At 40.3% G+C, this 142,861-nt stretch overlaps 9 protein-coding genes, 2 long non-coding RNA genes and 1 pseudogene across 19 annotated transcripts; 6 read left to right on the forward strand and 6 right to left on the reverse strand.

Annotated features, from left to right (window-relative positions):
- Nucleotides 1-1,452: 1,452 nt before the first annotated feature.
- LOC143884027 (Radical SAM superfamily protein) lies at nt 1,453-11,096 on the reverse strand. 3 transcript variants are annotated; one of them, XR_013252646.1, is made up of 10 exons: nt 10,942-11,096; nt 10,659-10,821; nt 9,704-9,814; nt 9,411-9,545; nt 8,765-8,869; nt 3,543-3,712; nt 3,342-3,441; nt 2,395-2,752; nt 1,953-2,063; nt 1,453-1,638 (listed from the first exon to the last, which is right to left on the reverse strand). XR_013252646.1 is itself a non-coding variant. In XM_077387386.1 (8 exons), the coding sequence occupies exons 1-8, from the start codon at nt 11,043-11,045 to the stop codon at nt 2,510-2,512; spliced, it is 1,131 nt and encodes a 376-aa protein (XP_077243501.1). In that variant the 5' UTR covers nt 11,046-11,096; the 3' UTR covers nt 2,340-2,509. The 3 variants fall into 3 exon arrangements, 1 of the variants encoding a protein (XP_077243501.1); XR_013252645.1 differs by lacking the exon at nt 1,453-1,638 and having other exon boundaries at nt 1,785-2,063; XM_077387386.1 differs by lacking the exons at nt 1,453-1,638; nt 1,953-2,063 and having other exon boundaries at nt 2,340-2,752.
- Nucleotides 11,097-15,105: 4,009 nt separating this feature from the next.
- LOC143884028 (putative UDP-3-O-acylglucosamine N-acyltransferase 2, mitochondrial) lies at nt 15,106-26,482 on the reverse strand. 2 transcript variants are annotated; one of them, XM_077387388.1, is made up of 11 exons: nt 26,345-26,482; nt 25,828-26,010; nt 24,024-24,231; nt 22,411-22,487; nt 18,270-18,319; nt 17,844-17,908; nt 17,625-17,676; nt 16,979-17,049; nt 16,623-16,689; nt 15,766-15,823; nt 15,106-15,672 (listed from the first exon to the last, which is right to left on the reverse strand). In XM_077387388.1, the coding sequence occupies exons 2-11, from the start codon at nt 26,006-26,008 to the stop codon at nt 15,620-15,622; spliced, it is 882 nt and encodes a 293-aa protein (XP_077243503.1). In that variant the 5' UTR covers nt 26,009-26,010; nt 26,345-26,482; the 3' UTR covers nt 15,106-15,619. The 2 variants fall into 2 exon arrangements, with proteins under 2 accessions (XP_077243503.1, XP_077243502.1); XM_077387387.1 differs by having other exon boundaries at nt 15,752-15,823.
- Nucleotides 26,483-33,978: 7,496 nt separating this feature from the next.
- Nucleotides 33,979-37,008, forward strand: LOC143884029 (beta-cubebene synthase-like). The gene is made up of 7 exons (XM_077387389.1): nt 33,979-34,260; nt 34,365-34,629; nt 34,742-35,114; nt 35,227-35,445; nt 35,730-35,868; nt 35,988-36,236; nt 36,494-37,008. Exons 1-7 carry the CDS (start codon nt 34,120-34,122, stop codon nt 36,785-36,787), a joined length of 1,680 nt encoding a protein of 559 aa, XP_077243504.1. The 5' UTR covers nt 33,979-34,119; the 3' UTR covers nt 36,788-37,008.
- A 6,346-nt stretch (nt 37,009-43,354) lies between these two features.
- On the forward strand, nt 43,355-46,327 carry LOC143882589 (beta-cubebene synthase-like). The gene is made up of 7 exons (XM_077386056.1): nt 43,355-43,575; nt 43,665-43,929; nt 44,042-44,414; nt 44,527-44,745; nt 45,018-45,156; nt 45,276-45,524; nt 45,818-46,327. The coding sequence occupies exons 1-7, from the start codon at nt 43,435-43,437 to the stop codon at nt 46,109-46,111; spliced, it is 1,680 nt and encodes a 559-aa protein (XP_077242171.1). The 5' UTR covers nt 43,355-43,434; the 3' UTR covers nt 46,112-46,327.
- Nucleotides 46,328-50,770: 4,443 nt separating this feature from the next.
- On the forward strand, nt 50,771-56,905 carry LOC143882469 (beta-cubebene synthase-like). The gene is made up of 8 exons (XM_077385949.1): nt 50,771-50,863; nt 50,965-51,229; nt 51,333-51,705; nt 51,817-52,035; nt 55,374-55,512; nt 55,632-55,672; nt 55,761-55,911; nt 56,573-56,905. The coding sequence occupies exons 1-8, from the start codon at nt 50,771-50,773 to the stop codon at nt 56,903-56,905; spliced, it is 1,614 nt and encodes a 537-aa protein (XP_077242064.1).
- Nucleotides 56,906-59,965: 3,060 nt separating this feature from the next.
- Nucleotides 59,966-62,879, forward strand: LOC143882590 (beta-cubebene synthase-like). Of its 2 annotated transcripts, none has more exons than XM_077386058.1 (7): nt 59,966-60,189; nt 60,279-60,543; nt 60,653-61,025; nt 61,138-61,356; nt 61,636-61,774; nt 61,894-62,223; nt 62,256-62,368. In XM_077386058.1, the coding sequence occupies exons 1-6, from the start codon at nt 60,049-60,051 to the stop codon at nt 62,182-62,184; spliced, it is 1,428 nt and encodes a 475-aa protein (XP_077242173.1). In that variant the 5' UTR covers nt 59,966-60,048; the 3' UTR covers nt 62,185-62,223; nt 62,256-62,368. The 2 variants fall into 2 exon arrangements, with proteins under 2 accessions (XP_077242173.1, XP_077242172.1); XM_077386057.1 differs by lacking the exon at nt 62,256-62,368 and adding an exon at nt 62,432-62,879 and having other exon boundaries at nt 59,975-60,189; nt 61,894-62,142.
- Nucleotides 62,880-67,796: 4,917 nt separating this feature from the next.
- On the reverse strand, nt 67,797-70,021 carry LOC143884031 (flavonoid 3'-monooxygenase-like). The gene is made up of 2 exons (XM_077387390.1): nt 69,442-70,021; nt 67,797-69,159 (listed from the first exon to the last, which is right to left on the reverse strand). The coding sequence occupies exons 1-2, from the start codon at nt 69,856-69,858 to the stop codon at nt 68,017-68,019; spliced, it is 1,560 nt and encodes a 519-aa protein (XP_077243505.1). The 5' UTR covers nt 69,859-70,021; the 3' UTR covers nt 67,797-68,016.
- Nucleotides 70,022-77,612: 7,591 nt separating this feature from the next.
- Nucleotides 77,613-84,622, forward strand: LOC143884033 (uncharacterized). Of its 3 annotated transcripts, XR_013252648.1 has the most exons (3): nt 77,613-78,037; nt 78,803-79,576; nt 83,907-84,622. It is a non-coding gene; the product is annotated as an uncharacterized LOC143884033 (long non-coding RNA). The 3 variants fall into 3 exon arrangements; XR_013252647.1 differs by lacking the exon at nt 83,907-84,622 and having other exon boundaries at nt 78,803-82,639; XR_013252649.1 differs by lacking the exons at nt 77,613-78,037; nt 83,907-84,622 and adding an exon at nt 78,184-78,431 and having other exon boundaries at nt 78,803-82,639.
- LOC143884032 (flavonoid 3'-monooxygenase-like) lies at nt 81,293-87,281 on the reverse strand. The gene is made up of 2 exons (XM_077387391.1): nt 86,789-87,281; nt 81,293-82,638 (listed from the first exon to the last, which is right to left on the reverse strand). The coding sequence occupies exons 1-2, from the start codon at nt 87,209-87,211 to the stop codon at nt 81,502-81,504; spliced, it is 1,560 nt and encodes a 519-aa protein (XP_077243506.1). The 5' UTR covers nt 87,212-87,281; the 3' UTR covers nt 81,293-81,501.
- A 7,548-nt stretch (nt 87,282-94,829) lies between these two features.
- On the forward strand, nt 94,830-99,126 carry LOC143882591 (uncharacterized). 3 transcript variants are annotated; one of them, XR_013252277.1, is made up of 4 exons: nt 94,830-95,053; nt 95,424-95,522; nt 95,925-96,010; nt 98,676-99,126. It is a non-coding gene; the product is annotated as an uncharacterized LOC143882591 (long non-coding RNA). The 3 variants fall into 3 exon arrangements; XR_013252278.1 differs by having other exon boundaries at nt 98,739-99,126; XR_013252276.1 differs by having other exon boundaries at nt 95,424-96,010.
- A 110-nt stretch (nt 99,127-99,236) lies between these two features.
- Nucleotides 99,237-99,830, reverse strand: LOC143882470 (flavonoid 3',5'-hydroxylase 1 pseudogene; annotated as a pseudogene).
- A 16,636-nt stretch (nt 99,831-116,466) lies between these two features.
- Nucleotides 116,467-118,973, reverse strand: LOC143882592 (cytochrome P450 93A3-like). Its single transcript, XM_077386059.1, has 2 exons — nt 118,536-118,973; nt 116,467-117,787 (listed from the first exon to the last, which is right to left on the reverse strand). Exons 1-2 carry the CDS (start codon nt 118,956-118,958, stop codon nt 116,645-116,647), a joined length of 1,566 nt encoding a protein of 521 aa, XP_077242174.1. The 5' UTR covers nt 118,959-118,973; the 3' UTR covers nt 116,467-116,644.
- Nucleotides 118,974-142,861: the final 23,888 nt, after the last annotated feature.

Genomic DNA, 142,861 nt, shown 5'->3' on the forward strand with positions numbered 1-142,861 from the left:
AGGTAGTCTTGACTGTGTTTCCAATACTAGCCTGTTCCAAGAAAGAACCCCTTGATAAAAAAAAGGACACCCATTTCTGGGTTTTCTATTTTCTAAGGCCCTGTTTGTCTTTTTGATTTTTGAGAAGCAGTTTAGAGTCCAAAACTTAAAATCGATTCTCAAAATCCAAAACAAACAGGGCATAAAACTATTGGCCGTTGCCATAATCTGTTCGTTGTTCTATTAGGGAGTCTTGACCACCCATCCAAGTGTGGGTGGTCGGTGCAGTAGATAAGTGTGCCATCGTTAAGGGACTTTCTGAATCCATGAAAAATGACCAGAATACTCATGTACTCAAAATAATAAATAAATAAGTCAAAGTCGGGATCCCTTCAATTGCAATGTTATTGGTTTTTCTTTGTTTTAGTTCTCTACTCTTTGCCCCTGGATTCTTCCTTGTGTGAGAGCCCTCGATGACACCAATTTCCCTATCAGAAATGATATTGTCAATGGATTCAAAGGTGATGTTAGTGCCCCATTTGTGGTGTCCCCTCATAGGTGCCATTTTTTAAAACAAAATTACAGTGGCGTCCACCTTGTACGAGGATTCAAACAATTCATATGTTGGGGCTGTGCCCCAAAAATAATCTCTATAGGATGATCCTAACCCTCGGATCTGTAGAGGTCGCTATAATGACCGCTTTCTACAGATCAGAGTGTGAGGATGATTTTGGGGGCACAGCCTATCTATGTTGGGACCCAACAAATAAATGGTTTGGATCTTTGAACACGGTAGAAATTCGAATAGCAGGCACAACCTTCTCTTATCTGCTTAAAGAAAAAGACATCCTCCTCAATGGGACGTTTTATCATTGTCCGGTTTGGTAGTAGTAGTAGCAGTATAAACAGGTAGCGACACTAACTAACACAAATGCTCAATCTTTGTAACACTATTGCTGGAAATATTGCTTGCATCTCTTCTATGATTCTCTGGTTAAATCAGGATCTCAAATACATCATAAGTGTGGTCATGGTGATTAAAGAAAGAGATTCCACTCATCGCCAATCCCACGCCTATTTTGAAGGGTACGAACAAGAACTTTGAAACCTAATGTCATTCTCAACTATATAATTATGTGGGTCATGAGGAGTGTACTCACCTACACTATCAAAGTGAAGACTTTTTTATACTGGTTTCAAATTGATTGTAGATAATCGTATACTTAAAGATGCTAGAAACTTCATATCTCGTATTCATAAGATATATCCGAGTGATTCAAGAAAAATCATCAATGAAGGCAACAAAGTAACAAATGCCAGACAGAGGAAGTTAGAAACAATTGGGGATGGTCCCAAAACTTCAAAGATCATAATTTAAGCAGAAAATAAACTTTAATTAATATTGGGATAAAAAATGGTTCTTGAATATTTCAACAAATAACAAGTCTTGCACCGAAGATTCATTAAATTTTAGGAATTTAAAAGCTATGAAAACAAAAAAATATACAGTCTCGGTACAGGAATGTGAACATGTGTCAGAAAATCATTTGATCCTCATTCATGACTAATTATGAATGGTGAGCTCAAGGGCCAAATTGAGTCAAAATGTACAAGTCACCACTCTCACAACCACCTCAATCATCTTCCTCCTTTTTAGGTCTTGAAAAACACAATACAAGGGAAAGAAGGTTATACCATAGTTGAAATCTTTCGCATGAGTAACAATTTGAAGAAAATTATGGAACATGAAGAACAGATGATAATGCGGGGAGAACCTTAAGGCTTCCCCCCTCTAGACGCAAAAGTAACAAAACCATTTATTATTTAAACATTATCTTTACTATGTCAAAGAGAAAATGTTATCAGTCACCAGACAAAAAAAAAGTCAGATGCTTGCTAAAAGTACTGCTCAATGTAGGGAAAATACATCCAAAAAAGTGCTTCCATTCTCTGTAACAGAACATGGTATGTACCTGTTATGGACAAGCAAGACAAATTGAAGACTCCATGCATACAGCAAAATGGCACCGCAGCACCTTTAGGCTTGAAAGTTCCCAACTTTCGGCTTCTCTTTCTTTGATCCCCTGCCACATGAATAAGCCCTCTAATACATTTACTTGAAAGACAGAAGTGCCCTTTATTACAACAGATTTCCGGTAATTACAGTTAGAACAATGCAAAATATGAAACCTCTGGTAGATAATGAAATTTGAGACGATATGTGGTTCATAAATGAAATTTAAGGTAAATTCAATCAAACACTCCATAAGTACTCATTTTATGTGATTCCATGGCAGAACTTTTGTTCTGTGCAATGACCTCCAGATTTAAGAGTTGACATTTTGTGAAAACTGATACAGTATAAGAACATGCAAATTATGTTAGGCGTAAGCCTTAAAAGAGAAAACAACTTACATGAGTAGCAATCCCTCTGGTCTGAACTTTACACAAAGAAAGCCTCGCGACAAAAATGGTTATATCCAAAATTGATTACAGGAAAAACCCGGGAAAAAATTGAGTTCAGAGAGTATCAGAGATGAAGGTCTTCAATGTCAGTTAAGAGGCTTGCGCTCTCCACAGATCTCTGTTCTGAACGGTTCACCACCAGCTGACCACATGCACCACTAATATCCTGACCCATTTGTTGGCGAACTGTTGTCCGGATGTTATATACACCTCTTAGGATTTTCTGAAAGCTTCTAACATTCAGCTCAGTGCTGGTTGTGAAACTGCTCAAACTACCAATTGGATTGAAAGGTATCAGGTTTACAACCTACAATGATGGCAAGCACAATCAAAACCATATGATTGGAAAACAAAGCAGGTCTTAAGGCTCCGTTTCTTTCGATGTAAAATGGAAGTAAAAAAATTTTACGCCCATTTTAAGTTATACCCATTTTATGTCGAAAGAAACAGAGCTTAATGAAAGAAAACAGAATTGCCCCTCAAAATACATGAAATGATGAGGTGTCACAGTCAAGCTTGTATAACGTAATAGGAATTTGATACTACTCTAGGCCCAAATGAAGCAGCACAAATAACTATAGCATTCCATATATGAGCACATTGAGAATTTCATTTTTTCTTAATTGAACAAGGCTTTCCCAAATGGTGTTAGGTTCTTCTCTATGCACCAGAATTGTTAAATACTACATCAAAAGTAATCACTGGCTTGGCAAAGTTTCATTTTTCTTAATGATTGTCTGAAATCTATTTTGATTTTCCAAAGTTGCCTTTTTTTTTTCTTAAACTTTTGACATTCATCCAGCACAATGAGGCCCTTATGGGCGGTATCTAAACAATGGTAGACCGAAATTTGGTCATTTGTTTCAGAGGCTGTAATATCAAAATATAAATCTCACCACTTGAAGCTTGTCTAACAATTTGCCCAGCTGGTGGGCATGCTGCTCTTCATCATTCACCCCATCAAGCATGATGTACTCAATAAAGATTTTCTGTTGACTGGAAAATCAAGGACCCAGCATGAAAAACTCCAAACTCTGAAATGATAACTAAAATATATAGGGGCTCACAGCTAATAAAAACTGCCACAAGACTCTTACCTGTTTTTCTGATAGACTTGCAATGCATCCATGAGTTTTTCAAGAGGGAAGGCTCGTGCTGCAGGCATAATCTGGCAACGGATATCTTGAACAGGCGCATGCAATGACACGGCCAAATTCACACATGGCAGGTCATTGTGCAGCTTGTTGATGGCATGAACTATCCCAACCTACACAAAGTTAGATGCATACAATATACATGCATTTCAGTTGTAATTAATTCTTTTAATGGTACTTCAGTTGTAATTAATTACATTTCAGTTGCAACTACATTTATTTCGCAGCGGCAACCAGCTACAAACATTTTACAGCATCAAGTTGTTTCACTCTAGCTATGTTTTAAATACCTTCCAAACTGGATTTTATCATCAAAGGGAAAAGCTCATTTAAAGACCAGGTGTATCATGGGTAACATTTACATGACTTGGTAATCCATAACGATCTCAAGAAATGAGCCAGCAACTGTGTAAAATGATTTTAATATGAAGCAGAAAGAAAGATGCCGAAAGAGGTTTTGTTAGTCAAGACTCAGTTCTTTGCTTCAGTAATTTCACAAGAGGACAACACATTAATATTTATATAAGTGGTAAGACAAATGTGTGTTCCATGGAACATGTTCATCTTGTCAACTAAATAATGATGACGGTATGCAGTGAGCCCCTTTGTAAAGGCAACTACTTGTTCTTTACTTGCGACGTAGCTAAGAAAAACTAGACAGTCTTTGACCTTCTCACAGACGAAATGATAATTTATCTCAATGTGTTTTGTCCTAGCACAAAAACAGGGTTCTGAGAGAGCTTGATAGCACTCTAGCACCAAAGAAGATATGAGAACCTGATCTCAAATGTAGCACATGAAATAGATGCCTTAGCAGTGTGAGCACAGTTATGGCACAGGCCATAGATCTATACTTTACCTCTGCACTCCATCTAGCCACTTCCTCTGCCTCTTGCTATTCCATGATATTAGAAAGCCATTTAGTAAAAACACAATGACCTAATACAAAACTGCATGCGTCTGGATCTCCTGTCCAATCTGTATTTGAATATCAATACATTCTGATTGTCACATCCTGCTTGGTTCTGTAGGGTAGGCTATGATCCAACATACCCCTGATGTATCTTAATATTTGCTTGACTACCTAAGGATGCTCCTCTCTTGGGTAATGAATGTATTGATAATCCTGATGTACTGCATGTTAGAAATCCATTTAGTAAAAACACAATGCCCTGATACCAAACTGCATGCATGTGGATCTCCTGCCCAATCTGCATTTGAATGTCAATACACTCTGATTGTCTCATAGATCAATTTTTTTTATTTATCACTCCTTATTATGATAACAACAACTACATATACAAAATACGAATATCATTATAGAGTGAGAATGCTTGATCCGAGGATAGCCTTTAAATTCATAATTTGTGGAATTTGAGGAGAGCAAAAAAGGAGAGTATCATCTGTGAATTGCAAATGGGACACCTCAACCTCATATTGACTGATTTAAAGCCTCAATCATTTCAAATTTTCTGCCCTTTACCATAAGACGGCTCAAAGTTCCAGCGACAATAAAAAGTAAAAAGGGGGAAAGCGGATCTCCTTGACGCAAGAAGAATCCTCTAGGGGAGCCATTAATGAGGATAGAGAACCAAGCCGATCATAGGCAACTTTTGATCCACCCTCTCCATCGTGAGCCAAAGCCCATCCTCCTAAACAAATAATCTAAACAAGGCCACTTCACTCGGTCATAAGCTTTTTCCATATCCAGTTTGCAATGATTCCCCCAATTCCCGTTGTTGAAAATAGATCCACAGCCTCATTTGCAATCAGTGAGCAATTCAAAATTTGTCTTTGGCTAACAAAAGCACACCGACTTTTAGAGATAATCTTAGGGAAGACCCTTTTAAGGCGTTCGGCTTATACCTTTGCTAGAACCTTGTATAAACAACCAACAAGACTGATAGAGCGGAAGTCTGACACCCAAGAAGCGCCTTTCACTTTAGGGATTAAAGCTATGAAGGTAGCACCTGTGCCTCTATCCAAATCCATCCCCTCATGAAACTCTCTAAAAATCTCATATGCCGTCCTTGACATAAGGCTAACATCACTGAAAAAAGTCTAACCAGAAGCCATTCGGTCCTGGAGCTCTATCTCGACCAAGAGAGAAAACTCCCCACTCAACCTCCTCCTCCACAAATGGTTTCTCCAGGGATAAATTGTCCTCCTCTCCCAAACTGCCAAACTCCGCCTCTTCGGGTTCAGGTCACACGATTCGTTCTAAGTGAGAATGCTTGAAGAATAGAGTTTTGTCAAACTTACTTCTCCTGTAGGTCGTAGCCATGTACTTACGACCAGATGTCGTAGCTATGTACTTAAGAGCAGATGGGAATCTAGTACATCAAATAATGTGAGTTTCCTATTTTCACAATAGCTCTTTTTATAATTCCATTTCTCAACTCCATCAATGTGACAATGAAGAAGATGAAATATCGTTTTTTTTTTCCTTTTTGAAAAACATGAGCCTTGGTACAACAGTAAGGTTGCTCCATTGTGACCTGGTGGTTATGAGTTCGAGTCACAGCCTCTATGCAAAGCAGGGGTAAGGCTGCGTACTTCTAGCCCTCCCTAGACCCCGCAATGGCGGGAGCCTCATACACTGGGCCGCCCTGAAAAACTACAACCTACAAAGTTACTTGATTAGTGGGGTGCTTATACTTTCATCAAACCTAGATCCACTTTTTTGAGTTTTTTCTTTTCCTTCCTTTAATCTTTCTCAGTTTTAAAATAAAGTAGCCTTTGCAACTAACGTTGTTAACCTATTCTATGCTTTTCCTATTTTGATATTCTATATGACTTCATAAATTGGTTCAACTCCAACCGATTTTCACCTCAAAAGCAACCCACTGATGCCTTCATACAATTTCATAGTTTTTTTTTTTTTGGGAGAGTTGCTTAATATTAATACAATTTCATAGCTGATTTTTTATTCCTTATTTCTTCTGTTCATTTTTCTGGATTAGTGACAGAAATCGTATCAATGAAAGAAGGAAAAATTACACCAAGGGAACAAAAAAGGGAATGATTAAATCATTTAATCAGCAATCCTGTGCTAGCAATCAGAAGCAAAGAGAGCATTAAAAAATCAAGCTGGAATCAGAAAATTTTAATATATATATATATATCTATGAGAAAACTGTTGGTGAGCTTAAGCGCACCATTTTTTTGGTGTGCTTAAGTTGTTATAACGCCTCCCATTGGTGCGCTTAAGCGGGACCCAAACATTTAAACGAATGGGAGGCGTTATAACCAGTGTTTAAAAATGCGGATGCAATGCGGAACGCGGCCGAAGAAAATCCTCGTCGACTCGGCACGGACGCGGCCTAGAATGCGGTCGACGCGGCCAAGTCAATTGAGTCTAGTTTTTATAAAAAAAATGATAATAACTCATCTTGTATTTTATTAATTAACAGATGTCAACAAGTTATTACAATCCCAAAAAACTCTCACAAGCCAATTTATTTAAAAAGAAAAGGCAAGCTGGGTTACTGCAACAATCTGAACCGTCCATTGATTTGATATTTGGTCCCTTTTCTTCCCCGGACCAGCCCCCTCTAGTGCACTTGTGATTACTCTTTTACACTAGAAGGGGTTCCCAAGAAGAAAAATGGGTGAATGCCATTTCCCTAAATGTATTATGTTTTTGCAGGAATATATGATTCTTTGGTCCCACCCCTTGTAGTGTAAAAGTATGGCCATAAAAACTCTAGATGGAGCTGGCCAAAGAAAGAAAAGGGGGTGGATATATCACTTCCTAATATCTAATGAAGGTCAATGATGGCAGGTGTGAGAGGATGGGACAAAGAATGCACTTGTGCCCCACTTATTCTTCCTACCTATTAACGTACACCCTATTCTTCCTACACATCTTAGGCATACAGAGAAAGCCAGAGCACATTTACTCTAAAATGACTAGCTTACGGTGGTAGGCATCATGAGTGATATATTAGCACCTTGTTTTTACTTGGTACAACCTCTTCTTGTATGTTTATGATCACTCTTTTACACAACAGGGTGCTGTCCCGTGTAAAATAATGCTGAATATATTACCTGCCATTTACAGCACTAAAAAATTTCAAATCCTGCCAAAGGTTTTTAGGGTTTTGCTATTTTCTAAACGTGGTGTGAATGAAAGAAGATCCCATGATCGAACGGTTCAGATTTCAAGTGTTTTAACCATTCGAATAAAGCATTATCGTTCTCCTCTTACCTCAAACTAGAAACAAGCAAGAAACGAACCACCATGCAGCTTTTCTTTTGCCACGGCGACGATCTAGAAATCAGACGATGATGAGGGCTTTTCATGGGATGGAGGAGAATGGCTTTAAACCTAAATTTATAGGTATGAATCTAATGATTTTTTAGTGGAACAAATCTTGTTTTTTCTCTTTTTTTACAAGGTGGGGGAGTCACGAAACAGTGATGGCCGCTAGATTAGTGTTCAAATCGGCAAAACTCAACCAGACTCGGCCCGGACTCGCCGAGTCCGTGACTCCTGAACGCGGCCATCACTATTCCGCGTCGACTCGGCCGAGTTCCGAACCGAGTCGACGAGTTTTTAAACACTGGTTATAACAATTTAAGCGCACCAAAAAAATGGTGAGCTTAAGCGCACCAACAGTTTTCTCATATATATATATATATATATATATATATATATATATATATATATATATATATGAGAAAACGGTTCCTACACATGTGTAGAGAGTTCTCTACACACTAGCTTAAAATACAGTGGAGGCCCACATTGTTTGGGTGATCCAAGCCATCCATTTTAAAGGCCCTCACATAGATAGGGTGTCTACAAAAAATCAGATCCATAGGATCATCCCAACCCTACGATTTGTGGAGGTAAAATGGATGTCTTTAAACCTTCACAAATTAGTCCATTTTTTCCCTCCACAGTTCGAATGGTTAGGATGATCCTATGGATCTGATTTTTTGTGGACACCCTATCTATGTGAGGGCCTTAAAAATGAATGGTTTGGATCACCCAAATAATGTGGCCCCCACTGTATTTTAAGCTAGTGTGTAGATAACTTATCTACACATATGTGTAGGAACCGTTCTCTCTCTCTCTCTCTCTCTCTATATATATATATATATATATCAGAAGAACATAAAAGAGGAGTTTCAATATATAGTCAGTTCAGACTACCTACAGTGGATACTGTAATTCTCTTGGGTGAGATTTGAAACGGGAATCCTGTCATGATCCGTACAGCTTCGACTATAGCAGCATAATTGTTCAATGGTTCGCCCATTCCCTGCAGTTTCACGTGGCATTGAGAACTTTATATCTTCGCCAAAAATTTGGTTTAGAGCTATATTTGTCTAAAATACATGATTCAGGAATAATAATTTTGTGCTTCAAAAGTAAAACAATGCCTTATTGGAAACTGCAGCCCTGTTACGCATCTGCTCCTCATTAACAGCATTTTTTGACAGGTAAGTGTTAAGGTCGAAGCCTCGAACTCTTATGTTATAAAAAAAAAGTTTAGAGGAAAAAATCAAATTTTTAGAAGCCAGAGCAGAGTGGAATCAGAATCATGGAGGAGACACTCCCAAAGTTAAGCCTATGTGATGCCAGGCATTTCTACACGTTTAATGTGTTTGAATAAGTCTAGAGGAAAATACTGAAATTTTGTTCAAATTTTAGAACAATTTGGGATCCAAATGAGTGCTCAAAATAATCAAAATGGAAGAACTACCCATATTCAAGAAACAAAGCCAATGTCATATTAAAAAATCTACATTTAAATAACATCGGGAATAAGTTGAGAATCCCCACAAAAGGAATATATATACCATGAAAACAACATTGCGTATGTGTGACAAGCGAGATGCATGGACCAATTGTTCCACTATCTCTCCCGACGATAGATTGGTCTTAAATCCCATGCTTCCAGTTGCACAGAACTTACAACCCATTTTGCAGCCTACCTGAAACAAGGAGAAGAAAAACGTATCGTTTTAAAAGCATAAGCAGCTAGTAGAAAAAAAAAATACCAACATTTCAATAATTCTCCGAAACAGAACATACATCACAGATGTATTTAACAGAGCATACAATACTGATGTATCACAAAAAAATATGATACCTGGGATGATACACACAGGGTTGATCGTGGACCTCCAGACCGAGGTTTTCCACCATAACTTCCTAAACGTGTATCATATCTCATAATTACAGCTTCCACAGAAGCGCCATTCTGGTCATGAAAAGAATGACATGATATATCAACCACTAGTGAAAATGAAAATAGATCTTAACGCTTAACATTTAAATTAACATAACCGCATAAAGTAACAATAACCACAGTTGTCGTCACATTGATTGCAGAAGTAAAAGAGCTAGAAGGAACACAGTCAACAGTGTTAATACTTAATACACCAAATAATATATTAAAAAATGATGATGATAGCAAGTGTAATAGTAGTAATGGATATGAGCATACCCAATCTCTCATTTCCTTTCCTGAAAAATATATGAGTGATGTCTAGGGCAGAAGAAGTAGAATTACTTATAAACACGCCAACCACTTTCCATGAATAAACCGCTTCAAGTTTTCAATCGAAATTTAAAAATGCAATCCATTATTCTCTTTTTCTGAAATCCCTTTAAATGAGAAATGCTCAAAGAATCAGATTAGAACAAGACTGAATAACCATGCTACAAACCATATTCCCCTATCTAAAGGTAATACACCCTTGTCCTTTCCTACATAAAGAAGATCCAGTAAGTATTATCCCATAGCAAATACACATGGTAATTATCATTATGAATCGTTCCACGCACACGTCTGGACTCTGGGAACACAATTATGGAAACTGTATATCTCAATTTTATGGTTTCCAATATATTGGGTCTACTAGTTTTAGGGTAATTATGGTTTCCAATAAATTGGATGCTATTGTTAGGGTTTCAAACATATTGGATGCTAGAGTCAGGGTTTCAAATATAATAATGGGACCATAGAAAGTACTTTTAGGTTTTTTCTTTTTCTTATGTTCGTTAGGGGAAAAATTCTTCAAGGGAAAAAAAAAACAGAATACCTGAAGCTTTATAAGAAGCTTGGTGGTGACGTTGTCTTTGGATTCGAATACTGAGGTGAGAGTAGAAGTAGTAGTTCGGAACTTGGAAAGAAGCAAGGGGTACGCAGAAGAAGGCAATGAGGGAGCATCGTGTGGCTGAGAATTAGGGTTTTGAAGAACGTACCTGAAAATATCAATGCAAAAAAGATGTTAGGGTTTTTATAATCAATCAAATGATATAGAATTACATATAATAGAGAGAGAGAGAGAGAGAGAGAGAGAGAGAGAGAGAGAGAGAGATTACTTCCATATGATGGGGATGAAGTGAGTGTTGATTCCTGCCCTTTCGAATTCGGTTTTGATCTCGGAGAGATTGAAAACCGAGCGAAAACCCATTGATTGCTCCATCAATGCACACAATTTTGCCCTAAAGCGTGGTGTTTCTGTCTGTGTGGAATATAGTATATACATGCTGTGGCTACTGATATTGGCACTACCATGTTTTAATAAAAGCAAAAACTCAGATGGTCTTTTGTTGTTTAATTCGCTTCTGAGAGATATTGGCACTACCATGTTATAATAAATGCAAAAAATCAGATTGTCTTTTGTTTTTAATTAGCTTCTGAGAGAGCTTTTGGGAACTGTAATAACCTTTGACAGCTGTTTAAATAATAAAATACAAGACGACTCAGTGCAATTATCAAAATATTGTAGCTCCAATATCAGATCCTTCATTTTTTTATCGTCATTTCCCGAGATAAAAAAAACCCTACACATATATCTCTCTCTCTCTCTCTCTCTCTCTCTCTCTCTCTGCCTGTATGCTCTGAAGAAACTCGATCTCTCTATTAGCTTTGACCGGGAGTTCAAGCCATCCTCTAGACAGATGATCATCGTGTATGACTTATATACACCATTTAGTTCTGCATATAAGCCATAGGCAAAGCTTATTTTCCAGTCTCTCTAATTGACGCACTGGATCATGAAGCATCAATTTGCAAACTAGATTATCATGTCAAGCTTATCACAGCCTTCACGAATATATTTACTGACTGATGTATTGAATGAACATATGGAAGTGAGTTCCACCCTCTTGAATTACACTGACATATGTAATGAAAGTCCACCTTAGTATGCTTCATGATTAATGGTAAGATCTTAGAAGCAGGAACCTTCTCTCGGGGTGTCGCTCCCATCTTGGAACTTCGATTTAACGATCATTAGGAAGGACCTTCCAGGGAGCACGACCCCAGAGAGATGGGAACTGCTCTAATGATGGTCCCAGTCTGCTTCTATTACTCTATAAGTCCCACCATCACAAACTTCAAACTCCTCCAATTCTTCGAAGTACTTCATTGGAGCAAGTACAAAGGCTTGTACACACCATTTCATGAAGATGGTTAGAAATTAGCTTTTAGATGTACTTAAATTTTGAAAGATACATATGAAAATGATTAGAAACTATTATTTTTTGATGCACTTGAATTTTGAAAGATATATAAAGAAAATATTACATACACGCTCCTATGGCGGCGCTCCCAAACTTAGACTCTTCTAGACCCACGCTTCCCCGCCCCCGCTTCGTGCTTCAAAGAGTAAGATAAATAGCACTCCTATTATCATCATAAAATGGTGTGTACACAGATAGTGATAATAAGATCTGAAAGAATACACAAAGCAATACAATTCAATGAATGTTCCTGATATTAATTGATATTCTTCTTCTGTTGAGGACTTGGAGACACCATCATATTTATTGTACTTTCACGGTATTAAAAAATCTCCCTGATGACATGCATCATCCAGTTGTAACACGTTGAGATAGTTGTGATCTTATAATTGTTTAACATTAACGTACCTGGAGGCCCAGACCCTTTAAGTTCACACTCTTCCTTTAGCTCTAGGATCAGAACTTGTCGATTATCCTATACCTAGCCAATGGACAAGAGTGTGAAGTTAAAAGGAAGAACTTGTCGATTATCCTATATCTAGCCAACGGACAAGTTCGTGTTAGCCTTTTCTAATGCATACAATCCACACAACCAACCACAACCATTTCCTCTTAGGATCTTTTAAAAAAGTTTATCATCAAAGGTTGTAAGAGCATTTCATTTTAAAAAAAGAAAGATTGTATGAACTCCTAGCTTTCTGCGAAATTGCCTAGCAAATCCACGCCTCTTGTCTTTCTTTCCATCATTTCCCATATTTATCATTCCTATTCAAGCCGTTGGATCTTTATATTTATGAGATGATCATTTTCTTTGCAGCTTTCATGCGCTTGACGAAGCTGAAAGGTCTTTACACGACGCCTTGTGTGTGCTGTCCCAAACAGTGACCGACAGCAGGGCATTATTCGGAGGTGAATGGCCTGAGATGCTAATGGCAAAAGAAGTGGACGAACTAGCACGAAAAACACCAGGGAAGAAGTTTCATGCTATCAGGCTTTCTCACGTGTACTCCAGGCCATACCCACAACCATAGCTGACAATGCAGGTTTGGACAGTGCAGAGTTGGTTAATCAGCTTCGCGCAGAGCACCGCAAGGAGGGAACTAGTGCTGGGATTGATGTCATCTCTTGGGGTGTAAGTGAAATGAAATGCCACTCTAGTTGAAAAGAGTTTCAGGATTGCTTGGTGTTTGTGATGGGCATGCACCCCATTTATCTTTTGCTGCTTCTTTTTTATTTTTTTATTTTTTATGACATAGGGTATTCCCACCCCAGTTTTTAGGGCGGGCTAATCCCTACGGATGCACGCCATCACCCATATTTATCTTTCGCTTATGGGTCTTGCTTTTTTGCAGGTAGGAGATATGGAGAAGCTCGGAATATCGGAGTCATTTAAAGTAAAGCAAACTGTACTACTTTCTGCAACCGAGGCTGCCGAGATGATTCTGAGAGTCGACGAGATCATCTCTTGTGCCCCGAATAAAAGAGAAGATAGAATGTGAGAGGATGACTGAGTTGGCTTCTGTATGGATCTGCTGAACTCCCCGTTTGTTTTTAGAGAGTTGCTACTGAGATGAGTTGATATGAAGACTGTTTTGGTGGTCACGCATTTGAAGAAAGGGTGTTGAGTTTTTTTTTTTTCTTTGGCTTAAAGATGGTTGAATCAGAGGTTCTTTTTGGTTCAATTTTTTGCCTTCAAACTTGCTACTAATCCAAGGAGTCTGATAGCACCAAGTGTATCGAGGTCATGCAGTTTGGGGAAAGGGTCGTGAGTTTTTTTACTTTGGCTTAAAGATTGTTTCTTTGTGTTTTTTTTTTTGCCTTTGAACTTGCAACTAATACGAGGAGTCTGATAGCAGCAAGTGTATTAAAGTCCACGAACCTAATCAGAACCTGATAATAGTGCTGATGTAGTCATACACAGAGATCAGGTATTCTTGTATTTATCAATGCAAATGATCCCATGAATTTCTTTTCATGAAATATTAGTTTATTCAGTGATGGGAGAGGGAAAAGGAGCGTGGGAGGGAGGGAATTGAGAGGCCGAGAGCGGCGAGAGGGTGAGAAGTGGGTGAAAAATAAGGAAAAGAAGAACTACGGGCCATTTGGATACACGGATTTGATTTCTTTAAAATTGTAGAAGAGAGGAGAAGAAGTGGACCAGACGTCGTTTTTGACTCATCGCCCTTCTTTCTGTCGGCAAGAGAGTAGCAAATCCTCCCATATTTCCAAGTTTTAAAAATCTCAAGATGCGGGAGAGATTTATAAAACCTGAATTTCTCACTTAAAATCTAAGAAACACTGTCAGGACAGCATACAGCAGCTTGATCATCAACCCTCTTTTACACTGCTTTCAAACTAAAAACTTGGATTCTAAAATCCGCGTATCCAAACGGCCCCTACGGGGTCAGTTTGGTTGCGTGTAGTTGCCATGTATAGTAGTGGTGAATTAGAAATGTTGTAGTTAAATGAAATGATAGCGTAAACGTTTACACTGGTAAAATTTATTGAAAATTTTTACCTCAGAATTTTTTTCCCGCCGTTTTGTTTGAACAATGTAAAGGAGGGGGCTTAAAATGGGATGTAAATTTTTATTTTTTTTTCCGATTTCTTTTGGGGGACAAAATTCCCATCTCTCCCAGGATCCAAAATTTCATATCCTGCACTTCATTGTGAATTGGTCCTTCTAAGTCACCAAATGATCCTATGCCCTTTAATTTTGGAGGCTTTCCCAGTTCTCCTATCTACAATCATCTACATCACAATTCACAACAGAGGGTGCAGATTGGTAGGATTGAAATTAAAGAATCCTGCATCATTACTGCAACAAAACAAACACAGCGACAAATGAGCAAATTAAAAAACAAACACACAAAACGACACAATAAAGAAAGAAAAAAACATCTAACATAACAATACACCCGTCAATGAAACAAACAAAAAACCAAAACTAATACATGAAAAATTGACGACAATCTAAATTACAAAATTAAACCAAAAGATCAGCATTACACACAACCACGCACAAGTGCAGTACACATAAATATGAACCAAGGTAACCAAGGACAAATCCAAAACAATGTGAAAGCAAACATTATAGAACAACACATTCGTTCTTTTATGCTCCAGGGTAACACTGGCATTCTGCCTGGTTCCATAATTCTATTTTTTTTTCAATTTATGGAGACTTTTTCTTTTTTTGATCAGTCGAACAACAACTATAATAGAGAGGACAGAGAAAGACTACAACAGATGAGGAAAATTAAATTCCTACGAATGAATATAATATGCAGTGTCATGAGTCAATGCTGAATAGCCCATGCAGTATTACAAGACCAAAACCGGCCACAACCTTGGATACTACCACCACCACCACTGCCGCCAGACTGGGTCCTGTCCTGCCACAATCAATGGGTGTACTTTCCATTTGCTCTACAAGGACTCCACTGTCCACTCCAAATGCCAGAAACAATAGACATGCACCATGGATTCATGACAAACAAATCTGAGCATACTAACTCAGTGTGTCACCTTCTTAGAAATTCTCCGTAGAGTAGCAACTTGCCTCCGCCATTCTTGGATTTGAACCTGTAAAGTCGTAGAGATTTTTATGTGCATCAAGTGAAGTATTACATTAATAGAGAGAGAAAGGAAATGAGATCTCTACTGCAGGAAAACCACCATAGTCGCCCGACTCTGCAATGTCCTTTGTCACACAGCTATTAGCTGCAAGCCGGACCTGCAATCCCCATGGAATAAGATGCTAGCAAGCTGTACATGTAGAGCATCCAAAGGATGCCCTCAGACCATCAAGTCATTGACAATGCAGACAAAATAATAATTATTTATCCATAGTAATTTCACTATTCGAAGATGGATGAGGCTTTGTTGGCGCCAAAGATAACGCCAGAAACACAATAATTAGTGAACAAACATACCGGAAATAATGTTCTATAAATATTAATATTTACATTAAGTTAGGAAAATGCTAGCAATCTTAGTGGATGAAAATTTTGGCATGCAATGATAGGGACCCACGACAGGGCTCCTGCCTCTCCTTGTATTATGATATGGGTCCCATCCCATAAGCCAATCAACTTGCGCATATTACACACAGATTTTTTCCCTGTGAAAGGTTACTAGCATCCCTCTAACAAGTTATCAACTTATAAAGAGATATTCCAAGAAACAAGTAAAAGTGTAGAGGTTGTGTAAGGCATCAAATTGATATGAGCATCCAAGGAGCCTGCTTAGCGAAAAATCATATTAAAAATGCACGATTGTTGCTGAAGAATTGTCAGTTAAAAAACAAAAAACTCACTGACAACTCCAAAGAGAAGTGAGGAAGTTGGATTTTGGTTTCAAGATAATCACTCATCAGTGATAACTGATAAGTTAATGCAGCCAGTAACTTGTCAAGGACCCACGCAAGGGATTATGAGAGTAGAATTTTCAGCTGTGCTATCCATTTTTCATCTAGCTACAATATGACCGTGGGTTGCAGATTTGGTTAGTTGAATCAGGTGATTGAAACGCACCTTTGATGCAATGGAAACGTGATCGCGAATAGCTACCTTACCTCCCAAAGTTACATAATCTCCAATCCTACAAACAAACAATCCAAGATTATAACGGATTGAATAATTCAAAATTCACTAAGATGCCGCTCCAAATTCTTAAGCCAAGTTCGTTTAAGATTATGACAACCTAGTGTGAGTGCCAAACTGATTATTGGACTAAAATTTAAACGTAATTTTGAGTCCAATGCTTGGTTTGGCACTATAATCGGTTGTCGTAATCTAAAACAAATTGGCCTTTAGTCACAATGAATAATTGGATCATACACTTGGTAAATCTTCAAGTGCAACGAAAGTTCAGATTACAAATTACATACGTCACGGAACCTGCAATCCCAACTTGTCCACAAAGCATGCAACACTTGCCAAGAACGACATTGTGACCTATCTGCAAAATGAAGATTCAGTCATAACTAACTACAGAAAAGATAAAACCAATAAATTGACATTGAGAACAATTTGTAGCAACCTTTTGTCATCTTTCTTTTGGTCGGTAAGGTGGCAGCTTTTATTTTTATTTTCTGTTTGCTACTTTATCATATAATCTAGTCTATGAGCTCAACATTGTAGTGTCATTACTATTGTTGCAAAGGTCCAACTCAGAATTTTTTTTATTGAAATATTCTCCACAGAGTCCTGGTAAAGCCTTTTTTTTTTTCAAGATCAATAACTTGTTGTCAAAGTGGTGCATTACTAACTAACAGTGACAAGAAAGCCTTATCTATTGCCATTTCAAAAAAAAAGAAAAAAAGAAAAGAAAGCCTTATCTATTAATTGCATGCACATCCTTTGATCTTAGTGTCCAGAGTCCAGAATAGGACTGGTTACAAACCCACATCTGTTTTCTCAATATTATAAAACTTCTCCAACTTTGAAATCTTAAGTTATGAAACAATTTCTTATTACGGCATGAGAGCGAATTTTCAAATCAATGGTGACATTCTGTTGCAATGTAGAACCCACCTGAACCAAATTATCTATCTTGGAATGATCCCCTATAGCTGTATCTCTCCAACTGCATAAACAAAAGCATTGCATAATGCTGAGTTAGAAACGAAAAATATAAGTCACCTAACTGTTATTGGAATAACGAACTTTCTAGTTGGATACTTGACCATTCTCCATAAAACTAGAGAAAACCCAACCACAAATAAAAACATTTAAATGTAATACATGTCTCACCTGCCCCTATCAATGCATGTATTAGCACCTACTTCCACTTGGTTCCCTACCCTTACATACAAGAGCTGTAACAGAAAAAAGGTATGTGTTGTATTACTGGTTCAAATCTCAACTAGATATAAAAAATCATTGCTCCTCAAGGTAATTGACTCAAGACTCTTTTATGGTTTTAAGGTTTCCAATGGTGCCAAGCTTAAATATATGCTGTTTTTCTCAAGGTACTTGCTTATCAATTAAAAAAGTAACTAGTAGGCAGTCAATGAATGGTTTAATTGTTGATGCAACAAACAGAAAATCAGTGAAAGCTAGAAAAAGAAAATTCTAAAAATATCAAAATATACAATTATGCATGGCATTCCCTTTCTTGCAAAAACAAAGCTACATAAAATTACTGAATTATAATCATTTAATAATAACATCACCAACTTGAGGCTTCTTCAATATATTTCCTTGCTCGTCTACAAAAAACCCAAATCCTGTTGAGAAACAAAATCACATGTCAAGTTCAAATGATGTGAAATGCAACAAGCCAATAACAAACAAATTACATGTTACAATGCAACTTAACCGTAAGCGCAAGAAATCATCTGCAAAGATAATATAAAGATTGTGATGGAAAGGGTTACGTCTGGCATCCTTCTACAGGTCCTAACCACAAAAGAATCATTAAAACACTCTAGTCAATGACTGACTGGGCTGAGTTGACCTAATTTCACCTTACCAAATTAATCAAAGATTTGACTGCCTCAGTTGAGTCGATGAAAAGCTTTAGCCTGATCAATGAAAATCTCATTGGACTTGGCTGGGTTGACTAGCCCAGGCCACTCGACAGGTCCATGTTTCAGTCCAAATTTCCAAACACTGCTGCAAACAATTGCACTTGCTTGTAGCAATTGAAAAATAAGCATAAGTTAAACAGAATATTCTAATCACTGTTATCATGGAGAACACCAAGAAAATGTGGCCACTGGGAGAGCATTGACATGATCTTTTGTCATTTTAAAATTCCTGGGGCAAAACGCTGGAACATTAGAATACTGATGAGAGTAAGAGGTGTAGTATGCGAACCTTACTCCCAAGTTACAAAAGTCGAGTTTAATTTATATCCAACTTTCATTTCTAGAACCTTACTCCCAAGTTACAAAAACTCAGTTTAAAATTCACTCCATTGGAGTGAAGAACCATATATACAACTAACCTCATTAAATACCTAAGTGTCCTTGGGTTTACACCCTGATTTCAATTTGAGTGCAATTTGGGGTTTTTTGGATTGCAAATCTAATTTCATGCCCAAACCCAGCTTAAGATCAGATACCACCTGCAAGTACATAACATCCTGTCAGCCTCCACCTATAAAATTTTTTTCTATATCTTTCCTAAGACTTTCCTTCCATAATTTCTCCACGTTCCTAAGAATATGGATATAGAGTTGATTTGTAGTTTACATATTTTATGCAGGGCTGCAAGCAAATTTTTAACCTGTTTAAATCACACGCAGTCACAAATTATTGTGATACTTGGCAAAGTATGTGAGAGGACCAAGCATTATATACCCGTATGTCTAAATGTTTTGCAACATTGCCAACAACTCGAAGAGTGGAGTTTTCAAACTCCCGGGCTGAATTAAATGATGAATGCAAAGTCAGAGAAGTTATGAACCCTACTCGTCAACGCATCAACATTCAGCATTGGTCGTTGATTCCAAAAGCAAGCTGAAGGAGATGCGGTCGATGTTTGTTCAATGATCAGTTGAAGGATCACGATTTCCACATTATAATAAAAATAGAACACGTGGAAGCTAATATCAGTACTTCTGACAGAATTATGTAAGTTCAATAGAAAAATTAAATGAGACAATAGAAAAACTTGACAAGATCTATTATATAAGCATAATTCATTCTCAGGATATGGGTATTTGTCTTTGGACTTCCATAGTCTATACCAAGGTTTTAAATTTCGGTTTCGATACCGGTTTCGGGCCCCACAAAAATCGAAATTTCCCTCGAAATCCGGCAGATTGGTAAAAACAATATTTTAGTCATTATCGAAATCCCTGACCGAAATTTCGGGATAATTATGAAGTAATTAAAAAGTAAAAAAAAAAGGTCGAAATCCCTAAAATTTTGCACGGAATTTCGTGCGAAATAATTACACATTTCGGGTAAGTGCCGTTTCGGTTTCAGTCTCCACCGAAATCCGAAATTTCGGATTTCGGTAGAAATTTAAAACCGTGGTCTATACTAGTTTTTTGCCACTGAACTAGTTCTTGACTTGTACAATGGGAGCATACCAAAGCTTTCACCAAATACACTCAAGACAATCAAGCTCAAGTGCTCAATAAAATTCAAGCAATCCAAGTGTTGCACGCAGAAAAAAAAGCAAACGGGGGAAAATCTACAAGGATATCTAAGATGGTCAATCTTAAGAAAAAGAGGTTTCTAGTAGGAACTTATAAAAAGCAAAAGCACAAGATTGGAAAATGCTGAATTCTAAAGAACTTCAATGACAGTACCTATAAAGTTCAAGAAAGCAATCCCAAAGTGTTGCACGAAGGGGAAAAAAGCAAAAGGGAGAAAATCTACAAGGATATCTACGATAGTCTATCTTAAGAAAGAGAGGTTGCTAATTATTTTTAACCATCCAAAAGCACAAGAATGGAAAAGCTGGATTCTGAAGAACTTCAATGAAAGTGCCTATACAACATATCTGCCATGTTCGAAAGGAAGTTACTGAAAAAACAGTACAGCAGTTGGATGTGAAACTGGAAGACGACTAATAGTAAAATCAAATCATCAATATCTTAAGGCAAGGACAACCTGCGACAGTCAATGTGTTGATTTCTGAGGAAGAACATCAAGAGATATTGCCCCTTTGAAGATGACAATTTGAGACAAACTGTTTCGAACTTAAGGAAAATCATACAAATCAATATCTATAAATAGTACAGAGGGAAACTAAGGAAGGGAGTGGAAGAGGTTGAAAAGGAGCTGTAAAGGATTCCAAAAGGATCATACTGATTACTGATGACATTATCTGACATCAGTAGTTGGTCCCATGCACTTATGGGCCTTAAACTACAAGGGCGACTCTGGTTTGAACTTAAATGATTGGTCGTTACTTTGAATTGAATGTAGGAGCTATTATCTAAGAGGCATAAAAAGATCATTGGGTTCCAGAAAGCTAGAAAGGGATTTGCTTCTTTCTTTGATTTATACAAGCCCAAATAATTTCATAATGGTTTTGTTTAGCTGTTTCCAATGGTTATGAGTAAGACACAAAAAACAAACAAGGGCAGAGACCTAATTACTAATTAGGGTTTTAGGTGATTTGTGCATGATTATGTACATATATGCATTTTTGGGTATTCATGTAAGTTGACTTTGAAAATTCCTCTGTTCTTTGAGCTTTTTTCTCAGGACATTGATCTATTTTGATGAAATATGGTCGATGTATCTCTTTGGCATAGTTCCTAAGACTTATCTTGGTTTATTTTATAATTTTCTTTATCTTCGGATTGTATCAGTTTCAGGCTGTGTCAAAAGTGGCAAATTTTGCTTTGATAATATGTGTAAAAGAATAAAGTACATAAAAGAGGCAAATAAATGAATAATCAAAATACAGTATACATAGCAAATATGCCATAAATGAAATCTAAAAGCTCTTTCGAAAAGCCACGATACTGTTCAGTTGTAACGAGCGGTATGAGGCAGATAAAGTCAGGTATCTAAGAGTTACGTTACTTTTGTAAGGTTCCAGTATCAGCACCAAAGAAAAACTTGCTACAATATAAGCATTTACTCAGCCAGAAAGGGCTAGAAACATGTGCATAGAAAAAACACCATCTCACTCAACAGAAAAATTGAGAATGTCCATGTAACCCTGATTTCCTATGATTTGTGGACACAGACACGGGTGGTGCGTATCAACATGGACACGAAGTGTCGGAGACGGCAACCCCCAAAATGTAGAAACGGAATATTTTGATTGCAAGAAAAACAATTTCAACATAATTTTTTCTTGAATTATTTTTATTTCCATTGCAAGAAAAACAATTTTGACATAATTTTTTCTTGATTTTTTTATTTCCATGATTTAGAGAGAAATGATATTATTATGGTTAAATTAGAGTGATATTATAATAAATTGTAGGTCCTCTGAGCAAAAATTATATAGGGTTGGTTCAGATTATCTTTTTCCATGTAAAAAAGGTAGGACACTTTAGAAATATTTTACCTGTCCAAACTTTTTTTTTTCAACCTGTAGCTTTTCCAGCAAATTCTTGCAATCCAAACACGTTATACAGGCTTGAGTAGAGAATTTTTTTTCAAAAACATGAGAAGTGTCATATGAAAATCAGATGCTATATTCCATATCAAAATAGTGATTTCATAGTCAAATAAATAAATAAACTATAAACACAAGCTCATAACTCCATTTCAAAACACACACACACACGCACGCACACACGCGCACACACACCCACCCACCCACACACACACACACACACATAATTTGTCTCACAAGGCAACAACATCATACACTGCAAGTTAGTGAAATTGAGTCTTACCATCTTGACCGATGCATACACCATTGTGGATAACACACGAATTGCCCACAGAACAGTTACTAAGTGAAACATTATACCTACACAAAATTCAGTAGCATTAAAAGTAAATTATAATTTTAAGAGGAAGGTGGTTTGATGAATTGTATAGATCAAGCATGAGTATTAAATGGCCAGAGCATAGTATCCTAAAATGATCTGATTGAAAAAACAGCTAGTCATACATAAAATTCAGTAGCATTAACAGTAAATTATAGTTTTGAGAGGAAGATGGTGAGATTGGTTGTATAGATTAAGCATGAGTATTAAATTGGCCAGAACATAATATCCTAAAATGATCTGATTGGAAAAAAAAAAGCTAGTCAACACATGAATACATAAAGAAGCCTTCAGAATAACTACTAACAGATTTTAAAAAATCCTAAAGGTGACATACGAAGTCTGAGTTGCAAGTGACATATAAGAATTAATTCATATTGATGTAGGACTGGTTCGGGAAGACAACTAAGTATGCTAATTTTATCACGGCAGGGTTGGTAAGGGATAAAGGAATTTAGGTCTATTAGATGGGTATGAAGTAAAGAATAGAGAGCAGGTTTATAGGGTGTAGATAACAGGATGGGACGTATACTAGCTGGTCTCTGAAATTCCATCTAAATTTCCTTCTTGGTCTAGTTTTTCTTAATTCGCTACTTCTTGCACATCCTTTGGTGCCAATGAAGAAGTCTTTGTTGAAATTCAATGTCTTCTTCGTGACATTGTTCGAGGTGTATGATTACAATTTGACCGTTGCATACACTTCTCTTTTAAGGATACCACAAGACTATAGATCCATTGCAGAAATAGTTCCAAAAGTAATGTCCGAGGAAGATACACTCTCCTCGAACTTAGGAAAGCATTACTTTGGGTACAAATCACATGCAATTCATATAAATATAGCTATGTAACAAATACTTATATAGTATATCTAAGAACAAAATTCTCAGCAGTATAAGGACACATATTTTCTGTCATTAGTAACAAAACACGTGTCAAATGACTTAGTCAACTCCCAATGACTTGAGAGCTCTCATTACATTGACTATTTAATCCTACTACAAATAAACCAAGACTCTTCAAACCCATCATGGAAAGTAACCCACTTCAAGTCCCACAAATACAAGGACTCACTTATGTTATAATGTATGCCTTTGTGGTTACTTAACAAGCTAAGTGATTAATTACAAATGATTTAAATGCCCCTATCACTTAAGATTTACATAATAAAAATGTGGGTCCACATTTAAAACAAAAAATCACTTAAGATTTACATAATAAAAATGTCGGTGCACATTTAAAAAAAAAAAAAAAAAAAAAACGTGGGGGTCCCATTTTAAGCACCTACAACTTAAAGAAATCAAGTAATATTAGTAGGAAAAGATTGAGGTACCCCTCTTATAACTAAGAGGCCTAAAAGGCACCTGAAGGATACTTAAAATTAAAATATAGGGCTTAGAATGGTCCCCATCAATGCAAGACTTATATAGAACCGATACCAGTTAGATATGATGATATAAATGATGAATATTACATTATGCACTCAAGCAAATGATTGCAAAATATAGTAGAAATCGTACCCTATTTTGGTCGACTGCCCAATCATAACAGAAGGCCCTACAACAGCTCCTGATCCAATATGAACATTTGCACCAAGAAAGGATTTTGGATGAACTGCCGCACCAATTTCTATGACTGCAGTTGGATCTATACAAGCCAATTTGTGGACAAAACCACCCCCATTATGCCACTTCTCAAACTCTGAAGAACCAGTGACAGGAATATCCTCTGATCTTGAAGACAGTATATGTACTCATTAGTACACAGAAACAAGCCACAACAACAGAGACCATAGTAAATCTCATTGCAATATTTTCATTATCTAAACATGGATTGAAGTTATGCAACATAATTATTCATGAAATTATACCAAACATGGATAAAAGGGAGACAAATTCATAAATCACATAATTATAAAAAACTAAATAAATCATATAAAACAGTATCTCGCACACCATTCTAATAAAAAAAAGTAATTTTCATGACCATAAGTAAAAATAAAAATGTCATAAGAAAAGTTAAAAGAAAATATATCTTTTAGTGCTAAAATCTGGCAACTGATCCTTTGTCTCCTTTTTTGTTCACGATAGTGGCTGAGACACATATCCGTATGCTGCATAAGGCTATATGTTCTGGGCTGATTGATGTATTTGTGATCAATCAATACTTCTGGGTCAGAGATCACCCATTTTAACATGCAGATGATAATCTCCTTTTTAGCAGGGCCAATGATGAGAAGGTGAGGAATCTTAATGCGGTGTTGAGATGCTATGAGGAAGTTGCTGCTTTTTAAAAAAAAATGCTATGAGGCGGTTGTTTCTTTTAATAAAATAAGAACACGAGAGGTGACTCTTGGAGAGAGACATTTTCTCTCTTGAATGGGAGTCTTTTACTCTTCCAAGGCTGTGTTCTGTCTATAAAACAGAACTATTCTTCCACCTAAAACACAACTGTTTTACAGCGACTGTTTTACAAATACAGAGTATACAGATTTCTCTCTAGTTTTTGCTCTTTTCTCCTCCGTTCTGTGTTTGAGCACGGTTCTAAGGGAATTCAAAGTGGACCATTAAGCGAGTGCACGTCTAGCGGAGCCTGTTAGGGTTGTTTTACCTTGGAGCATCAAGCCGCAGATCCTGGTTGCACCTTAGGGTCAAATACGATTAGGATGTCAAATTGTCAAATATATCACAACATGGTGAATGATCAAACACACTGGACTCCCGCACATAACGTATTTCATCCCCCTCGTTTAACTATCTCAATAAAGAATGTGATTGATTCAAGGAGCATCTTGAGATTAAGGTCAATGCAGATGATATAACTAGTAAATATTTTCCTCCTCATGTCAATTTATTTCAATGTCGAGGTGTTCTTTGGAATATGGACAGTTATTTCCCATAATATGCTGAATGTGGGGGCATTGGCGCCTCACCTACCATTCCGGATATTCAAGCAAGCCCTTTGTGTTATCTTCTAGATAAATAGACTAACTGGACTCTAATTCGCATTATGATGCAGCCCACACCCAACTTATAGTCGCATTGGGTCTCGTAGGCTCTATATGGTTTTTGGTTTTTTTTTTTCTGAATCTGAATATAATCCAAATTTTTTCATCTGCGGAATACCACAAAGATTGCCTTTCAGATACTTGGAAGGTTCAACTTCTAAAAATTATTGTGTCTCGTCTCGGTTGTAGGGCATCTCCACTTAGTATTCCTCATCAAAACGCGTGTCAATTCTAGTTATACATGTAACAAGGATACTGAGCCAATTGTCGTTGTTAGGGACAAATAATTGTATTAGAAAAGGTGGAAGTGGAGTTACCCGCATTGATGGAAGCCCCTGATCTGAATCGATCAAAGGAGTGATCAGACACATGTCGACAAAAAACAGAAAGATAAGATCTTGATGAATCACAGCGCTCCTCCTTCCATCTCCTCTTGGATACTAAACCCAACGCCTTAATCTGCAAATTAACTGCTGCTTTTCCTACTGCAACAGTCATAACTGCATAACCAATAAAGGGAAATAATTATTCCTTTTTTGTTTTTTTATGGTTGCCTTCCAATTATCAAACACCAATCATTCAGCATAAGCATTACATTCCAGTGTCAATAGAATTAAAAACTTGCTAACTAGTAAAACCAAGATCGGATTTGAATAGGAACTAGCCAATTTTAACAAAGAAGAACAATCAGGCAAGCAAAAAAAAAAAAAAAAACAAAGGTTTAGGGCTTTAGAGAGAAACAAGATTAAGGTTTAAGGTTTATAGATTAGAAAAACAGGGAATGAAACTTGGAATGCCTTGTTAATTCATGTTTTGATAATGGGACGAGCTCACCTTTAGTGAGACCAGAGAGAGAGAGAGACTACTTCTCTTTCTTCGCTTCTCCTCCTACTCGCTCCTCATCCTTTTCTTTCGTAGAATAGCCTGATTTATTTTGGGGACTGATATACGCACGACCATGTTTTGATAATGGAACGAGCTCACCTTCTTTTATATTTTTCTAGGGAATTGCTAGCGTCCATCGCTAGCAATTTAGCGGAAAGTCATTTTGCAGCTGGCTTTTGCATTTGAGAGCAGCCACAGAGGTTCAATTTTTGGCAGATTTTGTCTTATCTATTTATTCATACGAAGTGGCAGTTGTATCAACCAAAAGTCAGCCGCGAAATAAATCCTCCTGTGAACACGCATAGACACGAAGTGCTAGTCCCGAGCACATACATGATCCGTGGTTCGGAAGACCATGGAATGTGTGGTCCTCTTTCCCCTATGAGGTGGAACACAACATTTTAGATCTCTTCCCCATTGAAGATGTGGATGGGAAGATTAAGGGGCCGTTTGGATACCGGATTTTAGAATTCAGGTTTTTAGTTTGAAAATAGTGTAAAAAATAGGCTTCATGATCAAGCTGTTATCAGCTGTCGTGACATCATTTCTTGGATTTTAAGTAAGAAATATAGGTTTTAGAAATCTCTCACACATCCTAAGATTTCTAAAACTTGGAAACATGGGAAGATCTACTGCTGCTGTCTTACTATTGGGAGGAAGAAGGGCGAGAAATCAGAAAACGACGGCTGGTCTCTTTCTTCTCTTGTCTCCCATCTACAATTTTGAAGAAATCATGAATTCTAAAATCCGTGTATCCAAACGGCCCCTAAAAGTATTTCCTCTACGTGGAACCCTCATTTTCCTCTGAATAAAGGTAGTGGCTTTGCTTTTGTGCTTGCAAAATATTCAAAACCAAGAAATTATATGGTGACCCACCGTCATGTCCCTCGTGGGTGGAGCCCTCATCTTTAAAAGTATTTCCTGAGAAATGAGAAATGATCCCCTTTTCATTATTTGGGACACCCAGCTACAGTGTATCTATGACTGAAAATGTGCTGATGTACTTCACATTTTAAGCAGTGAAGTGACCTGATTGAATGTCGCTGGGTGTCCCAAGTGATGAAAAGGGCCGCATTTATCATTTTCCTATTTCCTCTATGTGGAGCACTCATGTTCCTCTATTCAAGGCGGTACCACCTGCACGGGACTTGACGGTGTGGACCCCGATCCGAGAGAGGCGGGGGGACGAGCCCCCCAGAAAGTCTCTAGATCATCCACGTGAAGGAGAGCTCCACCAAGGAACTCTCGAAAGAGTGCCCCTCACAGCATGAGTGACGATGTAGAGTGAGATACCTCTCGATTCGGGGACTAGCCCGGATTCGAGGCGTACCTTAAACAAAGAAAGAGTCGTCATCCAAGGAAGTAGGCCCTGGATCCCATGCTGTGCTCTGTCGCAAAAGATAACCAGAGATACAAAAGGTCCGTGCCTGATGACGAATGGGGAAGGGGTTAGGCGCCCCTAATTCGCCCAAGTGCAAGCATCTGGTCTCTTATGCCATTTATTATTAACTTTGAAGAGTTTTGGACGAAAATCATGCGAAATGGGAACGAATATATTCGAGATAACGTCTAGCTAATCATGCATGTCTTGGAGATGAATAAGAAGCACACACAAAAGAAAATGAAAGACATGCCACCTAAGAATAGCTAGGTTATGAGTGTCATGCCTAATTGGTGTCTAAGTTCCGATGGGCAAACACATGCACACTACACTAAAGGTATAAGGTCTGTACAAGAAAGTAAGAAAACACAGCAAAACATACAATATGACAAACCCTAGACTCTAATGCGATACTTGACTCGGACCAAGATGGCCATCCATCCTGGCTGCACTACGTATCCCGGCCTCGGGAAGAATCAGAGTCAACGTAGTTCGACGACCTATGCTAAACTACAATGCTTAACCCTCTAGGACCGCTATCCTAGACTCGATCAACTAGACCTGACTAGTTTTTAAAGCTTCTTGCGCCATTACTTAAGTTCAAGTGAATGGTAATTTTTAGGACTCCCTATATGCCATAACTAATGCAAGTGGACCCTACACCCTATGTGTGACTAGGCTGTGCGTCCTAAGAAAAACCATGGGCTATCTAAGCGCGTTTTAGTCTAGCCATCAGCTCGACTAAGTGTCTAACCGACCACGACTCGAGGCCTCCTAACTCTGAGGACACTCACACGACAAGACTCAGCATATCAACACAAACAGGACAGACTCCTAACTCTAAGACACCCCAAACGCCTAGGACAGACTCCTAACTCTATGGGAAGATCTTTTGAAAATTGTTGGTAAGGTTATTTTGAAGAATTTTTGTAGTTTTGGAAGGTTTGAAAGGTTTTGAAGCTTATAGAAGTTTTTTGAAGTTGTGAAGTTATGACTGAACTCAGGATGCCAGTTGCAAGCCCGAGCTGCCTACGTACCCCTCAGTTAGGAATCAAGCCATCCGTAGTTCGGACTGAATTTTCCTAACTACACTCTTAATGACTCAAGATTTTTGAGATTTTTGATGTTTTGAAGCGTTTTTGTTATTTTTGACACAAGATGACAGAATCTTATCATCATAAGGGTAGGACAGACTCCAGATATTCCGCAAAGGTTGGACAACATCCTATGCTTTGCGGGGGAATTGGACAGAGCCACGACTCTGCAAGGGTTGGACAACATCCTATACCTTGCAAGAGCGGATAAAAATCACATGACTTGATGAGAGGATGGACAGAATCCTAACCCCTATGATGATAGGACGGACTCCTGAAAGATTGACTCTCAAAGATGGAAGGATGGAATCCTAAACTCTATGAAGGTTGGACAGAATCCTATATTCTATAGAGGTAGGACAAACTGATGAATTTTAAAAGGGTAGGACAGACTCCTAAACTTTAAAAGGGTAGGACAGACTCCTAAACTCTCTATGACAGACTCTAAAGAGGAAGAAATCCCTTAACCTGCGAAAACTCTAAGGCAGGAAGGGAAGGGGTTGGCTCAAGAAGCATTCCGTCATAGCTTAACCGAGGGAATTATTTCTCACTCTCAAGCCATAACCTAAACACCCAGACAAGACTTAAGGGTAAGATAAAGTGAAATCGAATGAGTGAATTCTGACTCATTTCATTCCAACCTCACCCTTCTTTTTCTTTGACATAACTATAGAGAGAAACCTCCTGTAGAAACACTCTAGAATTCAAAATGAGAAAAACTAAAACGAAGATTAAGCCTTACCTACTTTGGCAATTACACCCCCTTCTATAATTATTTACTGCAGATGTCATTAATGACATAAAATACGAGAAACTTTATTCAACATCACATATTAAGGAATAGACAAGCCAATAGAATGCAAAATTTTGCTAAACTAATCCCACCTCTAATCAAAGTAAAATAATCGAATTCAGCTCCGACAAATTCCCACCGAGAGCTATGATAAAGAATAATATCATGTCAAACTGCCCATTACTCAAAGAAGTAAAGATCAACTTTCAAAAAAAATTGAAACATAACCCACATATATGACTCCATCCTAGAAATGCTCTAAAATTTCAATCATAAAAGAAGTTGTTACCAAATCTCAATTAAAATCATGTCCAAATGCTGAAGTATAACCCCAAGATAAATACCACCTGAATGACACCATTTTGCAAGAGAAGAGCACCTTATAATCAATTTCATATTTGATTCCCTCATCTACACATCTTAACCCATGCAGCTATGAAAATCAGCTATTGAATACGAACATACATAGGAAGACAAGTAATACGGTCTATACCAACTAAATGAAGATCAGCATTATCACCTACTGATAGATTTTTCACAAACACACCAGCTCTCTTAATCAGGGCCAACATTGAGAAAATTAATAATTATCAAACTACCAGAAACTTAAAACCATCTCAATAAGAACCAATTATCTTGAATTCTAATCATGGATCAAACACCATGGCAGCAGAGGAGAAATTGAACAAGAATAGACACATTGATTTTAAGCAAGCATTTAGAAATATTACCAGAATATTAGAGTAGACAAAAATTCTTCTTCTTCAGGCCCTTCTCCTTCGTCGCAATTGCAAGATTCCGGTCAAATTACCGGAAGATATGATGATGCCGATAGCAAATGGAAAAGAAAGGCTGAGGGATTGCTCGATCTAGATCACAAATGACCCGATCCAAGGCAGGGTTAGCTAGATCTAAGCTTGGGTTAGCTAGATCTAGGGTTTTAAAAGAGGGAAATGAGAGGTTTAATAGTGGGAGAGGGATGGCCGCTGGGAGAGGCTTGCCGGATTCCGGCCGGAGGTCAGAAATTGCATAGACGGGTTTGGGGAAAAGGATGGCAATGGTGAATGGGAGGAGGTTTGGTGGTAGAATGGAGGTGGAAATGGCAGGGACGGTGGAGGTGGTGGCTTGATGTGGGTTTAGAGTGAAACAGGGGAAATATTAGAGGTGATAGAATGGGGGAGATGAAGAGGAAAATGGCAGAGGTGGTGGATGAAAGGGGTTTAATGGGGTCCGGTGGTGCCGGCCGAAGTTGGGAAAGGTGGTGGTGGAGGTTGGCTGAGATGGCAGTGGAAGATGGGTGTGGCCGTTAACGGTGGAGGCGCAGCCGGAGTTGGGAGAGTCTGGGTTTTCAAAAATGGGTTTTGGGGAAAACGGCTGAGATGGAGAAGAGGGTTTGGATGGTGTGGGTGATGGAGATGATGAAGAAAATGGGGGTTATGGAGGCTCGGATTCCGGTGGTGGCTGGACGGAGATGAAGAAGAGGATGGTCGGTGGATTTTTGAAAATGGGTTTGGGGAAATGGCAGAGATGGCCGGTGGGGGGAGGTTGCTGAGATGGGTTTTAATGGGGTTTTGATGGTGTAGGAGATGGGGATGGTGGCTGAGAAGGGGGTGGAGATGAATGGAGGAAGAAGATGGAGAGGTTGTGGGGGTGGAGGTGGTCGGTGATGTTGGCTTGCCGGAGATGAGGCCGGAGGTGGAGGCGATGCTCTCTCTCTTTCTCTGTTTTCTTCTTGATTTTTTTTTGGGATAATTACATTTACACCCCCTCTAGTTTCTTACACATCCACTTCGACTCCTATAGTTTAAAAAGTGCCCCGTAGTTTCAATTTGTTTAAGGTTTGCCCCCTCAGCTGAAGGTTCGTCCATAGATTGAAGGGTTAGGATGATCCGATGGAGCTGATTTTTTGGGCACACCCTATCTATGTCAGGACCCATCAAATGAAGGCTTTGGATCATCCGATCTATGGACGAACCTTCAGCTGAGGGGGCAAACCTTAAACAAATTGAAACAACGGGGGTGTATTTGTCACTTTTTAAACTATAGGGGTCGAAGTGGATGTGTCAGAAACTAGAGAGGGTGTAAATGTAATTATCCCTTATTTTTTTTCTTGCAAAAAAGAGGTTTCCTCCCTATGAGAAAACCCTAGTTGGATGGCAACATAAAGGGAAGTGGTAAAAAAATTTCTCCCCCCCATTCTCCATGGACAGCCACCACATAGTGTATTTGTGATAATTTTTCTTAACCTAAAGGTGGGGCAAGTAGAAAACAGGGTGAAGATTCTCATCTCTCTAAATAATCCTAACCCCTTGATTTGATCCAAGGGCCACTAAGGGTTGCTTGCACCTTAAGTAATTTCAGAATTCCAAAATCACCCCTCTAAGGTTGGCAAATCACCTTTCTACCAACAAAAATATCTTGCCTTTTATAGAAAAAGGAGGGTGATATCTACACAACCAAGCTTTGATAATTCATACCCTATCACAACCCAGTTTTGATTATTGCACAAACTTCGCTTGTCTTTCTTTACATTTTTCGCCCGATTGTCATGAAATTTTGCAGGGGGATCCCTGAGAATACTAACAACCTCCTGGGGAATTGTACCCAGGGATACGCACAATAAGATGCTCAAAAATTCGAGCCTTCTTCTCATTTTGGGCCCAATCCTTCAGGAATTTTTGAGATTAATTTCGAGATATTTTAGGACTCGGAATTTGGGAATTTTATTTGATTTTTGAAGTTCTTATTCGTTTTGGGGACTTTAGGGTCCGGTAAAAATGGGGTGTCTACAGATGCTCCTCTTTGGCAGAGTGTGCTTGTCGCACGAAAGCCAAAGCCGATCAGACAACACATTTTGGCTGGCCCAAGGCTTCAAACAAAAGGGATGCACGGGGATTACGAGACGGATTGATGAGACAAATTCTCATCGAGAAGGAATGATAAGATGAATCGACGAGGCAGATTCTTGAAAGGATAGCGAGACAAATTCTCGATGGGATGGCGAGACAGACTCTCAAGTGAATGGTGAGACAGACTTTCAATGGGATCATCAAACAGACTCTCAAGGAAAGGGACGAGACAGACTCTCGATGGGATAATGAGACAGACTCTCAAAAGACTAATGAGACAGACTCTCGAAAGGGGGAGGAGACAAACTCTCGATGAAATAGTGAGACAGACTCTCACTGAAAGCACAATGTAATTATTAGACAGCCTCTAATTAAGCCACTCAGGGTTTTAGAGGATTACATAGCGGAATGATTAGACCATCATCATGATCAAGCAATTCTAGTATCTGAGAAGACGGCTTCTTAACAGATCGACAAAGCGGAATGATTAGACAATCATCATGATCATTCCCAATCCAGGATATGAGAAGACGGCTTCTTAACAGATCGACAAAGCGGAATGATTAGACAATTATCATGATCATTCCAAAATCAGAATCTAAGAAGACGGCTTCTTAACAGATGAACACAGCGGAATGATTAGACAATTATCATGATCATTCCCAAATTATGATCTGAGAAGACGGCATCTTGATAGATCAACCACGCAGAATGATTAGACAATTATCAGGATCATTCCCAAATTAGGACCCTTTTACACTACAAGGGGGTGGCCCAAGAAAGAAAAGGGGACGAATATATCATTTAATCCCGTTTGAGCTCCATCCATTTCTCTTTTAGTGGACGTGGCTCAAATGGTTGATGCCCGTCTTTCCCACAAAACGGAATCCTATTTTCCTAGCAGTGCTGAAAGAAATAATTGAGACAGATGGCGGGCTGACTACTTAACAGATACTAGCATTTTTGGCCCATGCCAATATGGCATTGAAGGGGGTAAAATAATAGCATCAAAACATGAGCTGTAAAATGGTGGGCCCCACCATATGCATAGATTTGGGGTTAGATGATGGGCTCACTTGTGAGTGTAAAATGCGAGCCCCATCATATGCATAAGTTTGGGTAGAGATGGTGGGCCCTGCCATATAAAAAATGAGTGTAAATTGGCGTGTGTAACATAGTGAGCCCTCTCATGCTATGCAAAGGGTCTAAAACGATGGGCCTTACCACTTATGTTGTAAAATGATGGGCCCTCTCATGCTATGCAAAAGGTGTAAAAAAATATCTACATGGAGAAAATTCCATTAAAATTTTCCATGGAAAAAGTTTTCATACATATGCTACAAGTAGATGGATAGATGTCAAAGGTGGCGGCGTTCTTTTTTGTTGTTTATTGAATTTCCCCGTGTTTTCTCACCAGCAAAGTAAAAAAGCAGCATCTTTACATTTTTTAAGAAACTAGTCAACAATGATGAGCATCCATTGTTCAATTGCGCCGGCTACACTCGAATGTATTTAAGTACCAAGCCTCCCACTCCTTCAACTCACATCTGTTAAAACCATACAACCGAATTACAAGAGACTACATTCCCACACCACACATACCTATTATGGATGTCCTAATTCCCTCCCCTGTGGCTTCAACCCTCCCTCTCCCTGAAGATGGAACCTTGGACGTGGTTCGCAGATCCGCCGGGTTTCATCCAACCGTCTGGGGCGATCACTTCCTCGCTTACTCGCCCGATCCAACGGTAAGAATCGAGCGAATTAAAGATAGAATTCATTTAAATTTAGAGTAAGATAATAACTCTGATAACTGATCTATTTTGTTTGGGTATGGCTTGAATTCATGCAGAAAATAGATGCTTGGACTAAAAGAGTTGAAGACCTCAAGGAAGAAGTGAAGGTGATTCTAACCAATGCGAAAGGGTCACTGGAAGAGCTGAATTTGATTGATGCTATCCAACACCTTGGGATTGGTTATCATTTTGAGAAGGAGATTGATGATGCTTTACAACTAATCTTTGATTCCCATAATGATGCTTTTCCTACTGATGATCTATGTGTGGCTGCCCTCCGATTTAGCCTACTACGGCGACAGGGCCACCATGTTTCTTCAGGTAATTAATTAAGTCCCTTTGCATTTCTCTCTTTCCCTAAACTCTAATGAGGTTTATTAGCTCTGCAAGTTTAAAGAGTTCACTGAGTCTGAAACATTGGGTTGTGAAACAGATGTATTCAAAAAATTCAAAGATGAGCAGGGGAATTTCAAGGCAGAGCTGAGCACTGATGCGAAAGGTTTGCTGAGTCTCTATGACGCGGCGTATCTCAGCACAAGAGGGGAAGATATATTGGATGAGGCCATTCCTTTCACTAGGGAGCACCTTAGGTCATGTATTAGCCATGTAGATACTCATATGGCAGCAAAAATTGAGCATTCTCTAGAGCTTCCCCTGCATCATCGCATACCAAGGCTAGAGAACAGGCACTACATCTCAGTGTACGAAGGAGAGAAGGAAAGGAATGAAGTTGTACTTGAGCTTGCCAAATTAGATTTCAATCTGATTCAAATCTTGCACCAAAGAGAGCTGAGGGACATCACAACGTAAGTTTCATTAGCTAAATAGTTCAAAATATTACATAAGTTTGAATGACCCCCATGGCTTTATCAATCAGAGCAGTAGAATGACCATCCCTATCTTTTCAATATATTGCAGGTGGTGGAATGAGATTGACCTCGCAGCAAAGCTGCCATTTATTAGGGATAGGTTGGTGGAGTGCTACTATTGGATCATGGGTGTCTATTTTGAACCAATATACTCAAGGGCTAGAGTTTTTTCGACCAAAATGACAATTTTGGTCTCAGTTGTCGACGACATATATGATGTCTACGCTACAGAGGATGAGCTCCAACTTTTCACTGACGCAATCTATAGGTTTGATACACATACCCACAACTCTTTAACATTCACATACACATAACAAGGAAAAATGAAAGTGATGTCTCCAAAAGGGCCCAATTTTCCTATATCTTAAGGCCTTGATTGGAATATTGCAGGAAAAACTTTTATTGAGGAAAATTTTATGCTAGGATTTTTTTTTCTAAAATTGGAGAGAGATAATAATTTTTGGGGATACCAATATAAATTAAAGGTCACTGTAAGTAAAACTTTGGACATTTTTTTCATGTGTAATCAGACATTGGGTACTTGATTTTCAGGTGGGATGCTGAGGACATTGAGCAGCTTCCACAGTACCTGAAAGATGCTTTTCTTGTACTCTATAACACTGTGAAGGACCTAGAAGAGGAGCTGAAACCAGAAGGAAACTCCTATCGTGGAGACTATGTAAAAGATGCGGTAAGATATCTACATCTATTTCTTTAAATAGTCTCTATTAGGTGAATAAGAATTTCTAAATGAACTCCAATGTTTTAGTCAATGAAAGTAATATAAATTTGGTTAAATTTATGTTGCAGATGAAGGTTTTGGCAAGAGATTACTTTGTGGAGCACAAATGGTATAACAGAAAAATTGTACCGTCAGTAGAGGACTACCTACGAATTTCTTGCATTAGTGTTGCCGTTCATATGGCCACAGTTCATTGTTGTGCTGGGATGGATGAAATTGCAACCAAAGAGGCATTTGAATGGTTGAAGACCGAACCTAAACTAGTAATAGATGCATCACTGATTGGGCGTCTCCTCGATGACATGCAGTCCACCTCGGTATCCCCTCTATTCATTCTTATATATTTCTTTTGTTTTTAATCATTAGAAGTTGAGAACTCCAAGGAAGACACTAGTACACTTAAAATGGACTAGCACTATTGACCTTTTTCTAACGCAAAACACTCCTATTTTTTTGATAAGTGTTTTCACAGCAGTTCTTTGGACAACCCTAACACAAGCACTTTTCTCATATCTTTTTACATAGGAACATTTTTAACTTATGTTTGACTATTTTATATTTGTTTTATGTGTAGTTTGAGCAACAGAGAGGTCATGTGTCATCGGCGGTACAGTGTTACATGATCCAACATGGCGTATCACACGAAGAAGCGTGTGAGAAGTTGACAGAAATGGCTGCAATTGCATGGAAAGATGTAAACCAAGCATGCCTTAGGCCCACTGTTTTCCCAATGCCTATTCTTCTCCCTTCAATCAACCTTGCACGTGTGGCAGAAGTCATCTACCTGCGCGGAGATGGATACACACATGCTGGTGGTGAGACCAAAAAACATATCACGGCCATGCTTGTTGAACCAATCCAAGTCTGAGAATTAGTAACTGTATTTTCCTTACTACAAGTTGTCAGAAGTGCTCTGATTTTGACACTCTTTCATTCATTTATGAGTAAGAAAGTTTTCAATTCCTTGTATGCTTTTAAGACCGAGGTCTGATCATATGCTGTATTATCAACTGGGAAGAGATTGTGTTATTAAATCTCTCCTCAACATTTCGTGGCGAAAGATAGTCAAACTCCCCTCTTCAAATTTGATTTCTCCATTGTAACTGCTAGGACTGATGGTTTTTTTTCTTTTTCTTTTCTCAAAGGCTTAAAACAAGAAAAAAAAATCCTTCGAATCGCATTAAAGTAGAAATCGTCACAAAAAAAACTTGGCTACTCAACGTTGCGCAGGAGGTTCCTGCACAACGCTTTAAAATACACTAAAAGCAAGGGGTGTGGCAATATCAATTCCATGGTCTGATATTTTCACACCCCATGTTTGATATTTCCACACCCCCTGTTACCTCTTTATTTCAGGGCGTTGGGCAGGAGGTTCCTGCGCAACGTTGCGTAGCCAAGTTTTGTTCAAATCGTCCTACATTCATTTTTGGAAAGAATTCTTTCTACCTCAATCTCTAAGGCGGCAACTCGCACAGTCCATGTGACTATGTTATGTGCCTAATTGGCCGTATAGGAAATAAACAAAGAGAAAATAGAAAAGAGAAGGAAAGGGGGTTGATTTGAGACAACCGGACCTCTTAATGGCGTGATTCGAGAGGAGCCATGACTCTCCCAACAACAAAGTTTCCTTTGCTGCTGTAAAATTTCTCTTCTTCTCCTTTCATTGAAATACATAAACTTAAATACAAGTACAATGAGAGTGCCACATCATCAACCCACTTACCACTAACATGACACATAATAAAAACTAACACCCATGACTCTAAACCACATACCCACAAACCTACAAATCCCTACAATAGCTATCTCCCATACATCATACATATATATATCAGACTAATTGTTCATATCTTTTGATTTCTAAGTTTGTAACCTAGAAATCAACTATGAAGTTTTTGTGAAGGGCTGAGATTAAAAATGTGATTTGGGGGAGATTAATCTCAGCCCTTCACAAAAAAAAGTGAAAGGCAGATTTTTGGGTAACGAGCTTGGGAGGTGCATTTGGATTGTTGGAATAAGTTGTTGGAATCGTCATCCTGCTTGAATAAGTTTTTGGGTGACGAACTCACGATCAAGATTGAGGAACATGGGAAACTGCCAGAATCTCTTTCCCGTCCAAAGAGTTGGTATTATGATTTCACCCCAGTCGGAATAAAAAATTATTAGATTTTTTTAGAATTATATTTTACATTTTATTTTCTTCATTCAGTTTATAGGAGAACCTGAATAAGAATAAGAATCTGATTAGGAAGCCAATTCCGATTCCTGATTTTGGCAATCCAAACATCCTACGGTATTGTTGGCGTAAAATCCGTCGTCCAATTGGACTCTTAGTTAGTTTAGAGTTCTATGCGTCTGCTATTTTATTTCCATGGTGTTGGACGAGAGATGTAAAAACTATTAAGCTATTGAATGGAAAGGAAAAGTCTGTTAATCAGGCTTGGGTTGAGAAGCGGCCCTACCAATCTTACCTTTCCCATTTTCTCTAAAGCGTCAGGATAGTGAAGATCCAACAAGTTGGTTATGTAGGACGGAACAGTTCTTCCGATTGCATAAGATCCTAGAGGCAAAACAAGTATCGTTGGCTTCCTTCCACCTTGAGGGTGACGCCCAACTATGGTACCAATTGCTGAAGCAAGAAATGAAGGTAGTTACATGGGAAGAGTTCAAGGATGGACTCCATTCTCGATACGATCCAAGGCAATTCTTGGATTTCTATGGAAAACTCACTAAATTGCAGCAAACTGAATTTGGTACAGGATTACCAAACCCAGTTTGAGAAGTTACTTGTGAAGGTCGGACATCTTCCTCAAGCTTGTCAGGTTAGTTGTTTTATTAGTGGATTGCGAGATTCTATTTGAACTGACGTGCAAGCCAATATACCCACGACTAGGGGTGTCAATGGATCCAGACAGTCCGATGGATCGTCCGAATCCGAACGTTAATGAACGGGATCTAAACATATGAATAGGATCCATGGGCATATTTCGGATCATCAAATCTGGGATCCGAAAAATTTTGGATTGTGTATGGGCACGCCATAGATCCCCATTGGATAGTCACGATCCGAAATGGTTTACAAAAATACCCTCCAAATTTTGTTAATGCTAACCGTTCTATGAAGGGTATTTTGGTCAAAACCTCTCTTATCACTTAATGAATCGGATGAGAATGAGATTTCACTCATTTAGTCGTTTCATTTCATACTTTCACGAAAGAAAATAGAGAGGGGTTTTGTTCTTTATGCATTATATTCTTTGATAATAGTTATACATTATATTTGTGTATGTAATTTTGATTAGTTTTATTGTTTACAAGCATTATTATATACATAGATTAAACATTGATACAATTTTAATTTAGTTGAAGAAAATGCATAGAGACACACTAATAGTGGACTGCCATTCTATCTCTTTTTTAAAAAATTAATTGTTTACTTAGCATAGTGGGACATAATTGGACACTCCGATGGACGGTCCGAATTAAAATGGATCGTGATCATGATGTGAAAAGTAGGATATGAAGAACAATCCGACTCTGACCCGGCCGATAAGGAATTTGAATGAATTGTGACTGTGACATAGGTGGGTCCGACCCGAAGTGGATCCGTTGACACCCCTACCCATGACCCTATCTAGTGCTATCGACTTAGCCCGCCTATACGAGGCCCGCAATTAATTGCAACGCGCTATTCGAACGTCAAACATAATGAATCCCATCACAACCTACAATGGTCCCACGCTTCCAGTTCGATGGATGACATCCGTTGAGTTGACGAGGCTCGCAATTTGTCGCAACACGCTATTCCAACGTTAGACACAACGAATCCCATCACAACTAACAACGGTCTTACGCTTCCATTTCGACGGTTGACACCCGCTGAGTTGCAGGAGAGACGAGCAAAAGGCTGTGCTATAATTGTGACGAAAAATTTAGCCCGGGACATCATTGTAAGAAGTTATTTTTCATTAAGGCATGTTGGGAGGAGGACAATAGTGACATAGATGCGAAAGAAGAAATCAAGAAGTCCTGATCCATTGGCAAGGTCTCTCATCCGCTAAAGCCAAGTGGGAAAATCAGTTTTCCTATTGTGCCCTCGAGGACAAGGGCAGAAATTTAAGGTGAGGGGAGTAGGTAAGTGTCTATGCAGTTAGCATTATCTACCCATTGCCTTATCTATTAGTGATTACGATTGCTAGCATTATCTACCAATTAGATTAGGATGCTGTTAAAATGTCCTTATTTTACTATTCTTGGACTCTTAGTTTAAAATTCTACACGTATGCTATTTTATTTCAATGGTGTTGGTCAAGAGATGCAGAAACTATTTAAGCTATTGAATGGAAAAAAAAAAAGCATGCTGATCTTTCTCTTTACACAAGTGTGGGAAAACAACCGGTGGCTTGGGTTCCGTCGAAGTAGCCCTACCTTTCTGACGTATCCACATCTCCTGGATTGCAAGTTGCTTGTTTTTTGGAAGAGAATACAATCCGATGAAATAGAAGAAAGAAATTAGGGTGGATAAGTGCAAGCGGAAGACTGTTTCTCCATGCTTCTAATTTTAGGTGATGAGTCCAACAGAAGATATAACTTCTTATTTTTATTTTTGGGAAAAATACACTTAGCCCCCTGTGGTTTCTGACACATTCAACATAATCCCTAAAGTTTAAAAAGTTACAAGTAGACTCCCTGTGGTTTCAAAACGTGACAATGACACTCCCTTCGTCAACTGTCCGTCAGTTTAACCTGACGGAAAGACTAAAACTAACCATGGTTAATATCTTGAGGACAGAAATACCCTCATTTGTAGAGGGATTAGGGTTACGCCATTTCCCACCGCCACCGTCGCCCCTCTGGCCACCGCCTTCATCGCCACCTTCGGCCACCACCGCCATCGCCGTCACCTCCACCACAGACAATCGAACCCCACCCCATGGCTACATCAAACCCACATTCCAAGAAAAAAACTTTGATAAAAACAAAAAATAAAGCCCTAAAACATTAGGGTTTTTGTGCAAATCATTATAATGATGTGAATGAAGACAAATAAAACTCCCAAATTGAGGGTTTATGTTGATAAATCAACAAGGGTTTGAATCAAACTCCAATTTTTAGTTTTCAAGTATGAAAACCCTATTTTTTAGTTGGGGAAGACGAGGGCATTTTGGTCTTTTCCCCCACGGCGTCAGCTTTGTCCAATGTCCAGTTAAAAAAACCCAATGAAACCACCGGGGGTATACTTGTAACTTTTTAAACTTTAGGGGTTAAGTTGAATGTGTCAGAAACCACAGGGGGTCTAAGTGTATTTTTCCTTTTATTTTTTTAATAGTTGATGCTGAGTGGATATTGTTTGTTAGGAGTTAGTAATAGCTGTTAGATCAAATCAAATCAATGGTCAAGATAGAGTCCTAGTTAAAGAATGAAGTTAGCGGTTTTATATAACCTATGTGCAAGGGTTGTTTGCATGATTGATTTATTTTAAGAAATAGAATTCTTAGCTGCTTGAATAGCTATTTTCTTTGTTCTTCGTGGATTTGTCGAACACCCCTTCGTGGATTCGAAGGTTTATTCCGATCGGTGTTGAAATTAATCAACCTCGACTCGTTCTTCACACTTCCAGCTACGCCACCACTTTCTCATTTTCTCTAAAGCGTCAAGATAGGGAAGACTAGAAGTGCCACAGACAGCAAGGCCATACCATACATTTGGTCTTTTTATTTTCTTTATGGACATTTAATGTTTTTATTTCTTAATAAGAGATTCTTTGACATTACTTGAGTCCCATTAACAATGTCACTAAATTACAAAATTCAATTAGGTAATGATAAACCAGAGCCATGAATTGGGGCTGTGGGCCCACTGTACATGTGGCACATGGATGCGGCAATCGTGACATCAGGCCCACACATAACCTTACTTTAATTGGCCTATTAATATGGCATCAACTGAAATACGTCATAGAGGCCAAGACATCCCACCAACATTAAGACCGTTACACCAACACTATTAGAGAACAGACAATATGCAGCCCCAGCCGATGAACATATAGTTCTCCTTAATTTATAAGTCTTTTTACCTTATTTTGACATCAAATCGGTTGGATGAACTTCTCCAATCCACTTGACCCGGTGAGACCTTTGAACTGCTAAAGAAATTAAGATTTCAAGACTTCTGGACTTCCAAACCGTGCCATGCACGGTTGGTCCCACTAGAGTTTTGAATATGACCAAACGTTAAAAGGAGATAGTAAAGGCGCTCGGGAGCAGATAGATGGTACACTCGACTAGCAAGTTCCGAAGAAGCATTACACACGAAGTACTATGCTTTTGTGCTTGTAAAACATACCCACAAAAGTGAAAAATTGTGAGGCACGAAATATAGCCTCCATGTTTGACTGATTCAGAATGAATGAACGAAAGGACCCACTATTCAATTATATGATGAAAGGCCTTATGAACAAGTACTCATCATCTCATCCTTGATATTTGATCAAACAGCAGCTCACTTTTTGAGGAGCTGCTGTTGGATCAAATATCGAGGGTGGTGCCTTTAACTTTATCGTACCACCTATACGTGTTCATACGGTCCTTCATCATATAATTTCTCCAATTTTGTCTTTGCCTTTTGCTTAGTTGAGTTTTTATGTAGTGCAAGGCCTCACAAGCAGCACGGCGGGCCATGGTCTTCGATAGGCATATATGGCACGGCAGCACAACCAGCACGGTTAAATGCTAATCTATAGAGTTAAATTTTACTCAATTTAATTATTTATAAAAAAAGTTTATTAAAAAACGGCATGTCATTTCCCTTTAGAAATAAAAACAATTGAGATCGATGGCGGGCTAACTACTTCAAAGATACCCACGCTATTGATGGGGGTATATATTATTTTACGGTCGGGCCGGGTGGACCCGCGGGTCCAGGCCACTTTTTGCCCGGTCTGAAAATAATAGCACCCCATCAAAAAATGATGAGTAAAATGGTCGGCCACACCATATGTGCGGGGATGATGGGCCCACTTGTGACAGTAAAATGGTGCCCCCATCATATGTATGAGTTTAGGTACAGATGGTGGGCTCAGCCGTATCAAAATGTGAGAGTAAAATGGTGAGCACCACTCATGCTATGCCAAGGGTGTAATAAAATGATGGGCCTCGCCTTATAAAAACTTATGTTGTAAAATGATGGGCCCTGCAAATGCTACTCTAGATGTGTAAAAAAATCTACCATAGAAAATTTCAGGTAAAAATTTTCCATGGAAAAAGTTTTCAGTAATTACAAGTAGTTGGATAGATGTCAAAGGAGGCGGCTTTCTTTACATTCTTTAAAAACTAGTCAACATTGAGCATCTACCTATAATTGTCCACTTTTCAACATCCACTGATAAAATCAATTGCGGGGGCTGCACTTGTATGTATTTAAATACCAAACCCCACAATCCCACACAACTCACATTTGTTACAACCTTCAATCTAATTACAAGAGACTAACATTCACACACCACACTTCTCTACTATGGATGTTCTAATTCCCTTCCCTGTTGCTTCAACCCTCCCTCTCCCTGAAGATGGGAATTTGGACATCGTCCGCAGATCTGCCGGGTTTCATCCGACCGTCTGGGGCGATCACTTCCTCGCTTACTCGCCCGATCCAACGGTAAGAATTGAACGAATTAAAGATAAGAGTTCATGTACATATAGACTAAGATTACTCTGGTAACTGATCTATTTTGTTTTGGTATGCAGAAAGTAGATGCTTGGACTAAAAGAGTCGAAGAGCTCAAGGAAGAAGTGAAGATGATTCTAAGCAATGCGAAAGGGTCTCTGGAAGAGCTGAATTTGATTGATGCTATCCAACACCTTGGGATTGGTTATCATTTTGAGAAGGAGATTGATGATGCTTTACAACTAATCTTTGATTCCCATACTGATGCTTTTCCTACTGATGATCTATATGTGGCTGCCCTCCGATTTAGCCTACTACGGCGACAGGGCCACCATGTTTCTTCAGGTAATTAATTAAGTCCCTTTGCATTTCTCTCTTTCCCTAAACTCTAATGAGGTTTATTAGCTCTGCAAGTTTAAAGAGTTCACTGAGTCTGAAACATTGGGTTGTGAAACAGATGTATTCAAAAAATTCAAAGATGAGCAGGGGAATTTCAAGGCAGAGCTGAGCACTGATGCGAAAGGTTTGCTGAGTCTCTATGACGCGGCGTATCTCAGCACAAGAGGGGAAGATATATTGGATGAGGCCATTCCTTTCACTAGGGAGGACCTTAGGTCATGTATTAGCCATGTAGATACTCATATGGCAGCAAAAATTGAGCATTCTCTAGAGCTTCCCCTGCATCATCGCATACCAAGGCTAGAGAACAGGCACTACATCTCAGTATATGAAGGAGAGAAGGAAAGGACTGAAGTTGTACTTGAGCTTTCCAAATTAGATTTCAATCTGATTCAAATCTTGCACCAAAGAGAGCTGAGGGACATCACAACGTAAGTTTCATTAGCTAAATAGTTCAAAATATTACATAAGTTTGAATGACCCCCATGGCTTTATCAATCAGAGCAGTAGAATGACCATCCCTATCTTTTCAATATATTGCAGGTGGTGGAATGAGATTGACCTCGCAGCAAAGCTGCCATTTATTAGGGATAGGTTGGTGGAGTGCTACTATTGGATCATGGGTGTCTATTTTGAACCAATATACTCAAGGGCTAGAGTTTTTTCGACCAAAATGACAATTTTGGTCTCAGTTGTCGACGACATATATGATGTCTACGCTACAGAGGATGAGCTCCAACTTTTCACTGACGCAATCTATAGGTTTGATACACATACCCACAACTCTTTAACATTCACATAACAAGGAAAAATGAATGTGATGTCTCCAAAAGGGCCCAATTTTCCTATATCCTAAGGCCTTGCTTGGAATATTGAAGGAAAAACTTTTATTGAGGAAAATTTTATGCTAGGATTTTTTTTCTTCTAAAATTTGAGAGAGAAGATAAATTTTAGGGATATCATTATAAATTAAAGGTCACTGTAAGTAAAACTTTGGACCATGTGTAAGCAGACATTGGGTACTTGATTTTCAGGTGGGATGCTGAGGACATTGAGCAGCTTCCACAGTACTTGAAAGATGCATTTCTTGTACTCTATAACACTGTGAAGGACCTAGAAGAGGAGCTGAAACCAGAAGGAAACTCCTATCGTGGAGACTATGTAAAAGATGCGGTAAGATATCTACATCTATTTCTTTAAATAGTCTCTATTAGGTGAATAAGAATTTCTAAATGAACTCCAATGTTTTAGTCAATGAAACTTACATAAATTTGATTAAATTTATGTTGCAGATGAAGGTGTTGGCAAGAGATTACTTTGTGGAGCACAAATGGTATAACAGAAAAATTGTGCCATCAGTAGAGGACTACCTACGAATTTCTTGCATTAGTGTTGCCGTTCATATGGCTACAGTACATTGTTGTGCCGGGATGGATGAAATTGCAACCGAAGAAGCATTCGAATGGTTGAAGACCGAACCTAAACTTGTTATAGATGCATCACTGATTGGACGTCTCCTCGATGACATGCAGTCCACCTCGGTATCCCCTCTATTCATTCTTATATATTCCTTTTGTTTCTAGTCATTAGAAGTTGAGAACTTCGAGGAAGACACTAGTACTACCCCTACTAATGTAACCATAGGTTACACCATTTACCCTAAAATGCACTAGCACTCTTTACCATTTTCTAACCCAAAACACTCCTATTTTTTTGACAAGTGTTTTCACAGCAGTTCTTTGGACAACCCTAACACAAGCACTGTTCTCATATCTTTTTACATAGGAACATTTTTAACTTATGTTTGACTATTTTATATTTGTTTTATGTGTAGTTTGAGCAACAGAGAGGTCATGTGTCATCGGCAGTACAGTGTTACATGATCCAATATGGCGTATCACACGAAGAAGCGTGTGAGAAGTTGACAGAAATGGCTGCAATTGCATGGAAAGATGTAAACCAAGCATGCCTTAGGCCCACTGTTTTCCCAATGCCTATTCTTCTGCCTTCAATCAACCTTGCACGTGTGGCAGAAGTCATCTACCTGCGCGGAGATGGATATACACATGCTGGTGGTGAGACCAAAAAACATATCACGGCCATGCTTGTTGAACCAATCCAAGTCTGAGAATTAGTAACTGTATTTTCCTTACTACAAGTTGTCAGAAATGCTCTGATTTTGACACCCTTTCATTCATTTATGAGTAAGAAAATTTTCAATTCCTTGTATGCTTTTAAAAGCGAGGTCTGATCATATGCTGTATTATCAACAGGGAAGAGATTGTGTTATTAAATCTCTCCTCAACATTTCGTGGCGAAAGATAATAAAACTCCCTTCTTCAAATTTGATTTCTCCATTGTAACTGCTAGGATTGATGGGTTTTTTTTTTTTTTTTTTCTCAAAGGCTTAAAACAAGAAAAAAAAACCCTTCGAATCGCATTAAAGGAGGAATCATTAGACATCCATTTTTGGAAAGAATTCCTTCTATCTCAATCTCTAAGGCGGCAATTCGCACGGTCCGTGTGAGTAATTGGTCATATCTTTGGATTTCTATCTTCATCGCGTAGAAATCAGCTTCGAAGTTTTTGTGAAGGGCTGAGATTAAAAATGTGCTTCGGGGGAGATTATTCTCAGCCCTTCACAAAAAAAAGTGAAAGGGGGATTTTTGGGTAACGAGCTTGGAAGGTGAAACAACTTCCAGGGTATTGTTGGAATAAGTTGTTGGAATCAGCTTCCTACTTGAATAAGATTGAGGAACATGGCAAAATGTCAGAATCTCATTCCCGTCAAAACAGATGGTATTATGATTTCACCCCGGTCGAAATACAATTTTATTGGAATTTTTAGAATTATATTTTACATTTTATTTTCTTCTGTCAGTTTATAGGAGAACCTGAATAAGAATCCAATTAGGATGCCAATTCTGATTCCTGATTAGGCAATCCAAACAAGCCCTACGGTATTGTTGGGGTAAAATCGACCGTCCAATGCGGAGCTGACACGTCACACGCACGCACAGACCTTAAGGTGCTAAGGGTAAAAGGGTAATTTCATTACTCTTCTAGAAATCCTAAAGCCATAACCACCTCTGCAAGAATAAACTTCGAAATCTAAATTCCAGAAAACTGGTGCAAGTAAGAAAGAGTCCCAAAAAAGCAACCTTCCTAGATGGCTGAGGACTACTCTATAAATGAGGAATCAAACTCCATGGTACACACTTTACATTCATAGTTTCAATTCACCGAGCCCTTAGAGAGTCCAACTCGTACTTGTTGCTGCGTCGGACTTAGGCATTGAAAGACCCAGAGTCCCAACTCCGGTCCTTTCCAACATGTTTTCTCTAGCACAAATTAGGGGTGGACATGGTTCCGGTTCAACCCGAAGAACCGAACCGAACTTGCCTATTCGGTTCAGTTCGGTTCTAGGATTTGGTGGTTCGGTTCCGATTCTGGGTTCCTAGAACCGTGCGAATGCGGTTCGGTTCTGGGTTTGGAATCCTGGAACCGAGAACCGAACCGAGTAGGATCATATCCCCCTCCAATCGGATAAAATTACCCCCCCCCCCCCCCCCCCAAAAAAAAAAAAAAAAAAAACTTGGTTTCCATGAGAAAAAAATGCTTTAGACTTTACACTTACTGCTCGAGAATAAATTCACCCCTTTAGCATTTTGGTTTGCCTTCTAAAGTTTTAATCGTAAGTTATTAAAAAGGAATAAAATCCCAATCGTTATGTGGAAAAAATATATATAATAAAGGTTGGGTAAATCCAGAACCGAACCGTTTGCATATGGTTCTGTTCTGGGAACCGATTGCATATGGTTCCAAATTCAATCTCCTTATCTTAGGCGGAGAAAATCTTGATAGAATAAATCCATCATAATTGCTAGAAATATGGCAAGATTTCATCATTTAACCGAACTCCCCTCTTCGTGTATGAATGGTAGTGGTGCTGCTTTTGTGCTTATAAAATATACAAAAAAGAAATGGGAGGCAAGAAAATCAGCCACGATGTTTTCTGATGCAGAATGAGTGAATGAGAGGACTCACAACCCTCAAGTTGGGAGAAACTTCCCGAATCCTAGCATGGACAGGTCAGTCATGTACATTGTCCACTACTTTATTACAGCCTTGAGCTGAGATAGGTGCACGTATACTAAAATACAAGAAAGAGCCCTAGTTTAGTAAGATTTAAGGTTGCTTAGAATAAAATGACAAAAATACCCTAAGCCTAGGGACTATATTTCCACGGATAGAATCTCCACAACCGGGGATCCACCCCGCCCGAGGCAGGGACTCCCCGATTAAAGCAGGGACAAAAATCAAAAAATTCCCCAAAGTGAAGACGTGGCGTGGATGGCTCTAGACCAGACCCAATTCAATACCTAATGCGATTCAATATCTAATGTTCTGTTTTAAGAGGTGGCCCCCTATATAAAGTTGTATAAATACTTTTTCTCTCCTCAAACAATGTGTTATTGGTATTATTATTGAACAATGTTAGTACTATTATTATTATTTTTTTATTATGGAATGGTTTTGATCCTTATCATTTTTGAAATGAAAATCTTAAAATATATAAGTGGTTGTCTTTCCATAAAATGTTATATTTTAGTTTGAAACTTTGGATTATAATTTTATAATTGTTTGATTAGATTTAAAAAAAGAAAGAAATTATTATTATAGCAGGACGAGGATTGGGAAGGGAATTTTTCCCCGCGCGAATAGATTTTCCCTGCGAGGCGGGGACGGGAATTTCCCTCCAAAAAAACTATTTAAGCTATTGAATGGCCGGAAAGGAAAAGCATGTTGATCTTTCTCTTTACACAAGTGTGAAAACAACTGGAGGGTTGGGTTCACTCGACATAGCCCTACCGACAGCATGGCCGTACCCAACGTACATTTGGTCTTTTAATTTTCTTTATGGATATTTAATGTTTTTCATTTCTTAATAAGAGATTCTTTGGCATTATTTGAGTCCCATTAACGATGTCACTAAATTACAAAATTCAATTAGGGCCCGTTTGGTTACCCCTTGGATTTGGATTTGGAGGTGAATTTGGATTTCCAAAATTCATGGATTCGAAATCAAGAATTTTAAAATTCACAAATTTATAAATAATTCCGTGTGGATGACCACGCATAGATTTGGATTTCAAATCTAAATTATTATTTTTTTGTTTGGATGCTTTTTGGATTTGAATTTGAAATCTAACAAAACCAAAAAGCCCTAAAATAGTGGTATTTCGGTCATTTTGCACAAGTCATGGGTATTATGTCATTTTTACTTGCTATAGGGGTATTTCGGTCATTTTGCCTGACTCGGGGTTTTTCTAGTCATTTTACCTAATACGATGTATTTTGATCAGTTTTTAATGTCATGTGGGTACTTAAGTCATTTAACGCTTTTCTGGTATATTTTGGTCATTTTAACCCCTTAGGGGTGAGATTTAGATTTATAAATAACCTCTCCCAGAAAGGATTTATAAATCCAAAAAATTACACTAATATAAGGAATTTGTAAATCTTGTGGATTTCACTCAAATCCAAATCCATATGTCATAGAGGCTTGCCAAACGCCGAATTTGGATTTAAAAATCCAAATTCACCTCCAAATCCAAATCCAAATCCAAGGGGTATCCAAACGGGCCCTTAGGTAATGATAAACCAGTGCCATGAATTGGGGCTGTGGGCCCACTGTACATGCGGCACAAGGATGTGGCAATCTTGACATCAGGCCCACACATAACCTTACTTTAATTGGCCTATTAATATGGCATCAACTGAAATACGTCATAGAGGCCAAGACATCCCACCAACATTAAGACCGTTACACCAACACTATTAGAGAACAGACAATATGCAGCCGCAGAGACAATATGCAGCCCCAGCCCCAGCCCATGAACATATCGTTCTCCTTAATTTATCAGGCTTTTTACCTTATTTTTGACATCAAATAAGTTGGATGAACTTCTCCAATCCACTTGACCCGGTGAGATTTTAAGACTTCTGGACTTCCAAACCGTGCCATGCACGGTTGGTCCGAGTTTTGAATATGACCAAACGTTAAAAACGTTAAGAGCAGATAGTAAAGGCGCTCGGGAGCAGATAGATGGTACACTCGACTAGCAAGTTCCGAAGAAGCATTACACACGAAGTACTATGCTTTTGTGCTTGTAAAACATACCCACAAAAGTGAAAAATTGTGAGGCACGAAATATAACCTCCATGTTTGACTGATTCAGAATGAATGAACGAAAGGACCCATTATTCAATTATATGATGAAAGGCCTTATGAACAAGTACTCATCATCTCATCCTTGATATTTGATCCAACAGCAACTCACTTTTTTGAGGAGCTGCTGTTGGATCAAATATCAAGGGTGGTGCCTTTACCTTTTATCGAACCACCTTTACGTGTTCATACGGCCTTCATCATATAATTTCTCCAATTTCGTCTATGGCTTTTGCTTAGTTGAGTTTTTATGTAGTGCAAGGCCTCACAACTATATGTATGGTGTAGGCCTTTCATCATATCAAAATATGAGGTGCAAAATGGTGAGCCTTACCATATGCATTGGCTTGACCATGAGGTCAAATGTGGGCCCACCCGATGCGTGGATTTGGGGGGAGATGAAGGGCACAATGGTCAAGGTGCGTCAATTGCACCGGCTGGACAGTCTGCTTGAATGTGTTCAAATACCGAACCAACCACACAATCCTTCGACTCACATGTGTTACAACCTTCAATCAAATTACAAGAGACAACATTCCCACACCAGAGATCTCTATGGCTTCCAACTTGAACGTCGTTCGCAGATCTGCCGGGTTTCATCCTACCGTCTGGGGCGATCACTTCCTCACTTACTCGCCCGATCCAAGTGTAAGAATCGACCTAATTAAAGATACAATTCATGTACATTTAGATTAAGATTACTGTGATAATTGATATATCTTGTTTCGGGATGGTTTCAATTCATGCAGAAAATACATGCATGGACTAAAAGGGTTGAAGAGCTGAAGGAAGAAGTGAAGATGATTCTAAGCAATGTGCAAGGGTCACTCGAAGAGCTGAATTTGATTGATGCTATCCAACACCTTGGGATTGGGTATCATTTTGAGAAGGAGATTGACGATGCTTTACAGCAAATCTTTGATTCCCATGTTGATAATTTTGCTACTGATGATTTACATGTCATTGCTCTCCGATTTTGCCTACTAAGGCAACAGGGGTACCATGTGTCCTCAGGTAAATCTCATACAATTTCTCTCTTTCTCTAAACCGCATTAAGGTTTATTTGTTACAAGTACAAAGAAGATTAGGGTCTGAATAAAATTGAGTTTTGAAACAGATGTATTCAAAATATTCAAAGATGAGCAAGGCAATTTCAAGACAGAGTTGAGTACCGATGCAAAGGGTTTGCTAAGTTTCTATGAGGCTGCGTATCTCAGCATTCAAGGGGATGATATATTGGATGAAGCCATTCCTTTCACTAGGGAGAACCTTAAGTCTTGCATAAGCCATGTAGATTCTCATATGGCAGCAAAAGTAGAGCATTCCTTAGAGCTTCTACTGCATAAACGCATACAAAGGCTGGAGAACAGGCACTACATGTCAGTGTATGAAGGGGAGAAGGAAAGGAACGATGTTGTACTTGAGCTAGCCAAATTAGATTTCAATCTTATACAAATCTTGCACCAGAGAGAGCTGAGGGATGTCACAATGTAAGTTTCATTAGCTAAGTTGTTCAAAAGATTGCATACGTGTAGTTAGCACTTTGGCTTTACCAGTCAGAGCAGTAAAATGAACACATCTATCGTTTCAAAATCTTGCAGATGGTGGAAGGAGATTGACCTTGCAGCAAAGCTACCTTTTATTAGGGATAGGATGGTGGAGTGCTACTATTGGATGATGGGAGTGTATTTTGAACCAGTATATTCCAGAGCTAGAGTTTTTTCGACCAAAATGACAATTCTGGTCTCAGTCATTGACGACATATATGATGTGTACGCCACAGAAGATGAGCTCAAACATTTCACTGATGCAATCTATAGGTATCACACACACACACACTCTACTCGAACATTTCACTGATGCAATCTATAGGTATGACTAGGGTTGCAACTCGGGTCGGGCGGGTCGGGTTTTGGAGAACCCAACCCTACCCGAGAAATATCTCGGGTCGGGTCGGGTCGGGTTTTTTTTCGGAAAACCCACGATTCCCAAACCCGGCCCTACCCATGATAAACCTCGGGTCGGGTCGGGTTTTTTCACGTTGACGCAATTTTTTAAGGAAAATTCTTGTTTGGCAAGGCAACTCAACTCATAGAAGCATAAATTACTCTCACATTACATTTGAATCAAACAATGATGTAATTACACTCACATTACACTTGAATCAAACAATGCTGTAAGCAAACAATGTTGTAATTACAATCAAACAATGCTGAGTCAAACACTTGAATCAACTCAAATCATAGAAGCAGAAATTACACTCACATACAATAACAGTGGGTGCGTGGGTTTTCACTTTTAACTTTTAACTAACAATAGAAAAAAATGTACATACTATAACTTATGTAACTCGGGTCGGGCCCCTTCAAACCCGGCTCGACCCGAGATTCATGCGGGCTTTTGAATGCTCAACCCGGCTCGACCCAAAACCCATGAAACCTGAACCCAACCCAGGCTATTTTCGGGTCGGGTCGATGCGGGTCGGGTAAAACCCAGCTCGAGTTGCAGCCCTAGGTATGACACACACACACACACACACACACAATTTACTCTTAACAAAGAGACAAGAAGGGGAAAAATTGAAATGAAGACAAGCTTGTGTCATTGTTAACAAAAACAGCCCTTCTGGTACTGCCAAATATAGACCAGGCAAATGGGTGGGCCGGGCCGGGTTTCACCCAACTTGTACGGGTCCAGGTCATACCGGCCGGTAGACCTGGCAAACGGGTAGGTCGGGTCGGGTCAACACGCGGGTCACGCGGGTTGCGGGTCAAAATGACCCGCATTTCTACGGGTCAGCAACCGGTGGCCCGTACCCAGTGCGCGTGGGTCGGGTCGACCCGCGAGTTGACCCGCAATCTATAGGTATGACACACACACACACAATTTACTCTTAACAAAGAGACAAGGTGGGGAAAAAATGAAATGAAGACAAGCTTGTGTCAGGGTTAACAATAACAACCCTTCTGGTACTGCCAAATATAGACCAGGCAAATGGGTGGGCTAGGCCAGGTTTCACCCAACCTGTACAGGTCCAGGTCATACGGGCCGGGTAAAAAATGACCAAGAATTTTACGGGTCACAATTTGGTGAACCCGGACCCCACCCATACTGGACGGGTGACCCGCGGGTCAACCTTTTTTTTTTTCCTATTTTTATTTCCACACTATATTAGGATGATCCAAGCCGTCCATGTGATGCACAATAATGTAAATAGGTTGTGTCTAAAAAATCATTTCCATGGGATGATCCTAGCCCTCTGATCTATGGAGGAATTGCATATTATTATTTACGGAAACTGATGTAAGGCTAGGATCATCCTATGGAAATGATTTTTGGTGGGTGACCTATTTACGGTCACATGGACGGTTTAGGTCATCCTATGATGTGGTCAGTACAGTACTCTCTGAAAATTATGGGACTATAAGGGCTTACACCATATAAAATATCGAACATTTGGGTTTTTACGGGCACCCGCGGGTCCACTGACAGTTATTACGGGTTGAGCCGAGCTGGGCTGGGTCAAATTTTCAACGGGTCATGATTTAGTGACTTGGACCTGTAAATTACGGCCGGGCCAGGTGGACCTGCAAGTCCGTGTCACTTTTTGCCAAGTCTTGCCAAATATATCAAAACATTTATGATTGTCATTTTATATATAAAAAAAAGTGGCATTTTTTATAGGTGGTGCTTCCAAGGGGCCTTGTTTGGATTGCAGGAAAAAACATTTCATATAGAAAATTTTATAACATCCCACATTGGAAAGGGAGACAAGATTTCTGGGCTATATATGTGGATTCTCCCTCTCCCCTCATGGATACGTTTTTTTTTATTTATTTTTTAACGATAACAATTTTATTTCAATAAAGGGTGTACAAAACACTTGGGACAAGATGTCCAGGCTAATAGATGCGTTTTCAGCACCTCCAAGGGGTGGGTCCTTGCAGAGTGGGTCAGGCATGATAGTGTTGCTGGAAGACAAAACTGGGGAGTGTGGGATAGCTTAAAACCGGACAATATTTACACGTGGAGTCGGGGCGTGACATAATAGTATCAAACCCAGACCTCTCGCAGTTTGGTGTGGCGGTGAGTATGCTGGCCCCCAAAGGGGTGGACCCCGAGGGGAGCCATCGTGGACACTGGGCCACAAGGTGGGTGGATTGTAGGATCTTACATCATAATGGGAGAAAAGATTTTTGGGCTATATTTGTGGATTCTCCCTCTCCTAGTGTAGACACCTTTTAAGCACCTCCAAGGGGCGGGTCCCTACAAAGTGGGTCGAGCACCATAGTGCTGCTGGAAAAACAAACAAGGGAGGGTGAAAAAACCTAGAACCAGACATTATTGCAATGGGTCGAGCATGGTAGTGATACTAAAAAACAAAACTAGGGAGGGCGAAAAAACCTAGAACCGGAGAATATTTACAAAGCAGGGTCGGGGTGTGACAAATTTTATTTGAGGAAATTTTTTTGTTTACACAATTTAGTGGGGAATGATAAATTTTATAAATATAAAGTCATCATAAATTAAGGGAAATGATATCAGCACTTCAATGTTCTGATCTCCACGCTCTCCTTGGTTGTCTGTCAGTATTTAATGGGCTAGTGAGAGATTTTCGAGAACTGTAATAACTGTTGACAGCCTTTTAAATACCAAAAGACAAGCTAGTAGAGCGTGATATCAAAACATTGGAGTCTTGACAATTCCCTAAACTAAGGGAGATGATTCCCCCTCCCCGCGTAGGATTATGCGCCCTCCATTTCATGTGAATTGTGGCAGACTATAAACGCTGGGCGGGGGGGTGGGGGGGGGAGATTGGTTATTTGGGGTCTATAGAGAGTCTGTTTTATGAAATATCTCAGAGATCAAAAGAGGTTAACCCTACACGGGGATGAAAAAATCATCGCCCTAAATTAAAGGTCCTTGTAGATAAAACTTTAACTTTGGTGGTTCAAGTTACATTTTTTTCATGCGTAATCAAACAATGGGGAAGTATGAAATTTTGGGGAAAAAAATATTTCCAAACATTTCCAGAAATTTCCAGGAATCAAAACAGGGCCAAGTCTATGCATAATTCTCCTAGACTCCAAAGTGAGATGGATATGTGAATATAAACTCCTTGTGTGCTGAAAATGGAAATGGGTACTTTGAGTTTCAGGTGGGATGCTGAGGACATCGGGAAGCTTCCACAGTACTTGAAAGATGCTTTTCTCGTACTCTATAACATTGTGAAACAACTAGAAGAGGATCTGGAAACAGAAGGAAACTCTTATCGTGGATACTATGTAAAAGATGCGGTTAGATATTCAAATCTACTTGAATAGCCTCTAGAAGTAGATTGGGATGCAAATTACTAAATTATCTCCATGGTTTAGTGAATACAAGTCTTACAAGATTGATTAAATTTATGTTGCAGATGAAGGTTTTGGCAAGAAATTTCTTTTTGGAGCACAAATGGTACAACAGAAAAATTGTGCCATCAGTGGAGGACTACTTGCGAGTTTCTTTTTTTTGAAAAGGACTACTTGCGAGTTTCTTCAATTAGTATTGCTGTTCATATGACCACCGTTAATTGTTGTGCTGGAATGGGGGAAATTGCTACCAGGGAGGCATTTGAATGGTTGAAAACCCAACCAAAACTTGTTATAGACGCATCACTGATTGGGCGACTCCTCGATGACATGCAGTCCACCTCGGTATACTCCATATTCTTTCTTAAATATTTCTAATGCTTTTTAGTCATTGGAAGTTGATATCTTCAAGAAAGACACTCCTGTTTCAATAGGCTTCTTAACAGCCCTCCCAATTATACTCTAAACTGTACTCGTGACCAGTTAATTTCTACCCCAAAACTCTCATATATCGTTGATAAGTTTCTTCTTAGCAGTTCTAACTAGGGCTCCAACCCTGGCCAGGTTGGTTTGTGTTGAGGCCAACCCTAGCATAGCCCGATGACCCAAAACCTCAAATCTAACCCGACACAATTCGGGCCCTGGGTCAACCCTAACCCAACCTAACTTCAATTTCCCAAACCTAATCTAACCCGATTTCCAAAATCAGGCCAGGTTTTAAAAAATTGGTTTGGGGTTGCTCGAAGGCAAAAAAATATATAAATATTAGAAAATGACAATACAACTCGAGCCTAAATCAGGTCAGCCCAGCCCAAGTTGCACCCCTAGTTCTAAACCCGAAATATATTAGGACGCTTCTGAGGGTGCGACAGAAGTAGCCCCTGCAGCTGGATCAAATATCAAGGGCGGTGCCCCCTGCACTGGACTTCACACTTGGGCAACATATAAAATCTCCATTTTAAACATATGCTTATGTTTGACTATTTTATATTCCCTTTATCTGTAGTTTGAGCAAGAGAGAGGCCATGTGTCATCCGTGGTACAATGTTACATGACCCAGTATGGTGTATCAGAGGAAGAAGCATGTGAGAAGTTGCGAGAAATGGCTGCAATTGCGTGGAAAGATGTTAACCAAGCATGCCTTAGGCCCACTGTTTTCCCTATGCCTATTCTTCTACCTCCGATCAACCTTGTGCGTGTTGCAGAAGTGATCTACCTACGCGGAGATGGATATACGCATGCGGGTGGTGAGACCAAAAAACTTAACTTTGAGTTTTGTTGTTTATGTTTTTTTTTTCTTCAACTGGTGGTATCGGAGCCACCTGCCACTTTTAAGTGATTGTGACATGTTACATTCGTCGATCGAAGTAATATTAAGTTTCATGAACGAGATTCGACAATTTCAGAGCTCAGGGATCCGACCGTATAAATCCATAGTCACTCGTCAGATTCTCGATGAAAGAGATGGATCTCACCAATTTGATCAACGGGCTTGAGAAGTTGAATACCACAAATTATCAATATTAAAAGTCTATTTTTTTTAAAATGTCAATATTAAAAATCTTGCATGATCGATAGTAGCCCTTCCCGACCAATCGATCGAGATTGATTGTATCCATCTCTATTTGCTCCTCCTCCTCCAACTATACCAGGTTACCTCAAGCCGCACCATTGAGGTTCTGCTTCAATAAGTTGTAAGTTGGTTTCCTCCCATAAACCAAAGAAGAAATTCCCCGGATGAGGTCTTTAAGTTTTGGGATTTTTGCTGATTAATTCCTTCATGGCAAAATAATTGCTTAATAGTCCCTGAGAAAATCATATTATCCAAGCCATCTTACTTTTAGAAAATAATTGCTAAAAGGTGCCTAAAACTAACATATGTTAGTTTTCTCCGTTAAAAATATTAAAATGGCAAATTTCTCCCCAACCCCATTAATCGGTTTTAGCCTATTTTGATTACCCTTCCAACATTTTCGGAAATAAATTAGGAAATAGGCGAAGATAGGATCTCTTCCAATATTTTTGACAAAAATCCTTCAACAAAAAATTAATTTAGATGAATTTCATAATAAATTGAAAACTCCTCTCTCTCTCTCTCTCTAAAAAAAAGGGCATGTTGGAATTATCTTTTTATGTGTAAATAAAGTAAGAAATTTTAGGAATATTTTTTCCTTCCAAACTTTTCTAGATAATTCCTATCTTGTTTGGAATCCAAGAAAATTATTTATGATGGAAAACTATTTCTTAGGAATCTTTTTTTCATTAATGATTTAAGAGGGGAATTATGTCCGATTAATTTAGAGGAATAACATCATAAACCCAAGGTAAAGTCAAAATTCGCTAAAATGTTAACAACTTTGTAGGATTTTAGAAGATTTTCGTCGAAAATATTGGAAGAGATTTTATTTTCCCCTATTTCCTAATTTATTTCCACAAAATTGGGAAGAAAGTCAAAATAGGCTAAAACTGATTAAAGGATTCGGGGGTAAAACAGCCATTTAAAAATTTTAAATGGAGAAAATTGACGTATGTTAGTTTTAGGGACCTTTTAGCCCTTATTTTTCAGAAGTAGGACTCCTTGGAAGATATGTTTTTCTTAGGGACTATTAAACAGTTATTTTGCCATGTAGGGACTAGGGACTAAATTAGCAAATCCCAAATTAAGAAAGTTTGAGTTTCTACACTTCTATATATAGTAATGGATTCTTTGAAAATGTTTAGGCAAATGCTAATGATTACATTACTCTGGCTCAAATTTTGAAGACGACTGTGGTGATAAGGTAATTTTATTATCATTTTATTTTTTTTATTTAAAATTAGTATTTATATAAGAGTAAATAATTATACTAATATTTGATTATATCTTCCGGGATCGGTTGATGTATTTTGGGTTGGGACATGAAAATGTAATACCCTTTTTAAAATAAAAATAAAAATAAAACTATTGGGACACGGAAAGCTCTCACCAGCAATTAAAAAAGAAAAGACAACCACGGACCGTGCAACTAAGTAAAACATGGCTGAACTAATATCATTTCCCAAAACTCAAGGTGGAAACGGCCGTTCAGGCCTGCTGACCGCCCGGCCCTGCACGGCATGAATTTCTAGAGTGGTGGGCCATGGTCTGCGATAGGCATATATGGCACGGCAGCACAACCAGCACGGTTAAATGCTAATCTATGTAGTTAAATTTTACTCAATTTAATTATTTATCAAAAAAATTTATTAAAAAAAAAGGCAGGCAGGCCCTGCCTGGCATGGACCTCAGGCCGTGCTGTGCCTAACTCCAAGAACAATCGGGCAGTGGTAGGCCTGTGACCAAATGGTGTCATGCCTGGCCCGCAGGGCACGTGGGCCACGGTTTTGTGGGCCTTTGACACCTTCACCCAAAACATATAGTGACGACTGACTAGAGCCGTCAGTGGGGGTGCAACTCAGCTCAGGTCGGGTAGGGTTGAACCCAAACCCAAACCCAACTCAGGTCACTTTTCCCCTGTTGCGGAGAAACCCCAAGGGCTCGTGGGATGCGATGCGTAGAGGTTTGAAGGAAAAAAAAAAATGAAACTTTCCAAACAAAATTATTTTCTGGTTGGATTCGTATCAATAATGAGTAGGCGCAAAGTGGGTTCAACGTCACAAAATTTGGAACAAAAATCTTTCTTTATTTAAATAAAGTATGCAAGGCCCCTCTAGTGTCGTGTATTGTGACTGATGAGTAACTTTTTAAACTACAAGGGGATGGCCCAAGTAGGAAAAGGGCACGAACATGTCTTTCTTTATTTAAATAAAGTATGCAAGGCCCCTCTAGTGGCGGGCTAACTACTTTAAAGATACATTTTTGGCCCACGCTATTGATGGGGGTATATTTTATTTTACAGGCGGCCCGGGTGGACCCGCGGGTCCAGGCCACTTTTTGCCCAGTCTAAAAATAATAGCACCCCATCAAAACATGAGGTGTAAAACCATATGTGTGGATTTGGGTGGGGATGATGTGCCCACTTGTGACAGTAAAATGGTGCGCCCATCATATGTATGAGTTTGGGTAGAGATGGTGGGCCCAACTGTATCAAAATGTGAGAGTAAAATGATGGGCCCCGCAGATGTTACCCTTGATGTTTAAAAAAATCTACCATAGAAAATTTCCTGTAAAAATTTTCCATGGAAAAAGTTTTCAGTAATTACAAGTAGTTGGATAGATGTCAAAGGAGGCGGCTTTTTTTTTTTTTTGGTCGTTTATTGAATTTCCCAATGTTTTCTCACACACACAGTCGCAAGGCAACATCTTTACATTCTTTAAAAACTAGTCAACATTGAGCATCTACCTAGATTTGTCCACTTCTCAACATCCATTAATAAAATCAATTGCGGGGGCTGCACTTGTATGTATTTAAAAACCAAACCCCACAATCCCACAACTCACATTTGTTACAACCTTCAATCTAATTACGAGAGACTAACATTCACACACCACACTTCTCTACTATGGATGTTCTAATTCCCTTCCCTGTTGCTTCTACCCTCCCTCTCCTTGAAGATGGAAATTTGGACATCGTCCGCAGATCCGCCGGGTTTCATCCGACCGTCTGGGGCGATCACTTCCTCGCTTACTCGCCCGATCCAACGGTAAGAATTGAACGAATTAAAGATAAGAGTTCATGTACATATAGACTAAGATTACTCTGGTAACTGATCTATTTTGTTTTGGTATGCAGAAAGTAGATGCTTGGACTAAAAGAGTCGAAGAGCTCAAGGAAGAAGTGAAGATGATTCTAAGCAATGCGAAAGGGTCTCTGGAAGAGCTGAATTTGATTGATGCTATCCAACACCTTGGGATTGGTTATCATTTTGAGAAGGAGATTGATGATGTTTTACAACTAATCTTTGATTCCCATACTGATGCTTTTCCTACTGATGATCTATATGTGGCTGCCCTCCGATTTAGCCTCCTAAGGCGACAAGGGCACTGTGTTTCTTCAGGTAATTAAATCTCTTGACATTTCTCTCTCTCTCTCTAAACTCTATTGACGTTTATTAATTCTGTGAGCTTAAAGAGTTCTAGGCTCTGAAACATTGGGTTGTGAAACAGATGTACTCAAAAAATTCAAAGATGAGCAGGGCAATTTCAAGGCACAGCTGAGCGCTGATGCGAAAGGTTTGCTGAGTCTCTATGACGCGGCGTATCTCAGCACAAGAGGAGAAGATATATTGGATGAGGCCATTCCTTTCACTAAGGAGCACCTTAGGACTTGTATTAGCCATGTAGATTCTCATATGGCAGCAAAAATTGAGCATTCTCTAGAGCTTCCCCTGCATCATCGCATACCAAGGCTAGAGAACAGGCACTACATCTCAGTATATGAAGGAGAGAAGGAAAGGAATGAAGTTGTACTTGAGCTTTCCAAATTAGATTTCAATCTGATTCAAATCTTGCACCAAAGAGAGCTGAGGGACATCACGACGTAAGTTTCAATAGCTAAATAGTTCAAAATATTACGTAAGTTTGAATGACCCCCTTGGCTTTATCAATCAGAGCAGTAGAATGACCATCCCTATCTTTTCAATATCTTGCAGGTGGTGGAATGAGATTGACCTCGCAGAAAAGCTGCCATTTATTAGGGATAGGTTGGTGGAGTGCTACTATTGGATCATGGGTGTCTATTTTGAACCAATATACTCAAGGGCTAGAGTTTTTTCGACCAAAATGACAATCTTGGTGTCAGTTGTCGACGACATATATGATGTCTACGCTACAGAGGATGAGCTCCAACTTTTCACTGACGCAATCTATAGGTTTGATACACATACCCACAACTCTTTAACATTCACATAACAAGGAAAAATGAAAGTGATGTCTCCAAAAGGGCCCAATTTTCATATATCCTAAGGCCTTGCTTGGAATATTGAAGGAAAAACTTTTATTGAGGAAAGTTTTATGCTAGGATTTTTTTTTTCTAAAATTTGAGAGAGATTATAAATTTTAGGGATATTATTATAAATTAAAGGTCACTGTAAGTAAAACTTTGGACATTTTTTTCATGTGTAATCAGACATTGGGTACTTGATTTTCAGGTGGGATGCTGAGGACATTGAACAGCTTCCACAGTACTTGAAAGATGCTTTTCTTGTACTCTATAACACTGTGAAGGACCTAGAAGAGGAGCTGAAACCAGAAGGAAATTCCTATCGTGGAGACTATGTAAAAGATGCGGTAAGATATCTACATCTATTTCTTTAAATAGTCTCTATTAGGTGAATAAGAATTTCTAAATGAACTCCAATGTTTTAGTCAATGAAAGTAATATAAATTTGGTTAAACTTATGTTGCAGATGAAGGTTTTGGCGAGAGATTACTTTGTGGAGCACAAATGGTATAACAGAAAAATTGTACCATCAGTAGAGGACTACCTACGAATTTCTTGCATTAGTGTTGCCGTTCATATGGCTACAGTTCATTGTTGTGCTGGGATGGATGAAATTGCAACCAAAGAGGCATTCGAATGGTTGAAGACCGAACCTAAACTAGTAATAGATGCATCACTGATTGGGCGTCTCCTCGATGACATGCAGTCCACCTCGGTATCCCCTCTATTCATTCTTATATATTTCTTTTGTTTTTAGTCATTAGAAGTTGAGAACTTCAAGGAAGACACTAGTACACTTACTAATGTAACATAGGTTACACCACTTACCTTAAAATGCACTAGCACTATTGACTTTTTTCTAACGCAAAACCCTCCTATTTTTTTGATAAGTGTTTTCAGAGCAGTTCTTTGGACAACCCTAACACAAGCACTGTTCTCATATCTTTTTACATAGGAACATTTTTAACTTATGTTTGACTATTTTATATTTGTTTTATGTGTAGTTTGAGCAACAGAGAGGTCATGTGTCATCGGCGGTACAGTGTTACATGATCCAATATGGCGTATCACACGAAGAAGCGTGTGAGAAATTGACAGAAATGGCTGCAATTGCATGGAAAGATGTAAACCAAGCATGTCTTAGGCCCACTGTTTTCCCAATGCCTATTCTTCTGCCTTCAATCAACCTTGCACGTGTGGCAGAAGTCATCTACCTGCGCGGAGATGGATATACACATGCTGGTGGTGAGACCAAAAAACATATCACGGCCATGCTTGTTGATCCAATCAAAGTCTGAGAATTGAGCTGCTTTTATTTTTCCATGAGAAGTTGTCAAATATGCTTTGATTTTTATGCCCTCTCCTTGATTTATGGGAAAGAAAATATGGGTTTTTTCATGTCCTTGTATTCTTTTAAAAGCGAGTTTTATATGCTGTGTTATCAAAAGTGAAGAGATTGTCTTATGAAATCTCTCCTCAACATTTCTTGTCGAAATATAATAAAATCAAATCATGGAAAATGGCTCTCTCTCTCTCTCTCTCTCTCTCTCTCTCTCGGAGACAAAAGTCATGCCATCGGCCAAACAAGGGACCGACAAGGCAAACGGTCTCCTAGTAGTTTTAATCCAAGCATACAACCAAACACTACTTATAGGCTCTGTTCACTTGTTTTCCCGGAAAAGGAAAAGAAAAGGTTTCCGTGGCATTAGGAAAAGAAATTCAGGGGAACTTGTAGGAAAAGGTTTCCCACGCCTGTTCACTTGCGCAGGAACTGTGCAGAAAAAGGTTTCCCGAGACTGCTTGCCCACCTTTTTTCACTAGCTTTCCTAAGAAAGCAAATCCCACCAAAATAAAGGGAAAATGAATCTCACACTTGTGAGAAAAGACTCATTTCCACATCATTTTTCCCAATTTCCATGTCAGATGTGACATTTTTCACCTCGGCTCCTTCAAAATCCCGTGAAGACAAGTGAGCATGCAAATTTTAGCTTTCTCGGGAAAAAAAGGGGTGTTTTCCCGGGATTTGGTCTCTCGGGAACGCGAGTGAACAGAGCCATAGATGATGTGACGCAACGAAATCGGTCAAAACTCCTTGTAAACATAGTTTTAATCCAAGATACAACCAAACACTACTTATAGATGACGTGGCGCAACGAAATTGGTCAAAAACCCTAGTAAACCTCAGAAATTGTGCAACCAAACAGACCCTAAAGGGTTCCTATATGAAGGATGCACATAGTTTTCCATGGGTGGGCAAATTACATGTGGAGGTCACCTTGGTTCTCTTCTTGGTTGCTTTCTTGATCTCTTTTGATTTATTTTCATTGGATAGCTTCCTTTTGGCTCCCATCTTCAAATTTTGATTTCTCCGTTGAAACTGCTAGGCTTATTATTTTTTTTTTCTCAAAGGCATAAAACAAGAAAAAAGATCCGTCAAATCGCATTAAAGGAGGATTCCTTGGACATCCATCCACTTTTGGAAAGAATTCTTTCAATCCCAAACTCTTAAGGCGGCAACTCGCACAGGTCATCCGACTAATTGGCCTTGTGTTACGATCCTGAATCGGTTCGCAATTTGATTGATCTCTGTAGAGGGAAGATCAGCCTCTTGACCACTTCAAAGGAAGGGTTGGTCCTCCTGTTGTGCAAAAACACAATTTCTAGAATAATTTATTCATTCAATAATCTTCTTTCAAATAAAATAGGAAACAATCCTACCAAATACACTTCATAAATTAGGTCACTCATAATTAATAGCAACAATCAATTTTAATAGCAACCTACTAACGATTTTCTCCTAATTAGTAGCAGCAACTTACTAACTTTATTCTCCTAATTAAAACAACCAATCAAAGCAGCAACTTTCTTAACTTATCATGCCCAACATGTCTTTCCATTCTTACGCATTAAGTGGCATCTTTGTGTGCACGCAACATCTTGTCTTTGGATTTCTAAGTTCGCTGTCTAGAAATCAGGTTTGAAGTTTTTGTGAGGGGCTGAGATTAAAAAATGTGCTTTTTGCGAGATTAATCTCAACCCTTCACAGAAGAAGTGAAAGAAGGATTTTTGGGCGGCAAACTTTTATTTATTTATTTTTGATGCAAGTGAAAGGCTGATTTTTGGGTAATTAACTTGGAAGGTGAAAGAACTTCGAGGGTGCATTTGGATTGTTGGAATAAGTTGTTGGAATCAGCATCTTGCTCGAATAAGTTTTTGAGTGACGATCAGATTGACGAACTTGGGAAAATGCTAAAATCTCTTTCCCATCCTAAGAGATCGTATTATGATTTCACCCCAGTATGAAAAAATATATCATTGGAATCTTTTAGAATTAAATTTTACATTTTTTTTTCTTCATTCAGTTTATAGGGAAACCTGAATAAGAATCCGATTAGGATGCCAATTCTGATTGCTGATTTTGGCAATCCGAACAAGTCCTACGGGAATATTGGGTTAAAATCCGCCGTCCAATGGGTAGCTGACAAGCCGCAAGCACATGCCTTAAGGCGCCCAGGGTAAAAGGGTAATTTCACCGCTCTCTTACTTGGTGCCTCCCCAAGAATAAACTTGAAATCTGAATGGCACAAAACTAGCCCCAAGTAAGAAATAGGATTTTGAAAGGGAGCACAAACATATTTTAATACATGCACTCACTTGCTTCTCTTTTAGTATTTAAAGAGGTGTAAAAAGGTTACTACGATTCCCAAAAATCACTTTCAAGCCAATAAAATATTAAACCATCAAAACTTGGTTGTGGTGAAATCATTTTCCTTTTGAAATTACACACATAAGCGTTAGATCATGAGGTCCCACTGCACTCAGAATAGATTCCTCTCTGCCCGCACCCACAATGTGTTGGTTGTGCACGAGCGCTGTGATCAAGTGCACCCCTGGGACAGCCTCCTTTAGTATCAATGAGTAGCCATAAAGACACTAGGGGAGGCTGCCCGAAGTAAAAGAATGGGCAAATATAGAGAAATCAGACAGAAAAGGAATAGGGGACAAGAAAATCAGCCACCACGTTTGACTGATGCAGAATGACTGAATAAGGGGACCCACAGCCCTCAAGTTCGTTGAAACTTTCCAAATCATGTACTTCTCAAGCCAAAGACATAAAGGAAAAGACAAGAAAGAAAGAGCCCCATTCAAAGTCGGGTCTCATGATCACCACACGAGCCAAGGTATATGAAAGGGCAATTAATCAACAGAACTTGGCTCCACAGTCCACACCCAAATAGCAAGGGTGTGAAAATATCAAATTCATGTCTGCAGATAAAAAGTAAGCGTCCTCCAGTCCCTGTAATAGCAAGGTAGTTCCTCCTAGGGGTGGCAACGGGGCGGGTCGGGGCCGGATGTTGGGGTCCCCTACCCCTTCCCCTTCCCCTCTGCGGGGATGGTGGGGAATCCCCCTCCCCGCGGGGAATATCTAATCCCCTTCCCCTCCCCTCTCCGCCCCGCCCCCTCTTTGGAATCCAACCAAACCAGCAAACAGAGCTTCTTTCTTCTACGTCCATTACAGACAATATTGTGATGAATGCTATGATTCTATTCATGTGATCAACAAACAGATGGACAAAATCAGAAATGCATGGATGAGACAACAAACATAAATAACAACAGGACCTCATCTTTCAGCAATTTTCTGCATAAATTATGGAATGATAAATAGGAAATGAGCACCAGGATTACCTTCATTAACAGGCAGTCAATGTGCAAAAAGTAACTATTTCAGTAGTCACAATGAACTTTAAAAGTCCATAAGTGGGCGCTCACACACGCAAAATAATGTTCATTAGTTCATTCTGTATAGCATGTTAACCCCCAGATGAGGATGAGAAATGAGAATGGAGAAGAGAACAAAATCAACAAATGACTTATTTCTTTAATTGCAATTCAGTCTAGTACTGACATGAAACAAATTTCTAGTAGCTAAATTTTTCTTGTTGAAAATCAAAACCTGCAATCCAACCCTGAAATTCTGTTGGCACTACGATTTTTTGATAATTGCATACACTCAGTGTCTCAGGCTCTCAGCTTGTCTTTATTATTTCAACATCTGTGAAAAGGTTATTATAGTTCCCAAAATGCTCTCAGAAGCTAATTAAAAGGAAAAGACAAGCTAACTTTATGTTTGGGGGAATTTTGTAGCCAATCCACAGAGTTTCTAGTAGTTTTCCTTAAAAAAAACACTTAAAAATTTACAAAAAAAATGGCATTGATTAGCGGGGCGTAGCGTAGCGGGGCGGGGCGGGGCGGGGACACTCCATCCCCTTCCCCTCCCCGCACCGGGGAATTTTTATATTCCCCTTCCCCTCTCAAATCGGGGAATCCCCTCCCCAAACGGGGCGGGGCGGATCCCCTCTTTTTCGGGTGAAATTGCCAGCCCTAGTTCCTCCACGCTTACTTTTTATTTACAGACATGAATTTGATATTTCCACACCCCTTGCTATTAGAGAGGGGGTTTGGAGCCAAGTTTTATTCGCAATTAATACACATATTAAGCTGCTGTTTGTTTAAATTTATGGGAAGAGTATATCAAACCTTGAGGTTGCAGGTTCTATCCCAGCTTACCTACCAAAAAAAAAAAAAAAACAGAGTATATCAGTGTGATGGTCATAACTATTTAATTGGTATAAATTTTAGGACGGTGACCTATCTAACATTAATGCGAGAGCATGAAGAAGATTGTCCCACTAGTGTAAATTTTAGGACTGTGAGCTATCTACCATTTGGAAACCAAAATTTCCAAATTGCATTTAAAAATAACATTTTCAAATCATACATTTCATTGTCGCCCCGTGCATTGTCCCACTAGTGTAGTATAAATTCGAAGCAAGATTTTGACCCACAACACGAGATAATTAGAGTCAAGCTTAATTTGATGCAAATGGGGCAGACTTCAATCTAAGACGGTGTGAAACAAACGAGGCCCATTCTTCACATAAATCCATTAAAGTTAAGTAAATCAGAAAAAGAAGGCCCACTGTTGTGTTTCTGTCATTGTTTGTAGGTTCATATTATTACTATATATTTACGTCACTGTTCATAGCATTGTTCATGTCACCAATTACAAGGTTAGAATTGGGACTGGAGTTGATTTTTTTTATGTAGAAGTCAATAGTTAAGATCAAGTGTTAGGGTTGTTACTATTTTAAAATGAATCCTTAATTTAGTAAGTCAATTATGTTTCTTTTAGTTTCATAATTAAGCATTTGGCTCATCAATGGAATACACTGTGTGCCCATCCTCTGTATGGGATACTTTGTAAAATGAAATACATAGTAAGCCACTCATAGTGTGCCACAGTAGAGAGAGAGAGAGAGAGAGAGAGAGAGAGAGAGAGGCAAATGGCAAAAGTGTAGTCCTAGATTTCCAAATCCTAAATATTCTTATTTGATGGATTTGTGGTTGTTTAAACAAAATTCGAGGATTAAAACTTACCCAATACAATAATAAAACCTTAACAACATAACTTCAGTGTAACAAGACAGCACATTACATCACCTGGAAGGAGAAAATAAAAAAACTTATCTAAATAATTCATGCCATACCCACCACCATCCCTGAGGCTTATTCAGTAATTCTCAATCTAAGCAGCATAGAGTTCTGGGTTCGATAATCGAGGTGTAGGGATAGCCACAAGAGGATTCCTTTTCTTCACAACAAGGCCAAATTTCTCTCCCAATTCCAGCTTAGTCCCTTCAGGTAAACTCCAATTAAAGGAATGAAAGAAAGAAGCCAAAATAATAGTTAACATTCTTTCAGCCAAATTAAGCCCTGCACAAATCCTCCTCCCAGACCCAAATGGGAAATAACGGAAATCACTACCATTGAGATCCAATTTCCCATTATTTGCAGTGAACCATCTCTCAGGCATGAACTCGTTAGGGTTCTCCCAAAGTGATGGGTCCCTCTGTATGGCCCACACGTTAACAAAAATCCTAGCACCCAATGGGATGTGGTACCCACCAACAGTAGCCGGCACACTTGGACAGTGGGGGATCAAAAGGGGTAGCCCAGGGTGCATTCGGAGCACCTCTCTAGCAATCCCTTCTATATAACGCAATTGGGGAAGATGAGATTCTTGTAAAATGTTATCCTTTCCCACCACAGAGTCTAATTCTTCTTGGGCTTTCTTAATAAGCTCAGGCTTCATTAACATCTCTGACATGGCCCACTCCGTTGTGGTAGATGTGGTCTCGGTCCCACCCACGGCCAAATCTAGCAAAAGGGCCTTGACATGGGACATAGTCAATTGGGCTTTGGGATCTGAACCATTGTGTAGCTGTAGAAGGATATCCAAGAAATCCTTAGTTTCTTTATCACCTCCTCCAGCTGCTTTATTAATCTCTACACGTTGACTCACTATGGTGTTAAAGATCCGATCGAACCAAGACAAAAGCCTCTTCATTTTACGCCTTGTGCCTTGCACATCAAAGGGGGCTATAATTGGGTACAGATCAGAGAAATTGGGTTTTCCCAACAGATCCACGATTTCTCCTAACACCTTTTGGAACTCTGCTGCGATAGTAGTACCTTCATCTCCCCTGAGGGTTCCACCCCATAGTGTGCTGGTCATGGTGTTGAAGATCGTTTGAGTTATGTACTCACCCACGTTGATCGGAGTTCCGGCTATCCCGTACAGTTTGTTGATCGTCCTGCGGACCTCCGTCCGGCGGAAAGCCCGCCCAGCCTCAAGGTTTGTGTTGTTGAGGAAATCATGGACACAGACCTGTTGAATTATAAACGATTAAATAACACAAACTCTAACAAACTTAGGTTTCTGGAGCTAGCAATTCTTGAGTTCAAAACCCAACAACTCCTTAATATTAGATTTTATATGGTACCCCACCTTTAAGTCCAGTACGGGCGGTACGATAAAAGTACCACCCTTATGTTAGATCTAACAGCAGACACTAAAAAAGTGGTCTGCTGTTGGATCAGATATCAAGGGTAGTACTGCCCACACTAGGCTTCAGGGTCGGGCACCATATAATTTCTTCCTTGATATTACCTTGCGGAGCATCCTCCACTGAGCACCATAAGGACTCCACACGATGTCGTTCCCGCCGTATGTGATGATTTCTACTCCAGCCAACGCGTCGTGATTGGCAAAAGTGGTGTCTTGGTCTTTGAGGACTTCTTTAACCACGGATGGGGAATTGAGTACGATGCAGAGCTTGGTGCCGAGTTTAAGCTTCATGATCGGGCCATAGGTTTCGGCCAGTTTGGCGAAGTAACGGTGGAGATCGGGTTCGAGAAACAGAAGGTTACCGACTATGGGTAATCCTCGTGGACCCGGTGGCAATGGAAGGTTACCCTTGCCGGATTTCTTGATCATCCATGACACAAAAGAGACCACAACAATAAAAAAGGAGAAGGCAAGGACTGCGTTCTGATTTGATTCAAGGGAGAGGGTTGGGAGAGCCATGGCTAGTGTGGGTTGGAAGAGTTAGATATGATAGGGGTATTTAAAGGAGATGATGGGAGATGCCTTTGTTTGGAGTAAACATTGGCCGGCCCAATAATTTAGTCTTTCGTTGTTTGTTTACTGAGTGAGTCCTTCCGAGTAGGTGTGTGTGGGTTGTTCCAACTTTCAATTTTAAAATGCGCCCGCCTTCTTTTAACAGGAATACTGAAATTAGGAAGACTAAAATAGGGACTTTGTTGCCTGTCATTATTGTTTATGTGGTGAGCAGTGAGCTATTGTGGAATGTGTGCCGACTTTATCTTTTTCCTCTTTCTTCAGACATCATCTTTTTGGCGGCTGATATTGGCACTACCATGTTTTAATAATTGCACTAACTTCTTTTGTCTTTTATTATTTAAACAGATGTCAAAGGCTATAACAGTTCTGAAAATGCTCTCGGAATCCAATTAAACCAACAAAAGGAGAAGCTGAGTTTGTAGAAAGTGCCAGTATCAATAGCGTCTCTTTTACCATCTTTTGTATTTTCCTAGATTTTTGGGAAACGACATAGAAAAGAAGAGTGGGTAAGAATGCAGAAAAGGGGGTGCAAATATCATTTCCCTTGTAAGATTATCAAATGTGTGTCGTCTATCTCCAAGGTCTGATATATGGGCCTTATCGGACTGTGTTTTAGTGAACACAAGGGGTCCCACTCAAATTAGATGAGGTAGCCATTTTCATTATTGGGGATTTTTGGCAGTGAGCCAATTGCAGACATTATCATTTTGTTTTCTTTCCTTTAGATGGAATTATATCCCACCCCCTCTTCCACCATTACACAACCTTAATTTGTTAAATAAAAATAAAATTGATGAAAAGGGGGGCCAAAATATCGTTCCTCTTTTAAGATGATTAAATGTGTGTCATCTATTTCAAGAAACTTTTGTAAGGTCTGATATGTTGGCCATATTGGATCATTGGTTATACCCATGGTTTTAAATTTCAGCCCGGTAAAGACCAAAACCGAAATTTGGAGAAATCCGAAATACCGGGTTTTACCAAATTTTGGACGAAATTTCAAAATTTCAGACATTTCAGCCGAAATTTGGTAAATAATTAAATAATATTTTTTTATATTAATCCTGCCGGAATTTCAGTTTGGTCGTAATTGATGACGAAACCGAAATTTAAAACCATGGTTATACCGAGATATCGCTATTAGTGAGATATTTAGGCTTTAAAAATACAGGTTAACCAAATATGCGTATTCATTCGTCTCATTCTCCAATTTCCCAACAAGTTATCCAACAACCTATCCTCTTATCCGTAGTAGAGTATAATGATCACAAATCCTCCTTTCTTTCGGATCATGGATCGGATAAGCTTTCACTCTCGTCAGATATTGGGCGATATATACAGAAAATAGACCAATAATAGACCGATAATCAGATATTGGCCGATATATACAGCAAATCGGCCGCTATATATTGTTATGAACACAATGGGGCCTACGCAAAATCAGGTCATGTTATGAGGGTGGGTCCCGTCATCCGGTGGTAAATGCAATGGGCTCAAATATATCTGCTAATACGCTCGACATAAATGGAGCTAATATATTTTGGGGATTGATATCCTCACTACCATATTTTGATGATGGCACATCTCGCTTTGTTTTACAGTTTTCTGATCGGCTGCTTTTTGCTTTTTACGAATTGTAATAGGCTTCGAGGGCTGGTTAAAGAAGTGTAAAATGAAGAGTAGTGCCATTATAAAAAATTAGCGGTGCAGAAATCATTCCCATATTTTTCTTTTACATTTATTATTGTATAGGTGTACGAGGGGTGGCGATGTAAATATGTCAAGCCATGTGTAGCGATATTTAAAAGCGATGTGATATGTTGGCACCTATTGCTTACTTGGGACAGCCCACTCTAGTGTATTTGTGACCAAGGTTTTAAATTTCGACCGAAATCCAAAATTTCGGGGAAGAACGAAATTGAAATTGGGTAAACCCGAAACCTTACCAAATTTTAGGAAAATCACAAAAAATTATGAATTTTAATATTATTAATATTCTCCCAAAATTTCGGGCTAAATTTTGATAATTTCGACTGAAATTTTAGGATGAGATAAAATATCACTTATTTGGTTTTGTCTAATTTCGGCCGGAATTTCAATTTCGGTGAGGACAGACCGAAACGCATTACGAAACCGAATTTCCTAACACTCCCGTCCACTTGATATATAATGTCAAAACAGAATTTCCTAACACCCCATTTCTCATGGCTGTGACAAATAATCAAGAAGATAAGGAAGACAGATCGATTCCCCTCGAAATGCAAAATACTGTTTTCGAAGTGTTTCCCTAAAAAATATGGGTTTTGTTAACCAGTGCATCGGGGGCACTCGGTAAGGTGTGTTGAAAGTGTAAATTTATTAAGAAAAAAAGAGTCAAAAGCCATGTAAAACTCTTAATCCCTATGTAAATCTACATTTTCAATTCACCTTAACAAAATCCAAAAAATATTTCTTTTCGGTAAAGAACAAGACAATGGTGAAAAACTAGAAAGAGGGGTGAAAATGTCAACTATACGAAGCGAAAATCAGTTGCTGCCGTTGCGCCTGTTGAATTAATTTGAACCGTCGCCATTTGATCGGACGTCTAGCATTGGCTTAGTGACCCCACAAATGCAGAAAATATCATATGAAGATGATAATGACCAAAGGGTGGTGACACCACAAATGCAAAAATACCATATGGTAATGACCAAAGGAAAGTGACCCCACAAATGAAAAACTACCATTTGAAAATGACCAAATGGTGGTCATTTTCCTGCGTTGGCTTTATTTTCAGGAGCACGGGATCCCAAGTGTTTTCCAAGCTCCAGAGTCCGAACATGAGAACTACGTACAAGATTAAAGAGCCCAATAGAGCCTCCTCTTTTGACCGTTACCTGATAAATTAGAAAATCAATGCAATTCTTCCCAAGTGTTAAACCGTGCAAATCGAGAGAATCCAAAATAGGATGGTCCATAGGTCTAGAAAATATCTTCCATTTTATGTGTGTTAATTAATGGCATTACAGGCCAAAATGGTGGGGCCACTCCATAAAGAATACGGGCTGATGAATGATGATAAATGCCCCCTTTATTTTAATCTATATTATTGGCGTTACTGGTCAAAATTGGCCAAAATGGTGGGACCCACTCCAGGACTGATGTTAAACAAACCCCTTATTTTAACCATGGCCACCCATTTAGTTTCTGTACGACGGCTTTCTTTAGTTATTAAACCTCAGTCAGGGGCTGCCCAGGAAAATCAAAGGGTGGATTTATCATTAGCCAAAATGTGTAAAGGGACTTCCTAGGCAATTTCGTGGAAACTCATTTCGCTTCTGGCTTTTGCAAATGTTAACAACCACACCGTTGACTTTTTGGCAGATTTTGTCTTAATCATTTAATTCAGATGAGGTGGCTATTCTATCATGCAAAAGCCAGACGTGAAATGGCTTTCCGCAAAATTGGCTAGCAAATCTCATGTGTGAAATGGTACGCACAACCCTATGCATGAGTTTGGATGGAGATAGTAGGATCTAGGGGTGCAAGTTTGGCCCTGTGAACCCTAACCCGCCTTGAGCTTGAACAGGGTCAGGGTTGGTTTGGGTGCATTTTTTAGGCCCCTGACTCAGGCACAGGTCGGGTTCAGGGTTGATACCCTCGGCCGACCCGACCCGACTCTTTACACCCGACCCCCTCTGACCGACCTGGCCCGGCCCTGTTTACACTTCACCCTTGACCCGCCCGACCCAACCCTGTTTACACTTTACAGTCACAATGGGTCCAACCCGCGGTAATATAATGTGGCACTCCCACTACTTAATAGTGGGTCCGACTTTGATTGATCTATATCATTCATTTGATCGATAGCCCTTGTCAAGATCTGAACTCCTTTTCTATATTGTTTTGGCAACATTCCTTTCCTCTCTTGCCCTTTCCTTTCCTTTCTATATATCGCAGTTTCTAATGGAATAAATTGACACAGTTTATAATGGAATAAGTTCTTTGCAAGAGTTGCAGTTGGGAGGTATTAGTTATATACTAACCTTGAATTACTATTATTAGACAATGCAGGATGTTGAAGCCTTTCTGTTTTTCCATTCGTGTGACCAAAAATCATATATCAAATAGAATAATAGATTGTGTGGAAGTATTTTGATTTTTGACAATAAAACAGACTGAAAACATGTATAATTGCCCAGCCCAGCCCAGCCCGACCCAATCAGGGCCAATCAGGGCGGGCAAGGGTTGGGCTGAACCCTGTAGGGCGGGCATTGGGTTGAGATTTTTCAGCCCCGACTCATGGTCAAGGCGAGTCAGGGCTAAGATAATGGGATCTAGGGTTGGGCTAGGGTTTTGAAAAACCGACCCAACCCGACCCTGTTGCAGCCCTAGTAGGATCCACCCCATCGAAAAAGATGAGGTGTAAAATTGTGGACCGCATGCATATCCTATATGCATGTGTTTAGTTGGAGATAGTGGGCCCTACTCAATCAAAATATGAGCTAAAATGGTGAGCCCCACCTAGGCTACCCATGAGGAGTAAAATAAATTCCATGGAAAAAAACCACAGTCCCACAGGTTTTAATTTTTCTTGAAAATATGCAATTTTTTATTATTTTGGAATATAATTTCATGGAAAAATAAGTTTGCAAAATGCTTGAAACGTTATTTTTTTTAAAAATAATTTTTAATAAGATTTTCTATCAAAAATTCTATTAAAAGTCTGCTGTGGGAAAATTTTCAAATAAAAATTTGCATGATAAAATAAAGGGAGATAATAAATTCGCACCCCCTGTAGGATGTTTCACACCCCTCGTAATGTAAACAGGGGTGCGAATTTATCATCACCCTAAAATAAATGACAATAATTGATCTTTAGTGTATATTAGAGATAAAGAGGAATGCTAAATTGAAAGGCACCCTTACGGATAAAAAACAATTCCCAAGGGCGCCCCATTGAATCCACAGAACCAAATTGCATTTGTTATTCATTCAATTTTTTATGTTCCAGTGCCGTTTTAAATGTGGTTGGGTCACGTGGATTGAATGGCGCACCCTTTGCTTTGCGGCTGGGTTTTTGCAAGGGCCCCTCACTTTAGCATTCCTCTTATTATAATGGAAAACATGCGTGGCATCTGCGGTCCTTTAAAAGCTTATAAAGATAAATATCTTTATTACTATTAAATACTTTATAAAAAGCATATTTCTTTAATGCTAATAAATATCTTATACATGTAAATTTCTCTAGGGAAATGATATCACCGCTACCGTATTTTTGATGATCTCACTCCTCACATTATTAAAAAGTACGGTATGGCCCGCACACTAGGATGATCCAAACCGTCCATTAGATGGGCCATAGCCTAAATAGGTTGTGCCCCAAAAATCATTTCCATAGGTTGATCCTAACCCTCTGATCTATAGAGGGACTGGATATTAGAGGGTTGATTCTAACTCTCTATAGATCGAAGGGTTAGGATCAACCTATGGCGATATTTTTGGGGTACAACCTATTTGGGCTGTGGGCCATCTAATGGACAGTTTGGATCATCCTATTGTGCGGGCCATACCATACCTTTTAATAAAGAGATGAGTGTGATCATCAAAATACGGTAGTGGTACGTGATATCATTTCCCTTTCTCTATTGCTATTTAATACCTTATATATAAATTTCTCTGTACTTACAACTAACTTATATACTTAACTGACTATTAAAAATAGGATGATGATAAATTCGCACCATCTGTAGGGATAATTCGCACCCCTTGTAATGTGATTTTGACGTCAAGAAGCATTAAAAATCTGCCACAATTCTCATAAAAATAGTCATAAGTATACATATTTTCGCAATGTAATGTTCTCGTTTTCTTATAAATATCTACTAGAAAAAACCTGAAAACTTAGGTGGAAACGACAAGCTCTCACATTATTTAAAGGGGAATGATATGAGCACAAACATGTTTTGATATTTGCACTAACCCTTCTTGTATTTTATTATTTAAAGAGATGCCAAATGGTCTCACTAGCCAATTTAAAAAGAAAAAACAAGCCAAGTTTGCACACTTATTAAAACATGGTTGTGCTGATATCATTTCCCTATTTAAAAGTTCAAACCTTATAATTGTAAATTTTCCTATGACTATTAAAGACCTTAGAAATGTAAACTTATTTATAGTTATTAAATAGAATAATGATATGGTAACCGATTTGGGGAGCAAGAGTAACCGAACAAATAGCTTCCTTCTTAACACATTAGAAATATTTCCGTTGATTTTTGGGGTTTTTATCCATGAAAATGGCAAAACTACACCTCCCATGCCATGTGGCATGTAATATTGTAATGTCTATAGTATATTAAATGTGTTGAATAATTGAGGGTACTGTTGTTGATAGAAAACAGAAACTTGTTGCTTCAAGGCGTGATATCACTTTCTTTAAGACAAGATTCGCCCCCACTAGTAGTGTGCAAAGGGGATCCGCGAATTGCCTTCAAGATACAATGAAGCCTAGTAGGGAAGCCCTACTAATGTTTGATGACGCGTAGCACTAGCGGAATCAAACCCGAAATGCCCTTCCGAAATTTCTAGATAATGTTTTTGCAGAAAAACATTATCTAGAACAGTAAACAAAAGAAAAACAGTATGTAGAAATACTTGGGGATTTTGTAAGAGTGTAGAAGAGACTGTAAAGTCTATCAAAATTTCCAATTCGTTTTTCTATATGAAATGACCGAATTCTACACATTTTGTAGACCACCTGGTGTCTTTTCAGTGTGAAAAACACCTCTACAGGGCACCTTTCCAGAATGTTTGAAATCTGACCGTTAGATCGCACCCATTGATATTGAACGGTCCTGATCGATCCTAGATGTGACTGTTGGTTTGAGTAAAACCTCTCTCCAACCCAGTCATCGTTAGATCAACCATATATGGTGTGGATCGCACCCCCTTGGCACTTGACCGTTGGGGGAAGGGACACAACCCATTTGATCACACCCTTTGACCGTTGGAGTTATGGGCCCATTGGGCCAACCGTTAGGCCCGAACCGAAGCCCAACCCAACCGGTCGGCTTGATGGGCCTACGAACCATTTGGCCCACACCCATCCAACCGGTCCACCTTCATCTTGATCCAACGGTGCAGATCAAATCTGAAAAAATTAAAGGCTCCAAAGTGCGCCTAAAAAAACGCCAATAAAGCGCCAATAAGGCTCCATTGCCCACACCGCGCGCGTGTGTGCGGGTGTGCGAACGGAACGCACCGTCCCGCGGGTCCAACCATGGGTTCAACCCAATGTGCAATCAAACAAGTAATAAAAAAGTGTAGTGCTTTATAAGCCCTTCTCTTTCTTTTCTCTTATCCGGTACGGGACTATCTTTTCAACTACACTTCTACATCCTTTTGTAAAAGCAAATCTTTCCAAGAAAATATTTTCTTTTTTCCCAAACGCTTTTGATAAAACATTTTCCAAAACACTAAAACATGCAAAACATATGATTTTGAAAATCCAAAATCACTAACAAAATGTACCTAATAAATTTAGATTTCTTTGTAGCTATACCTTAACAGAGAACCATATCATTTTCCTATATAATAACGGGGTATAAATGTAAATAAAAATCATACACATGCAACAAATCGACAACAGAATCTAATAATAGGAGTTATACAAAGAGAAGCTTAACTACCTTCCGCCTTCAAAGGATCATCTCATGCATACTAATAAAATATACAGAAACAAAGAAATGTGGCTTAGGCCTCGTGCATGTGATCAACTATTTTTAACAGATGGTCTGTGCAGGATACATGGGCCACCCCAGAATCATGTGTTACGATCCTAAGTGGGGCCTGCCTAGGACTGGGTGGGACCCAGCCTGGTATGTGACAGGTTTAAAGGGCCTTGCCTAACGCGTGGTATCAGAACAGCAATGTGGAAAGAGCTACCTGGAAAAAAGGCCTGAGTGAAAGCCGTCACAGAGTGGGCCGCCGAGGACGGCAAATGCAGAAGCGTGGTGGTATGTTACGATCCTAAGTGGGGCCCACCTAGGTATGGGACTGGGTGGGACCCAGCCTAGTATGGGACAGGTTCATAGGGCCTTGCCTAACACGTTCCATCAGCTCTGGAGCTTTTGGGGTATAGGTAAGGTACCTAACATCATGTTGGTCACATGATAAGGAATCCACCAAATCTGGAGAATGACCATTGATGTAGTAAAATAAGTTTAATCTTTTCGTTTTACTTGTATCTATCTTAACTTCATATAAGTTGTAGGCATCAATATTTGATTTTTTCGTAGTTTACTACAGAAATCCTGACCCTTCATTGAATTTTGAGTTTCATCACTTAGGGACTTAGGGCTCCAAGATATCTCTATGGAATATTACAGTATGTATCCAGAGTGGGTTCACATTCTGCTTAAAGAATTGCATGGTATTAGGTGTTGGGAAAGTGTGTTAGAGTATAATTCCCTTGATTTTCCATAGATGTTTCTTGTGCACACGAAGTGCTCGATGAAATTACCGAGAAATGAAAGGTAGAGGAATAACTCCTTTGATTTTCGTGTGCACTGAACATTATAGTTTCTGTATTTTTTTTTTTCAATTTTTTGATTGGACTCTATCATAGGAAAAGATGCAACCTCTCTGATTTATTTTCTTTGATTGTGGAAATTAGGCTTACTTTCTATGCTTGTATATTGGCATCTATATAATTTTTGATATGTTTATGGTATGATCGTTAAGGATTACATTTTCTATCATGAGATATGAGACTTCTGTATTTGAGGTATTTGTTACATGCAGTTTGAATTGGCTTTGTTTCTTTATAATGATGCATTCTGTTGGGCTGATTAGATCTTCCTGCTTACAATGTAGGCTGTAACCTTTTATCTGTTATGTTTTGCAGGACATTGTATACCGATCTTTTGATGTTAGAAGCTGGAACTAAATAGATATGCATCACAAGCATGATCAATGTTAAGTTCCGAAGTTCGAGGCATTTGAGGTATGAAAGAAACGTTAAGAGATGCTACTATCTAAACCAATATCGTAAAACAATTATGCATTAAGTTAGATCCATGACCTCAGAACTAAGCTCAAATATGTTATGTATGTCATCCATATACGTGGTTCATCGAGGTATTTCTATTTCCTTTCTTCTATCATATATTTGAGACAATGAGTTGTGGATACAGATATTCATTTTATTAATGAATTAATGTTAGACAAAGGGGAGGACCTATATATATTTTCTCTATCATCAGGTCAAATGCTATTATGTTATGCCATTATGTTGTCTTTTATATATCTGTTTCTTGAAGTTTGGATTTTATTTTTTAGATTTTAAGTTCATTCAACATTTTAAAGGTTTGGGAAAATGATGGGAGGTATTTTACATGTTATCAAAGGAACTTAATTTTGATCTCCATCTCCATGAGTCGTGCTAATCTGCACATCTGTCTCTGCCACCATGAGCAGGTAATATCTTTTGCTTTATGTGTCTTTTTTTTATGGCATGTACATTAAGTTTTCATATTGCTGATTTCCTAACATGGGCCAGTGTTTGTGGGATAACATGGATTGAATTGAACTTCCCATTACCATTGAGGCTCCATGGGATCTCCTGTAGGCTATCTGTACCTCTCTTAGATTGCTAATCCTGAGTTGGCTTCGTTCACATGTGAGTCCTTGATGTAGCTCTTTGGAATGTCATTTATTCATATGATTCTTCATTGAATAGTTGATGCCCTCCATCATCATCGTACTGACAGTTTATCATTCGCTATCCTCACCATCATCCATCTTATTCGTTGTTAAAGTTTTGACTGCACAAAATGCCTCAATAAATTTATTTGCATAACTTGCAAAAGTGCCAGTAGAAGATTTCAGATGTTTTTTGCTCATCAGGTTCAACAACATGCCTCCTACAAATTGCCATTTTCATCATCATGTTGTTGTGAAGCATTTTCTCAATGAGTTATTTTATGTATTTTCCTCATGGAAAAATTTTATATGTTGCACATGCCCCAAGTAAGCCATGGAATCCACCTCAATCACACACACATATTTCATGAATCTGTAATTTCTAGTTAGATGTGTTGTGTTTGATTATGGGATTGTAATTTGGGATAAAATTTCTGACTTTTTCGTTTTGGTAATTTTAATATAAAACTTGGACTGCCCAAAAAAAATGTAGGCCCTGTTTGGACTGCATGAAAAAAAATTCTGGAAGAACAAGATTACTTTTCCATTACACAATTTACAAGGAAATGATATGATTATGCTTATTTAGAGGGGAATCATCATAAATCGAAGGTCCCTCTAAATAAAACTTGAACAACACTTTGGTTCAAGATTTTTATTTTTCTAGTAGCATCATCACTTTTTTCTTTGTAGCTCATTTGCAATATCTACAGATGTTTTCTCTGCTATATCTCTGTCACATTACTCTTTGCAGTTTGTTTTATGGTGTTTTTTCACTATGCGTATTTCATTGCTCTGAGTCACTCGCTAATACCTAGGGTATTTTGGCTATATTTTTCCTAGAATTTCGGAAAAATTTTCTGCTCTGGTTGCTGTTTTTTAGTTTTTTGGGTCCACTTTAGAAAACAAAGACCTAACAGATCCTGACTGACTTGAAAATAGCTGTATATTCTTTTGTTTGATACTGTTTCACTGGGAAAAAGTTCAATCCTAAATGATTGAATTTCTTGGTTATGAAGTATCTTTTCTTTCACTTATGACAGTTAAACATTCACTCAATTGTCTCGTGCCAAATTTATGGTTTGGTGATGTACTTTAGTAAAAAAATCCAAATGTAAATTGACAGCATAAAAGGGCTGATTTTCTGTTTTCATTCCAGTATTATAAACACTGTTTACTTGATTTGATCAAAATGGATGATTTGATCAAATTATGAAGAGTTTGAGATTTAGCTTATTAAACCTGATTCTTATTCTTCTTCTTTTCGCTTTCTTTTCCTATTTCCGTTTGATAATTTGTTACAGTTTCTTACAATTTCTTCATGTTTCAAGCTATTTATAGTTCTACCTGCCTCAGTTTTGGCAATAGCTTTTGATGTTTATTAACTGTGGGTATGCATAGCTGTTTAAACATGGTATGTGATGTGATATAATTCCAGATGAACATAGTTGTTAGAGGGAGGTTAGTGCTATAATTCTTTACGTAGATCCTGGCAAAAAATATTGAATATCTGCTTAAGGTTGTAATTTATAGACATACAACAGTTATGATCTCAAGGTTGTAATTTAAGATTCTAGTGTCCAGTGTCTTCTTCCTTTAATTTGTCTTTGTTGTAATGCTTCTCCGTTTCTTTATCAATGCAATGAGAACACGGTTTATATAAATTTACTTCTGCGGTTAGTCCCACTAGCACCAAACATATTTAAATTTCTTTGATGGATCTGTGGTTGGTTAAACATAATTTAAGCATTAATCGGTCCATTACAGTAGTAAAACCTTAAGGCAACTTCAGTGATGCAAAACAACACAGTACATGAAAGGAGAAAATAAAATACTATTTAGCCAAATACTTAATGCCATACGACCACCATCCCCGCTGAGGCTTATTCAATTATTCTCAATTTAAGCAGCATAGAGCTCTGGGTTTGATAACCGAGGTGTAGGGATAGCCACGAGTTGATTCCTTTTCTTCATGACAAGGCCGAATCTGTCTTCAAGATCCAGCTTCGTCCCTTCTGGTAGACTCCATTCGAAGGAATGAAGTAAGGAAGCCAAGATGATGGTTAACATCCTTTCAGCCAAGTTAATCCCTACACAGACCCTCCTCCCTGACCCAAATGGAAAGAAACGGAAATCGCTACCCTTCATATCCAGTTCACCATTGCTTGCACTGAACCATCTCTCCGGCATGAACTCCAATGGGTTCTCCCAAAGTGATGGGTCCCTCTGTATGGCCCACACATTAATGAAGATCCTTGTTCCCAATGGGATGTGGTATCCGCTGACGGTGGCCGGTACGCTTGGACATCGGGGTACCAAAAGAGGCAGCCCAGGGTGTAGACGGAGCACCTCTCTGGCAATCCCTTCAATATAATGCAATTGGGGAAGATGAGACTCCAGTAAAATGTTATCCTTCCCCACCACTGTGTCTAGTTCTTCCTGCGCTTTCTTAATAATCTTCTGACTCATTAACATCTCTGACATAGCCCATTCCATTGTGGTCGACACCGTCTCTGTCCCTCCGACCACTAAATCCAGCAACAGGGCCTTGACGTGGGACATGGTCAATTGAGTTTTGGGATCAGAACCATTGTGCAACTGCAATATGATATCCAGAAAATCCTTGGCTTCTTTCTCTCCTCCCACTTTATTAATCTCTGTCCGTTGATTTATAATGGTGGTAAAGATTCGATCGAAAAATGACATGAGCCTCTTTATTTTGCGCCGCGTGCCTTGCACATCCAACGGGGCTATAATTGGATATAGATCAGAAATATTGGGTTTTCCCAACAGAACCATCAAGTCTTTTAGCACCTTCTCAAACTCCGCTCCTATAGCAGTTCCTTCATCTCCACTCTGTGACCCACCCCATAGTGTTCTGGTCATGGTGTTGAAGATCGTTTGAGTTATGTACTCACCCACAATAACCGGGGTTCCAGCTTTCGCATACAGTCTGTTGATCATCCAGCGAACCTCCGTTCGTCGGACAGCCTGGCCCGCCTTGAGGTTGGTGTTGTTGAGGAAATCATGGACACTGACCTGTTGAAGTATAAATGATTACATAACACCAAATGTAACAGCTTAAGTTTTTGGAGCAAGCTATTGCCTTATGGAAATTCCTGGGTTCAAAAACCAACTACTCTTTGACAATAAAAATCCACGCGTGCGGCCAACCCAAAACAAGAAGGGCCACATTTGAGGGGGATTGCTGAAGTGTAAATTTTAAATAAGACAAACTCTCTTAAGCTTTTGGAGTAATTGGTTATTTCACAAGACCTTGCGGCGCAACTGTGCACCGTTTCCTTGATATTAAAAATCCAAGTATACATCCAACCCAGAAAAGGGGTCCACATGTGCCACGTGTACGAGCAACCCAAAAACAGAGGTGTCACACAGGAGTTGGAGTATTGAAGTATAGAGGATCAGAAGATTGGGATTCTTGTACCGTATATTGTTTTCTCTTAAGCTAAAGATACACAGTATAAAAAAGATGAAATAATTGTTCAAGCTATAGTAGGTGACAAAAACTCACCCCAAGGTTTTGAGTTACAAACTTACATGGGGCCAACAATTAAAGCCAACACTTATATTGAAGTCCTAAAAAAACAGCTAAAGGGTACATTATAAGCCCTCTATAGCATAATTAGATGAAACAGCCAGTGCCAGGGACCATTACACCTCTACAGAGACTTTGCACTCGAGTCTTGATCAACATCAAGTACAGGATGAATTTCTCAAATAGAAGTTCAGCAATTTCCAAACTCTCGACTGGTATAAGCCAGGCAATGATTTTTTTTCTTGAAATTGTTAAGAGCTTACCATTACATTGAGATACCAAGTAAAAACAAAAGTGGTATTGTATACCAAAGTCTACATTTAACCAGCATCAAGCATCGAAATAAATTGACAATACAAAATTGTCAAATATAGCATACCAAAAGAGTATCAAAGAAGAGGCAAACGCTTTTCATGGGTGACCTAAGTAATGAAACAATATAATTTGTGTGTGCTTCTTCTTGACTTTCTGTATTATTTGATGATATGGATTCATTGAAGATTGTAGCACAATCACTATCAGGTTTTCTGTGGAAAGATAGTGTTTTTGAGTTCACTGGGGGTGATGTCAAACATTAGGTAATACAGAGAACAGGGGCATAACATCTACTGCCTCAATTAAATACAAGCAAACATTGTAAGCCCAATGGTTCAACCCTTGGCAATCTTCTAGTATTGTTTTGATGATTCCAAACACAAGTTGATTCATTATGCATTTTAATTGTACTAATGAGTTTGTGTTTGAGTTGAAGATCTCATCTAAAGATTCAAGTCAAGGAACATGGATCAAAAGCATTAGAGCAAGTTGAAGAACAATGGACCAAAGAGGAGAAGATCGATGAAGAGGAAAGAAAAGACTTGAAGAAGTACAAGATTGAACTTATCAAAAGTCAAGTCTTTTTGTTTTAGAATGTAAAAACTACTCCCTCACTTAGATTTCACTTAGAGGGATTGAAGGGAACTTAAATTGAGGCAAAATAAGTTAAGCATATTCAAGAAATCAAGTGAACCAAAAGCCCATATGCCAAGAGAAGGACAAAAATGAAGCATAGACTTTGCATAGACTACGCATCAGACGTCTGCATGGTCAGACGTCAAAGTTCTACGAATGAAACATATAACATTTTCAGATGTCTGATGATACATATCAGACGTCTGCTCTGACATCAGAAGACCCAGATCAGACGTCTTATGCTGCAACGGCTAGTTTTGGCCTTGTTCTTCCATATAACGGGGTTTCACCCCTCTAAACCTTGAACATACACTGTAAAACTTCATTTGAGCACATATTTGAGTGTTTGACACCCTTGTGCCTCTAATATTTGAGGGATTAGAATAGGAATACACTTGTAAATCTTTTTTGGAGAGAATTGTAGTGAGCTTCTTGGTGTATATGCCTTGAAGAAGGCTTTGACTATTCATCTTTGTATTATGGTGGAGGGCACCTTTACAACCCTTTGAAGTCAATCTTGGTGATAAAGTTTGGAGTGTACGAGGCACAGATTCAACCTCGGGACGACGAGCTTGGGGATAAAGCTTGGTTGTAACGGTTTGGACTTCATCCGTAAGAAGTCCGGTTAGTGAAGCACAGGAAGGAATATTTCGTGAGTGGATGTAGGCCAGTTTGTGCCGAACCACTATAAAAATTCCAGGGTACTCTTTCTGCTCTCTTTATCCCTTTCTTGATTTTGGGTTTGCATTTTATTGTTTATTTTTTCCTTTGCATTAATTTTCTAAATATCTTTTAACAAGGGTAAAAGTTTTTAAAACCCAATTCACACCCCCTCTTGGGCTAACAAACATAAATATTACCAAGAATAATCATTCAAAAAAAATAAAAATACAAAGAATAAGAACATTTGCAGCACATGCCGCAACTCCAAATACCCGCCTTCGGATGCAACAATCAAACCTTTGTATTGTTCATTCCATAGGAAAGGGCAGCGGCAATAGACTCATTGATGATTCTAAGCAAATTCAGCCTAGCAATTCTCTCAGCCAAAATTGAAAACAGCAAGTCCATAAGAAAGGGCTCCTCTCAGACGGACTATATCAAGTGAAGAATTTGGCATCACTTGGATGGGTACTCTACATGTTAGTATTAGTTTTTGAACTCTCTCTCTCTCTCTCTCTCTCTCTCTCTCTCTCTCTAACCAAAAGAAAAACATATTAGTATGTTCTATTTCTTGTAGTCTGTGTGCGTACCATCACCATTCCAATCACCTTGATTTTGAATACATAAAGCAACAATTTAATATGTTTTTCTCTTTCTTATAGTTTGTGTGAGGACCATCACCATTCCAATCACCCTGATTTTCAACAAAGAAACCGCTAAACAGTATGTTCTCTCTTTTATTTGAATGATTGTAAAAGTTTCATAGAAAAGTGGTAAGCAATGTTTAAAAGGCAATGATAGCATGGCCAGCTAAATAAATGACAGAAACACCTGAACCCAAATCAGAAAAAAAAAAGCTCATTTATTTGTCTTGGGTTTTCAAACTAAGCAATATATGAATGAACAGAGTAAAGCATAAATTAACCCCATTTATAACGTCAATATGAGTAGAGTTAACATGTAAATCAAAGAGCATATGAACAAAAACCAGGAATATACATGTATTCAACTATTTTAAAGATAATTTCCCAGATGAATCAATCGCTGAAACCAAGTAAAGTTTCCACGGATGACTTCAATAGGTAGAAAGTAGTCATAATGATTTATATTTCTTGGGCCATTAAAATCTTTCATTTTGTTCATAACATATATATAAGAAGCAGAAGTGATAAATCGACCCCCAAATATCTTAAATCGCCCCCCTATGTGTCTTTCTCTCTCCTCCGGGGGGTCAGAGAGAAAGAGGAGAGAGATAGACACATAGGGGGTCGATTTAAGATATATAGGGGTCGATCTATCATTCCCCAAAATTAGAACTAACAACATAAAAACTATCCTATTTTAAGAAAGCTCTGGTACATGCCCAAAATTAGAGCTGCCATCAATAAAAGTGTCCCAATTTTGGGCTCTAAATAAAAATTATTTATGAAATTTGTCTCACCAAGAAAATGTAACCACCCTTTTTGCCTTTGCAGCAGATATAAGAAAAAGTCGGAAGGTACCATCATTGAAACAAAAATTTCTCACCCAAATATTCAGCCACTTCCTAAAGTTTCATGTGTGTGAAGTTCTAACTCTTTCCATGCCTCTAAACAATTAAACTACTGGGATATCTCCCAAAACCTCTTAATACTAATTCTAAGATGTTTCTGTTGCTATTGTGTTTTAGAGGGTATATGACTATATTCAGCATTTCGCATACATATAATAATCCAATAGAATTGATAAATTTGCACTCCCTCTTCGATAATTCGCACCCCTTGAAAGGAGGATGTGTGGCAGACTTTAAGACTTTTTAACGTGAAAGAGGTGCGAATTATCCTACAGAGGATTCTTATTTATCATTGCCCTAATAAAAATCCGTATGTACGGCTAACCCAAAAGTGAGGGCCACATATGGCATGTGTATGGCCCACCCAAATAAAAAGGGGGTTATAGCGAAGGAGGGGAGTGTTGAAGTGTATATGATTAAATAACAGCTAAAGCTTTTGAACTAATGGGTTGTATGAATCACAAGACCTTGCGGAGCATACGCCACTGTGCACCATAAGGACTCCAAGTGATGTTATTCAGGCCGTATGTGAGGATTTCTACTCCGGACATTGCGTAGTGATTGGCGAAGGTGGTGTCTTGGTCTTTGAGTACTTCTTTAACTACGGATGGGGAACTTAGTACGATGCAGAGCTTGGTGCCGAGTCTGAGCTTCATGATCGGGCCGTATGTTTCGGCCAGTTTGGAGAAATAACTGTGGAGATTAGGTTTGAGAAACGGAAGGTTACCCACTATGGGTAACCCTCGTGGGCCCGGCGGCAATGGCAATGTGCACTTGCTAGATTTCTTGATCATCCATGACACCCAAGAAATAACAACAATCAAAAAGGAGAAAGCAAGGATTACGTTCTGTGAAGGATTTGATTGAAGGGAGAGGGTTGGAAGAGCCATGGTTAATCTGAGTTGGAAGGCTCAGATATGATTGGGTATTTAAAGGAGATGGAGAGTAATTTAGTCTTGTGATTGTGTGTATGTTGGGGCACTTGGTCTCAAATTTTAAACTATAAATTTGGGGGCGAATGCGTACGGAGGGTGAAAATATCATCTCCCAAAATATATTGGTTGATCATTTTATTGTCCATCTCTGAATGTCAATAGATTGTTTTAAAATAAGAATTGGCAGATTTGTGGACAAACAACATCTGTCCATTTTCCCTCCCACAAATGGACACCCTAAGTTGACCCAAGAGAGCTGATTCTTGGTACACACCATTCATGATGGGGCCTTTCATATGAATGCTTAGGATCACCCAAAAAATGTGGGTCCACCCTTGTCTCTTACACTCGAGCGCAGGAACCTCTCTCTCTCTCTCTCTCTCTCTCTCTCTCTCTCTCTATATATATATATATATATATATATATATATATATATATATATAGAGAGAGAGAGAGAGAGAGAGAGAATTTTTTTTCTTTTTCTGTGAGATTTACACATCAGCATTACTCTTTTACCATTAACCCCTCTGTTGATATCTAACATCTATCTCTATGACAAACTATTTGAGGGAAAATCGTAATCTAATATACGAAAAGTACCGACCCGGGTCCCTGTCTATGACAATTACAAAAAAAACTACAAAGAAGAGGTAAAGACATATGACAATGACGAAAGAATTACTTTATATTACTCATGCAGGACACTTGCAAAATATTAACGGATTCCGGGCACCTGAAGAGGAATAACAACTATGGAAACCTCTATCGATTGGAGGGCTAGGATCAACCTATGGAAATTATTTTTGGGGCACAACATATGTAGGCAGTGGCCCATCTAATGGATGGTTTGGATCATGTTGAGTTGGGTGTCTTGAATACAAACCCGTTTAGGGTCCGAAACATTGTGTGCGACCCGGATTAGGCCCGTTTATTCGCCTAGGGGTTCGGGGGTGAAGCCCCCGGCCCGTTTTATGTGTTTTTCGGCCCGATAAGACTAACTTAAAGCCCGCTTTATATAAATGGGCTTTTAGGGCTTATTTCAAAAGCAAGTCTTGCAAAGAGGGTTGAGAGCTCTAAAGAAAGGGGAAAATGGTGTGCTAGGGTTTCTAGAGGGTTTGGTGAGAGAGAGACCGATCTTCTCTTGTAATCTCTGAATCTTATAGTTGATTTTCTCGTCGCCTCTGCCGTGGAGTAGGCTTTTGCCGAACCACGTAAATCTTTGTGTCTTTGTGTGATTGCTTGTGTTTATTCTTTTGTTTTACTTTGCCATTGAAATCACATATTGCTATTTGGGGTTTTTTATAACAGATCATCCTATGGTACGGGCCATACCGTTCATTTTAATAAAGTGAGGAGTGCGATAATCAAAATACGGTGAGTAGTGCTATTACAAAATATGGTAGTGAGGACATTAGCACTATATATAATTTGAAATCATCGTTGTTACTTGGATGTTCCCAAATGGGTCGGGTTCAACCCGAATTTGGGTTGGGTCGGGTTAAGCTTTTTCGCAAATCGGGTTGGGTTGGGAAAAATCAACCCGAATTGGAAATCGGGTTGGGTTGGGAAAAATCAACCCGAATTGGAAATCGGGTCAGGTTGGGCTGTCGAGCAACCCGACCCGAAACCCGAATTTGGGTTCCATCTAAAGAAGTTCTTCTGTATATGTGTTTTTCTTTTTCAACATTGAAATAGTCTCCACAGTCCACAATGGACGGGTGCGGGCCATACCGTACTTTAATAAAGTGAGGAGTGTGATCATCAAAATATAGTAGTGCGGATAACATTTCCCTTTTTTGGTCAACAATTGGTACCATATCAAATCGGGTCAACCCGACCCAACCCAGCCCGAATTGGAAATCGGGTTGGGTCGGGTTGAAGAAATTGGAAATCGGGTTGGGTCGGGTTGAACCCAGTCGGACTGGAAATCGGGTTGGGTCAGGTTGGATTAGAAAATATGGGTTCCTCGGGTTGGGTCGGGTTGAGACCCAAGTTGCACTCCTAACGATGACAAAAAAACAACTTTTCCTTATTCACTATGTGCGGGTCAAATTACGGAAAGTTTGATATTACAAATGCACCTGTAAAAATATTGACGAATTCTGGGCACCTTAAGAGGAACAACAATTATGAAAACCTCTATAGATTGGAGGGCTAGGATCAACCTATGGAAATTATTTTACGGGCACTACCTATTTATGTTGTGTTCCGTCACATGAACGGTTTAGATCAACCTATGATGTGGTCTGTACAATTCTTTGTCGCCCTGTGCATCACACAGGGTTTTTTTAGTCTTTCGTTGTTTGTTTACTGAGTGAGTCCTTCCGAGTAGGTGTGTGTGGGTTGTTCCAACTTTCAATTTTAAAATGCGCCCGCCTTCTTTTAACAGGAATACTGAAATTAGGAAGACTAAGATAGGGACTTTGTTGCCTGTCATTATTGTTTATGTGGTGAGCAGTGAGCTATTTCAACCGAAACCTTACCAAATTTCAACCGAAATTTTGTTTTCCCCGAAATTTTAGGAAAATCCCAAAAAATCTTGAATTTTAATATTATTAATATTCTCCCAAAATTTCGGGCTAAATTTCGATAAGTTCGGCTGAAATTTTAGTTTGAGATAAAATATCACTTATTTGGTTTTGTCTAATTTCGACCGAAATTTCAGTTTCGGTGAGGATCGACCGAAACACATTCCGAAACCGAAATTTAAAACCTAGTTTGTGACTACTCTTTTACACTAGAGGGCCTGTCTCAAGTAAACAAAGAGGGTGGATATATCATTTCCCAATTTAAAGTCATAATCTCAACTAGTGGAGTCCCTGACCAAAAGATATTATTTATTAAAGAGAGGTACCTCGAAGCTCACCCTTGTCCGGGTGCTTCCTAACACTCCCGTCCACTTGATATATAATATCAAAACAGAATTTCCTAAGACTCCCTTTCTCATGGCTGTGACAAATAATCAAGAAGATAAGGTAAACAGATCGATTCCCCTCGAAATGCAAAAAATCTGTGTAAATTACCAAGTCGCTGGTCAATTTCACTTCGTCTCTATTTTCCAGACTAAATACTGTTTTCGAAGTGTTTCCCTAAAAAATATGGGTTTTGTTAACCAGTGCATCGGGGGCACTCGTTAAGGTGTGTTGAAAATGTAAATTTATTAAGAAAAAAAGAGTCAAAAGTCATGTAAAACTCTTAATCCCTATAGCTCTGTTCACTTCTTTTCCCTGGTACTGTTTTCCCTGGAAAACAACCTTTTTTTTCCCTGACAAGACCTTGACAAGACAGAATTTCTGTGTTCACTTTTTTTCCAGGGAAAACTATTATCAGATGAGGAATTTCTTATTTAAAGGCTAAAAATTACATGGAAATTGACTTTTCCCCTGTTACTTGAGATTTGCTTTCCAATTAAATATATCGGAAAGAGGCTTTCCATGGAAAACAAAGTCTTTTCCTCTTCATTTCTTTTCCTTCTGCCATGTCACCTGGAAAGGAAAGGAAAATGAAATCCTTTCCTTTCCTTTCCTTTCCGGGGAAAAGAAGTGAACAGAGCCTATGTAAATTTACATTTTCAATTCACCTTAACAAAACCTAAAAAATATTTATTTTCGGTAAAGAACAAGACAATGGTGAAAAACTAGAAAGAGGGGTGAAAATGTCAACTGTACGAAGCGAAAATCAGTTGCTGCCGTTGTCATCTGTTGAATTAATTTGAACCGTTGCCATTTGATCGGACGTCTAGCATTGGCTTAGTGACCCCACAAATGCAAAAAATATCATATGAAGATGATAATGACCAAAGGAAAGTGACCCCACAAATGAAAAACTACCATGGTGGTCATTTTCCTGCATTGGCTTTAATTGTCAGCAGCACGGGATCCCTAGTGTTTTCCAAGCTCCAAAGTCCGAACATGAGAACTACGTACAAGATTAAAGAGACCAATAGAGCCTCATCTTTGGACCGTTACCTGATAAATTAGAAAAGAGAAAATGACTAAAAAAAAGGGCTTTGATATGACAATGACCTGTCAAGGGGGGAGACTTGGAAATAACCAATCTAGAGTGATGGTGACTGGTTTGCGTCTGTTTAGGACAAAAATACCCTCATTTTTAAAATGCCCTCTCTCTCTCTCTCTCTCTCTCATGGGATGATCCCAACCATCAATTAGAGGGTCACAATGCCCCTCTCTCTCATGGGATGATCCCAACAGTCCATTAGAGGGCCACAATGCCTCTCTCTCTCTCTCTCTCTCTCTCTCTCTCTCTCTCTCTCTCTCTCTCTCGTGGGATGATCCCAACCGTCCATTAGAGGGCCCCAATGCCCCCCTCTCTCTCTCTCTCATGGGATGATCCTAACCGTCCATTAAAGGGCGACAATGCCCCCTCTCTCTTATGGGATGATCCCAACTGTCCATTAGAGCGCCACAATGCCCCCCTCTCTCTCTCTCATGGGATGATCACAACCGTCCATTAGAGGGCCACAATGCCCTCTTTCTCTCATGGGATGATCCCAACCGTCCATTAGAGGGCCATAATGCCCCCCGCAGGTCCGTGCACCTCTCTCCGGTAGCCTCTGATTCTGAGCGAACCTCCTCTCACAGGTTTGTAGTCTCTCACTCTCAGTTGTTTAAACTCCTATTTTTTTTTAGAAATCTATGGTTTAAAGTCCTAAAGTTTGGTTTAAACCCCAAATTTTTGCCAAAATTTTCATAGATTATTGGTTTACACCCCCAAGTTTGGTTTAGAAATTCAGTTTAGAAAACCCTATATTTTCCCAAATCAGTTGAGAAAACCCTATATTTTGAAAAATCAGTTTAGAAAACCCTATATTTTCCCAAATCAGTTGAGAAAATCGTATAGTTTGAAAAATCAGTTTCAAAAACCTTATAATTTTCCCAAATTAGTTTAGATTCAAACCAATAAGTTAGGGTTGGTACTCTCTCTCTTTCAGTTTGCAAAAATACTATATGATAATGACCAAAGGAAAGTGACCCCACAAATGAAAAACTACCATATGATGGTGGTCATTTTCCTGGATTGGCTTTAATTGTCAGCAGCACGGGATCCCTAGTGTTTTCCAAGCTCCAAAGTCCAAACATGAGAACTACGTACAAGATTAAAGAGACCAATAGAGCCTCCTCTTTGGACCGTTACCTGATAAATTAGAAAATCAATGCTATTCTTCCCACGTGTAAAACCGTGCAAATCGAGAGAATCCAAAATAGATGGGTCCATAGGTCGATAAAATATCTTCCATTTTATGTGTATTAATTAATGGCATTACAGGCCATTAATGGTGGGGCCACTCCATAAAGAATACCGCCTGTATTTTAATCTACATTATTGGCATTACTGGCCAAAATGGTGGGACCTACTCCAGGACTGATGTTAAACAAACCCCCTGTTTTAACCATGGCCACCCATTTAGTTTCTTTACGACGGTTTACTTTAGTTATTAAACCTCAGTAAGGGGCTGCCCAGGAAAATAAAAGGGCGGATTTATCATTACCCAAAATGTGTAAAGGGACTTGCTAGGCAATTTCGTGGAAACTCATTTCGCCTCTGGCTTTTGCTCATGAGAACAGCCACACCTTAGGCTTTTTGGCAGATTTTGTCTTAATCATTTAATTCAGATGAGGTGGCTATTCTATCATGCAAAAGCCAGACGTGAAATGGCTTTCCGCAAAATTGGCTAGCAAATCCCATGTGTGAAATGGTAGGCACTAGGCAATGCATGAGTTTGGATGGAGATAGTAGGATTCCACCCCATCGAAAAAGAAGAGGTGTAAAATTGTGGACCGCATGCATATCCTATATGCTTGTGTTTTAGTTGGAGATAGTGGGCCCTACTCCATCAAAACATGGATTAAAATGGTGAGCCCCACCTAGGCTACCCATGAGGAGTAAAATAAATTCCGTGGAAAAAAACCACGGTCCCACACGTTTTAATTTTTCTTGAAAATATGGAATTTTTTATTTTTTGGAATATAATTTCATGGAAAAATAAGTTTGCAAAATGCTTGAAACGTTATTTTTTTTAAAATAATTTTTAATAAGATTTTCTATCAAAAATTCTATTAAAAGTCTGCTGTGGGAAAAATTTCAAATAAGAATTTGCATGATAAAATAAAGGGAGATGATAAATTCGCACCCCCTGTAGGATGTTTCACACCCCTTGTAATGTAAATTGTGGCAGACTTTAACGCTTTTTCAGGTGTAAAAGGGGTGCGAATTTATCATCGCCCTAAAATAAATGGCAATAATTGATCTTTAGTGTATATTAGAGATAAAGAGGAATGCTAAATTGAAAGGCACCCTTACGGATAAAAAACAATGTTCCACTGTTGCAGTGCCATTTTAAATGTGGTTGGGTCACGTGGATCGAATGGGCACCCTTTGCGGCTGGGTTGTTGCAAGGGCCCCTCACTTTAGCATTCCTCTTATTATAATGGAAAACATGCGTGGCATCTGCGGTCCTTTAAAAGCTTATAAATATAAATATCTTTATAACTATTAAATACTTTATAAAAAGCATATTTCTTTAATGCTAGTAAATATCTTATACATGGAAATGATATCACCGCTACCGTATTTTGATGACCGTACTCCTCACATTATTAAAAAGTACGGTATGGCCCGCACACTAGGATGATCCAAACCGTCCATTAGATGGGCCATAGCCTAAATAGGTTGTGCCCAAAAATCATTTCCATAGGTTGATCCTAACCCTCCGATCTATAGAGGGACTGAATATTAGAGGGTTGATCCTAACTCTCTAAAATAAACAGAAACAAAGAAATGTGGCTTAGGCCTCGTGCATGTGAGGGATAGATACTAGAGGGACTGGGTGAAGATAGGGCAAGAAAAGCTTGAAAAATCTAGAAACAAAACACTCTACTCAAAATATGATCAACTTTTTTTTCCTGATTTTAGGCCACCTCTCACCCTCATCTTGGTCATGCCTTCTCTCCCCTTCTCCCACCCGCCCTACCTCTCTACCTCCATTTGGAGATACTAAGGGCACATTTGGCTACTATGATTTTTTTTTTAACAGATGGTCTGTGCAGGATACATGGGCCCAGAATCATGTGTTACGATCCTAAGTGGGGGCCTGCCTAGGACTGGGTGGGACCCAGCCTGGTATGTGACAGGTTTAAAGGGCCTTGCCTAACGCGTGGTATCAGAGCAGCCATGTGGAAAGAGCTACCTGGAAAAAAGGCCCGAGTGAAAGCCGTCACAGAGTGGGCCGCCGAGGACAGCAGATGCAGAAGCGTGGTGGTATGTTACGATCCTAAGTGGGGCCCGCCTAGGTATGGGACTGGGTGGGACCCAGCCTGGTATGGGACAGGTTTATAGGGCCTTGCCTAACGCGTTCCATCAGCTTTGGAGCTTTTCGGGTATAGGTAAGGTACCTAACATCATGTTGGTGACATGATAAGGAATCCACCAAATCTGGAGAATGACCATTGATGTAGTAAAATAAGTTTAATCTTTTCGTTTTACTTGTATCTATCTTAACTTCATATAAGTTGTAGGCATCAATATTTGATTTTTTCGTAGTTTACTACAGAAATCCTGACCCTTCATTGAATTTTGAGTTTCATCACTTAGGGACCTAGGGCTCCATGATAGCTCTATGGAATATTACAGTATGTATCCAGAGTGGGTTCACATTCTGCTTAAAGAATTGCATGGTATTAGGTGTTGGGAAAGTGTGTTAGAGTATAATTCCCTTGATTTTCCATAGATGTTTCTTGTGCACACGAAGGGCTCGATGAAATTACCGAGAAATGAAAGGTAGAGGAATAACTCCTTTGATTTTCGTGTGCACTGAAACATTATAGTTTCTGTATTTTTTTTTTCAAATTTTTGATTGGACTCTATCATAGGAAAAGATGCAACCTCTCTGATTTATTTCTTTGATTGTGGAATTTAGGCTCACTTTCTATGTTTGTATATTGGCATCTATATAATTTTTGATATGTTTATGGTATGATCGTTAAGGATTACATTTTCTATCATGAGATATGAGACTTCTGTATTTGAGGTATTTGTTACATGCAGTTTGAATTGGCTTTGTTTCTTTATAATGATGCATTCTGTTGGGCTGATTAGATCTTCCTGCTTACAATGTAGGCTGTAACCTTTTATCTGTTATGTTTTGCAGGACATTGTATACCAATCTTTTGATGTTAGAAGCTGGAACTAAATAGATATGCATCACAAGCATGATCAATGTTAAGTTCCAAAGTTCCAGGCATTTGAGGTATGAAAGAAACGTTAAGAGATGCTACTATCTAAACCAATATCGTAAAACAATTATGCTTAAAGTTAGATCCATGACCTCAGAACTAAGCTCAAATATGTTATGTATGTCATCCATATACGTGGTTCATCGAGGTATTTCTATTTCCTTTCTTCTATCATATATTTGAGACAATAGTTGTGGATACAGATATTCATTTTATTAATGAATTAATGTTAGACAAAGGGGAGGACCTATATATATTTTCTCTATCATCAGGTCAAATGCTATTATGTTATGCCATTATGTTGTCTTTTATATATCTGTTTCTTGAAGTTTGGATTTTATTTTTTAGATTTTAAGTTCATTCAACATTTTAAAGGTTTGGGAAAATGATGAGAGGTATTTTACATGTTATCAAAGGAACTTAATTTTGATCTCCATCGCCATGAGTCCTGCTAATCTGCACATCTGCACATCTGCACATCTGTCTCTGCCACCATGAGCAGGTAATATCTTTTGCTTTATGTGTCTTTTTTTTATCGCATGTACATTAAGTTTTCATATTGCTGATTTCCTAGCATGGGCCAGTGTTTGTGGGATAACATTGATTGAATTGGGTACCGTTTTTGTTAAATTCTCGTTCTTTTTTTTAAAATATATTGTTTCTTGAACTTTGATTTTTTTTTTTTAAGATTTTAAGTTCATTAAAACCCATTTTAAAGGTGTTGGGGAAAACGATGATAAATATTTATAAGTTATCATTGGCCATTGGAACTTCACTCATACCCACTGACTTGATCATTCTGATGTCGTAAAGCTGATTGAGGTCATTAAAATTCTTATACAAGTGCAAAGTGCATCCTGTTTCTTTCTTAGATAAAGCAAAGTAATAATACGCATCGTTTTAGGCATTTTTTTCATATCTTATCGCTATGTATACATGATTTGCATCTGTATTTTTATTCAAATTTATGTTTTTTATCTTCTTATATATGGGCTTAATGTGGGTAACGAATTTTAGACTTTGATCTCCGGGTTCTTTTCTAAATTTTGGGTGGTAAATAGCATTTTGTGTATGTTTTGTTTAATTTGTTCTTTCCATTGTAAATGTGGATTGAATTCAACTTTCCATACCATTGACTCTATATGGGATCTCCAATAGGCTATATGTATCTCTCTTAGATTGCGAATCCTGGGTTGGCTTTGTTCACATGTGAATCCCTGATGTAGCTCTAGGGTACTGATGCAAATAGGTGTGTTGCATAGATGATGGCTATTGACCATGGATTTGTCTATTGTCTTTGCCAATTTTTTTATTTTAAATTTTTTTTTGAATGGTAATTGTACGTGCCAATGTTACCAAGACAATTAAAATAAGAGATGGAATACACATTGGCTTGATCAATTTGATGATCTTAAAGCTGATTGGGGTGATTGAAAATGTCTGACAAATACATAAGGCCTTCCTTTTTATTTCTTAGAAAAAAAGTAATGCACATAGTCTTAGACAATCTTTTCATCCTTTATGGCTCCTTAGATATGATTTGAATGATTTTAAGACTTTGATCATCTGGTTCTTTTTAAATTTTGGGGGGTAAATAGCATTTAGTGTATGCTCTGTTTATATTTTTGGTTTTATTTGTTCTCTCCATTGCAAATATGGATTGAATTGAACTTCCCATTACCATTGAGGCTGCATGGGATCTCCTGTAGGCTATCTGCACCTCTCTTAGATTGCTAATCCTGAGTTGGCTTCGTTCACATGTGAGTCCTTGATGTAGCTCTTTGGAATGTCATTTATTCATATGATTCTTCATTGAATAGTTGATGCCCTCCATCATCATCGTACTGACAGTTTGTCATTCGCTATCCTCACCATCATCCATCTTATTCGTTGTTAAAGTTTTGACTGCACAAAATGCCTCAATAAATTTATTTGCATAACTTGCAAAAGTGCCAGTAGAAGATTTCAGATGTTTTTTGCTCATCAGGTTCAGCAACATGCCTCCCACAAATTGCCATTTTCATCATCATGTTGTTGTGAAGCATTTTCTCAATGAGTTATTTTATGTATTTTCCTCATGGAAAAATTTTATATGTTGCACATGCCCCAAGTAAGCCATGGAATCCACCTCAATCACACACACGTACATAATTCATGAATCTGTAATTTCCAGTTAGATGTGTTGTGTTTGATTATGGGATTGTAATTTGGGATAAAATTTCTGACTTTTTCTTTTTGGTAATTTTAATATAAAACTTGGACTGCCCAAAAAAAATGTAGGCCCTGTTTGGACTGCATGAAAAAAAATTCTGGAAGAACAAGATTACTTTTCCATTACACAATTTACAAGGAAATGATATGATTATGCTTATTTAGAGGGGAATCATCATAAATCGAAGGTCCCTCTAAATAAAACTTGAACTACACATAAATCGAAGGTCCCTCCGAATAAAACTTGAACAACACTTTGGTTCAAGATTTTTATTTTTCTAGTAGCATCATCACTTTTTTCTTTGTAGCTCATTTGCAATATCTACAGATGTTTTCTCTGCTACATCTCTGTTACATTACTCTTTGCAGTTTGTTTTATGGTGTTTTTTCACTATGCGTATTTCATTGCTCTGAGTCACTCGCTAATACCTAGGGTGTTTTGGCTATAATTTTCCTAGAATTTGCGAAAAATTTTCTGCTCTGGTTGCTGTTTTTTAGTTTTTTGGGTCCACTTTAGAAAACAAAGACCTAACAGATCCTGACTGACTTGAAAATAGCTGTATATTCTTTTGTTTGATACTGTTTCACTGGGAAAAAGTTCAATCCTAAATGATTGAATTTCTTGGTTATGAAGTATCTTTTCTTTCACTTATGACAGTTAAACATTCACTCAATTGTCTCGTGCCAAATTTATGGTTTGGTGATGTACTTTAGTAAAAAAATCCAAATGTAAATTGACAGCATAAAAGGGCTGATTTTCTGTTTTCATTCCAGTATTATAAACACTGTTTACTTGATTTGATCAAAATGGATGATTTGATCAAATTATGAAGAGTTTGAGATTTAGCTTATTAAACCTGATTCTTATTCTTCTTCTTTTCGCTTTCTTTTCCTATTTTCGTTTGATAATTTGTTACAGTTTCTTACAATTTCTTCATGTTTCAAGCTATTTATAGTTCTACCTGCCCCAGTTTTGGCAATAGCTTTTGATGTTTATTAACTGTGGGTATGCATAGCAGTTTAAACAAGGTATGTGATGTGATACAATTCTAGATGAACATAGTTGTTGGAGGGAGGTTAGTGCTATAATTCTTTAGGTAGATCCTGGCAAAAAATATTGAATATCTGCTTAAGGTTGTAATTTATAGACATACAACAGTTATGATCTCAAGGTTGTAATTTAAGATTCTAGTGTCCAGTGTCTTCTTCCTTTAATTTGTCTTTGTTGTAATGCTTCTCGGTTTCTTTATCAATGCAATGAGAACACGGTTTATATAAATTTACTTCTGCGGTTAGTCCCACTAGCACCAAACATATTTAAATTTCTTTGATGGATCTGTGGTTGGTTAAACATAATTTAAGCATTAATCGGTCCATTACAGTAGTAAAACCTTAAGGCAACTTCAGTGATGCAAAACAATACAGTACATGAAAGGAGAAAATAAAATACTATTTAGCCAAATACTTAATGCCATACGACCACCATCCCCGCTGAGGCTTATTCAATTATTCTCAATTTAAGCAGCAGAGAGCTCTGGGTTTGATAACCGAGGTGTAGGGATAGCCACGAGTTGATTCCTTTTCTTCATGACAAGGCCGAATCTGTCTTCAAGATCCAGCTTCGTCCCTTCTGGTAGACTCCATTCGAAGGAATGAAGTAAGGAAGCCAAGATGATGGTTAACATCCTTTCAGCCAAGTTAATCCCTACACAGACCCTCCTCCCTGACCCAAATGGAAAGAAACGGAAATCGCTACCCTTCATATCCAGTTCACCATTGCTTGCACTGAACCATCTCTCCGGCATGAACTCCAATGGGTTCTCCCAAAGTGATGGGTCCCTCTGTATGGCCCACACATTAATGAAGATCCTTGTTCCCAATGGGATGTGGTATCCGCTGAGGGTGGCCGGTACGCTTGGACATCGGGGTACCAAAAGAGGCAGCCCAGGGTGTAGACGGAGCACCTCTCTGGCAATCCCTTCAATATAATGCAATTGGGGAAGATGAGACTCCAGTAAAATGTTATCCTTCCCCACCACTGTGTCTAGTTCTTCCTGCGCTTTCTTAATAATCTTCTGACTCATTAACATCTCTGACATAGCCCATTCCATTGTGGTCGACACCGTCTCTGTCCGTCAGACCACTAAATCCAGCAACAGGGCCTTGACGTGGGACATGGTCAATTGAGTTTTGGGATCAGAACCATTGTGCAACTGCAATATGATATCCAGAAAATCCTTGGCTTCTTTCTCTCCTCCCACTTTATTCATCTCTGTCCGTTGATTTATAATGGTGTTAAAGATTCGATCGAAAAATGACATGAGCCTCTTTATTTTGCGCCGCGTGCCTTGCACATCCAACGGGGCTATAATTGGATATAGATCAGAAATATTGGGTTTTCCCAACAGAACCATCAAGTCTTTTAGCACCTTCTCAAACTCCGCTGCTATAGCAGTTCCTTCATCTCCACTCTGTGACCCACCCCATAGTGTTCTGGTCATGGTGTTGAAGATCGTTTGAGTTATGTACTCACCCACAATAACCGGGGTTCCAGCTTTCGCATACAGTCTGTTGATCATCCAGCGAACCTCCGTTCGTCGGACAGCCTGGCCCGCCTCGAGGTTGGTGTTGTTGAGGAAATCATGGACACTGACCTGTTGAAGTATAAATGATTACATAACACCAAATGTAACAGCTTAAGTTTTTGGAGCAAGCTATTCCTGGGTTGAAAAACCAACTACTCTTTGACAATAAAAATCCACGTGTGCGGCCAACCCAAAACAAGAAGGGCCACATGTGAGGGGAATTGCCGAAGTATAAATTTTAAATAAGACAAACTCTCTTAAGCTTTTGGAGTAATTGGTTATTTCACAAGACCTTGCGGCGCAACTGTGCACCGTTTCCTTGATATTAAAAATCCACGTATGCATCCAACCCAGAAAAGGGGTCCACGTGTGCCACGTGTACGAGCAACCCAAAAACAGAGGTGTCACACAGGAGTTGGAGTATTGAAGTATAGTGGATCAGAAGATTGGGATTCTTGTACCGTATATTGTTTTCTCTTAAGCTAAAGATACACAGTATAAAAAAGATGAAATAATTGTTCAAGCTATAGTAGGTGACAAAAACTCACCCCAAGGTTTTGAGTTACAAACTTACATGGAGCCAACAATTAAAGCCAACACTTATATTGAAGTCCTAAAAAAACAGGTAAAGGGTACATTATAAGCCCTCTATAGCATAATTAGATGAAACAGCCAGTGCCAGGGACCATTACACCTCTACAGAGACTTTGCGCTCGAGTCTTGATCAACATCAAGTACAGGATGAATTTCTCAAATAGAAGTTCAGCAATTTCCAAACTCTCGACTGGTATAAGCCAGGCTATGATTTTTTTTCTTGAAATTGTTAAGAGCTTACCATTACATTGAGATACCAAGTAAAAACAAAAGTGGTATTGTATACCAAAGTCTACATTTAACCAGCATCAAACATCGAAATAAATTGACAATACAAAATTGTCAAATATAGCATACCAAAAGAGTATCAAAGAAGAGGCAAACGCTTTTCATGGGTGACCTAAGTAATGAAACAATATAATTTGTGTGTGCTTCTTCTTGACTTTCTGTATTATTTGATGATATGGATTCATTGAAGACTGTAGCACAATCACTATCAGGTTTTCTGTGGAAAGATAGTGTGTTTGAGTTCACTGGGGGTGATGTCGAACATTAGGTAATACAGAGAACAGGGGCATAACATCTACTGCCTCAATTAAATACAAGCAAACATTGTAAGCCCAATGGTTCAACCCTTGGCAATCTTCTAGTCTTGTTTTGATGATTCCAAACACAAGTTGATTCATTATGCATTTTAATTGTACTAATGAGTTTGTGTTTGAGTTGAAGATCTCATCTAAAGATTCAAGTCAAGGAACATGGATCAAAAGCATTAGAGCAAGTTGAAGAACAATGGACCAAAGAGGAGAAGATCGATGAAGAGGAAAGAAAAGACTTGAAGAAGTACAAGATTGAACTTATCAAAAGTCAAGTCTTTTTGTTTTAGAATGTAAAAACTAATCCCTCACTTAGATTTCACTTAGAGGGGTTGAAGGGAACTTAAATTGAGGCAAAATAAGTTAAGCATATTCAGACGTCTGCATGATCTGTCAAAGTTCTACGAATGAAACATAAACAGTAACATTTTCAGATGTCTGATGATACATATCAGACGTCTGCTCTGACATTAGAAGACCCAGATCAAACGTCTTATGCTGCAACGGCTAGTTTTGGCCTTGTTCTTCCATATAACGGGGTTTCACCCCTCTAAACCTTGAACATACACTGTAAAACTTCATTTGAGCACATATTTGAGTGTTTGTCACCCTTGTGCCTCTAATATTTGAGGGATTAGAATAGGAATACACTTGTAAATCTTTTTTGGAGAGAATTGTAGTGAGCTTCTTGGTGTATATGCCTTGAAGAAGGCTTTGATTATTCATCTTTGTATTATGGTGGAGGGCACCTTTACAACCCATTGAAGTCCATCTTGGTGATAAAGTTTGGAGTGTACGAGGCACAGATTCAACCTCGGGACGACGAGGTTGGGGATAAAGCTTGGTTGTAACGGTTTGGACTTCATCCGTAAGAAGTCCGGTTAGTGAAGCACGGAAGGGCATATTTCGTGAGAGGATGTAGGCCAGTTTGTGCCAAACCACTAGGGCTGGCAAGGGGGCGGGTCGGGGCCGGATGTTGGGGTCCCCTACTCCTTCCCCTCTGCGGGGAATTTCCCCCCTCCCCTTCCTCTCCCCACTGCGAGGATGGTGGGGAATCCCCCTCCCCTCCCCACGGGGAATATCTAATCCCCATCCCCTCCCCTTCCCCGCCCCGCATCCATCGGGGACAATCACTTTACTTTGTTAAATGTTAGGTTTAAAACTAAAGATTTGCTAGGGACAATCACTTCAGGCATGTTGCTGCTTGACTGTTTCATGTGAGAGTAGCCACACAACCCACATAGGCTAAGATTTTGTCTTATTCATTTTATTAACCTGGGGACAAAGGTGGTTGCTCTCAGATTCATTTAATTGATCACTAGTCCCTAGCAGATTCCTAATTCCCAATCCCACTTGCCAAAAAGTACTGTACGTGCCACACCATAGGAAGATCCAAACCGTCCATTTGATGGGCACACCATACTACCATAGGCATAGAATGATCCAAACCTTCCACTTGATGGGCACATTGTAGGATGATCCAAACTGTCCATTTGATGGGCCACAACGTAAATAGGTTGTGGCCCAAAAATCATTTCCATAGGATAATCCTAACCCTCTGATCTATACAGGAATTGCATATTATGGTACCTTCTATAGATCGGAGGGTTGCAATCATCCTATGGAAATGATTTTTGGGCCGCAATCTATTTACGTTGTGGCCCATCAAATGGACGGTTTGGATGATCTATGGTGTGGCCTGTAAAGTACTTTTAAATTGTAGCCTATCAAATGGACGGTTTGGATCATCCTATGGCGTAGCCAATACATTACTTTTTGAAAAATAATGGACTATACGAACGCACACCATATAAAATCTCATCACTCCTCAGAGAGATGTTGCCTTCATTTGGGGGAGGGAGATTTTCAAAGAATTTAATGTTGCCTTACAGTGATGGTTCGAGGGAGAGATTTTAGGGATTTCTAAGGGTAATATACTAATATAATGAGGGACGATGCCCAATGGATTATGGGTAAAAGAAAACATAAAAAGCTATGTCAGGGACAAAACTGTACTAATGGAAATTATGAAAATTTTGGGAGAATCTTGTAGATATGGTTTCTAGTAGTTTTCCCAAAAAAAAAAAAAAACACTTAAAAAAATACAAGAAGATAACACTCCCTTCACTTGATATATAATATCAAAACAGAATTTCGTAACACTCCCTTTCTCATGGCTGTGATAAATAATCAAGAAGATAACACTCCCTTCACTCTCGTTAAGGTGTGTTGAAAGTGTAAATTTATTAAGAAAAAAAGAGTCAAAAGCCATGTAAAATTGTAAATTTACATTTTCAATTCACCTTAACAAAACCTAAAAAATATTTCTTTTCGGTAAAGAACAAGACAATGGTGAATAAAGTAGAAAGAGGGGTGAAAATGTCAACTGTACGAAGCGAAAATCAACTGCTGCCGTTGTCGTCTGTTGAATTAATTTGAACCGTTGCCATTTGATCGGACGTCTAGCATTGGCTTAGTGACCCCACAAATGCAAAAAATATCATATGAAGATGATAATGACCAAAGGAAAGTGACCCCACAAATGAAAAACTACCATATGAAAATGACCAAATGGTGGTCATTTTCCTGCATTGGCTTTAATTGTCAGCAGCACGGGATCCCTAGTGTTTTCCAAGCTCCAAAGTCCGAACATGAGAACTACGTACAAGATTAAAGAGACCAATAGAGCCTCCTCTTTGGACCGTTACCTGATAAATTAGAAAAGAGAAAATGACTAAAAAAAGGGCTTTGATATGACAATGACCTGTCAAGGGGGGGGGGGGGGGGGGACTTGGAAATAACCAATCTAGAGTGATGGTGACTGGTTTGCATCTGTTTAGGACAAAAATACCCTCATTTTTAAAATGCCCTCTCTCTCTCTCATGGGATGATCCCAACCATCAATTAGAGGGTCACAATGCCTCTCTCTCTCTCTCTCATGGGATGATCCCAACAGTCCATTAGAGGGTCATAATGCCTCTCTCTCTCTCTCTCTCTCTCTCTCTCTCTCTCTCTCTCTCGTGGGATGATCCCAACCGTCCATTAGAGGGCCCCAATGCCCCCCTCTCTCTCATGGGATGATCCCAACCGTCCATTAAAGGGCCACAATGCCCCCCTCTCTCTCATGGGATGATCTCAACCGTCCATTATTGGTTTAAACTGACTTTTTCCCTGTTACTTGAGATTTGCTTTCCGATTAAATATTTCGGAAAGAGGCTTTCCATGGAAAACGAAGCCTTTTCCTCTTCATTCCTTTCCCTTCTACCATGTCACCTGGAAAGGAAAGGAAAATGAAATCCTTTCCTTTCCTTTCCGGGGAAAAGAAGTGAGCAGAGCCTATGTAAATTTACATTTTCAATTCACCTTAACAAAACCGAAAAAATATTTCTTTTCCGTAAAGAACAAGACAATGGTGAATCAACTAGAAAGAGGGGTGAAAATGTCAACTGTACGAAGCGAAAATCAGTTGCTGCCATTGTCGTCTGTTGAATTAATTTGAACCGTTGCCACTTGATCGGACGTCTAGCATTGGCTTAGTGACCCCACAAATGCAAAAAGTATCATATGAAGATGATAATGACCAAAGGAAAATGACCCCACAAATGAAAAACTACCATGGTGGTCATTTTCCTGCATTGGCTTTAATTGTCAGCAGCACGGGATCCCTAGTGTTTTCCAAGCTCCAAAGTTCGAACATGAGAACTACGTGCAAGATTAAAGAGACCACTAGAGCGTCCTCTTTGGACCGTTACCTGATAAATTAGAAAAGAGAAAGTGACTAAAAAAAGGGCTTTGATATGACAATGACCGGTTAAGGGGGGAGACTTGGAAATAACCAATCTAGAGTGATGGTGACTGATTTGCGTCTGTTTAAGACAAAAAAACCCTCATTTTTAAAATGCCCCCCCCCCCCCCCTCTCTCTCTCTCTCTCTCTCTCTCTCTCTCTCTCTCATGGGATGATCCCAGCCATTAATGGTGGGGCCACTCCATAAAGAATACCGCCTGTATTTTAATCTACATTATTGGCATTACTGGCCAAAATGGTGGGACCTACTCCAGGACTGATGTTAAACAAACCCCCTGTTTTAACCATGGCCACCCATTTAGTTTCTTTACGACGGTTTTCTTTAGTTATTAAACCTCAGTCAGGGGCAGCCCAGGAAAATAAAAGGGTGGATTTATCATTACCCAAAATGTGTAAAGGGACTTGCTAGGCAATTTCGTGGAAAGTCATTTCGCCTCATGAGAACAGCCACACCTTTGGCTTTTTGGCAGATTTTGTCTTAATCATTTAATTCAGATGAGGTGGCTATTCTATCATGCAAAAGCCAGACGTGAAATGGCTTTCCACAAAATAGGCTAGCAAATCCCATGTGTGAAATGGTAGGCAATGCATGGGTTTGGATGGAGATAGTAGGATCCACGCCATCGAAAAAGAAGAGGTGTAAAATTGTGGACCGCATGCATATCCTATATGCTTGTGTTTTAGTTGGAGATAGTGGGCCCTACTCCATCAAAACATGAGCCAAAATGGTGAGCCCCACTTAGGCTACCCATGAGGAGTAAAATGTGGTTGGGTCACGTGGATCGAATGGGCTACCCTTTGAGGCTGGGTTTTTGCAAGGGCCCCTGACTTTAGCATTCCTCTTATTATAATGGAAAACATGCGTGGCATCTGCGGTCCTTTAAAAGCTTATAAATATAAATATCTTTATTACTATTAAATACTTTATAAAAAGCATATTTCTTTAATATCTTATACATGTAAAATTCTGTAGGGAAATGATATCACCGCTACCTTATTTTGATGATCGTACTCCTCACATTATTAAAAAGTACGGTATGGCCCGCACACTAGGATGATCCAAACCGTCCATTAGATGGGCCATAGCCTAAATAGGCTGTGCCCCAAAAATCATTCCATAGGTTGATCCTAACCCTCCGATCTATAGAGGGACTGGATATTAGAGGGTTGATCCTAACTCTCTATAGATCGAAGGGTTAGGATCAACCTATGGCAATATTTTTGGGGTACAACCTATTTGGGCTGTGGCCCATCTAAAGGACAGTTTGGATCATCCTATTGTGCGGGCCATACCATACCTTTTAATAAAGAGATGAGTGTGATCATCAAAATACGGTGATATCATTTCCCTTTCTCTATTGTAAATTTTCCTATGACTATTAAAGACCTTAGAACTGTAAACTTATTTATAGTTATTAAATAGAATAATGATATGGTAACCGATTTGGGGAGCAAGAGTAACCGAACAAATAGCTTCCTTCTTAACACATTAGAAATATTTCCCTTGATTTTTGGGGTTTTTATCCATTAAAATGGCAAAACTACCCCTCCCATGCAACAAATCGACAACAGAATCTAATAATAGGAGTTATTTAAAGAGAAACTTAACTACCTTCCGCCTTCAAAGGATCATCTCATGCATACTAATAAAATACAATAAAATAAAATAAACAGAAACAAAGAAATGTGGCTTAGGCCTCGTGCATGTGAGGGATAGATACTAGAGGGACTGGGTGAAGATAGGGCAAGAAAAGCTTGAAATATCTAGAAACAAAACACTCTACTCAAAATATGATCAACTTTTTTTTCCTGATTTTAGGCCACCTCTCACCCTCATCTTGGTCATGCCTTCTCTCCCCTTCTCCCACCCACCCTACCTCTCTACCACCATTTGGAGATACTAAGGGCACATTTGGCTACTATGATTTTTTTTTTTTTTTTTTAACTGTGGACATATAAATAGGACCTACTAGGACACTCCCATTGACAATCCGATTTGAAAAGGATCGTGACCGAGACATGGGAAGTTGGATCCAAGAATTCGACTGATAAGGGATTTGAATGGATCGTGACTGAGACATTGGTGGATCCGACCCGATTGACACCACCGCTCTTCTTGTATAAATGGAGTAGTCATAAATATGCTAGAAGGGGTGACCCGATAATGAAAAGGGGGCAAACTTATCACTTCACTTAAATAAGGAATCCTTAAATGCCAACCAAACGAAACAAATCTTTGATCTTTGCTGTTGTTGATTTTACAGATGGTCTGTGCAGGATACATGGGCCCAGAATCATGTGTTACGATCCTAAGTGGGGGCCTGCCTAGGACTGGGTGGGACCTGGCCTGGTATGTGACAGGTTTAAAGGGCCTTGCCTAATGCGTGGTATCAGAGGGAGGGTGTCCATTCCCTCATAACCCATCCCCATCCAATCCACTTTACCGATGTGGGACTATTTGCTTTTGCGTGGAACCCCAACAATCTCTCTCTCCACGCGGTGGCAACGCAGACAATCTGGCCCTTCCACGCGGTGGCAACGTGGACAATCTCACCCCTCCACGCGGTGGCAACATGGGATCCACGAGATACTACACCGGGGTTTCCAAGATCTTCCCCGAGGGACATTCCCGCCCTCGGAGGCAAACCGGGGTTTCCACACCCTAAGCTCTGGTACCATTTGTAGGGAACTTAACCGGGTAGAACTCACCCCTAAAAGCTAGCCGTTAGAGGGAGGGTGCCCATTCCCTTATAACCCATCCCCATCCAATCCACTTTACCGATGTGGGACTATTTGCTTTTGCGTGGAACCCCAACACCAAATTGGCTACAACGATGGTTCTGCATTTAATATACTTTGACTTTCAACTATTATAAATTCACAATCATCCCATGTAGCCAATGGCCGGGGGCACCTCTTCACCTCATTCCTGTAAGGGCGCCCTTTAGTTTTGAATCCCTCATGATTAAATAACACTAACTCTAACAGCTTAAGCTTTTGAACTAATTGGTTGCTTAGCAAGACCTTGCGGAGCATCCGCCATTGTGCTCCGTAGGGACCCCACGTGATGTTATTCAGGCCGTATGTTAGGATCTCTACCCTGTCCATTGCATAGTGATTGGCGAAGATTGTGTCTTGATCTCTACCCTCTCTCTCTCTTGCATGAGAGAGAGCAGCCACACAGGGGGACCCCAACTTGGGATTGAGCCTCTAGCTCAATCAGGGGTTCAACGCGCGTCAATTAATTTTGGGAATTCTGGAGAGCTTTTACCTTAAAATCGGGTCAGTCTTGGGTTGATTCCAGCTCATTTTTTAGCAAATCCCATGATTCAAGTTGCACCCCTAAGCTCAATGGTCAAGGATTTGTTCTTTGACCAAGCAAATCCCATGATTTAAACAGATCTCAAAGGTTATTAGAGATCCCAAAATGATGTCAGAAGCAAATTAAAAAAGAAAGACTAGCTTAGTTTGAGCAATTATTAAACAATGATAGTGAAATGATTTTGTGTATGCGTGGCGGTTTGAAAGATGGATTGATGAGTTCTCTAATTGGGTGGAGGGTTTTTCATTATCATCTCATACTTTTAGGAGATCGGCTAATAGCGAGGGCGAAATGTTAGCAAAGGAGGGCGCTTTTAGTGCGGAATTGAAAGTGTTCCATTTCCTCCCCCCTTATTATGGCGTTGTTTTATGTTGCTTTTTGCTTCTTCTTGTTTGTATAGTATTGCCTTGATCATCTTAATGGTTGGGGTTTTCCTGCTATTTCTCTTATTAATGAATTCATTTCCATTAAAAAAAAAAAAAAAACCTACGTGAAAGATGAAGAACCACGAAACAAGTATGCCCTCTTTTGACCGTTATATCATAAAGCAGAAAATCAATGCAATTCTTCACGTGTTAAGCTGTGTAAATTAATCAGAGAATCCAAAAATCAATAGTTTATAAAAGAAAAATGATATCGTGACCGGGCGTAAGACTGATGGGAGAACCCCACATCTGAGAATGTTCCATGCTTACGTCACTTGTGATGATGTTCCCCATTGGCTATTTTTCCTAAAGAATAAAGGCTGATGGTACAATGCACCCGACATTTTAAAGCGAAGAATGCAAGAATGAAGGGAGTCCTTGCAAAAATGAGATGAAAGGCTCTCCTATTGGCTGCACATCACCAAACTGCTTTTAACACTCGTTGAATTTTACACATTTTAGAATGGCGTACGTGCAGCCAATGAGGGAGCCCTTTCATCTCATTTTTGCAACGGCTCCCTTCAGTCTAGCATTCCTAGGACCATGATCATCTAGAAATTTGAGTTTTGCTTAAATTTGAATTCAACGACTCATTCGAAGAAATTATGACTGCTATTTGGAATGGTTCGTGGATTTAAAGTGGGTCTTTAGTCTTCCCAAACTAAGTTTTCCCGGGCGGGCCCATTTTTAGTTGAAATTTGAAACCACCTGCTCCTTGCTCGTGAACTCACAATCAACAAAAGACTATCATATCTGGTCCAAACAAAGGCATCTCCCTCATCTCCTTTAAATACCCCTATCATATCTAACCCTTCCAACCCACACTACCCATGGCTCTCCCAACCCTCTCCCTTGAATCAAGAAATCCGGCAAGGGCACATTGCCAATGCCGCCAAGGATTACCCATTGTGGGTTACCTTCCCTTTCTCGAATCCGATCTCCACCGTTATTTCGCCAAACTGGCTGAAACCCCAGGCCCGATCAAGCTCCGCCTCATACTAAATTCCCCATCCGTAGTTGAAGAAGTCCTCAAAGATCAAGACACCACTTTTGCCAATCACTGAGAGGATTATCACAAACTGGTGATAAATTCACCTCCTTATGTGATGAATTCACCACTTTCACCGCTTGTGACACAACAACCGGTACACGGCAAACTACAAACCGAAACCGGTAATCTCTCTCTCTCTCTCTCTCCAACATGAACATTTGGTGTGGCCCAACAATTAATTTTTTTAGGGCAATGATAAATTCGCACCCCTGGACTACGCATACGCACCCCTGATGCCCTGATTTGACGTGAACAGTGCTAAACTTTAACGCCTTTTGACGTCAAATCACGTTATAAGGGGTGAGTATGCATAATCCAGGGGGTGCGAATTTATCATTGCCCATTTGTTTAACTCTTTGAACATGGTAGGCCCCACCCATATTTTCAAGATGGCATGTACTTTTACACTATAGGCCCACACCACAGGATGATCCAAACCGTCCATTGGATAGGCCACAAATTATAAATAGGTAGTGCCCAAAAATTCATTTCCCTAGGATGATCCCAACCCTCCGTTCTATAGACTCTATAGATCGGAGGGTTGGGATCATCCTATGGAAATGATTTTGGAGGCACAACCTACTTACATTGTAGCCCATCAAATGGATGGTTTAGATCATCATATGGTTTGGGCCGTCCAGTCCATTTTGAAAAATACTTGACCCTACATGCTTACACCATATAAAAACTCTCATAACTAGTAGTCTCTCTTCTATCTTTGAACACAAGTTACCCAACATTTAGTGGGGGGCCAACAATGAATGATTTAGATCTTTGAAGAAGATGGATACCATAAACTTGTTATTTGTTTATTTTTATTTTTAAATCAGCTTACTTTGTTCGTAGATCAAAACCATTCATTTGTTGCAACCCAGCGTAAATAGACATAGCGGCAAAACAACATCTGCCTAGAATGATCCTAACTCTTCAATCCGTGGAGATTCATATATGGTGTCGTCATATTAGGTCATATTTTTTGGGCACAAACTTTGAAGCTCAACAAATGAATGGTTTCGATCTTCAAACAAAGTGGCCTAGTGAATTTTCTAAAAAATACGCCCCATATGATGCATATATTTCGAAAAAAACAATGACGCCTGCCTTTTCGAAGATCCAAACCATTCAGTTCTTGGACCTTAATGTCACTAGACCCTGCCCCAAAAATCAGCTCCATTGGATGTTCCTAGCCCTTTGATCTGTAGATAAACTACACCATCGAGAAATCAGTGTAGACCAAAGAGTAAGGATCATCCAATGGAGATGGTTTTCACAGTATGTATGGCGTATTTAAGTTGGGGATATACCAAATGAATGGTACGGAACTTTGAACAAGGTAGACACCACTTTATTTTAAAAAAGAATACGTGAACCTCAATATATACACCATATAATGTCTATTATTAGAAAATTCATTGCGACCATTATTCCAATATCGAGTGCATTTGATGGGCCCAATTTAAATGGGCTTTCCTCGAAAATCATCTCCATATGATGATCCTAACTCTCTAATCTGTAGAGGCTTATTGGAAGTTTGGATCATCCCACGGAGTTGATTTTTTGGGCAAGGCCTATTTACCTTCGGGACCAACAGATGAAAGGTTTAGATCTTCAAATCAAGTGGGCCCAAGTATTTAAAAAAAATACACATTTTATGATGAGGACCTTCTTCAAAGATCTAGACCATTCATTGTTACGCCCCACCTAGGGTTTGTGCTCCAAAAGAAGAGAGAGTAGTTTTTTAGAACAAGTACAAGTGGGGCCTATCTGGTTCAAAGATCTTAACAATTCACTTGTTAGGCCCCATCGAAGGTTTGTGTTTGAGAGAGAGAGAGAAAAAGAGAGAGAGAGAGAGAGAGAGAGAGAGAGAGAGAGAGAGAGAGAGAGAGAGCTAGTTGTTTGTACTAGTATGAGAGAGCTAGCTGTTGACTGTATGGCCCACACCCTGAACTCACTGAACCCTTGAAGGAGATCTATTTTTACAAAATAGGAAAAGGGCAGGTTATTTGGAGGTTCGGTTCCTTAGGTCCTCTTTGTACAAGCCAATATAGGTCGTCTTTGTACAAGCCAATAGATGGAGTGCAGGTGGTCACGCTTCACTTACCTCGAAGAGCTATTCTTCAAGGCCTTTTCACCTTATAGGTTGAGGCTGAGGCCTCTTGTCAAAAGCCTAGTCTTGTTACACGCCTGGCGAGCCTTGCTCTTTATGGTCGGGATCCAAACCATCCATTTGATGGGCCACAATGTAAATTGGTTGTGCCCCTAAAATCATTTATATAGGATGATGCCAACCCTCCGATCTATAGAGGTTTCCATAATATGCAGTTTCTCTATAGATTGGAGGGCTAAGATCATCCTATGGGGGATCATCCGAGTTTACAACTTGAGTTTTATCTCATTTCTTATTTTCTGGCTGTTATCTTAAAATGACATAACTACCCCTCCCTATGTGACGTGGTGTGTAGGGATTTGTTCGGTTTCGCTGTCATGTCAACGTACGTGATCCGTTCCCATTTATATTTATATTTAAATTGTAAGTTCAAACACCATTTGAACGGATTGGCGACTGACTACTGAGAGTTTAATACGCACAAAAATGCGGTGCGAACTTTGTAAACATAAAACAACACAAAACATATACACCCTCTTTTGACCGTTACCTCAAAAAGCAGAAAATTCTTCCCACATGTTAGTTAGACAGTGGAAATCGGGAGAATCCAAAATTAATAGTTTATAAAATGAAGAATGCTAATTGGGCGATCGGCTAATGGGGAGGCGGATGCTTTGACTAGGGGAGGGGTTAGCCGTATGGGTTTGGAGTGGTTTGATTTTCTTCCTCCGTAAGAGCTGTATTTTTTCGGTTCTTCTTTTTATTTTTGTGTTTCTTTTTCTCTTGTAGTGGTCATTTTCAGTCCACATCCCCTTTTCTTTATTGAATTTTCTCTGCCATTTCAAAAAAAAATAAAATAAAATGGGGGCTCCCTTTCAACCCATCTGTGGTGGGCGCCCCTGAGTTTTGCATGGTGGGGGGATCCAAAGTCGCCCTTCATCCTATTCGTGCAAGGACGGACCACCATTATAAATGCACCATGAGAGAACATCCACATAGGATCACTTTTCAGCAGATTTTGTCTTATTCATTTAATTTATTTGACGTGGTTGCTCTCCAATGCAAAAGTCAGCCCCGCAGAATTGCATAGGAGTTAGATTATAGATAGATGAGTGACCAAAAGGGTGGGGCCTACTCCATATCCAATACGGGCTAATGTTAAATATACCCGAATCAGACCACAAAAATTTTATATATGATAGTGGACCTACAATTAGAGGGAAAAAGCCCTCCTAGCCCTCCTCAAAGGTGAGAAAGGAAACCTTACAAAAACCAACATGATGGCTAGCTTCAGAACCATCTTGATTGTTTAGCATAGCCAGCCTGATGTATCCTGTTTGACTATTTCAAAGAGAACCTGAACTCTATCCTAAAAAAGGTCCATCCCCTCTAGCAAAGTGGATGGGTGCTTAGATGGTACTCCTAACGAGGAAGGGCCCACAAGAGCGAGTTGATTGTGGACTATAGGGCTGACTGACTCTTTCCATCATCTTCTGGCATGGGTCTTCTAGTATGTATCTGACCTGTATCTTTATTCGGCAGCAAGCCTGCCTCGAGGTTACATAGTCTTGTTGTGCTTCTCCGACTAATTGAAAAGTAAAGCCCTTGGTGGTCGAGGTTACATAGTCTTGTTGTGCTTCTCCGACTAATTGAAAAGTAAAGCCCTTGGTGGTGGCAGAAGAACATGTAGGAGATGTAGGAGTAGCTGTACTTCCCTTTCCTTTCTTTGGTTTGGACTTCTTAGGACTGGTGATAACTTCTGGGCCTGATTGGGGTAGGACATTGGGCATTGGAGATTGGGGTAATGGGGAGTTTGTTGGACAGTCAGTAAGGCTAGGGCTGAGTTTAGAGGAGTTGTAGGGCTTGCTTGAGCATCTGGTGCGGATGAGGTTGTGGTAAGTGTATCCTGTATCAATCCTAGCAAGGGGATCTGGGGCAGTTGAGGGCTTAACAGCAGTGCTAGAATGAGAGGAAATGAGAATGGGTTTGGCCATTGGATGTAGATTTTTAAGTTTTGCTATCCAGGAGATTTGAACTCAGGACCTTTGCTCTGATACCATGTGAAACAACCAGTTATTCCAAAATCTTAAGCTATTGGAAATAGCATTATTTAATCTTTTATACTTTGGCAGGGTTTTCTGACTGGCTTGAGATAGAAGACTGCAGGAGCATATTTCTTTGTTTCATGAAAAATGATATGTGTTCTGCCTCTGCTTTTCTATGCATTTCATCTTCATCCGATGCATTTTATTCTGATTCAGTGCCATTCCCTTCCGTGATTCGATCATCTGATGGTTGAGGAGCTGTAGTGCCATGTAGTGCCACTACCATCCTTGCTAGTTTGGTCTTTTTGGTTTTTCTGGAATGATACTTGGACCCAACTCTTTGTAGTTCCTTCTCTAGTGACTTTCTAAACTGCAGTATCATTCTTTAGTTGATCTAAGGACTCTGGTCCAGTCGCTGGTTGATCCATCTTCTCAGGATTTGCAGAGGCTAGGTGATTGGAAAATTTATAAATGGTTTCCTTATGGCCGAATTTGTGACAACAGTTGCATTAGTTAGGAATTCTGTCGTAAATGACCTTCTGCCATCTTCCTTTTTTCCCAGAGAAACCTAGCCATAAACAATTAGCGAGATCATTGATTCTTAGTTCGACGCAGAGTCTTGCAGCGTCGGTTCTGAATCCTATGGAAGTAGGGCCAATTGATTTCCAGCACTCTTCCAACCAAACCACGCACAGAGACAAGAAAATCATCCTCATAATAGTGGGAGCCCAGGGAGGGTGATCCATACAGGAGCAATTGGGGGTTCTTCACCTAGAGCATAATCTGGTGTCCACCTTAAGAACCGGAGTAGGAGACCTTGAATCTTGATGTTGTCTGCTAACCAGACTGCCATGAAATCACTATCGGTACCAAGTCTAATGTGCAGGTGTCTCTTGATCCATGGTTGTTACTATGGGATCTTCCGAGAGATAGAGCTTTTGTTTTAGTGTTTCTCTGACAAGGGTAAGAGGAGGTCTTCCGTAGGAGCATTTTGCAATTAGCGAGAGACAGAAGTGAGCAGAGCCCTTCAGGTTATCCTCACTGTTTTTTTTTTGAAGATGACAATATATCAATAAGGGTTTTGCTAACGAGTGCCCTTAGGGCACTTGTTAATAGGGGTGGACATGATTCCGGTTCGAACGGAGGAACCGAACCGAACCGAACCATTTGTACCGGTTCGGTTCGGTTCCATTTCTATATGGTTCGGTTCCGGTTCAAAAATCCAGGAACCGGTGAAAATTTGGTTCGGTTCTGGGTTTGGGATCCCGAACCGAGAACCGAATTGGTTTAATGAGGGCTTGATTGCTTTGGATATTAGGGCCTGACTATTTCCCAAATTTGTAGTTCATGGCTTCATGCATTGTCAAAATTTGTGCATTATTATCCCACTTGTTTGTACTTCTTCATACTTCATATAAGTTTTGCATTGCCCAAATTTGTCCATGTTACTGTTACTGGTAGTGCCTGTAATTCATATATAAACAGGGCCATTGGTAAAGGTTGGGTAAACCCAAAACCGAACCGAACCGAACCGATTATATATGGTTCTGGTTCGGTTCGGTTCCACACATATATGGTTCGGTTCTGGTTCCAATTTCAGGGAACCGATTATACATGGTTCGGTTCTGGGTTTAGCCCAAAACCGAACCGAACCGAACCATGTCCACCCCTGCTTGTTAAGCATCATTTAATTGCCTTTGGGATCTTGAATTTACATACTTTGAGGAAAAAATCTCAAACCATGTGTAAAGGTCTAAAAGTATGTGAAAACTAAAGTTCCCGAGGGCAATTAAATGATGCTTAACGAGTGCCCTTAGGGCACTAGTTAGCAAAACCCTATTAATAAAGCCAATAACGTGTTAGTTCATGAGTAGACTTAATTAGACTCTTAGTGGCCCGAGAATTTAGGGCAGTTTTGACATATTGTGTGGCTGATGTCTTATGGTTGGCGCCGAAATGCCTTTCCGTCAAATTCCCAAGGAAATGCATTAAAATATAGTACTTGTAAATGTCCCCATGACAATCGAAAACCTTAGATATTGTAAACTAATTTAAAGTCATTAAATAGGGTGATGATAAATTCGCACCCGCTATTGGATGATTCACACCCTTTTAACTACGTCAAAAATGGTGTGAATCATCCTACACGGGGTGCTAATTTATCATCTTCTATTAATTATACCTAATAAATTCAAATTCCTCTGATGGATCTGTGGTTCGCTAAACATAATTTAAGCATTAAACAGTACCAATACAGTAGTAAAACCTGAAGACAACAACTTCAGTGTGGCAAACCAACACACAGTACATGGAAAGAGAAAATAAAGATACTTAGATAGATACTTCATGCCATATTATACCACCATCACCTAGGCTTATTCGATCATTCTAAATTTAAGCAGCATAGAGCTCTGGCTTCGATAATCGAGGTGTAGGGATAGCCACAAGTGGATTCCTTCTCTTTATAACAAGGCCAAATTTCTCTTCAAGATCAAGCTTAGTCCCTTCTGGTAAACTCCATTCAAAGGAATGAAAGAACGAAGCCAAGATAATGGTTAACATCCTCTCTGCCAAGTTAAGCCCTGCACAGCTCCTCCTCCCAGACCCAAATGGAAAGAAACGAAAATCGCTACCCTTGATATCCAATTTCCCATTGCTTGTACTAAACCATCTCTCCGGCATGAACTCATTAGGGTTCTCCCAAAATGACGGGTCCCTCTGTATGGCCCACACATTAATGAAGACCCTTGCTCCCTTTGGGATGTGGTATCCAGCAACCGTCGCTGGCACGCTTGGCACGTGGGGGATCAAAAGTGCTAAGCCCGGGTGAAGACGAAGAGCTTCCCTAGCCACCCCTTCTATATAAGGTAATTGGGGAAGATGAGATTCTAGTAAAATGTTATCCTTTCCCACAACTGAGTCTAGTTCTTCTTGTGCTTTTTTAATAGTCTCAGGCTTCATTAACATCTCTGACATGGCCCACTCCGTTGTGGTGGATGTAGTCTCAGTCCCTCCCACGGCTAAATCAAGCAACAGGGCCTTGACGTGGGACATGGTCAATTGGATTTTGGGATCAGAACCGTTGTGTAGTTGTAGAAGGATATCCAAGAAATCCTTGGTTTCTTTAGCGCCTCCTTCAGCTGCTTTATTTATCTCTATCCGTTGATCTAAGATGGTGGTAAAGATCTGATCGAAAAACGACATGAGCTTCTTCATTTTACGCCGCTTACCTTGAACATCCAAGGGGGCTATAATGGGAAAGAGATCGGAGATGTTGGGTTTTCCCAATAGATCCACGATATCTTCGAGCACCTTTTGGAACTTTGCTGCTGTAGTAGTCCCTTCTTCTCCATTGAGGGTTCCACCCCATAGTGTGCTGGTCATGGTGCTGAAGATCGTTTGAGTTATGTACGCACCCACATTGATCGGGGTTCCCGATTTGGCATACAGTCTGTTGATCGTTCGGCAAACCTCCGTTCGTCGGAAAGCCTGGCCAGCCGCGAGGTTTGTGTTGTTGAGGAAATCATGGACGCAAACCTGTTGAAGTATAAATTATTAAATAATACGAAATCTAACAGCTTAAGCTTTGGGAGTAATTGGTTGCTTCAAATGGTATCAGAGCTATTGTCGTGATGGTATTAGAGCTATTGCCTCACGACACGTAAGGCCTGGTTTCAAAACCCAACAACTCCTTATTTTAAAAAAATACATATATGGCCAACCCAAAAAAAGAGCGGTCACAAGCGATGGGGAGTATTAAAGTATAAAGGTGATTAAATAACACTAACTCTAACAGCTTAAGTTTTTAGAGTAATTGGTTGTTTCACAATATATACATGATTAAATAACACCATCTTAGCACTTTACGTTTTTGGAGCATTTGATTGTTTCACATGGTATAGAGCAATTGCTTTAAATCAGTTAATAACCCTACAAGTCCTTGATATTAAAAATCCATGTGAACGGCCAACCCAAAAGACGGGGCCAGTTATGCCGCATGTACAACCAATGTAAAAGAGGCGGCCACATGTGCCACGTGTATGGCCAACTCAAAAAAGGAGGGGCCGCCACACATGAGGGAGAGTGTTGAATTATAAATGATTAATACGACCAACTTTCACCGCTTAGGCCTTGTTCGTTTAAGATCGTAACAACCAATTGTAGGCCACCGATTATTGGACTCCAACTTAAGAGTCCAACAATCTATTGGAGCCCACAATAAGTTGCAACAATCTAAAGCGAACAGGTCATTAAGCTTTTGGAGTAATTGGTTGTTTCACAAGACCTTGCGGAGCATGCGCCACTGTGCTCCGTAGGGACTCCACACGATGTCATTCCCGCCATATGTGATGATTTCTACTCCAGCCACTGCGTCATGATTGGCGAAGGTGGTGTCTTGGTCTTTGAGGACTTCCTTCACCACGGATGGTGAATTCAAAACGATGCAGAGCTTAGTTCCAAGACGGAGCTTCATGATGGGGCCATAGGTTTTAGCCAGTTTGGCAAAATATCGATGGAGGTCTGGTTCGAGAAACGGAAGGTTACCGACTATCGGTAATCCTAGTGGTCCTGGTGGCAATGGCAACGTGGCCATGCCGGATTTCTTGATCATGCATGCCACCCAAGTAATCACAACAACCAAAAAGGAGAAGGCAAGGATTGCATTCTGTGAAGGATTTGAATGAAGGAAGAGGGTTGGAAGAGCCATGTCTAATCTGTGTTGGAAAGCTTAGATCTGATGGGGTATTTAAAGGAGATTGAAAGGTTTGGTTTGGATTAAACAATGTCCGGCCCTGAGATTATATTAGTCTTGTGAGTCCGCGGGAGTAGATGGGAGCAGGTGGTATTAAATTTATACTAAAAAAGGGCGCCTCATTTTGCAAGGAATACTGAATTTGGCAGTACGAGAGAGTTGAACCCACAAACCAATACAATTTAGGATTAACGTTATTATCTTTTTCCTTTGTTTGACTTTCCCTAAAAATACACTACTTCCAGGCTAATGATGTTGGCACTACCATGTTTTGATAATTGCACTTACTCATCTTGTCTTTTACTATTTAAATAGCTCACAAAGGCTATTACAGATCTCAAAATGCTATTAGAAGCAAAAGACAAGCTGAGTCCGTGCAATTATAAAACATTGGTAATACAAATACAAGTAGTCTATTTCAGTAATATTTCTACAACTTTTTCTTATTTTTAGGAAACAGCAAACATAAGAGTGTGAAAATGGAGAAAAAGTGGTTAAACTATCATTTCCCTTGTAAGATGATTAAATGTCTGTCTTCTATATCAAGCAATTAACAAATTTTTTTTTAAAAATGTTTAGGGAAAACTGTGTTTGGCGTACCGTTTGAAATAGCGTTTAAAACGCCTTTTGCCAAACGGCGTTCTCATGTTTGGTTGGCCAGATCAAAACTGCGTTTTAAACGGCAGACAGAGGTATTGTGTGTTTGGTTGCAAATGCCCTAAAACGGAGTTTTAGTGGTAAAATGATCAAAAGGGGCATTATTTGGTTGGCCTCAATGTAACTCAACTACTCTCTCATTAGGCCCAATATTAAAAGGTCATTAGGATCTTATTCAAATACTATTAAAATTAAACATCATTGCCAAAAAAAAAATGGCTATTGTGGACCCCGATCCGTGACGGGGCGGGGGACGTGCCCCCACGCGAGTCTCAGGATCATCCACGTGAAGGAGAGCTCCGCCAAGGAACTCTCGAAAGAGTGCCCCTCACAGCATGAGCGGCGATGTGAAGTGAGATACCTCTCGATTCGGGGACTAGCCCGGATTCGAGACGCACCTTAAACAAAGAAAGAGTCGCCATCCAAGGAAGTAGGCCCTGGATCCCATGCTGTGCTCTGTCGCAACAGATAACCAGAGATATATAAAAGGTCCGTGCCTGATGACGAATGGGGAAGGGGTTAGGCGCCCCCAATTCGCCCAAGTGCGAGCACCTGGTCTCTTATGCCATTTATTATTAATTTTGAAGAATTTTGGGCAAAAATCACGCGAAATGGGAACGAAGATCTCCGAGATAACGTCTATCTAATCATGCATGTCTCGGAGATGAATAAGAAGCACAAAAAGGAAATGAAAGATGTCACCTAAGAATAGCTAGATTATGAGTGTCATGCCTAATTGGTGTCTAAGTTCTGGTGGGCACACACATGCATGCTACATCTAAAGGTATAGGATCTGTACATGAAAGTAAGAAAACACAGCAAAACATACAGCACAACCAATGACTCGACACGACACACCCTAAACTCTAAGGTGATAATTGACTCGGACCAAGATGGCCATCCATCTTAGCTGCACTACGTATCCCGGCCTCGGGAAGAATCAGAGCCAACGTAGTTCGGCGACCTATGCTAAACTACAATGCCTAACCCTCTAGAACCGCTATCCTAGACTCGATTAACTAGACCCGACTAGTTTTTAAAGCTTCTTGCGACATTACTTAAGTTCAAGTGAATGGTGATTTTTAGGACTCCCTGTATGCCCTAACTAATGCCAGTGAACCCTACACCCTAGGTGTGACTAGGCTGTGTGTCCTAAGGAAAACCGTGGGCTATCTAAGCGCGTTCTAGTCTAGCCATCGGCTCGACTAAGTGTCTAACCAACCACGACCTGAGGCCTCCTAACTCTAGGGACACTCACACGACCGGACATGACAAAGCAACACAATCAGGACAGACTCCCCACTCTACGACACCCTCAAACGCCTAGGACTGACTCCTAACTCTATGGGAGGATCTTTTGAAAATTGTTGGTAAAGCTCTTTTGAAGAATTTTTGTAGTTTTGGAAGGTTTTGAAGTTGTGAAAGTTATGAAGTTGTGGGAAATATTTGCAAAATGGTGACTGCACTCAGGATGCCAGCAGCACGCCTGAGCTGCCTACGTACCCCTCAGCTAGGGATCAAGCCATCCGTAGTTCGGACCTGACTACTCCTAATGACTCGAGATCTTTGAGATTTTTGATTTTTAGTTGCTTTTGAAGTGTTTTTTGAATTTTTGACACAAGAGGACAAAATCCTATCACCATAAGGGTAGGATAGACTCCTGATGTCCCGCAAAGGTTGGACAGCATCCTATGCTTTGCGGGGGAATTGGACAGAATCACGACTCTGCAAGGGTTGGACAGCATCCTATACATTGCAGGAGCGGATGAAAATCACATGACTTGATGAGGGGATGGACAGAATCCTAACCCCTATGATGATAGGACAGACCCCTAAAAGACTGAAGGACTGACTCCTATGCTGAAGACTGACTCTGAAAGATGGAAGGACGGAATCCTAAATTTTATGAAGGGATATGACAGAATCCTAAACTCTACAGGGGTAGGACAGACACCTAAACCCTAGGATGGTAAAACCGTCTCCTAAACTCTCTAGGACTGACTCTAAAGAGGAAGAAATCCCTTAACCTGCGAAGACTCTAAGGCAGGAAGGGAAGGGGTTGGCTCAAGATACGTTCCGTCATAGCCTAATCGACGGAAACTTCTTGGAATCAGCTAAATTCTAAGACTCGAAGAAAGAAACGGAACACTCTGGGGGATAATGCTAGAAGCCGGGTAAATCTTAAAGAATGATTAATGCCTCGGCATAGGGCAATAGGAATCAGAGTTATAGATGAAGGTCAAAGAGATCCTAAGACAAGGAGATGCCAATGCAAGGATGAAATGAAGAATATTTTACCTATCCTGACTGTTTAGTTACCTGAGGGATGCTCTAATCAGTTATAACATTTCCATCACTCCACTGAGCATTTGCCAAATAATTGGAAAAGATCAATTAAGTGCCAATGCAACAAGTCAGTTCATGCAAATTTCAGTATCATGGCAGTTGCTATTTTTGATACCACAGTTATCACATGCACCTTTGAATTCATATCATTAAGCGACCATAAGGCTGCGCTATGGACCTAATCAGGGTACCAGCCCCTTTGAAATCACTTTCTCAGGAGACAGTTACCCAAAAGCCTAGTAATTCTACACAATCTTTCAGGTACACGAATATGCAATTTGTACAACAGATAAGCCAATGCTAACCTATAAGGGAATAAGGACGTGATAAAATAGATGAAATTGCAGGAGCAATGTTAAATCTAAACGAAGAAAACTAGCATTATAACTCCATACAAAACCTTTTTCAAAGGCTGGCCTTATCACAAAATCCATTTCTAAGAATATTCACTCATCCTTATCTAATCTCTCTCATGGCATATTTATTAGAACCAAAACCAAAGCAAGCAAGCCAAACCAATCATCACAGGTGCAATGCAATATTAGAAAGACAAAAAGAATAAAATAAATAAATAAATAAACATAAAAATAAATAAATGGATGAGATATTTGAAATACCTGAGCGAAGAGCAGATGGCGGACAACGAAATGGGGAGATAAGGCCTCGGTGGATGAGACGGGGTTGATCGGAGAATGTCCGGGAAGTGGGGCTCGAGCTCCCCTGAGCGAAGAGCAGATGGCGGACAACGAAATGGGGAGATAGGGCCTTGGTGGATGAGACGGGGTTGATCAGAGAGTGTCCGGAAAGTGGGGCTCGAGCTCCCCTGAGCGAAGAATGTTTTTTTTTTTTTTTTTATATATTAATATATATATATATATATTTATATATATATAAAGGCAAAAGAAAACCGACGAGCCTCTCCTCTCCCTCTCTCTCTCTCTCTTTCTCTCTCTGTTTTCCTTTTTTTTTTTTTGAAAATGGGAGGTAGCGGTGGTGGAGGGGAGGATCGGCCGGCCGGAGGTGGCAGGGCGGTTGGTGGTGGCGCGGTGGGGCTCGAACTCCCTTCCTCTCTCTCTCTCTCTCTCTCTCTCTCTCTCTCTCTCTCTCTGCTGCCGTGACCTCCCCCTTTTTTTTTTGTTTTTGGGGGGGGTGGAGGAGTTGCAGAGGAGGCGGCTTGTGGTGGTGGAGGGTGGAGAAGGTGGAGATGGAGGAGAAAATGGGGGTGGTGGCCGACGGTGGTGGGGGAGAGAATGGCGGTAATGGAGGGGTTTGAAGTTGGGTTCTCGAAGTGGGTTTTGATTTTCGGAGGTGGGGAAATGGGTTTCGGGTTTCGGGTTTGAGGAGGGTGAAGGTGGAGGACGGTGGGGGGGTTTTCGAAGGGTTGGGTGGCGGTGGAGCTAGAGGTGGAGGACGGTGGTGGATTTTGGGTTTTTTTTTTTCTTTTTGAAATGGGTTTCGGTTTTGTTGGGGTATAGAGGAAGGGGATTTCGGTTTTGGGTTTGGAGGGAGGTGAGGATGGAGATGGAGGGGATTTTCGAAGGGTTTGGAGGTGGTGGTGCTGGAGGTGGAGGATGGTGGAGGTGGGTGGAGGGCAAATGGGTGGGTTGCAGAGAATGGGTTTGCGGTTTGGGGTGGTTTGTGGTGGTGGTGATGTTGCAGAGGTGGTTCCGGTGGGAAGGTGGTGGCTGTGGAGGAGGTGGTGGTTGTGGGGGAGGCTCGGCCGGAGGTGGAAGAAGGTGGTGGTCTCGGTGGTTTCGACGGAAAATGAAAAATGGGTTTTGAGGGGAAGTGGCCAAGGATGGGTGGCTGTGGAAGGAGCTTGGCCGGAGGAGTGGGGTTGAGCTTGCCGGATTCCGGCAAGCTTACCGGAGAAGGTGGAGATAGGTGGTTAGGGGTGGATTGGAGACGGAGATGACAGAAAAATGGGTTTGATGTGGTGGTTCGGTCGGACTCCGGAGGCTTGCCGGAGAAGGTGGGTTTGGTGGATGTGGGTTTGCAGGTTTTAAAAAAAATGATGGTGGGTATTGGCTGGCTGAGAGGGTAGTGGTGATGGCTCGTGGTGGTTGGCAGAGGGTGGGAGAGGAGGTGAAAGGGGTTGCTGCTGGTGTTGGCAGAGAAGGTTGAGGGTGGTGGTGGTACCAGGCTAGGAAGAGGAGGAAGATGGGAGGTTGTAGGCTTGCCGGATTCCGGCAAACTCGCCGGAGAAGAAGGTGGCGGCTGTGGTGGGTTTGGGCAGGAGTTTTGCCGGATTTCGGCCGGAGGAAGAGGGAGGTGGTGGTAGAAAGGAGGAGGAAGATGGAGGGGTTGATGGTGGTTTTTTTTTTTTTGGATCTCTTTCTCTTCCTTCTCTGTATCTTTTCCAACGAGAATGGGCTTCTCCTCCCTCCCCTCTTTTCTTTTTTTTTTTTGCTCTTTTTTTTTTATAACTAGGTTAGTGACCTAGCTCTAATCCTCACCATCCATCTCCTTTGATGGCCTAGATCACTTCTCTTGGGGCAAAAATTTGAAACCCTAAACATGCCTTCCATCATGGCCCTACACTTGTCCATCTTTTGATCTTAGGGCCCTTGCTCATTGCTTGTAGGGGAAGCAATGAGCACACCCAAGAATACCCTTAAAGATGGGTTGATTTCCCTTTTGCCCAAACCCCTATTTTGAGGAATGATATGATTGACCCCCCCTTTTTGCTCTAGACAGCCCTATCCAGTGTATTTTAACTACTCTTATCCTTACAAAGGGGGGGCTCGGGTAAAAAAAGGGGGGCGGAATAAAATAAAATTTTTTTTGATTTGCCTATGGTAAGCTAGTATTGACACACCCATGCCCTGCTAATTCACCCTCCCTTTTATATTTCTTTAAGCTACGCCCGGCTCGAGCTCGAGACACGGGTTGGGGTGCGACCTGGGTTGATTCATGAAATTTAGGTTAATATTTTCAACTGCCAATCGGATTAGGCTCAGATTAATTCCATTCATTTTCCACCTGACCACGGGATTTCATTCGAATACACGGCTTTAGAGCCCTGTCAAAATGGGGTGTCTACAGATGCCCCTCTTTGGCAGAGGGCGCTTGTCGCGCGAATGCTAAAGCCGAACAGACAACACATTTTGACTGGCCCAAGATTTCAAACGGAAGGGACAAGATGGATCGACGAGACAGATTCTCATCGAGAGGGAATGATAAGATGAATTGACGAGACAGATTCTCGAAAAGAAAACTGAGATGGACTCTCCAGGGGGAGTGAGACAGACTCTCACAAATTGCAGAATGGAATGATTAGACAGCATCTAATAAAGCCACTCAGGGATTTGGAGGTTGTAAGGCGGGATGATTAGACAGCATCATGATCAAACCTAAATTGGGATCTGGGAAGACAGCATCTTGACAGATCAACATAGCGGAATGATTAGACAGCATCATGATCAAACCTGAATTTGGATCTGAGAAAACAGCATCTTGACAGATGAAGAGAGCGGAATGATTAGACAGCATCATGATCAAACCTGAATTTGGATCTGAGAAGACAGCATCTTGACAGATCAACACAGCGGAATGATTAGACAGCATCATGATCAAACCTGAATTAGGACCTGAGAAGACGGCATCTTGACAGATGAAGAAAGCGGAATGATTAGACAGCATCATGATCAAACCTGAATTTGGATCTGAGAAAACAGCATCTTGACAGATCGATAAGGCGGAATGATTAGACAGCATCATGATCACACCAAGATTGGGATCTGAGAAAACAGCATCTTGACAGATCGATAAGGTGGAATGATTAGACAGCATCATGATCAAACCTGAATTAGGATCTGAGAAGACAGCATCTTGACAGATGAAGAGAGCGGAATGATTAGACAGCATCATGATCAAACCTGAATTTGGATCTGAGAAGACAGCATCTTGACAGATCAACACAGCGGAATGATTAGACAGCATCATGATCAAACCTGAATTGGGATCTGAGAAGACAGCATCTTGACAGATGAACAGGGGGGGAATGATTAGACAGCATCGTGATCATTCCCAAATTGAAAATTTGATTTGAAAAATGCGCTCAGGTTTTCTCAAATCCTGATTCGTTAAAACTGATATCTCAAACATCAATGCATGCTAGGTATCTTTTATGGTCTGACTTTCGTCAGGACATAAAAGATGCCCCTAGTAAAATTTCGCTTCCAGTTCGGGAGTCTTAACAAAACTCAAACAGATTCAAGCTTTCTTTTACGAAACTTGGGTTACAAAGATTTTGAAGGTGCAAGAGACTGACCCTTGCTGAAAGGTCTACCACTTTTATGCCAATTGCAGGGGCTCCGGGCCTCAAAGGCTTTCAAAATGCACAAGAGACTGATTCTGCCTGAAATACTTTCAATTTTCTGCCAGCTATCAGAACTCCAGGTTGCAATGGTTTTCAACTTCCAAGCAGACTGATTCTGCTTGACACATCTTCAACCTCCTGCCTGCTGCAGGAATTTCAAATGGGCCTGAGAGCTTGCCGCGCTTCTAGACCATGTAGGTCATTTCGCCATCTGGAGATGCGACTTCAGTTTCTGGTACCTGCTACCCCAGCTTTTTGAAAGGATACCGGACCAAACAGGTCATTTTGGGACACACCTGACTCGACTGAGTACATGACTTTGACTTGACAAAAAAAATGACCTTGACGACTGCTTGACAAAGAACTTTTGGTGAATATACGACCGAGTTACAAGACTGACTTTCAGGAAAGACTAAATCTGCTTCTCAATTTGATAATTGTTTTAAGATGGTACAGCTTACCACTCTTGGAACTCTTTGAATACCGTGCTTTAAGGTGATTACGCCTCTTTCTGGTATTTAGTCATGGTTATTATACCCTTTGGATTGCTCGGTTTTAACCCCTAGCTTAGAGGAATATCAAAGGAAGCCTTGCCGGCACTTTTCAGACCTTGAAGTGATGCCGATACAGGTATGACGTCTTGCTAGCTTCTGAAATTTAGTCCTTTACGAGAAGTCACTGCCATGACCAGACTGCCTTTTGGGTTTTCAATCTGGCGGACCGCTTGCCTTAATTTTTGCCTGGACTGCCTGCCCTTGCAGGTTTTCCATCCAGCAGGCTCTGCACCCTGATTTTTTTGCCTAAGCCGCCCCTTCGGGTTTTCAACTTAGCGGGCGAATGACCCTAACTTTTGCCTAGACCGCCCTCTCGGGTTTTCAGTCTAGCGGGTCTAAGACTCCATTATTCTTTTCTTTTCTTTTTCTGTTTTGCCACAAACCTTTGCCTTATCACACCAGGAGGACTTCTAGGTGGGTTAGGGTTTGAAAGAATTGGATTAGGATGTTTGCATTGACTGGACCGAATCTGGACCCTTCCAGATAGCCTACGTACCTCCAAAGAGTGAGGATCAGGTCCGCGTAGTTCGCCCATTGGGGGACTTTTGGTTGAGATTGTTTTGATTTGACTTCTTCTTCTTTTTTTCTTTTTGAAAGTTCTCTCCTTTGTTTTTTTTTTTTTTTCTTTTCAACCGCTTTGAAAGATTTGCTTTCTGCTTTTCTTTTCTTTCCTCTCAGCAATTTTGAAAGATTTGACCGAACCCGACGTTGTCAAGTTGCCTACGTACCCTGTGGAAAGGGATCAGGTCATGGCGTAGTTCAGGCTTTGCGTCTTTTATGGCGTAAGTCATAAAAGATGCCCCTGGTTTGAGGGTGACAAAGAAATTTTGATTTTGCTTATTGGCTCAAAGGGTTTGCAAGCGGTCTTTGACTTTTCTCTTTTGTTTTTCAATTGGATTTTTGGATTTGAAGCTCAAATCGACCGAGGACGGCCTCCTGGTGTCTTAGGCATAATACTTTTTAAGTTGATCAAGGTTTGTGGGTTCTGTTAGTTTTTCACCATTTTGATCAAGGAGTCTGACGGCTTTTCCAGGCAGGACTTCATCGACAATGTAAGGACCCGACCAGTTTGGTCTGAACTTCCCTCGGGGATCATGGACCGGTGCCCTGTAGGATTTCAAAACGAGGTCACCTTTCTGGAGATCTCTGATCTTCACCTTTTTGTTAAAGGCCTTCTCAATTCGACGCTGATACCCCTGGACATGATACAGAGCTCTGAGCCTCTTCTCATCAATCATCTGCAACTCCTGATACCGGGCCCTTGCCCATTCTGATTCTGGCAAACCAGCTTCCATCATTACCCTTAACGAAGGAATTCTCAGCTCAACTGGTAGGACTGCTTCCATCCCATATACTAGTGAATATGGCGTAGCTCCCGTAGAGGCCCTGATCGACGTTCTATAAGCCCACAAAGCATATGGTAGCTTATTTGACCAGTCCTTGTACGTTTCTGTCATCTTGCTGATGATGGCTTTGATGTTCTTGTTTGCGGCTTCGACGGCACCATTTGTCTGAGGCCTGTATGGTGAGGACTTGTGATGCTTAATCTTGAACTCCTCACATAGGCGTACCACTTCTTTCTTGAAGTGCGATCCATTGTCTGAGATCAGCTCATGCGGCACCCCGTATCTGCAGATGATGTTCGTTCGAATGAATTTGGCGACTGAGGCTGAAGTCAGCGAAGCGAAGGATGCGGCTTCGATCCACTTAGTGAAGTAATCGATGGCTACCAGGATGTACTCATGCCCGCTTGAAGATTTCGGAAACACCTTTCCAATAATATCGATTCCCCAGACTGAAAACGGCCACGGCGAAGTCAGAGAATGTAACTCAGAAGGCGGCACATGAATGAGGTTGGCGTAAACCTGACATTTATGACACTTCTTCACAAATGCGAAGCAGTCAGCTTCCATGGTTGGCCAGTAGTACCCAAGTCTCAGGATCTTTCTTGACAGCATCTTCCCGTTCATGTGAGGCCCACAGACTCCTTCATGCGTCTGCTCTATCAGATCAGCTGCTCGATCTTCATCTACACAAAGAAGCTGGATTCCATCAAACGACCTCCTGAAGAGCTCATTGCCGCAGATAATGAAGTTAGCCGCCAACTTCTGGAGAGACCTCCGCTCTTTTCCTGATGCTTCAGGGGGGTGCCCTTGGCCTAGAATGAGATTCTTTATATCAGTGTACCATGGCTTTCCGTCTGGACATCGAGCTGCTATCTCTATAGCGTTCACATGCGCTGGAGCCCATTGTAACCGCACTGCTAGAGGCTGAACTTCCATTGATGCAGAAATATCTAACATTGAGGCCAGTGTAGCCAACGCGTCGGCGAAATGATTTCTTGTCCTTGATAGATGAGTGAATGTAACGTTCTTGAATCTCTTGACTAGAGAGTCCAGATGTGTGTGATACGGGATCAATCTATCCTCCTTTGTTTTCCATTGACCATTGATCTGACAAATGATCAAAATTGAGTCTCCGAAAACATCTATCTCTTGAATATGCAAAGCCAAAGCTGCTTCGAGACCAGCAATGCAAGCCTCATATTCGGCCTCATTGTTGGTACACTTGAACTGCAATTTGATGGATACGGGGATGTACTCTTTCTTCGGAGATATCAACACTGCCCCAACCCCTTGACCTCGGTTGTTCACAGCACCATCGAAATACATCAACCACCTGGTGCTTGGGGCCTCATCTTCTATAGTCATGATCTCTTCATCAGGGAAATCTGCCGTCAGAACTGCATTCTCATCCACAGGCGCATCAGCCAACTGCTCAGCTATCACACGCCCTTTAACTGATTTCTGGGTTACATAGGCAATATCAAATTCAGACAATAGCAGCAACCATCTGGATGTTCTCCCGGTGAGGGCGGGCTTCTCGAACAAGTACTTCAACGGATCCATCCGTGAGAGTAAGAGAACCTTGTTTGATAGCAGGTAATGCCTAAGCCTCTGAGTTGCCCAAACCAGTGCCAGACAAGTCTTTTCCAAGATAGAATATTTGATTTCGTATTCCAGCATCTTCTTGCTGATGTAGTAGATAGGCTTTTCTTTCTTCGACTCAGGGGCTTGCTGGGCTAACATGCAACCCATAGCTGTGTCGGTGACAGATAGGTACAGCAACAGTGGCTGGCCCGGAATAACTGGCGACAAGACAGGAGGCAAAGTTAGACACTGCTTGACTTTCTCAAATGCTTCCTGACACTCATCATTCCACTTCTTCGGAGAATTTTTCTTTAGCAGCTTGAAGATGGGTTCACACGTCATTGTCAACTGATTTATGAACCTTCTTAGGTACTGAACCTTTCCCAGGAAACTACGGATCTGCCTCTCGGTCCTCGGCGGCTCCATCTCTTGGATTGCTTTGATCTTTTGAGGATCTACCTCGATCCCTCTTTCGCTGACCATGAATCCCAACAACTTCCCTGAGGTGACCCCGAATACACACTTGCTCGGGTTCAAGCGAAGCTTATACTTCCGGATCCTTTCAAAAAACTTCCCCAGGACTATGGCGTGCTCTGGTCGAGTCTTGGATTTAACAATCATGTCATCGACGTAAACTTCGACCTCTTTGTGAATCATGTCATGCAATAAGGTGGTAGCCGCCCTTTGATAAGTTGCCCCTGCATTCTTCAGCCCAAACGGCATCACTTTGTAGCAATATGTTCCCCATGGAGTGGTGAACGCAGTTTTTATCATGTCCTCAGGGGCCATCTTGATCTGATTATATCCGGAAAACCCATCCATAAAGGATAACAAAGCATGACCAGCTGTATTATCCACCAGGAGATCGATGCTCGGCAAAGGAAAGTCATCCTTGGGACTCGCCTTGTTCAAATCTCTGAAATCCACGCACATTCTGACTTTTCCGTCCTTCTTGGGCACCGGTACTATGTTAGCCAGCCATTCTGGATATTCAACCACTTGAATGAAGCCCGCATCTAACAGCTTCTTGACTTCATCATGGACTTTCAACTCCCATTCTGGTTTTAATTTTCGAAGCTTTTGCTTTTTCGGCTTGGCACCTGGGATTAGGGGAAGACGATGCTGGACAATGTCTTCGCTTAATCCCGGCATGTCATCATAGGACCAAGCAAAAACTTCTTTGTATTCCTTAAGCAAAGTGATTAATTCTTCACGCTCCTCCGGGGATAACGTTTTGCCAATCCGTATTTCCCGGATTAAGGTTTCATCACCTATGTTGACGATTTCAATTTCTTCTTCAAGTGGTTTAGCCCGACGCTGCTCCTCCTGAGTGATCATGTGTTTGATCTCAGGGGGAGTTTCGTCGGCGTCCTCATAAGAGGGGGAGTCTTGATCATTGTTATTAGTTTTATCAATTTGAGAAGCAGAAACAGAGTCAGAGACAGGAAGATACTGAAACGAGTCTTTCATTTCATTCATAGAATCAAAATTTACATCATTGATCAATTGGCCCACAGCAGGCTTTACAGTATGCTCAAAAAGAAAGTTTGTATCGTCAACTGAAATGTTGACACCTGACACAAATGGACTATGTATGGACTTTGCAGTATATTCTATGACGGACTCATCTTCATAGACAGCATCTATACCGGAGGACTCGCCACCCACACCAGGAATGTCTAAGCTTCCTAAGGTACCTGCATCCAAAGAATTGTTAGAAATAACAGACTTTATACTTGACTCGGAAACAGACACATACTCAGAAACTTTAGACTCTTTTGGAGAAACATGACCACACTGAAGAACTAATTGAGGAATGACCTGAGAAGTCCAGTTATCGAGGGGTACCTCAGCTGGGGTAATTCGGCCCTTAGGGTTCAGGAAGCGCGCATCTTCTCCGATCATAGCAATGACCGGTGCCTCAACCTCGAAGAGGGAGTCTAGAAGCTGCGGCTCTAAGTTCTTAGCCCAATCAGATTCCTGCTTTTCGACAGCTACAATCTGTCCATGGAAGTACTCGTCTGGCAATTCGTCAGCGGAGAAGATTTCAAAACCTGGTAACTCTTTCCCAGACTCATCAAACCACGGCTCGGGAAAACCATAGAACGGGCGATCGGCTCCTTCTTTCCTGTACTTACCATTCATCAACAGACTGAACGGTCCCATAGGCAGCTCTAGGCCCCGACGACGCAGCTCTGCCCACTTCAGCATGTACTGCTTTCTTTCCCTGATCTCTTTCTTGGTGGGTTCATATCCTAACCCAAACAAATTGTTTGCGACCTTCAGCTCCGGCCACTCAGTTAAACCTTGCAGACTTCTCCCCAGACCAGTTCCAGGAATATACCCATATTTGCGCATTATTCGGGCTACCTGCGCATTTGCACTGGACATAAACAGAATTTCTTCGCTCATAGCCTCTTCCATAGTAATGGTCGAGACTTCAAGCGAAAACCCAGTCAGACTGACATCTATGGTGCTTGAACCGATCTGCTCTTGGGATATCTGTCCAACCTCTGGTTCTGGATCCCCTCGAACTGTGACAATTCTGTTATCCTTGATGAACTTGAGCTTCTGATGGACAGTGGAAGGAACCACTCCGACTTTGTGAAGCCAAGGTCGGCCGAGAAGGAGAAAGAACGAGGTCTTGATATCTAGAACTTGGAATTCTATGTCAAACATTTCACCTCCGATCTCAATTTCGGTGACCAAGGTTCCGATGACGTCCCTTCTGGTCCCATCATAAGCCAATATCCCCTGCTCCGACGGAACATAATCATTCGGCCCAAACCCCAAGGCGGTAGCGGTGCTCAAAGGACATACATTCAGAGCTGACCCGTTGTCAACCAAAACCTCTGGTACCTTCTTCTTATTGCACACGATGGTGATTCTGAGGGATTTTGTATGATTCTTACCTTCCGGAGTCAGATCTTCATCCGAAAAGGACACGGTCATAGCTGATCTGGCCATAGATACGAGCCCAACCAGCTCACCAGGGGTTATATCCACAGACACCTGCGCTGTATTCAATTCACGAAGTATAACCTGCCGGTGCTTAGGGGATGACATTAACAGACCCCAGATAGAAACATTAGCTTGGGTCTTTCTAAGCTGCTTCAACAGAATGTCCTCATCTTCCTCAGGACTCAACCTCTGATTCTGATTCTCAACAGCTCTGGCAATCTCAGCGGGATTCTCTGCTCTCAACTCAGGGGGCTTAAAGAAACGTCCACCACGGGTAACATGGCGAACCTCATCACACGGATCGTTCAACAGCAGCAAGTCCTCATCCTCAAGCTTAAGGACATATGGGACTTCGCTTTTCTCTTCTTCCCCCTCGAATCTGAGGACATAAGGACCTTCAGAGGACTCCCCAACTTCCTGCGCAGAGGACAAGACATAAGGCTCTTCGCGCTTAACTTCCTCATCATCGGATTCCCATCTCAAGATATACGGCTCATCAGAAATAACGGCACATATACGGGAATGATCCAGCACAACCTCTTCAGTAAGAATGGCAAAAACATTTGGAGGAGGCATAGTATGCGTCGGCAATGGGTTCCTGGTGACATTAGGAAGAGCTTCCACTGCAATTTCTTTTGCCTCAATCTTATCCTGGATCCTATGCCTTAGTGCCATACATCTGTCAGTCAAATGCCCAACACTCTGGTGAAATTCGCAGTACTGATCCCTTCTCCAATATTTCGGGAGAGGATTTGGGGCTTCTCGAGGTTCTAGTAGAGTGATCTTCTTGTCTCTCAACAGCTTTTTGAGAGCTACAGACAGGGAATAAGGTAAAGGAGTGAACTCTCTGGGCTCATTTCTTTCCGGACGAACTCCTCCGGGACCTTCTCTCCTAACTGGACGAGCAGTATTCACGTTGTTAACTTCCTTCGGAGGCGCCATAGGCCTTTTTCCCTCTCTGACATCTGAAGTGGAGGCCCTAGTTCTCAGGCCGCCCTTAGCCAGTATGTCCTCGATTCTTGTCCCGGTCTTGATCAGGTGATCGAAGTCATTGAAGTACTGGATTGACATATGAGGAAAGTAAAAGGGGGAAAGATTCTTGACGGCAATCTTGATAAGATCGTCATCCGGTAACTTGTGGGTCATTTGTGCTGCCTTTCTCCTCCATCGTCGAATGAAGGAAGTAAATGTCTCATTAGGTCCCTGCTTCAGCGATTTCAGATCCCTTTTTGTCACGTCAATCCCCTCTTCCATGGAGAATTGCTGAACAAATTTGTTAGCTACACCTTCAAGAGTCCTGCTTTCTTCTGGTTTCAGATGCAAGAACCACTTCTTCGCTGTCCCAGTCAAAGTTCTAGGGAACACCAAAGCAATCTGCTCTGGGGATAAACCGTGCTGCTGCAACAGAGGAATGACTGACTTGAGATGGCTACGAGGGCACCCCATTCCGTCGTATTTGTCAAAGTCTGGCATTTTGAACTTGGGCGGAAGTACGACCCCTGGAGCTATCATGAACTCAGACATATCCAAATTTTTGGGACCTTGGCACTTCATGGTTTCCATATCCCGAGTCAGCTTCTCAATTTGGTCAGCCAATTCCTGTGCTTTATCAGGATTTCCCAGGTTAGGAAGACAGTTCTCTGCTGCGTACTGGCCCTCATCAAAGTCTTCGATTTCAGGCAATACAGCTGGCCTGGGAGAAACAAGAGGAACAGAAGGTATAACTGAAGGCTGCTGATTGGCCGGGTCTTTAGAGGTAGAAAGACGATCATTTTTCAGGAGGGCTATATCATCCTTCATGGCACTCAGCTGAAGAAGAATAGCCTTCATCATCTCATTCGTATCAGGACTGTTGTTACCGGTCCCTTCCATTGATTCAGATGCAAGTGAAATGGGTGAAAGAATTTCTGGACGACCAAGGAGAAGCGGCGCAGGAGAAGTAAAGGATTCTGGGGAAAGAGAAAGTCTATTCAGCCTGGAATCTGAAGACTGACGGGACCAGGCCGATTTTGAATTGGCTTTCTTAGGAGCGATGATGTCCTGCTAAGACTCCTGAATGGAAGTTAATAAGTTAGATTGCACATTTGATAATTGAGATGGAACACTTCACGTAAATTCAAGACGAGAAAAGTAGAAAAGAACACATTTTCATTGATCACAAATCAAACTGTAGTTACGATTGATAAAACATGTCACTTTTAATTACAAGTAGATGGAACAAAATGAGTATAATGAAACTTGAAATTAAAATGACAATTGTATGAAAATGGTCTTCAATGCTCCATGATCCGAGCTCTCTTTCCCGCAGGCTCTTCTGGTAACTCCTTTCGATGGACTTTAGATGATAGAGCAAATCTCCTAGCGGTAACCTTGTTTCCCCAAGCAGTTACAATAGACTTTATGAGATCGGGAGTAAGCTTTTCGCAAGGAGGAGGGGTTACAAATCCGGGAGGACATGGACTTCCCGTGATCTGGTAAAGCAGACGAGTGGGAGCATAAAAGGTTGACTTTTCCAAACCCATAAGATACACAAATGGGTGTGGGCAGGTGCTAGTGATAACATGTAAGCATGAATGACTCACCCAGTGAAATTGATCCTTCTCCACGTGTTGCAACCAATTACGCCACTCATCAATGGATTGGGGTTTATTGGCCATTGGTTGCCACGAAAGATGATCCTTGAGGGTGTACTGAAGGGAACTCTGTGGCCGAAGGATGGTGAGTTTTTCACAGAGCCATAAATAAAGTAACTTGACGCACCCATGGAAATTATCCTTCACCTCTTGCCGGGCGATAAGATCCAGCCCAGAGAAGGTTTCTGCTAGCATGAGTGGGACAGGATTCCTTCCTTCACTAATTTGATCGACCACACTCAGTAAGGTCACAGGGGCAATACTGGAGTCTTCACGGACAACGTGACGTGCAAGGACACCAAAGATTAAGGCACTGCGTCGACAATTTTGAAAACGGGAATCGATAGGGTCAACGTTTTTAGAAAAACGCTCAATGAGGTCATCGAATTGCACGTACGTGTCTTTGAAATAGGGCATAGCATCAACAGTTTGGTTCTCAAAAAGCTTACAGAAAAGGGAACGAGGAGACGCTATACTCGAAGGTTGGATCCAGAGTCCCTCAGGTGGGAGTTCTAATAGGGCGCACCAATCCTCGAATATAGGACAGATTTCAAAGGGACCAAATTGAAAAACATGAAGAATAGGATCCCAGAGTCTTGCAGCTGCTTGAAGAAATTGCCAATTCACACCGGATGCGCTCAAATTATTAAACGTGCTGATGAACCTGTCGGCCATACTCCACTGTGCACGCTCGCGCGGGAGAGCTCGAATTGACTCACTTATCCAAACCCTCATCACTTTGTTCGACATGATTTAACCTAATCACAGATAGGATAAGATCAGAAGAGAGTGAAGATAACCCTGGATAACGAAATAATAGGGATAAATTTGACCGATCATATGGGAAGGATACAACTGGCGACACTGATTTTGTTCATCAATAATCATAGACTTTCGAATAGATCAGAAAGGTAGACCACGGCCACAAAATGACAGAAGTAGGTCATAGACTGGATCTCAAATCTGATGATGGACATTGACAACTGTATGATCAAGAGGATCGATAATGATAGATCATGGTCATAGAGACAGCGGACAAGCCATCAACCATATCTAAGACAGAGCATGCAAGTAGCGAAAATCTAACCCAATGAGTAATATCCACACACAACACGGATCTATGACACATGAATAGACCATGGCTATGAGAGTGACGAGTATAGACCACTAACCAGGTGACTCTGAAAGAATGTACATATGATTGATTGAACCAGGAATCCCTCACTGGAAAAGAGGGTTCTGATCTAACCAATCGACAAAACGGGACATACCAAAGAGATTTGTACAATCTGAAGACAAAACGACAGATATAGTCTCAACAAAGGTAAAAGAAATACTATCGACTGCATCGAAGGAGTGCAATAGGAGGGATCAGACCTGGAACACCTATTGTAAAAAAGGTGGCCTGATCTGAACGACCGACTCGACACATAGGGTATGCACAAGAAGATGGCAAAACTATACATCGACTCAGCGAATAATACATGTACAAAGGAACAAGACCACCGTACACTCAGGAGACAAAACATAGACCATGATCAGGACCAAGACCAGGGAAAATGATTAACCATTTTGAAGACTGAGGAATGAAACTATGTAGCTGATAGTTAGACCAGAAAATTCTATTGGCAGACAGACCCTGGTCTAACAGGTTAGCACAAAGACCGATCAGGAAAATAAGGAATCAAGGACTGGACCATGACCATGAAAGGTGGTGAACAAAACCGTCGGCCAGACCCAAACTGAAAGAAGGAATAGACTCTACCCGATGATAATAGATCAGAACAACTCAAACACATGAACCCAAGACACCGGGGTGACCGTATGATAAGAGATCACAGGGTAAATCACGATCTAGCTGACAACCGAGCAAGAGTAAGGGTCATCGATCAGGTCTGAAGGAATGCACGACTGCGACAGATACAGAAACCTAATCTAGGAGACAGGTCCTAATCTGAGAATAAATATAACACATACACGTACATATATACATACATATCCTAACCAGGGGCACCAGCCCTAACCTGATCTAGCGGAGCCAAGATAATCTTGACTCAAAAGTGCTTGTGAGTGTACTAGAAAACGCGGCGGGTAACCACGGTGTGACTTACCCTTCTACACTACATGGGTAGGCTGACTTCTATCCTAGGCTCACATATGCTGGTCGCACATGTTCGTCCTATATGAATACATATATATAGTGTCCTAGCAAGGGTTCCCTAATTTTGGTTCTAAAGGGAGCAACTAATATATACATACATAATATAATGAAATAAAAGTAGGGCCCAGGCATCTCTGCAGGGTACTATGCTTATGACCATACCCTTGATGTATAACGCCAGCACACCCAGCATTATACAAAGTATGTTCATTGCTCATCGGCTGCTGTAGAACACCAGCACACCCAGTGTCTACGGCTGCAGCTCCGGCGCATAGCTCGGAAATAGATACAACGGTTCCCAACTGGTACGCGTCACATCTATTCCCTGAGGCCAATAATGAAAATAATGAAAGAAATAAAGAATATGACAATGTATGATGTGCAGTGTGTGAATCCCTTGTTTTAGTTACGCACCTACTTGGTGCCCCTGGATTTCTAACGATAAAGTTCCCATTTAACTTGGTTTTGACCCAAATTTCCTCAAAATTAATTAAAAATGGCATTTTTACAGAGTTAGGCAATGTTTCAAAGTTTCCCCAGCAGAGTCGCCAGTCTGTGGACCCCGATCCGTGACGGGGCGGGGGACGTGCCCCCACGCGAGTCTCAGGATCATCCACGTGAAGGAGAGCTCCGCCAAGGAACTCTCGAAAGAGTGCCCCTCACAGCATGAGCGGCGATGTGAAGTGAGATACCTCTCGATTCGGGGACTAGCCCGGATTCGAGACGCACCTTAAACAAAGAAAGAGTCGCCATCCAAGGAAGTAGGCCCTGGATCCCATGCTGTGCTCTGTCGCAACAGATAACCAGAGATATATAAAAGGTCCGTGCCTGATGACGAATGGGGAAGGGGTTAGGCGCCCCCAATTCGCCCAAGTGCGAGCACCTGGTCTCTTATGCCATTTATTATTAATTTTGAAGAATTTTGGGCAAAAATCACGCGAAATGGGAACGAAGATCTCCGAGATAACGTCTATCTAATCATGCATGTCTCGGAGATGAATAAGAAGCACAAAAAGGAAATGAAAGATGTCACCTAAGAATAGCTAGATTATGAGTGTCATGCCTAATTGGTGTCTAAGTTCTGGTGGGCACACACATGCATGCTACATCTAAAGGTATAGGATCTGTACATGAAAGTAAGAAAACACAGCAAAACATACAGCACAACCAATGACTCGACACGACACACCCTAAACTCTAAGGTGATAATTGACTCGGACCAAGATGGCCATCCATCTTAGCTGCACTACGTATCCCGGCCTCGGGAAGAATCAGAGCCAACGTAGTTCGGCGACCTATGCTAAACTACAATGCCTAACCCTCTAGAACCGCTATCCTAGACTCGATTAACTAGACCCGACTAGTTTTTAAAGCTTCTTGCGACATTACTTAAGTTCAAGTGAATGGTGATTTTTAGGACTCCCTGTATGCCCTAACTAATGCCAGTGAACCCTACACCCTAGGTGTGACTAGGCTGTGTGTCCTAAGGAAAACCGTGGGCTATCTAAGCGCGTTCTAGTCTAGCCATCGGCTCGACTAAGTGTCTAACCAACCACGACCTGAGGCCTCCTAACTCTAGGGACACTCACACGACCGGACATGACAAAGCAACACAATCAGGACAGACTCCCCACTCTACGACACCCTCAAACGCCTAGGACTGACTCCTAACTCTATGGGAGGATCTTTTGAAAATTGTTGGTAAAGCTCTTTTGAAGAATTTTTGTAGTTTTGGAAGGTTTTGAAGTTGTGAAAGTTATGAAGTTGTGGGAAATATTTGCAAAATGGTGACTGCACTCAGGATGCCAGCAGCACGCCTGAGCTGCCTACGTACCCCTCAGCTAGGGATCAAGCCATCCGTAGTTCGGACCTGACTACTCCTAATGACTCGAGATCTTTGAGATTTTTGATTTTTAGTTGCTTTTGAAGTGTTTTTTGAATTTTTGACACAAGAGGACAAAATCCTATCACCATAAGGGTAGGATAGACTCCTGATGTCCCGCAAAGGTTGGACAGCATCCTATGCTTTGCGGGGGAATTGGACAGAATCACGACTCTGCAAGGGTTGGACAGCATCCTATACATTGCAGGAGCGGATGAAAATCACATGACTTGATGAGGGGATGGACAGAATCCTAACCCCTATGATGATAGGACAGACCCCTAAAAGACTGAAGGACTGACTCCTATGCTGAAGACTGACTCTGAAAGATGGAAGGACGGAATCCTAAATTTTATGAAGGGATATGACAGAATCCTAAACTCTACAGGGGTAGGACAGACACCTAAACCCTAGGATGGTAAAACCGTCTCCTAAACTCTCTAGGACTGACTCTAAAGAGGAAGAAATCCCTTAACCTGCGAAGACTCTAAGGCAGGAAGGGAAGGGGTTGGCTCAAGATACGTTCCGTCATAGCCTAATCGACGGAAACTTCTTGGAATCAGCTAAATTCTAAGACTCGAAGAAAGAAACGGAACACTCTGGGGGATAATGCTAGAAGCCGGGTAAATCTTAAAGAATGATTAATGCCTCGGCATAGGGCAATAGGAATCAGAGTTATAGATGAAGGTCAAAGAGATCCTAAGACAAGGAGATGCCAATGCAAGGATGAAATGAAGAATATTTTACCTATCCTGACTGTTTAGTTACCTGAGGGATGCTCTAATCAGTTATAACATTTCCATCACTCCACTGAGCATTTGCCAAATAATTGGAAAAGATCAATTAAGTGCCAATGCAACAAGTCAGTTCATGCAAATTTCAGTATCATGGCAGTTGCTATTTTTGATACCACAGTTATCACATGCACCTTTGAATTCATATCATTAAGCGACCATAAGGCTGCGCTATGGACCTAATCAGGGTACCAGCCCCTTTGAAATCACTTTCTCAGGAGACAGTTACCCAAAAGCCTAGTAATTCTACACAATCTTTCAGGTACACGAATATGCAATTTGTACAACAGATAAGCCAATGCTAACCTATAAGGGAATAAGGACGTGATAAAATAGATGAAATTGCAGGAGCAATGTTAAATCTAAACGAAGAAAACTAGCATTATAACTCCATACAAAACCTTTTTCAAAGGCTGGCCTTATCACAAAATCCATTTCTAAGAATATTCACTCATCCTTATCTAATCTCTCTCATGGCATATTTATTAGAACCAAAACCAAAGCAAGCAAGCCAAACCAATCATCACAGGTGCAATGCAATATTAGAAAGACAAAAAGAATAAAATAAATAAATAAATAAACATAAAAATAAATAAATGGATGAGATATTTGAAATACCTGAGCGAAGAGCAGATGGCGGACAACGAAATGGGGAGATAAGGCCTCGGTGGATGAGACGGGGTTGATCGGAGAATGTCCGGGAAGTGGGGCTCGAGCTCCCCTGAGCGAAGAGCAGATGGCGGACAACGAAATGGGGAGATAGGGCCTTGGTGGATGAGACGGGGTTGATCAGAGAGTGTCCGGAAAGTGGGGCTCGAGCTCCCCTGAGCGAAGAATGTTTTTTTTTTTTTTTTTATATATTAATATATATATATATATATTTATATATATATAAAGGCAAAAGAAAACCGACGAGCCTCTCCTCTCCCTCTCTCTCTCTCTCTTTCTCTCTCTGTTTTCCTTTTTTTTTTTTTGAAAATGGGAGGTAGCGGTGGTGGAGGGGAGGATCGGCCGGCCGGAGGTGGCAGGGCGGTTGGTGGTGGCGCGGTGGGGCTCGAACTCCCTTCCTCTCTCTCTCTCTCTCTCTCTCTCTCTCTCTCTCTCTCTCTCTGCTGCCGTGACCTCCCCCTTTTTTTTTTGTTTTTGGGGGGGGTGGAGGAGTTGCAGAGGAGGCGGCTTGTGGTGGTGGAGGGTGGAGAAGGTGGAGATGGAGGAGAAAATGGGGGTGGTGGCCGACGGTGGTGGGGGAGAGAATGGCGGTAATGGAGGGGTTTGAAGTTGGGTTCTCGAAGTGGGTTTTGATTTTCGGAGGTGGGGAAATGGGTTTCGGGTTTCGGGTTTGAGGAGGGTGAAGGTGGAGGACGGTGGGGGGGTTTTCGAAGGGTTGGGTGGCGGTGGAGCTAGAGGTGGAGGACGGTGGTGGATTTTGGGTTTTTTTTTTTCTTTTTGAAATGGGTTTCGGTTTTGTTGGGGTATAGAGGAAGGGGATTTCGGTTTTGGGTTTGGAGGGAGGTGAGGATGGAGATGGAGGGGATTTTCGAAGGGTTTGGAGGTGGTGGTGCTGGAGGTGGAGGATGGTGGAGGTGGGTGGAGGGCAAATGGGTGGGTTGCAGAGAATGGGTTTGCGGTTTGGGGTGGTTTGTGGTGGTGGTGATGTTGCAGAGGTGGTTCCGGTGGGAAGGTGGTGGCTGTGGAGGAGGTGGTGGTTGTGGGGGAGGCTCGGCCGGAGGTGGAAGAAGGTGGTGGTCTCGGTGGTTTCGACGGAAAATGAAAAATGGGTTTTGAGGGGAAGTGGCCAAGGATGGGTGGCTGTGGAAGGAGCTTGGCCGGAGGAGTGGGGTTGAGCTTGCCGGATTCCGGCAAGCTTACCGGAGAAGGTGGAGATAGGTGGTTAGGGGTGGATTGGAGACGGAGATGACAGAAAAATGGGTTTGATGTGGTGGTTCGGTCGGACTCCGGAGGCTTGCCGGAGAAGGTGGGTTTGGTGGATGTGGGTTTGCAGGTTTTAAAAAAAATGATGGTGGGTATTGGCTGGCTGAGAGGGTAGTGGTGATGGCTCGTGGTGGTTGGCAGAGGGTGGGAGAGGAGGTGAAAGGGGTTGCTGCTGGTGTTGGCAGAGAAGGTTGAGGGTGGTGGTGGTACCAGGCTAGGAAGAGGAGGAAGATGGGAGGTTGTAGGCTTGCCGGATTCCGGCAAACTCGCCGGAGAAGAAGGTGGCGGCTGTGGTGGGTTTGGGCAGGAGTTTTGCCGGATTTCGGCCGGAGGAAGAGGGAGGTGGTGGTAGAAAGGAGGAGGAAGATGGAGGGGTTGATGGTGGTTTTTTTTTTTTTGGATCTCTTTCTCTTCCTTCTCTGTATCTTTTCCAACGAGAATGGGCTTCTCCTCCCTCCCCTCTTTTCTTTTTTTTTTTTGCTCTTTTTTTTTTATAACTAGGTTAGTGACCTAGCTCTAATCCTCACCATCCATCTCCTTTGATGGCCTAGATCACTTCTCTTGGGGCAAAAATTTGAAACCCTAAACATGCCTTCCATCATGGCCCTACACTTGTCCATCTTTTGATCTTAGGGCCCTTGCTCATTGCTTGTAGGGGAAGCAATGAGCACACCCAAGAATACCCTT

This window comes from Tasmannia lanceolata, unplaced genomic scaffold (assembly GCF_043159265.1).
Source record: "Tasmannia lanceolata isolate RefF3 unplaced genomic scaffold, GAP_Taslan_0.1 ptg000008l, whole genome shotgun sequence".
Lineage (NCBI taxonomy): Eukaryota > Viridiplantae > Streptophyta > Magnoliopsida > Canellales > Winteraceae > Tasmannia > Tasmannia lanceolata.

Bases quoted from the DNA above. Each gene is read 5' to 3' on its own strand.
- LOC143882592 (XM_077386059.1), bottom strand. From the start codon at position 118,958: ATGGCTCTTCCAACCCTCTTCCTTCATTCAAATCCTTCACAGAATGCA. The intron at 117,788-118,535 runs GTCTTGTGAAAC...ATACTTCAACAG, and splicing joins AGTGGCGCATGCTCCGCAAG to GTTTGCGTCCATGATTTCCT.
- LOC143884027 (XM_077387386.1), bottom strand. From the start codon at position 11,045: ATGGAGCAATCAATGGGTTTTCGCTCGGTTTTCAATCTCTCCGAGATC. The intron at 3,713-8,764 runs GTAGGTAGTCTG...AACTTTGTGTAG, and splicing joins AGAGAATTACAGTATCCACT to GTTGGGATAGTTCATGCCAT. The intron at 3,442-3,542 runs GTAAGAGTCTTG...TTGATTTTCCAG, and splicing joins CAAGTCTATCAGAAAAACAG to TCAACAGAAAATCTTTATTG.
- LOC143884028 (XM_077387387.1), bottom strand. From the start codon at position 26,008: ATGACTGTTGCAGTAGGAAAAGCAGCAGTTAATTTGCAGATTAAGGCG. The intron at 17,909-18,269 runs GTTGGTGATGTT...TTTCTGTTACAG, and splicing joins ATATATTGAAGAAGCCTCAA to CTCTTGTATGTAAGGGTAGG. The intron at 15,673-15,751 runs GTAGAGATCTCA...ACGACTTTACAG, and splicing joins ACTATGGTGGTTTTCCTGCA to GTTCAAATCCAAGAATGGCG.
- LOC143884031 (XM_077387390.1), bottom strand. From the start codon at position 69,858: ATGGCTCTCCCAACCCTCTCCCTTGAATCAAATCAGAACGCAGTCCTT. The intron at 69,160-69,441 runs GTAATATCAAGG...ATAATTCAACAG, and splicing joins AGTGGAGGATGCTCCGCAAG to GTCTGTGTCCATGATTTCCT.
- LOC143882589 (XM_077386056.1), top strand. From the start codon at position 43,435: ATGGATGTTCTAATTCCCTTCCCTGTTGCTTCAACCCTCCCTCTCCCT. The intron at 43,576-43,664 runs GTAAGAATTGAA...TTTGGTATGCAG, and splicing joins CTTACTCGCCCGATCCAACG to AAAGTAGATGCTTGGACTAA. The intron at 45,157-45,275 runs GTAAGATATCTA...TTTATGTTGCAG, and splicing joins GAGACTATGTAAAAGATGCG to ATGAAGGTGTTGGCAAGAGA.
- LOC143884029 (XM_077387389.1), top strand. From the start codon at position 34,120: ATGGATGTCCTAATTCCCTCCCCTGTGGCTTCAACCCTCCCTCTCCCT. The intron at 35,446-35,729 runs GTTTGATACACA...CTTGATTTTCAG, and splicing joins TTCACTGACGCAATCTATAG to GTGGGATGCTGAGGACATTG. The intron at 35,869-35,987 runs GTAAGATATCTA...TTTATGTTGCAG, and splicing joins GAGACTATGTAAAAGATGCG to ATGAAGGTTTTGGCAAGAGA.
- LOC143882469 (XM_077385949.1), top strand. From the start codon at position 50,771: ATGGCTTCCAACTTGAACGTCGTTCGCAGATCTGCCGGGTTTCATCCT. The intron at 55,673-55,760 runs GTACAACAGAAA...TTCTTCAATTAG, and splicing joins TTCTTTTTGGAGCACAAATG to TATTGCTGTTCATATGACCA. The intron at 55,912-56,572 runs GTATACTCCATA...CTTTATCTGTAG, and splicing joins ATGACATGCAGTCCACCTCG to TTTGAGCAAGAGAGAGGCCA.
- LOC143882590 (XM_077386057.1), top strand. From the start codon at position 60,049: ATGGATGTTCTAATTCCCTTCCCTGTTGCTTCTACCCTCCCTCTCCTT. The intron at 60,544-60,652 runs GTAATTAAATCT...GTTGTGAAACAG, and splicing joins AGGGCACTGTGTTTCTTCAG to ATGTACTCAAAAAATTCAAA. The intron at 61,026-61,137 runs GTAAGTTTCAAT...AATATCTTGCAG, and splicing joins GAGCTGAGGGACATCACGAC to GTGGTGGAATGAGATTGACC.
- LOC143884032 (XM_077387391.1), bottom strand. From the start codon at position 87,211: ATGGCTCTTCCAACCCTCTCCCTTCAATCAAATCCTTCACAGAACGTA. The intron at 82,639-86,788 runs GTCTTGTGATTC...ATACTTCAACAG, and splicing joins AGTGGCGTATGCTCCGCAAG to GTCAGTGTCCATGATTTCCT.